Below are 120,698 nucleotides of genomic sequence, written 5' to 3' on the forward strand. Positions count from 1 at the left end.
AGTGAGATATTTAAAAGACACAATGAAGCAAAACCTCCGAAGACATGCACAGCTGGGGACAACTCGGCGACCAGCAGCAGACGGACTAGACTGGTGTGTGACAATCAGAAATGGGGTGACTCTCAGATCAGACGAATCAAGAAAATTGTCACACCAAGAGGCACAATCATAAACGGCACCAGTCACTGCAGGGAGCAGATGCAGCGGCATAGCAAGGTACTGTCTTTATAACACAAAATATGGAAGGGACTGCATAGGTCTTAACCATACTCACACATGTGGATATAATCTCATCATAAGTAGCATTATTTATGGACCCTGGAGTTTGCAAATATACAGAAGCACACACACAAAAGCAATATGTGTCGTATTGACAAATCAGTTACCTACTGAGGCCACATTCTCTGAATACTCAGTTCTCAACTCAAAAACTCCCACGTATTATGCGCAAAAGTCAGAGTCCAGGACACAGACTGCTAAACCAAAGAGTAATTTTAAGTTGTTCTCAACCTTATCAGTGTCCTATTTTTTAAACAGTGGGAAAAGTTTGGTAGGATTTGCCACATAAAAGTTAGGGGCCAATAGCGTTTCTAAATCCATGACCTTGTACTTGGCCAAATTCAAATAGTTCTGTGTGAAAAACTTGGTCAAAGGGCCCAAGTTCACAGAACCACTTTATGCTACATTTCCGAAGAGAAATGAGAATATGAACCCATTTTAACATACATCCCATTTATCCTTCTCCCATATTCAAACAAGCAAACTGCGAAACATGCGAAACTGCACTGTGTAATTGCTTTATTTTCTGCATATTAGTTCTTTGTCAACACTACAACCATGATAAAGAACACAATTTCCAAAGTACGGTACTGTACTTTTTAGTCAGAGAGATCACGGTCTACAGACTCAGACAAGATTAACTCCATTCAAAACTTACTGCAGTTTATAAATCCACATGAATACAGAAGTTGATGCACTTAAACCAAAGCTTCAAGTTATTTGAAAAAAATAAAAACTGGAGTTCTTAAGATTGCCACTTTTTTTTCCTGAAGGCTATAATTAACCAACCCCATAATCACTAATGGTCATGGTTAAGTTTCACTACATAAATTACAAACTATGTTTTACCCTTTAAGGAAATTTGGAAATGAAATTTACATTTGGCCTTACCAAAAGTGTTCAACCATCTAGCACACAAAACTCCAGTAGTGTTTGGTTCTTCTTCTTTCAAAATGAGACAACTTCAAAAATTAGAAATACATTTCACTCACTCTGGCACTTACATCATTTAAAAGAAATCACTTGAATATTGAAAACTTTAACCTTTGCCCCTTGTTTCCTTAAAGACAGAAGGGGAACGAATTGGCAGCTAAGAATCCAACTGTTGGTCTTGAATGAGAAATGTTAAAATAAACTTCTACAAATTTCTAATTCAATGAGGGCTTCAAGTTTCCTCCAGTTCAGGCATTTACACCTTTGTGCTTATCTTACTTCAGAAGATAGAAATGGTAGAAATTGTAAATTTTTTTTACCAATAACTCAGTTACAGTGGAACCTTCAGAATATTCTTTTAAGAGAAAAATCCAAATGTATCTACTAATGTTTTGGTCAGATTCCTAAAAACCCTGTCACTAAAATGGCACTCAGTTTTGTTTTACTCATTGCATCATGAACATAATTCCTTTATTTCCTGGGAAATCGATGTTTAAAGTAATTTATCTAGTATCTTAAATTCTTCATGTCTTTGGTAAAAGCTTATTAATTTTCTCAAAAAAAAACTGCAGTCAATAACTGCACAAATGAAGTGTGATATCCCATTCAACAGATTTCACATCTACTGTAGAAAGACACCACACACACAAACACACACACACACCCCACACACTCGCACACCCTCCCTATTCTGGTTTTATAGATACATTTCAAAAATTCCCTATTTTAAGATTAACTCCTTAAGGAAATCTGAAGTCGTTTTTTTAAGGCTGAATAAGAACCGGTTGCTACTTTATGTTTTGCACCAAGAATACTTAATTAAATGTTTTCATTCTGCTTTCAACTCTAAACGTCACACCTAGTTATATTTACTACAATTAGCCAACAAATAAGTAATCATTTTAACTCTCTGATCTAACTGGGTACCGTTTACCCTTTTAAGAATAAAATTTGGAGGATTACATTCAATGTCGATTGCAGGCTCCGTCTCTCTCCCCTACCTCCCCTTTAATAGCTATTTCTTCTCATAGATTTTAATCCAGGCACAATCCATCATAGTGCCTTCAACAGAGGATTATCACTAGTGTGCTGCTGAACCAATAGATCTGATTATCACTTGCACGATTTAAATTTACATTCTCACAAAATTGTCAGAACTTCCATTATAAAGCATCTTCTCAAGTTTGACAATCGACTGCGACGTGGATCACCTTGCTCTAAAAATGATTCATGGCCGCAGCTCAGGTGCGGTTATGTGGCAATGGAAATATTTATTTTGGCAGTTAAGGAGGAGGGGTACGAAATTTAGAAACTCTTAAATGCTCCGAAAAGCAGCAAATAAAAGATTTTAGGGTTTTTTCAAGCCAGTGTTAAAGTTCACCGCAAAGTCAGGCAATTAAATATTCCAGTTTTGCCAAAACGTTTAAAATATCTACAAATAGCTCATCTCTGGATGGAGTATACATTATTGCTGCACTTTCTGTAAATAAAAAGTATTCGGAATTATCACCTAAAATGAAAAAAGAAGCTTACAGAAGAAAAAAAAAATCCAGGGTGCATTGAAAAGATTTACTGGGTCCTCGAAAATCTTTACTACTCTCTCACTTTCCCCAGAGTCCCAGTTAGTTCTGCAGTCTGGGGAACTTGGTTTCCTCCCTACTCATGCACGCTTTGTGTTTCAGACCTAAACAGCTGACATTTCAAAGCACGTCTTCCATTACCTGTTTCACATTACGTCTGCGATGCACTCGGAACATATTACAATGGTATCGCGGTCACCATTTAGACTGTAAGCCCACTGTTGGGTAGGGACTGTCTCTCCATGTTGCCAATTTGTACTTCCCAAGCGCTCGGTCCAGTGCTCTGCACATAGTAAGCGCTCAATAAATACGACTGATGATGATCTGCCACCGGAGGCCAAATCGATCCCCTCGGCCTTAGCCATTGAAAGGACACAATCTGTCACTAAACTAAAATGGAAACTCTAACGGAGGTTAAAAATAAAAAGGGGGGGGGGGGTCCCCTAAATATAAAAGACAGAATGCAGTTTGATTTTAAGCAATAAGTTTCAGTTTACTAGATGAAACAGACTCGCGACGGGGTCTGCACGACTGCGAAAGAAGCCATCTACAGCACGTGATAAGGAAACGGGGCCCCCAAAAAAGGCGTACATCGAACGAAAGATTCCCTCCGAATGAAAAGGAAAAAAAAAAATAAATCAAACCGTCGTTATAAAGGGCTATATATCGCGCTGGGTTGCTCTACGGACCCCAGCTCGGCTGGAAGTCGACCGCTCTGTCCGTGTCAAATGTCAAGATGATGGGGGGGGGGGGGGGTTCTGAAGCAGGGATGGAGAAGCCCAAAATGGGGAAACTGAGGACCGAACGAGGCCCCGGAGGGGGCCCCCCCCCCCCCCGCCCCTCAAAAGAAGACAAGACTCGTGGTGCCCCCCCCCCGCCAAAAGAAGACAAGAGAAGACTCGTGGTGGGTGGGTGATGGTGGTGCCAACCCCACGGAAAGGGGGGTGGGGATTTTCCGTCGGTCCGTGCCCCTCTCTGGGGCCTTGTGTGTTCCGTTTGTGTCCCCCAGGGCGAGGGCGGCTCATTAGGATTTGTAATTGGAGGTTAACCACGTGAGCCCCTCGTAGAGCCCGTCCCCCGAGGTGGCGCAGGACGGCTGCACGTACCAGTTCCTGTCCCGGATCCGGGTGAGGCCCAGCTTCTCCTGGATCTCGTGGGGCTTCATGGCGTCGGGCAGGTCCTGCTTGTTGGCGAAGATGAGGATGATGGCGTCCCGCATCTCCCGGTCGTTGATGATGCGGTGCAGCTCCTGGCGGGCCTCGTCGATGCGGTCGCGGTCGGCGCAGTCCACCACGAAGATGAGGCCCTGGGTGCCGGTGTAGTAGTGCCGCCACAGCGGGCGGATCTTGTCCTGCCCGCCCACGTCCCACACGTTGAACTTGACGTTCTTGTAGGTCACCGTCTCCACGTTGAAGCCCACGGTGGGGATGGTGGTGACCGACTGGCCCAGCTTCAGCTTGTACAGGATGGTGGTCTTGCCGGCCGCGTCCAGGCCCAGCATGAGGATCCGCATCTCCTTGTTGCCGAAGATCTTGGACAGCACCTTCCCCATGGCGCCGGGGCCGCGGGCATTCAGGAGGCCCGGAGGACGCGGGGCTCGGGGCCCGGGCCCGCCCCGACGCCGCCCTCCTCCTCAGGACAGGGGGGTCCCCGTGAGGGGAGCTCCGGCCGACGCCTGGAGGGGCGACACACCCCCCCACACCACACACACACACACACACAGACACACACACACACAAACACACACCCCCCGGCGGGCCAAAACCGACGAGGTGACCGCTGCTCGGGGGACGGGAAACGCGGGTCCGCCTGCCCGGCCCAGGTGAGTACCTGTAACCGCCGCCGATCCCCTCCTCACACGGCCGGCGGAAAGGGCGCTGAGGCGACCGCCTCACTTCCCGCCCTGCCACGCAGGCGCAGCAACGCCCCGGCGCGCCCATGCGCAGACTCGCGCGACCCCCCCTCCCGGACGGGGGGGCGCCCCCTCCACGCGCTCTGACGTCAGCGTCACGCGGGGAGGGGCGGGGCTACGGCGCCCACCCACTTCCGGAGGTCGCGCGACTGCGCGCGCGCGCGCCGGGGCGTTACTGCGCCTGCGTGATGATGACGGCGTTTATTATTCAGCGTCATATTTATTGAGCGCTTACTGTGTGCAGGGCACCGGACTAAGCGCTTGGGAAGTACAAATTGGCAACATATAGAGACATCATCATCATCAATCGTATTTATTGAGCGCTTACTATATGCAGAGCACTGTACTAAGCGCTTGGGAAGTACAAATTGGCAACATATAGAGACGGTCATCATCAATCGTATTTATTGAGCGCTTACTATGTGCAGAGCACTGTATTAAGCGCTTGGGAAGTCCAAGTTGGCAACATATAGAGACGGTCATCATCAATCGTATTTATTGAGCGCTTACTGTGTGCAGGGCACCGTACTAAGCGCTTGGGAAGTACAAGTTGGCAACATAGAGAGACAGTCATCATCATCATCAATCGTATTTATTGAGCGCTTACTGTGTGCAGAGCACTGGACTAAGCGCTTGGGAAGTACAAGTTGGCAACATATAGAGACAGTTATCATCATCATCAATCGTATTTATTGAGCGCTTACTATGTGCAGGGCACTGTACTAAGCGCTTGGGAAGTCCAAGTTGGCAACATATAGAGACGGTCCCTACCCAGCAGTGGGCTCACAGTCTAAAAGGGGGAGACAGAGAACAAAACCAAACATACTAACAAAATAAAATAAACAGAATAGATCTGTGCAAGTAAAATAGAGTAATAAATATGTACAAACATATATACATATTTATTATTCATTCATTCATTCAATCAATCGTCTTGGTCGAGCGCTTACTGCGTGCAGAGCACCGTACAAAGAAGCGCTTGGGAAGCAGCGTGGCTCCCGTGGAAAGAGCCCGGGCTTCGGAGTCAGAGGTCATGGGTTCGAATCCCAGCTCCGCCACCTGTCTGCTGTGTGGCCTTGGGCAAGTCACTTCACTTCTCTGAGCCTCAGTTACCTCATCTGTAAATGGGGATGGACTGTGAGCCCCACGTGGGACAACCTACTGAGAGCTCCCCTCCTCCAGGAGGCCTTCCCAGACTGAGCCCATTCCTTCCTCTCCCCCTCGTCCCCCTCTCCATCCCCCCATCTTACCTCCTTCCCTTCCCCATCCCCCCATCTTACCTCCTTCCCTTCCCCACAGCACCTGTATATATGTTTGTACATACTTATTACTCTATTTTACTTGTACATATCTATTCTATTTATTTTATTTTGTTAGTATGTTTGGTTTTGTTCTCTGTCTCCCCCTTCTAGACTGTGAGCCCACTGTTGGGTAGGGACTGTCTCTCTATGTTGCCAACTTGGACTTCCCAAGCGCTTAGTACAGTGCTCTGCACACAGTAAGCGCTCAATAAATACGATTGATTGATGTTATATCCCCCAGTGCTTAGAACGGTGCTTTGCATATAGTAAGCGCTTAACAAATGCCATTATTATTATTATTATTAAGCGCTTACTATGTGCAAAGTACCGTTCTCAGCGCTGGGGAGGTTACAAGGTGATTAGATTGTCCCACAGAAAGATCGCAGTCTTACTCCCCGTGCTACAGATGAGGTAACTGAGGCCCGGAGAAGTGAAGTGACTTGCCCAAAGTCACAACTGCCCTTTTTCATTCATTCATTCATTCAGTTGTATTGATTGTGCGCTTACTGTGTGCAGAGCACTGGACTAAGCGCTTATTAAGCGCTTACTATGGGCAAAGCACCGTTCTCAGCGCTGGGGAGGCTACAAGGTGACTAGGTTGTTCCACAGGGGGCTCGCAGTCTTAATCCCCGTGTTACTGATGAGGTAACTGAGGCCCGGAGAAGTGAAGTGACTTGCCCAAAGTCACAACTGCCCTTTTTCATTCATTCAATCGTATTTATTGAGCAATTACTGTCTGCAGAGCACTGTACTAAGCGCTTGGGAAGTACAAGTACAGAGTACAAGTACAGAGAAGCAGCGTGCCCTTTTTCGTTCATTCAATCGTATTTATTGAGCAATTACTGTGTGCAGAGCACTGTACTAAGCGCTTGGGAAGTACAAGTACAGAGAAGCAGCGTGCCCTTTTTCATTCATTCAATCGTATCGATTGGGTGCTTACTGCGTTCAGATCATTGTAACGAAGCGCTTGGGGAGTACAAGTAGAGAAGCAGCGTGGCTCAGTGGAAAGAGCCCGGGCTTCGGAGTCAGAGGTTATGGGTTCGAATCCCGCCACCTGTCTGCTGTGTGACCTTGGGCAAGTCACTTCTCTGAGCAAATACGATTGATTGATATTGAGCGCTTACTGTGTGCAGAGCACTGTACTAAGCGCTTGGGAAGTACAAGTTGGCAACATATAGAGACAGTCCCTACCCAACAGTGGGCTCACAGTCTAAAAAATAAATACAATTATATACGATTTATATATATTTATAAATTTATAAACACGATTACGATAATACAGTCTAAAAATCAATAAATACGATTGATCGATGTTATATCCCCCAGAGCTTAGAACAGTGCTTTGCACATAGTAAGCGCTTAACAAATGCCATTATTATTATTATTAAGCGCTTACTATGTGCAAAGCACCGTTATCAGGGCTGGGGAGGTTACAAGGTGATTAGGTTGTCCCACAGAAGGCTCGCAGTCTTACTCCCCGTGCTACAGATGAGGTAACTGAGGCCCGGAGAAGTGAAGTGACTTGCCCGAAGTCACAAGTGCCCTTTTTCTTTCATTCATTCATTCAGTCGTATTGATTGGGTGCTTACTGCGTGCAGAGCATTGTACTAAGCGCTTATTAGGTGCTTACTATGTGCAAAGCACCGTTCTCAGCGCTGGGGAGGTTACAAGGTGATTAGGTTGTCCCACAGAGGGCTCGCAGTCTTAATCCCCGTGCTACAGATGAGGTAACTGAGGCCCGGAGAAGTGAAATCAGTCAATCAAGCGTATCTAATGAGCGCTTACTGTGTGAAGAACACGGTACTAAGCGCTTGGGAAGTCCAAGTTGGCAACATATAGAGACAGTCCCTACCCAACAGTGGGCTCACAGTCTAAAAGGGGGAGACGGAGAACAAAAACAAACATACTAACAAAATAAAATAAATAGAATAAATATGTACAAATAAAATAGAGTAATAAATACGTACAAACATATATACATATATACAGGTGCTGTGGGGAAGGGAAGGAGGTAAGACGGAGGGGGAGAGGAAGGAAGGGGCTCAGTCTGGGAAGGCCTCCTGGAGGAGGTGAGCTCTCAGCAGGGCTTTGAAGGGAGGAAGAGAGCTAGCTTGGCGGGTGTGCGGAGGGATTGGGGGCATTCCGGGCCAGGGGGAGGACGGGGGCCGGGGGTCGACGGCGGGACCGGCGAAAACGAGGCCTAATGGTGAGGAGATTAGCAGCAGAGGAGGATTCATTCAGTCATTCAATCGTATTTATTGAGCGCTTACTGTGTGCTGAGCACTGTACTAAGCGCTTGAGAAGTACAAGGTGGCAACATATAGAGACGGTCCCTACCCAACAACGGGCTCAAGCGCTTACTGCGGGCCAGCACGGGGTGGGGGACTTATAGCGTCAGCTCATGGCCGAGCCTGGGACTCGGAAAGGTCCTGGCTTCTAATCCCGACTCCGCCACTTGTCTGCTGGGGGACGTTGGGCGAGTCATTTCTCCGGGCCTCAGTCCCCTCATCTGTAGAATAGGGATCGAGACTGTGAGCCCCGTATCCACCCCAGCGCTTACTACAGTAGGTGGCACATAGTAAGTGCTTAGCAAATACCATAGTTATTATTATTGCAATTACTATTATGGACCTGATGGTCACAGGTTAAGCAAGGAGAGCAGGTAGTGAATCCCCATCTTGCAAATGAGGGAACTGAGGCACAGAGAATTTAAGTGACTTGGCCAAGGTCACACAGCAGACAATTGGCAGATTAGGGGCTAGAACCCCGGTTCTCTGACCCCCAAGCCCATGCTCTTTTCTCTACGCCCCTACGCCATGCTGCTTCTCACCTCTACCTCTCCTCCTGCAATTTATTTATTCATATTCATGCCTGTCTCCCCCTCTAGACTGTAAGCTCATCGTGGGTAGGGAATATGTTATACTCTGCCAAGCATTCGGGACAGTTCTCTGCACAGAGTTAAGTGCTCAGTAAATACGACTGATTGACTGACTTTTGTCCCCAGCCTGTCCCAATCTTATCCTCCCCCGGCCCCTTCTTTTCAGGGCTCCTTCTTCACCCTCCGTTCCCCACCCCCATCCCTTCCCTTATCTCCTCACCTGTCCCTAAAGTCATTCCACAGACTTCACTCTCCTTCCCTTTAAAAGTCAGAGCCACAAAGTTTAGGGGGAAGAAATACGAATCCAGTGGCAACCAGGTCCTGAGACTTTATCAGGGTTGAGCTAATCCTCGGGGCAAAGGGACATTTCCTAGTGGGCCTTACCCCCAAAGACTGCTATCAGCAAGTGGGAATTTTTTCCAGAGGCATCATCTCCAGAGGAGGGGGATCCTACCTAACTCCCAGACTGGTCCTGCGCTTTCAAAATGTTAAGAACAGAACATAGAGTAAATTGAAAACTCTCTTCAGTAGGAAGAAGGAGAGGCCCTATTGTATCAAATATTTTCAACACTGAAACACTTGAAGTTCAAAGGTAACATTGGATGGAATCTTTGGAAGAAAAATGCCAACCATCAAAAAGGTGGGGATATAGAAAAAGGAAGGAAATAATAGAGTGGAGAAGAGGGGTGAATTTCTGAGTATTTAGTGAACTGTTGCATTAGTTAAATTGAAACAGGACCTCTCTAAGTTTCTGGATTATCTTGTAACAATAAATTCAGGAGAAAAAATGCAGTTTCCAAAGCCACAAAGTGACTTACCTAATATAGATTTGTTATCCTCAGTGTGGCGAGAAACTAGACTGTCCTACGGTAGATCTTTGGAATCTTCATTTTTTTTTTTTTTTTTGCCTTTTGATATTACCTAACAATTAGTAGGGGGACTGGGGTCATATTTGGAGAGAGCTGTGCCTAGGTACTCCTGAGGCCTCTCCTACCACCAAGACAAGACGTTGGGGGATGTGTGGTGGTATCTTTCCCCCAATTAAAGAACTTCTAAATTCATTAATAGTCACAAATTGGATAGGGACCTTTGAATAGTACACAAGGGTTCCCTCTAGACTATACGTTCCTTGTGGGCAGGGAATACGTCTACCAATTCTGTTGTACTCTCCCAAGCACTTAATACAGTGCTCTGCACACAGCATTCAATAAATGCCATTGATTGATGGATTGATCGATTGATTCAACACAAACTCTTACATCTAAACTTGTTATCCACTTAACTAACAAAAATCAGTACTGCCCCAACTAACAATCCCAAAACACCATCAATCCATCGACGGTATTCACTGAGCGCTTACTGTGTGCAGATACTGTACTAGTATCACCTGCGTGCATGTATGCATAGAAACAATCACATTCCTCTACTCTCTACTTCCTCCACCACTTCATTAAGGTATTTGAAAAAATTTCATAAATTTCTAGGTTCCATCAGCAGCCTCCCCTCAGAGAGAAGTAAACACTGCATTTGCCGTCCTGCTGTTTGAAGTGGCATTCCTGGTGGTAAGCTCCTCTCCTTTAATGGGTTTTCCATTTGCCACACATGTCACCGTTTTTATGTCTGTCTCATGGTATCATGATCTTCCCAAAGCCTCTGGTCTAGGTGTACCGCCCTACTCTCCATTGCCACATACCAGGGTGGTTAATCTGCTGGGGGATAGGGGAAGGATGTGGGTTGGGGAAGCTGCCTCGGGAATTTCTTTGATGGAAAACAGCTCCTTCCAGGCCTCCAACAGGAGCTCAAAATGCTCCTGGTTGCTCTGGTGATGGGGAAAAACAAACCTGCTCCTACAGTCCAACAGGTCGGGGGTGGCTGATCAATAACAGAGCCTATGGGGTGCCAAGGGTCTCCACTCTGCCTGGCATCCTGGCCAGACCAAGGGCAAGGGAGTAGGGAATGGGGGAACACTGTGAGTAGGAAAGAGGGGAAAATAGGGGAACAGGGAGAAGTGGAAAAAAGAAAAGAAAGGGAGGGAAGGAAAATAAGTCAATGGAAGAAGGGAGAGGAGAGAGAGTATTCATCTTCTGACTGTGAGCCCTTCTAGACTGTGAGCCCACTGTTGGGTAGGGACTGTCTCTATATGTTGCCAATTTGTACTTCCCAAGCGCTTAGTACAGTGCTCTGCACATAGTAAGCGCTCAATAAATACGATTGATTGATTGATTGATGCCATACCATCTCTTCTGTCTTCTGCCACCACAGTGACCAGCCACAAGGCAGATACGTCTCTGCTTCCTGCCCCCATCAGGCTCCAGTCTAATCTCTGGGAGATTAGAGAGGATCACATTTTCTAAGATCATCTTAATGGGATCTTAATGGATAGGGACCTCTGTTGATAACCCCGGGCCTGGAATGACCTCCCTCTGCCCCTCCGCCAAGCTAGCTCTCTTCCTCCCTTCAAGGCCCTGCTGAGAGCTCACCTCCTCCAGGAGGCCTTCCCAGATTGAGCCCCTTCCCTCCTCTCCCCCTCGTCCCCCTCTCCATCCCCCCATCTTATCTCCTTCCCTTCCCCACAGCACCTGTATATATGTATATATGGTTGTACATATTTATTACTCTATTTATTTATTTATTTATTTATTTATTTTACTTGTACATTTCTATCCTATTTATTTTATTTTGTTGGTATGTTTGGTTCTGTTCTCTGTCTCCCCCTTTTAGACTGTGAGCCCACTGTTGGGTAGGGACTGTCTCTATGTGTTGCCAATTTGTACTTCCCAACACTGTACATAGTAAGCGCTCAATAAATACGATTGATTGATTGATTGATTGATTGATAACCTAAAAAGAAGTCAAAATTCCTGTTCATTTTCCTGTTCCAATTCCTGTTCGTTTGGCCCTTCTTCCAGATTCAAACAGGTCTGGAACTCTGCGTGGAATGGGCAGAGGGTGGCAGTGGGACAGGGCTAAGTGTCTTTTTTAGATCTCCCACAGAGGAGATAAGGAAGACCAAGAGATCAAAGACCACAAAATTTTGTATTCCTTAAATTTCAAATTTCTGAGCTGCACAGATCATCCCTTCTTATTAATGTTTTTCTCATCAGGGAATGCTCTAATCTTCTAGACTGTGAGCCCACTGTTGGGTAGGGACCGTCTCTATATGTTGCCAACTTGTACTTCCCAAGCGCTTAGTACAGTGCTGTGCACACAATAAGTGCTCAATAAATACGACTGAATGAATGATCAGGTCTCCTTTAAAATCTATGCTCCCCTTCACAGTTGAATATGGATATATTTTTATTATTCTCTCAGTCATTTAATTTAGAGAAACATACTTTCAGGTTCCCCCCAAAATCTAAGCAAGTGCAAAACAGTGGCAGCTAGATAGGGCCAAAAAATAATTTGCAATATTGGTACTCCGGAGAGGATTTTTATAAAGCCCTCAAAGAGACTAAGCCATTTAAGCTGTTCAATTGGCTGAATATTCCAAACCCTGTAATTAAGTAATAAAAGGCAACAGTGCATGTGTTGTTTGTGCTAACAGTTGTTGGGCCCGGTGCTGTGTCAATACTCAGTCATGTTGTTATTACACAAAAACATACTGTACAGGCTGACGTGTCTTGGTGCATATGGCTTGCTCTTCAGGAGGCTTCATCCAAGGGGCAACAGAAAAGTCTGAAAGCCAAAATTTGCATTCTGCCTTGCTAAAGGTTTCAACTCGGGGAAAATACGGTGACCTCTGAATTTTTAAATGGTCTTTGGACAGTAGATATTCGCCCCAACCCTGACCCTACAGCACTTACGTATACATCTTTAAATTATAGATTATAAATTATTTATTCATAGTAACGTCTGTCTCGCCTTCTAGGCCGTAAACTCGTTACGGGCATGGAATGTGTCTGCTAATTCTATTATTATCTAGTATTGCCTTCTACTCTCCCAAGCGCTTAGTACAGTGCTCTGCACATAGTAAGCGCTCCATAAATATGATTGATTGATGTAAATTGATAATCTCTAGGGCTAGAAATGTGAGAGGGGAGAAAGAGAGGAGTAATTTATCTGGGAAATGTGACAACATCTCCTGCCTAGGTATGGCCAGATCTCCTAGAATGTAGAAGACTTGAGCTGTAGGATTCCCTGTGGCCAACAGCCCGCAGCATAAGTAGAAAGCGCTTCTTCCAACACTGTCCCCAATCAATCAATCAACCAATCGTATTTATTGAGCGCTTACTGTGTGCAGAGCACTGTACTAAGCGCTTGGGAAGTACTAGTTGGCAACATTTAGAGGCGGTCCCTACCCAACAGTGGGCTCACAGTCTAGAAGGGGGAGACAGAGAACAAAACAAAACATATTAACAAAATAAACTAAATAGAATAGATATGTACAAGTTAAATAAATAAATAAATAGGGTAATAATAAATAGAGTAATAAGTAAACAGAGTAATAGAGTACCCAAACTGGCTTGTGTGGTAGGGTGATATTGGCCCACTATTGGGTAGGGACCGTCTCTATATGTTGCCAACTTGTACTTCCCAAGCGCTTAGGACAGTGCTCTGCACACAGTAAGCGCTCAATAAATACGATTGATGATGATGATGATAATTCCCAAATGGCATTCTGGCCAAAATGCACCACCAAAAAACGTGTATGGTGGCAGAACTGAATATACCAGGAGGTGAAGGAAATTTGAAACAGGGACAGAACCCAAAGAATCCTTCGGCTTGGAAAGCTCCTTGATATTTCACAACGCTACTGATAATCTTCAAATACTCAATAAAATGTTAACGTACTAATTAAGCCAGCCTATCCCAGTGCCTGACCTATTCTCCTGGTTTTAAGTACTTCGGATACCAGTCTGTCGGGTCACTGGGATGCTTGGGAATACAATCACGTCTTTCACAACGTGGGGGTGTAGCATTCTTTCAGAATCCCATGTTAAGGTAAATTCACATTGTGGTTCTCACCCTGTATCTGTCGCTGCACTCGGGTGCACAACCGCTCCTCTGACACCACATCACACTCTATTGACAGTTATGTGCCACCAGAATGTGGGGAATAATTTTTAATAGTGTCCTAGATAGAAAGCCCCGTGAAAATACGCATTCCGGAGGAACTGCGGAAATACCGAGGGAGTGCGTCAGTGAAATAAATAAAAATAAATAAAATGATGGTATTTGTTAAGCACTTACTATGTGCAAAGCACTGTTCTAAGTGCTGGGGAGATTACAAGATGGTCAGGTTGTCCCACGGTGGGCTCACAGTCTTCATCCCCATTTTACAGATGAGGGAACTGAGGCCCAGAGAAGTTAAGTGACTTGCCCAAAGTCACAAAGCTGACAGTTGGCGGAGCCGGGATCTGAACCCATGACCTCTGACTCCAAAGCCCGTGCTCTTTCCACTGAGCCACGCTGAAGAAGTGACTAACTGGATAATACTCTGGTGGCCTCAGCAAGTGAATGCCTCTTCCAAAGATTCTAATTTATTATCGGGGGTAGCCTTAGCTACCCCCTAGGGAGGGTTCAAGTCATCGAGGCATACTGAGAGCGTATCATTACAGTGTCCGGTTCAGGCATTCTGCAGCAGAATGCAGTGCTCATGAATGTCCTACTCCTCAAACCTGGAGAGCAATCACGAATGAATAAGTTTTACCCCGATTCTGTAGTTGGAGAAACCGAGTCTCAAACAAGACGGATGGTTTAATCCAAGCCCGGTAGCGTGGCCTTGTCCTGGTGAAGTCTGCTTCCACTAGGCCCGGCCCCGCAGAAGACAAGGGTGGTAGCCACCCCCCGAGCCCGGCCTGCCCGAGCCCACCCTAACCCTTCAAGGCCCTGCTGAGAGCTCCCCTCCTCCAGGAGGCCTTCCCAGACTGAGCCCCTTCCTTCCTCTCCCCCTCGTCCCCCTCTCCACCCCCCCATCTTACCTCCTTCCCTTCCCCACAGCACCTGTAGATATGTATATATGGTTGTACACATTTATTACTCTATTTATTTATTTATTTTACTTGTGCATTTCTATCCTATTTATTTTATTTTGTTGGTATGTTTGGTTCTGTTCTCTGTCTCCCCCTTTTAGACTGTGAGCCCACTGTTGGGTAGGGACTGGCTCTATGTGTTGCCAATTTGTACTTCCCAAGCGCTTAGTACAGTGCTCTGCACATAGTAAGTGCTCAATAAATACGATTGATTGATTGATTGATTGATTTTACTTGTGCATTTCTATCCTATTTATTTTATTTTGTTGGTATGTTTGGTTCTGTTCTCTGTCTCCCCCTTTTAGACTGTGAGCCCACTGTTGGGTAGGGACTGTCTCTATGTGTTGCCAATTTGTACTTCCCAAGCGCTTAGTACAGTGCTCTGCACATAGTAAGCGCTCAATAAATACGATTGATTGATTGATTGATCGATTGAGGGAGGAGCCACCATTTGGCTGCTGAAAGGTCTTCCCTTCCCGTCCATCCCCCAGGTCACCTGGACTCTCCCCCCCTCCAGGTGTCCATTCCTGGGTTGGGGGAGTGGGGTCAGGTCACCCCCGGGTCTGGGCCCCTCTGATCGCCGAGGCCCCACCCACCATCACACCGAAAAACTCGGCCCCCTGACTCCTAATCCGTTACATTAGCTATTATTACCTTATTTATTACAGGAGGCTATTATTTATGAGTTTGGGATTCAGAAAGGGTCTTCTCCAGGCCTCTCGCTCCATAAATCCTTTGAACTCTAGTGGAAACAAACCGTAAATTGTACATAGTTAAGCAGTCGTTACAACGCGCTGTTAATCTGGGACTTGGTTTTCATCGCTATAAATGACCCTAGGGGCAGGGGGGTGATCTGTGATTAAAGATGTCCCTCGGTCCCTCCAAGAACTCCTCTTTAAATCCACAGTTTCCCACCTGGATAAGAAAATCGAACGGTTGATGTTTTCTGGGAGTCGGAGGGGTGCCCCTCCCTTCCATCGCAGGTGGGGGTAGAAGGCCCCGAGCAACCGTCTTTAAAACACTTGGAACCGTTCGATAGTACTTTTTTTTTTTAATGGTATTTGTGAAGCGCTCACCACGTGCTAGGCACTGTACTAAGCGCTGGGGTACATACAAGCTAATCAGGTTGGACACAGTCCATGATCCATGGGGGTCTTAATCCCCATTTTACAGATGAAAACTGAGGCACAGAGAAGTTAAGTGACTTACCCAGGGTCACACAGCAGACAAGTGGCAGGGCTGGATTTAGAACCCTGACCCTTCTAGCTCCCAGGCCTGGGCTCTATCTATTAGGCCACACTGCTTCTCATTGAGCATGTACTGAGTGCGGAGCACTGCGCAAGGCACCTGGGAGAGTACACCATTCATTCGATCGTATTTATTGAGCGCTTACTGTGTGCAGAGCACTGTACTAAGCGCTTGTTGGCAACAAATAAAGACGGTCCCTACCCAACAACGGGCTCACAGTCTAGAAGGGGGAGAGACAACAAAACAAAACATGCGGACAGGTGTCAAAGTCGTCAGAACAAATAGAATTAAAGCTACGTGCACATCATTAACTAAATAAATAGAATAGTAAATATGTACAAGGAAAATAGAGTAAGAAATCTGGACAAATATATATGCAAGTGCTGTGGGGAGGGGAAGGAGGTAGGGCGGGGGGGATGGGGAGAAGAGGAAAAATAAGACACAAACAAGACAGACACATATTTCCTGCAGTCGAGAAGTTTATATGGTAATAGCATCGGGAAGGCTAGGATGGTTTGTGACCGAGGACTGTTGCCCCGAGTAGTGAGGGAACCATGGCTGCTTGTCTTTGCATGGTTTCTTTTCTAATTCAAGGGTCTCAATTTTAGATTGGTGTGTTTTTACTTGCCCCTGCTGTTTTGATGTATTCCTGTTCCTTCCACTGGCATCTAAGATGCTTTATGTGCCTCTCGTGCCCTACCCCTGCCAACAGGGAAAACAGCACTGCCCAAAACCTACCCCCGAAAGCGTAGCCCTTCAGGAAGCTGTGAATCTCTTTGGCTGTAACAAGTTGTGTTCCGATATTCTGAAACGCAATAGATGATGAATTAATAATAATAATAATAATAATGATGTTGATGATATAATTTATTTATAAAGCTCCCCTCACCAAAGCACTCAGCCTACGTATTTTGCAGTCGTTTCCTAAAAGCTCAATGACGTAAGGGCAAGGACCAGCCTCTAAAGTTAGTCATAAAGAAAATGATTGGAAGAAATGAGAAAAATAGAAGTTGACCCTCACAGAAGCTAAGGAGAGAACCCAAGGCTAATCTTATTTACAGGGGCAGTTGATTACAGTGACAAAAATTTCACCCCCAGACCTCTTGGTCAGATTGATGAGAACCTAGCAAATGAATAAAAGATATAGCAACAGCAGTCACTTTCATGAAAATAACTACATAATTAAGTCATACTAGTGAAACACAGATTTATGGAGCACAAGTTCCAGAAAATCTTGGGCTGCTACCCTCTCTTAGGAGAAGCCAGGTTCACTCCCTGAGGGTCTCTCTCTTTGCGGGGCCCAAGTCGCACCCCAAAAACCTAGGACACTGATGGACACCAGGAATTTCAACAGATTAGGTCAGTAACAATATTACTAATAATAGAAATGATATTCTTAAGCGCTTACCAGGTTCCAGACCCCGTGCTAAGAAATAGCATAGATAGGAGGTTACCAGATGGGATACATCTGGGATATTTTATTTTATTTTATTTTATTTTGTTAGTATGTTTGGTTTTGTTCTCTGTCTCCCCCTTTTAGACTGTGAGCCCACTGTTGGGTAGGGACTGTATCTATGTGTTGCCAATTTGTACTTCCCAAGCGCTTAGTACAGTGCTCTGCTCCTAGTAAGCGCTCAATAAATACGATTGATGATGATGATGATACAGTGACCTGATCCCACGGGTCTCACAGTGGGCTCAAGAGGGAGGGAGAGCAGGTATCGCACCCATTTTCCCGAAGAGGAAACTGTGGCACAGAGAGGGTGAGTGACTTGGCCGAGCGAGCCCCGCAGGCCGGTGGCAGATGTGGGGATTGGAACGCAGGAGTCCCGATTTCCAGTCCTCTGCTTGATCCACTCGCCAGGCTAGATCGGTTCCCTAGATGTTATGGGGCGGAAAGGGGTTTACAGGTGGGGGAAGGAGAGGGCAAAGATCCACCCAGAGTGTCGGTCGGTCTGTCTTGCTCCCCTCCCGACGCCTTCCCGTCCCTCCGTCCAGGCTGCAATCCCGCTGCTGTAGCGGCCTCTCCCTCTCTCTGTCTCTCTCTGTCTGTCTGTCCGACCCTCCACCCACCCCCCTACCCCCCATCCTGCTCAGCCCGCCCTCGGGACCCACGGGCGGATAGGCCGGAGGAAGGGTTTTCCTGGGCCGGAGGCTTTCATTCATAATATATGTATATATGTTTGTACGTATTTTTTTACTCTATTTATTTAATTTATTTGTACATATCTATTCTGTTAATTTTATTTTGTTAGTATGTTTGGTTTTGTTCTCTGTCTCCCCCTTTTAAACTGTGAGCCCACTGTTGGGTAGGGACTGTATATGTTGCCAATTTGTACTTCCCAAGCGCTTAGTACAGTGCTCTGCACATAGTAAGCGCTCAATAAATACGATTGATGATGATGATGATAATAATAATAATAATATTTGTTAAGCGCTTACTATGTGTCAAGCACTGTTCTAAGCGCTGGGGTCATCAGGTTGTCCCACGTGGGGCTCACAGTCTTCATCCCCATTTTACAAATGAGGGAACTGAGGCCCAGAGAAGTGAAGTGACTGGCCCAAAGTCACCCAGCTGATGTGGCGGAGGCAGAATTAGAACTCACATCCTCTGACACCTGAGCCCGGGCTCTTTCCCCTGAGCCACGCATTCATTCATTCAATCGTATTTATTGAGTGCTTACTGTGTGCTGAGCACTGGATTAAGAGCTCGGAAAGTACAATTCGGCAACAGAGACGGTCCCTCCCCAACAACGGGCTTTCAGTCTAGAAGGGGGAGACAGACAACGAAACAAAACAAGTAGACAGGTATCAACAGCATCAAAATGGATCAATAGAATTATAGATCTATACACAGCATTAATACAAGAGTAATAGACATGTACAAACATACACGAGTGCTGAGGGGCGGGGAAGGGGGTAGGGCAGAGGGAGGAGGAGCGGAGGAAAAGGGGGGCTCAGTCTGGGAAGGCCTCCTGGAGGAGGTGGATTCTCCTCCCGCTGCCCCACATGACCACGTGGGGGCGCGCCAGGCCCGCCCTGCCCGACCACGTGGGGGCGCGTGGAAGCCTCCCCTGCCCGACCACGTGGGGGCGCGCCAGCCCCCCCCGCCCGACCACGTGGGGGCGCGCCAGCCCCCCCCCGCCCGACCACGTGGGGGCGCGCGAGGCCCGCCCTGCCCGACCACGTGGGGGCGCGCCAGTTCCTCCCTGCCCTACCACGTGGGGGCGCGAGAGGCCCGCCCTGCCCTCCTACGTGGGGGCGCGCGGGAGCACCCCCCCGCCCGACCACATGGGAGCGCTCGAGGCCTGCCCTGCCCGACCACGTGGGGGCGCGCCAGGTCCGCCCTGCCCGACCACGTGGGGGCGCGTGGAAGCCGCCCCTGCCTGACCACGTGGGGGCGCGCGAGGCCCGCCCTGCCCGACCACGTTGGGGGCGCACGGGAGCCCCCCCCCGCCCGACCACGTGGGGGCGCGCCAGGCCCGCCCTGCCCGACCACGTGTGGACGCGCCAGGCCCGCCCTGCCCGACTACGTGGGACGCACGGGAGCCCCCCCCCGTCCGACCACGTGGGGGCGCGCCAGGCCCGCCCTGCCCGACCACGTGGGGGCGCTCCAGGTCCGCCCTGCCCGACCACGTGGGGGAGCGCTAGGCCCCACCCGTCCACGTGGGGGCGCGCCAGGCCCGCCCTGCCCGGCCACGTGGGGGCGCGTGGACGCCTCCACTGCCAGACTACGTGGGGTCGCGCGGGAGCCCCCCGCCCCGCCCGACCACGTGGGGGCACGCGAGGCCCGCCCTGCCCGACCACGTGGGGGCGCGTGGAAGCCTCCCGTGCCCGACCACGTGGAGGCGCGCCAGGCCCTCCCTGCCCTACCACGTGGGGGCGCTCGAGGCCCTCCCTGCCCGACCACGTGGGGGAGCGCCAGGCCCGCCCTGCCCGACCACATGGGGGCACGCGGGAGCCCCCCCTGCCCGACCACGTGGGGGCGCGCGGGAGCCTCCCCTGTCCGACCACGTGGGGGAGCACGAGGCCCTCCGTTCCCGACCACGTGGGGACGCGCCATTCCCTCCCTGCCCTACCACGTGGGGGCGCGCGAGGCCCACCCTGCCCACCTACGTGGGGGCAAGCGGGAGCACCCCCCCGCACGACCACGTGGCGGCGTGCGAGGCCCGCCCTGCCCGACCACGTGGGGGGCGCGCCAGGCCCGCCCTGCCCGACTACGTGGGGGCGCACGGGAGCCCCGCCCCCGCTCGTCCACGTGGGGGCGCGCCACACGAGGCCCGCCCTGCCCGACTACGTGGGGGCGCGTGGAAGCCCCCCGTGCCCGACCACGTGGAGGAGCGCCAGGCCCTCCATGCCCTACCACGTGGGGGCGCTCGAGGCCCTCCCTGCCCGACCACGTGGGGACGTGTGGAAGCCTCCCCTGCCCGACCACGTGGGGGAGCTCGAAGCCCGCCCTGCCCGACCACGTTGGGGGCGCATGGAAGCCTCCCCTGTCCGACCACTTGGGGGAGCGCCAGGCCCGCCCTGCCCGACCACGTGGCGGCGCGCGGGAGCCTCCCCTGCCCGACCACGTGGGGGCGCTCGAGGCCCGCCCTGCCCGACCAAGAGCAATCCCTTGCTCATTTCCCCCCCCCCACACAGACACACACACTCCTCCTCGAGTTGAAAGGAGTGTTCTGATCCTTTGTCAAGAGTTATTAAGATATTAATAACAACTACGGTATTTATTAAGCACATACTGTGTGCCGGGCAATGGACTAAGCGCTGCGGTGGATAGAAGCAAAGCAGGTTGGATACAGTCCCTGTCCTTCGTAATAATAATAATAATAATAATGGCATTTATTAAGCGCTTACTATGTGCCAAGCACTGTTCTAAGCACAGGGAAGGATACAAGGTGATCAGGTTGTCCCTCATGGGGCTCACAGTCTTAATCCCCATTTTACAGATGAGGTGACTGAGGCACAGAGAAGTTAAGTGACTTGCCCAAAGTCACACAGCTGACAATTGGCAGAGCCAGGATTTGAACCCATGACCTCTGACTCCAAAGCCCGTGCTTTTTCCTACTGAGCCACGCTGCTTCTCCCTTTGTAGGGCTCACTGTGTCAATCCCCATTTGCAGGTGCAGTTACTGGGGCCCTGAGAAGTGAAGTGACTTAACCCAGGTCACGCGGCAGACAAGCTGCAGAGCTGGGATTAGAATCCACGACCCTCGAACTCCAAGGCCCATTTTCCCAGACCTTCGGGCAAAATGTGGAAAGGAGTTTGCTCAAGGGCACGATTGGCTCCGTTTGGACCCCTTTGTATCTATCCAGACCATAAGATACGCGACCCACATCACCCATCCGTAGACTGTATAGCCGCCTACTGCGTTCAGATCACTCTAATGAGTAGACACGATCCCTGCTCTCGCGGAGTTTTACAATCTAGTGAGGGAGATGGAAAGAAAATCATTTACCAGCTACATTTGCTTTGCAAACCTGCTGAGAAAAGCACTCAACCACAAATGCAACATCAAGAGAAATTAATTTCACTGCAGTAGAAATTATTATCTCTAAATCTAAAAAACTAGGTGGGGCCATGCTTTGGGGATCAGGCAACCCACCTCATGTGAAATGGGGGAGCTACTGCTGTATTTAAAATGGACTCCCTAGTTTCATAAAACTATGTTAAAGACAGAGGACAGATATCAGAGGCTTGGTCCTTACAATCAATTCATTATTAACAATAATAAAGAGTCTCCGAGGATCCTAAAGCACCTACTAATAAGTAGCTGTGCGAGGATTCACAGAAGTCTCCCTTTCACATTCCTTCTAGACTGTGAGCCCACTCTTCTAGACTGTGAGCCCACTGTTGGGTAGGGACTGTCTCTATATGTTGCCAACTTGTACTTCCCAAGCAGCGTGGCTCAGTGGAAAGAGCCCGGGCTTGGAGTCAGAGGTCATGGGTTCAAATCCCGGCTCCGCCACTTGTCAGCTGGGTGACTTTGGGCAAGTCGCTTCACTTCTCTGGGCCTCAGTTCCCTCATCTGTAAAATGGGGATTAAGACTGTGTGCCCTCTGTGGGACAACCTGATCACCTTGTAACCTCCCCAGCGCTTAGAACAGTGCTTTGCACATAGTAAGCGCTTAGTAAATGCCATCATTATTATTATTAGTAGTAGTAGTAGTAGTAGTACAGTGCTCTGCACACAGTAAGCGCTCAATAAATACGATTGATTGATTGATTGATTCCTGCTCTTCCCTCCAGTTTTACAGTGGTGATCAGGAAGCTGACCGACTGTGAGATTAGAGAGGCAAAAGCAGAAATTTTTCCATTCATTACTTCTACCCCGACAGGAATTTCTGTCAGCACATTGCTTCCCTTCCACCTTTACTCTCTGCCTCTCCCCCTTTCCCCCACTATCATTCCAAACTTCCAAAAATGGGGCCGGAGGAAGGGATGGTAAGGCTGCCAAAACCCCCATCAGGCTCTGGATGCTTCCCAAGTGGTGGCGTTGACCAGAAAGTACTAGATGGACCTCTCTCATTGATCAGGGTTTCAGAGAGCTGCCTAAAGATGACTTGGAGTGATTCACCCTGGAGTTTGGGAAAGATAAATATTTGAAAAGTCAGCAGCGATTGACAAGATTGCTGACACTGAACCTGCGCTTAGCTCTGAGGAGCTGTCGGATATGAATTTTTAATGATATGATTCTAAGACCGAGATGTGATCCGTGATGATCAGGTAGGGTGCGTGGTTTAAAGTCAGGGTCCCCTGCCAGGTCGGTATTCCAAGATGAGAGTTCGGTGTGGAAACGTGGAAATAACAGTGGAGGAGCTGGCCCCCTCTTGCATCTGGACACCCCAATCTTTTCTGACTGGAGCAGAGTAATGGTTTCTATTGTACATATTTACTATTTATTTTGTTAATGATGTGCATACAGCTTGAATTCTATTTGTTCTGACGATTTTGACACCTTTCTACATGTTTTGTTTTGTTCTCTGTCTCCCCCTTCTAGACTGTGAGCCTGTTGTTGGGTACGGACCGTCTCTATATGTTACCGACTTGTCCTTCCCAAGCGCTTAGTACAGTGCTCTGCACCCAGTAAGCGCTCAATAAATACGATTGAATGACTGGAGCAGGAGCGGGTGACCAGGGGAGGGTCACCCGCCCCATTTGTAGCTCCTCCGGTGGCAGAGGATGAACTTCCCAAGCGCTTAGTACAGTGCTGTGTACACAGTAAGCGCTCGATAAATACGATTGAATGAATGAAGTCATTTTTGAGGCGGACAGATCGCAGCCTGGTGCAGAGTTCTGACCCCACTGATGCCGCAGTGATGGGAGGAAGCGGAGAAAGAGGAGGATGAGGAGGAGGAGAAGGAGGGAGGAGAAGAAGGAGGGAGGAGCTGTTTCAGGTTTCTAGGCTCCCGGCCCCCAAGGCTTGTGGGAAGTTCCCAAGAAAGTCATCATCATCATCATCAATCGTATTTATTGAGCGCTTACTATGTGCAGAGCACTGTACTAAGCTCTTGGGAAGTACAAATTGGCAACATATAGAGACAGTCCCTACCCAACAGTGGCCTCACAGTCTAAAAGGGGGGAGACAGAGAACAAAACCAAACATACTAACAAAATAAAATAAATAGAATAGATATGTACAAGTAAAATAAATAGAGTAATAAATATGTACAAACATATATAGATATACACAGGTGCTGTGGGGAAGGGAAGGAGGTAAGATGGGGGGGATGGAGATGGGGACGAGGGGGAGAGGAAGGAAGGGGCTCAGTCTGGGAAGGCCTCCTGGAGGAGGTGAGCTCTCAGCAGGGCCTTGAAGGGAGGAAGAGAGCTAGCTTGGTGGATGGGCAGAGGGATTGGGGGCATTCCAGGCCCGGGGGATGATGTGGGCCAGGGGTCGATGGCGGGACAGGCGAGAACGAGGCACAGTGAGGAGATTAGCGGCGGAGGAGCGGAGGGTGCGGGCTGGGCTGGAGAAGGAGAGAAGGGAGGTGAGGTAGGAGGGGGCGAGGTGATGGATGGACAGCCTTGAAGCCCAGGGTGAGGAGTTTCTAAGTGGGAGTCCCATCCCACTTAGGCAGAGTCAACAACGTGGGCAGAGTCAGTCCCTTGGATTTTTTCCTTTGACAAGCCTTCCTGTTGCTGTGGGAACCTGAGGTGCCCTACGGGCATCTGGGCCCCTCTAGACTGTGAGCTCCTTGTCCACAGGGAATGTGTCTACCAATTCTGTTCTACTTGGACTCTCCCAAGTGCTTAGAACAGTGCTCTGCGTATGGTAAACACTCAATACGATTGACTAACTGATTGACAGACAGCTCAGGTGACTTGGTAGGGGATGGAAACCAGGCCTGTTGGTGTCTGAATGTGTCTGTTTATTGTTCTATGTAGCCTAGGTCCAGCATCAGTTTATTGGAGGGTCCCAGCTGTTACAAGAGCACCATCAGACCGAGCCTTCCGGGAAGCGCTGCTGGGTGAAATCTCGGCAATAGGACCACTTCAACGATATCATAACCACCCAGCCCGCACCCTCCACTCCTCTGCCGCTAATCTCCTCACCGTTAGGCCTCGTTCTCGCCTGTCCCGCCATCGACCCCCGGCCCCCGTCGTCCCCCAGGCCTGGAATGCCCCCAATCCCTCTGCCCATCCGCCAAGCTAGCTCTCTTCCTCCCTTCAAGGCCCTACTGAGAGCTCACCTCCTCCGGGAGGCCTTCCCAGGCTGAGCCCCTTCCTTCCTCTCCCCCTCGTCCCCCTCTCCATCCCCCCCCATCTTACCTCCTTCCCTTCCCCACAGCACCTGTATATATGTATATATGTTTGTACATATTTATTACTCTATTTATTTATTTATTTATTTATTTTACTTGTACATATCTTATTCTATTTATTTTATTCGTATGTTTGGTTTTGTTCTCTGTCTCCCCCTTTTAGACCGTGAGCCCGCTGTTGGGTAGGGACTCTGTCTTTTTATGTTGCCAACTTATACTTCCCAAGCGCTTAGTCCAGTGCTCTGCACATAGTAAGCGCTCAATAGATACGATTGATGATGATTAATTCCAGGCCAGTGGCACTGACTGATTGAATAATTGACCTCTCTAGGCCCAGGGGATTTCCCTAAACTCTTGGGCCCCAGGATTTAAGAAGGGGGCACAACATTGGGACAGGGGCAGAAGGAGGGTCTCTCTGATTCTTTTCTGCCCCCTCTTCTCCTCAGGCGCCAGGATAACTGCCCCTTGTCCTCCTCAACCGTAGCACCTCAGTGACACTGGCTGGATGATCAATGGCGACTTTTAGACTGTGAGCCCACTGTTGGGTAGGGACTGTCTCTCTATGTTGCCAATTTGTACTTCCCAAGCGCTTAGTCCAGTGCTCTGCACACAGTAAGCGCTCAATAAATACGATTGATGATGATGATGATGATGATCAATGGCGACAGCAAAACTCACCTCCGACGGACTCTTTGAGGAAACTCTCGCACAGAGACTGGTTTTGCCTTAGCGCGGTATCAGCGCTCCAGGAGAAAGCGGGCGGAGCGCGGAGGGGCGGGAAGCAGCGCCACCTGCTGGGCGGGGACGCCAAGGACGTTCGAGCCGCGCCGGAGAGGGCGGGGCTGCGAGGCCGCCCGCCGATTGGCCACGCCCCCGGCGATGACGCACGCGCGGGGAAGACAGGACACGCCCCCGGATGACGTAAGGGCGCCGGAGTGGGCGGGGCCTCGCGCTGGCAGGCAACGCCCCCTCCGATGACGCACCTGGCTCGCGCAGCCTCTAGAGCCCGCCGAACGAGCCTTCCCCTCGCCGGGCGCGGTGGCGCGCGCCTGTAGTCCCAGCTACCCGGGAGGCTGAGGCTGGAGGATCGCTTGAGCCCAGGAGTTCTGGGCTGCAGTCCGCTATGCCGATCGGGTGTCCGCACTAAGTTCGGTATCAATATGGTGAGCCCCCGGGAGCGGAGGCTTACCAGGTTGCCTAAGGAGGGGTGAACCGGCCCAGGTCGGAAACGGAGCAGGTCAAAACTCCCGTGCCGATCAGTAGTGGGATCGCGCCTGTGAATAGCTGCTGCAGTCTAGCCTGGGCAAGATAGTGAGACACAGTCTCTTTTGTTGTCGGCGCTCAGCATAAGTTGACATCCTCCTTTTGCTCTACTACGGTACTTTCTTCTCACCTTCTCACCTTCCACCTCATCTGCTGATCCCAACGTGTGCAATTTGCACTGTAGGGTCCGGAAAGGAAAGACACTGTACCTGAACCCCCTCTCTCTCCTTTTTGCATCGTCTTTAATCTTTTTCACCTTTTTCTCGGCCCGAAAAGCCTCATTTAGCCCCGACTCAGTATCGACCCCTGCTGGAGGAAGGCTGCAAAGGCCACCGTGAGCCTCGGCGATATTCTGTCCCGACAGCAGGAGTCGCTGTTTGGTGGCGCCTACGGCCGTTGCCCGGGTGACCGACTCAATCAATTGTATTTATTGAGCGCTTACTGTGTGCGGAGCACTGGACTAAGCGCTTGGGAAGTACAAGTTGGCAACACATAGAGACAGTCCCTACCCAACAGCGGGCTCACAGTCGAGAAGGGGGAGACAGAGAACAAAACCAAACATACGAACAAAATAAAATAAATAGAATAGGTATGTACAAGTAAGATAAATAAATAAATAGAGTAATAAATATGTACAAACATATACACATATATACAGATATATATAGATACATATATACATCAATCAATCATATTTATTGAGCGCTTACTATGTGCAGAGCACTGTACTAAGCGCTTGGGAAGTACAAATTTGCAACATACAGAGACAGTCCCTACCCAACATTGGGCTCACAGTCTAAAAGGGGGAGACAGAGAACAAAACCAAACATACGAACAAAATAAAATAAATAGAATAGATATGTACAAGTAAAATAAATAAATGAATAAATAGAGTAATAAATATGTACAAACATATATACATATATACAGGTATATACATATATATATACAGATATATACAGATACATATATATATAATACAGATACATATATATATATACAGACTCTCACCTCCAAAATACTGTTCTGCTAGAACACGCGATTCACCCCACGATTTGGCTGCATAGCGATGGAAGAATTAGGGAACTTTCTTCCCACAAAACCGAGATTTGGCGAAGGAAGAAACGGTTCTGCCCCTGATGTCGGTTAAGGCCTGGTGCTGCTACAATTTCCAGTTTGTGCCTCTGCCTTGCCACGCCTTAGGATGCTTTTGTTTGTTTTGTTTTAATGGTATTTATTAAGTGCTTACTACTCTACTGTTCTAAGCGCTGCTGGGGTAGATACAAGCTAATCAGTTTGGACACAGTTCATGTCTCTCCCCCTCGTCCCCCTTTCCATCCCCCCCATCTTACCTCCTTCCCTTCCCCACAGCACCTGTATATATGTATATATGTTCGTACATATTTATTACTCTATTTATTTTACTTGTACATATCTATTTATTTTATTTTGTTAGTATGTTTGGTTTTGTTCTCTGTCTCCCCCCTTTTAGACTGTGAGCTCACTGTTGGGTAGGGACTGTCTCTATATGTTGCCAACTTGGACTTCCCAAGCGCTTAGTACAGTGCTCTGCACACAGTAAATGCTCAATAAATACGATTGATTGATTGATTGATGTCCCACGTGGGGCTCACAGAGTCAATCCTCATTTTACAGATGAGGTAACTGAGGCTCAGAGAAGTGAAGTGATTTGCCCAAGGTCAAACAGCAGGCAAGTAGCGGAGCTGGAATTAGAACCCCGATGCTTTTGACTTCCAGGCCCGGGGTCTGTTCACTGGGCTTTTTATATTTGCAACTTTACAATATTTAATATGGTAAAATTACAGTGAGTGGCTACGATGTATTCCAGACCGTGAGCCCGTTGGTGGGAAGGGACCGTCTCTATATGTTGCCGACCTGTACTTCCCAAGCGTTTAGTCCAGTGCTCTGCACACAGTAAACGCTCAATAAATACGACTGAGTGAATGAATGTATTCTCCTAGTTGTGGGTGTAACAGTAATATAAAAATTTGTATTGAAAAATATTAACTGAATAATTTGCTCATGAATTACCATTGACTCCGTGGTTACTATTACACATTTTCCCCAGAAGATGAAAGTCTACAGGGAAGAATCCCCCATGTAACAGGAGAATCAGATACTCTTCTGAACCTGAAAACACACTGCCATAATCGCCTATGACTAAAGGGGGTTTCTCTCTTCTTTTTTTTTTTTTAACATTGCAGCTTTGAAATAAAACATGTATCCTCTACAGTACAATTTTAACTTTGACCATGTCCATAGTAGAAGACATCACTGACAGTGGGCAGGGAATGTGTCTGTTTGTTTTTATATTGTACTCTCCCAAGCACTTAGTACACTGCTTTGCATACGTAAGTGTCCAATAAATACGAATGAATAATTGAATCACAAGAAATTCACCCATGGGTGTTTATGTTACCGAAAAGGTCAATGTGGGGCCCACAGTCCTGCCCTCATTTTGCCCATCTACTTGTTGTCCTATACTTACTGTCTTATAATATTCGTTGCTTGAGGCCATTGTCTGTTTCCTTCTTTGCTTCTTTGTTTTCACGGTTCTCAGGGATTTTCCACAAAGGCAAGAGCCGTTAACTCGCAGTTTTCAGTTGTGATTCAGCATTGTCTGAGGCTTTGTATTATCCCACAGCACCTGTATATATGTATATATGTTTGTACATATTTATTACTCTATTTATTTTACATATCTATTCTACTTATTTTATTTTGTTAGTATGTTTGGTTTTGTTCTCTGTCTCCCCCTTTTAGACTGTGAGCCCACTGGTTGGGTAGGGACTGTCTCTATATGTTGCCAATTTGTACTTCCCAAGCGCTTAGTACAGTGCTCTGCACACCGTAAGCGCTCAATAAATACGGTTGATGATGATGATTATATCCTTAAACGGTTTCCTCTGCCCTTGCTTTTGGTTTTTCATTTTCAGTTTGCCACACAGAAGCTGCTCCCATCTCCAATCAATCGATCCATTGGTTATTGAGCACCTATTGTACTAAGCCTCCGGAAAGTACAATCAGAGGTGAAAGCCACCTTCCCTATCCTCAAGGAATTTACTATGCAATGGGGGAGACAGGGGGACCCAAGTTATTTGCGGTTAGGATGAGAAACTGGTAATTCATTCATTCAATCGTATTTATTGAGCACTTACTGTGTGCAGAGCGCTTGGGAAGTACAAATCGGTAACATACAGAGACGGTCCCTACCCAACAACGGGCTCACAGTCTGGAAGGGGGACACAGACAACAAAACAAAATAAAACAAAAAGTCGGCAGGTGTCAATACCATCAGAATAAATAGAGTCACAGCTATATACACATCATTAATAAAATAGAGTAATGAATATGTACAAATATACACAACCTGATCACCTTGTAACCTCCCCAGCGCTTAGAACAGTGCTTTGCACATAGTAAGCGCTTAATAAATACCATCATTATTATATACAAGTGCTGTGGGGAGGGGAAGGGGGTGACAGGGAGGTGAGGAGTCGGAGAGGAAAAGGGGGCTCAATCTGGGAAGGCCTCCTGGAGGAGGTGAGCTAGTAGGGCTTTGAGGGGAGGAAGAAAGCTAGTTTGGCGGATGTGTGGAGGGAGGGCATTCCAGGCCAAGAGTATATAGATAAGTGGATACCCTCAAGTGTATTTCCTGATGTATTTTGTATAAAACTCTATTTGGGAAATTAGGGAATTTTCAACAGGGTAAAATATGAAGCAATATCAGAAGAAAAGGTTGTGGCCATGTGCAACTGTGCTGAACAAGGCACACTAAAATGCAAATTTTCCTTCATGCAATGCTCATCAATAATTAATAACAACTGTAGTATTTATTATTCATAATAATAATAGTATTTGTTAAGCACTTACTATATGCCAGGCACTGTTCTAGGCGTTGGGGTAGTAGATACACAGTGAAGTACTTTCTCGGTATCAAGCACTGTTCCAAATACTGGGGTTGATACAAGCTAATCAGATGGGGCGCAGGCCCTGTCCTACATGGGGGCTCACAGGAAAAACATAACCCCCCTGTTGTAGAAGAAACGAGCGTACATCAATTGCCACGACGTAAGTGCTGTGTGTGATTGCGGATATGTACGCGGCTGTTGGGGTGACATAATCCGTGGAGGGGAAAATTAATTTGGAATGGCTTCCTGGAAGAAGTGGGATTTTAGGGGGGCTTTAAAGCTGATGATAGCTGTGTCTAGTGAATGGAGTCAGGGAATGGAGCGTAGGCAAGAGAAAGACCATGAGGCAGGGGGTGGCTCAGCAATTAATTAATCAATAGCGTATATTGTCTGTATAGCACGGGACCAAGTGTGTGGGGGAGTACTTCTAACTATTGCTACTATTGCAGGAGAAAAGGAGTGGTTAGAGCCCGGGCCTGGGAATCAGAAGGACCTGGGTTCTCATCCCTGAGCCGCCACTTGTCTGCTGTGTGACCTTGGGTAAGTCACTTCACTTCTCTGGGCCTCTGTTACTTCAGAAGCAGCTCAGTGGGAAGAGCACGGGCTTTGGCGTCAGAGGTCATCATCATCATCAATCGTATTTATTGAGCGCTTACTATGTGCAGAGCACTGGACTAAGCGCTTGGGAAGTCCAAATTGGCAACATAGAGAGACAGTCCCTACCCAACAGTGGGCTCGCAGTCTAAAAGGGGGAGACAGAGAACAAAACCAAACGTACTAACAAAATAAAATAAATAGAATAGATATGTACAAGTTAAATAAATAAATAAGTAGAGTAATAAATATGTACAAACATATATACATATATACAGGTGCTGTGGGGAAGGGAAGGAGGTAAGATGGGGGGATGGAGGGGGGAGAGGGGGAGAAGGGGAGTGGGGAGAGGGGGAGGGGGGAGAGGAGGAGAGGGGGAGGTCATGGGTTCGAATCCTGGCTCTGCCACCTGTCTGCTGTGTGACCTTGGGCAAGTCACTTAACTTCTCTGAGCCTCAGTTACCTCCTCTGTAAAATGGGGATTATGACTGTGAGCCCCACGGGGGACAACCTGATCACCTTGTATCCCCCCAGCGCTTAGAACAGTGCTTTGCACATAGTAAGCGCTTAACAAGTGCCATTATTATTATTGTTATTATTATTATTCTTATTATTATCTGTAAAATGGGCATTGAGTGTGTCCCCCGTGTGGGCCATGGGCTCCGTCCAACCTGATTAGCTCGCATCTATCCCAGCGCTTAATGCAGTGCCTGGTACGTAGTAAGCGCTTAACCTCATCATCAATCGTATTTATTGAGCGCTTACTATGTGCAGAGCACTGGACTAAGCGCTTGGGAAGTACAAATTGGCAACATCTAGAGACAGTCCCTACCCAACAGTGGGCTCACAGTCTAAAAGTGGGAGAGAGTACAAAACCAAACATACTAACAAAATAAAATCCCCCCATCTTACCTCCTTCATTTCCCCACAGCACCTGTATATATGTATATATATTGGTAGTTATTTATCACTCTATTTATTTATTTATTTTATTTGTACATATCTATTCTATCTATTTTATTTTGTTAGTATGTATGGTTTTGTTCTCTGTCACCCCCTTTTAGACCGTGAGCCCGCTGTTGGGTAGGGACTGTCTCTCTCTGTTGCCAATTTGTACTTCCCAAGCGCTTTGCACACAGTAAGCGCTCAATAAATACGATTGATGATGATGATGAGATGTAATTAATTAACAAATTCTATTTAAAAAAAAACAGATTTTACGGGGCGGGGAGGCGGCGCGGAACCTGCGCTCTGCTGCCACCTGCTGGGCGGGGACGCCAAGGACGTTCGAGCCGCGCCGGAGAGGGCGGGGCTGCGAGGCCGCCCGCCGATTGGCCACGCCCTTGGAGATGACGCACGCACGGGGAAGGCAGGACACGCCCCCGGATGACGTAATCGTGCAGGCCGCCAAGGTGGGCGGGGCCTCCTCCGATGACGCATGTAAGAGGGCAGCTAGAAAGGGAAGGCCACGCCCCTCCAATGACGCACGCACGTGGAAGGCAGGACACGCCCCCACGGCGCAAGGGCGCCAGAGTGGGCGGGGCCTCGCGCTGGCAGGCCCCGCCCCCTCCGATGACGCACCTCGCTCGCGCAGCCTCTAGAGCCCGCCGAACAAGGCTTGCAATCGCCGGGCGCGGTGGCGCGCGCCTGTAGTCCCAGCTACCCGGGAGGCTGAGGCTGGAGGATCGCTTGAGCCCAGGAGTTCTGGGCTGCAGTCCGCTATGCCGATCGGGTGTCCGCACTAAGTTCGGTATCAATATGGTGAGCCCCCGGGAGCGGAGGCTTACCAGGTTGCCTAAGGAGGGGTGAACCGGCCCAGGTCGGAAACGGAGCAGGTCAAAACTCCCGTGCCGATCAGTAGTGGGATCGCGCCCGTGAATAGTTGCTGCAGTCTAGCCTGGGCAAGATAGTGAGACACAGTCTTTTTGTTTTTTGCAAAAATGCCTTTTATTACGGTCTCACGAACACCCTACATCGACCTATCTGCTCTGTTGTATCAATCAATCGTATTTATTGAGCGCTTACTATGTGCAGATCTTACTATGTGTTGTACTCTCCCAAGCGTTTAGTACAATGCTCTGCACACAGTAAACGCTCAATAAATACCATTGATGATGACTGGCAACATTTCTAACTAAAATTATCAGCATAATAGCACACTCAAATTCAAAGCGTTTAAATCACCAAAGGTATCCACTGAGCGCTTACTACGTCACCCTCATCAGCAATCGTATTTATTGAGCGCTTGCTGTGTGCAGAGCACTGGACGAAGCGCTTGGGAAGTCCAAGTTGGCAACATAGAGAGACAGTCCCTACCCAGCAGCGGGCTCACAGTCGAAAAGGGGGAGACAGAGAACAAAACCAAACATACTAACAAAATAAAATAAATAGAATAGATAGGTACAAGTGAAATAGAGTAATAAATATGTACAAACTTATATACATATATACAGGTGCTTTGGGGAAGGGAAGGAGGTAAGATGGGGGGATCATCATCAATCGTATTTATTGAGCGCTTACTATGTGCAGAGCACTGGACTAAGCGCTTGGGAAGTACAAATTGGCAACATATAGAGACAGTCATCATCATCATCATCAATCGTATTTATTGAGCGCTTACTATGTGCAGAGCACTGTACTAAGCGCTTGGGAAGTACAAATTGGCAACATAGAGAGACAGTCCCTACCCAGCAGTGGGCTCACAGTCTAGAAGGGGGAGACAGACAACAAAATCAAACATACTAACAAAAGAAAATAAATAGAATAGATATGTACAAGTGAAATAGAGTAATAAATATGTACAAACATATATACATATATACAGGTGCTGTGGGGAAGGGAAGGAGGTAAGATGGGGGGGATGGAGAGTACAACACAACATCGGCATGTTGTCAGCAGGTTCTCCCCACTGCTACCTGCGGAAAAGTCATTAGAGTCTAGGATTTTTCTGAGCCTTTTCTAGAAAAAGCCAAACTCTACGGCAGAGGAACAAAATTTACCAAGTAGTAAGAAAGGGCAGGGACCTGTATCTAATTAATGCCTGTCCCCCAGATCGCTAAAGTGCAGGTACCGATGGAGAAAACTGTATTTTGGCTTCGCTCCGCCCCGCCCCCTGCTGGAATCCTCCTGGAAATGCTCGCGGGCCCGGCCGCTCTTCCCTTGGCGGCCGGCAGGAGTCGCTGCAGATGATGATGATGATGATGATAATAATAATAATAATAATAATAATAATGACATTTATGTGCCAAGCACTGTTCTAAGAGCTGGGAAGATTACAAAGTGATCAGGTTGTCCCACGAGGGGCTCACAGTCTACATCCCCTTTTTACAGAGGAGGTAGCTGAGGCTCAGAGAAGTGAAGTGACTTACCCAAAGTCACACAGCTGGCAATGGGCGGAGCCGGATTGGAACCCATGACCTCCGACTCCAGAGCCTGGGCTCATTCCACTGAGCCACGCGTCTTTGCAGATGCGGTTTCGAGCGTCCGGGGACTTGCTGAGCGCCGGGGCGAGCCTTACAGAGCCCGGAGGGGGGGGGGGGGGGGCGGGACCGTGTCCGAATTTGGGGAGGGGCCGCCGGGGGAAGGTCAAAGCCCGACGTCGTCGAGGGTCCTGGAGCAGTACGGAGGGCGGCATCATCATCATCAATCGTATTTATTGAGCGCTTACTCTGTGCAGAGCACTGTACTGAGCTCTTGGGAAGTACAAATTGGCAACATATAGAGACAGTCCCTACCCAGCAGCGGGCTCACAGTCTAAAAGGGGGAGACAGAGAACAAAACCAAACATACTAACAAAATAAAATAAGTAGAATAGATGTGTACAAGTAAAATAAATAAATAGAGTAATAAATATGTACAAACATATATACATATATACAGGTGCTGGGGGGAAGGGAGGGAGGTAAGATGGGGGGATGGAGAGGGGGACGAGGGGGAGAGGAAGGAAGGGGCTCAGTCTGGGAAGGCCTCCTGGAGGAGGTGAGCTCTCAGCAGGGCCTTGAAGGGAGGAAGAGAGTGAGCTTGGCGGAGGGGCAGAGGGATTGGGGGCATTCCAGGCCCGGGGGAGGACGGGGGCCGGGGGTCGATGGCGGGACGGGCGAGAACGAGGTACGGGGAGGAGATCAGCGGTGGAGGAGCGGAGGGTGAGGGCTGGGCTGGAGAAGGAGAGAAGGGAGGAGAGGTAGGAAGGGGCGAGGGCATGGATGGATGGACAGCCTGGAAGCCCAGGGTGAGGAGTTTCTGCCTGATGCGCAGATTGATTGGTAGCCACTGGAGATTTTTGAGGAGCAGCAGCTCAGGAAGCTTCCCGAGGAACTCCCCACTTCAGTCAATCAATCAATCAATCGTATTTATTGAGCGCTTACTATGTGCAGAGCACTGTACTAAGCGCTTGGGAAGTACAAGTTGGCAACATGTAGACAGTCCCTACCCAGCAGTGGGCTCACAGTCTATACCTCACGCTTCTGCCTGGATTATCTTTTTGTGCAGAAACGCTCTGGGCGTGTTACTCCCCTCCTCAAAAATCTGCAGTGGCTGCCTGTCAACTTACGCATCAAGCAAAAACTCCTCATTCTCGGCTTCCAGGCTGTCCATCCATCAGCTCGCCCCCTCCTACCTCACCTCCCTTCTCTCCTTCTCCAGCCCAGCCCGCACCCTCCGCTAATCTCCTCACCGTACCTCGTTCTCGCCTGTCCCGCCGTCGACCCCCGGCCCACGTCCTCCCCCTGGCCTGGAATGCCCTCCCTCCACATTATTATTATTATTATTATTTATTCTATTTATTCTATTTTGTTAATATATTTTGTTTTGTTCTCTGTCTCCACCTTCTAGACTGTGAGCCCACTGTTGGGTAGGGACTGTCTCTATACGTTGCCGACTTGGACTTCCCAAGCGCTTAGTCCAGTGCTCTGCACATAGTAAGCGCTCAAGAAATACGATTGAATGAATGAATGAATGAACATCCACCAAGCTAGCTCTCTTCCTCCTTTCAAAGCCCTACTGAGAGCTCACCTCCTCCAGGCCTTCCCACACTGAGCCTCCTCCTTCCTCTCCCCTGTCTTACCTCCTTCCCCTCCCCACAGCACCTGTATATATTTATATATGTTTGTACGTATTTATTGCTCTAGTTATTTATTTATTTTATTTGTACATATTTGTTCTATTTATTTTATTTTGTTAATGTGTTTTGTTTTTGTTCTCTGTCTCCCTCTTCTAGACTGTGAGCCCTCTGTTGGGTAGGGACCATCTCTATATGTTGCCAACTTGTACTTCCCAAGCGCTTAGTACAGTGCTCTGCACACAGTAAGCGCTCAATAAATACGATGGAATGAATGAATGAATGAATGAATGAATGAATCCCCCCACCCTACCTCCTTCCCCTCCCCACAGCACCTGTATATAAATTTGTACAGATTTATTACTCTATTTATTTTACTTGTACATATTTACTATTTATTTTGTTAATGATGTGCATATAGCTTTAATTCTATTTGTTCTGACAATTTTGACCCCTGTCTGCATGTTTTGTTTTGTAGTCTGTCCCCTTCTCTAGATTGTGAGCCCGTTGTTGGGTAGGGACTGTCTCTATGTGTTGCTGACTTGTACTTCCCAAGCGCTTAGTACAGTGCTCTGCACACAGTAAGCGCTCAGTAAATAAGATTGAATGAATGAATGAATACGATTGAATGAATGAATACAATTGACCGTGAGCCCACTGTTTGTAGAGACTGTCTCTATATGTTGCCAACTTGTACTTCCCAAGCGCTTCGTACAGTGCTCTGCACACAGTAAGCGCTCAATAAATACGATTGATTGGTTGATTGATTGTGAGCCCACTGTTGGGTAGGGACCGTCTCTATATGTTGCCAACTTGGACTTCCCAAGCGCTTCGTACAGTGCTCTGCACACAGTAAGCGCTCAATAAATACGACTGAATGAGTGAATGAATGAATAAATACGGATGAATGAATACGATTGAATGAATAAATAAATGCGAATGAATGAATACGATTGAATGAATGAATAAATACGAATGAATGAATACGATTGAATGAATGAATAAATACGAATGGATGAATGGATGGATGGAAGGATGGGTGAATGGGTGGATATATATATATGGATGTATGTATATATGTTTGTATTTATTACTCTATTTTATTTGTACATATTTATTCTATTTATTCGATTTTGTGAATATGTTTGGTTTTGTTCTCTGTCTCCCCCTTCTACACTGTGAGCCCACTGTTGGGTAGGGACCGTCTCTATACGTTGCCAACTTGTACTTCCCAAGCGCTTCGTACAGTGCTCTGCACACAGTAAGCGCTCAATAAATACGACTGAATGAGTGAATGAATGAATAAATACGGATGAATGAATACGATTGAATGAATGAATAAATGCGAATGAATGAATACGATTGAATGAATGAATAAATATGAATGGATGGATGGAAGGATGGATGGATGATATATATATATATATATATATATATATGGATGGATGTTATATGTATATATGTTTGTATGTATTTATTACTCTATTTTATTTGCACATATTTATTCTATTTATTTGATTTTGTTAATACGTTTGGTTTTGTTCTCTGTCTCCCCCTTCTAGACTGTGAGCCCGCTGTTGGGTAGGGACCGTCTCTAGATGTTGTCAGTTTGTACTTCCCAAGCGCTCAGTCCAGTGCTCTGCACACAGTAAGCGCTCAATAAATACGACTGAATGAGTGAATGAATGAATAAATACGGATGAATGAATATGATTGAATGAATGAATGAATAAATACGAATGGATGGATGGAAGGATGGATGGATGGATGGATGAATGAATGAGGAAGGAGCCGGGGCATGACGGGATAGGAACTGGCTCGGGCGGGTCACGCACCTGCGTTCGCGTTTGCGTCTGCGCCGAGGGGTTTTGGGCGGCCTGCGATGCCGTAGAGGGCCTCAGTGCGCCTGCGCGAAGCTGCGGGCCGCTCGGGGTCGGGCCGGGCCGGGGCTCCGAGGCCCGGACGCCGGCGACAGGCGCCGACATGAAGTCGCGATTCAACACTATCGACATCCGCGCCCTCCTCGCCGAGCTGAGCGGCAGGTACCCGCCGGGCCCCGACGATTTGAGTCTTTTAGCCTGTGAGCCCTACTGTTGGGCAGGGACCGTCTCTCTCTGTTGCCAATTTGTACTTCCCAAGCGCTTAGTCCAGTGCTCTGCACACAGTCAGCGCTCAATAAATACGATTGATTGATTGATTTTAAATTATCAGCCAAGCTAGCTCTCTTCCTCCCTTCAAGGCCCTGCTGAGAGCCCCCCTCCTCCAGGAGGCCTTCCCACACTCAGCCCCTTCCTTCCTCTCCCCCTCGTCCCCCTCTCCACCCCCCATCTTACCTCCTTCCCTTCCCCACAGCACCTGTATATATGGATATATGTTTGTATGTATTTATTACTCTATTTAGCCTGTACATATCTATTCTATTTTATTTTGTTAGTATGTTTGGTTTTGTTCTCTGTCTCCCCCTTTTAGACTGTGAGCCCACTGGTTGGGTAGGGACTGTCTCTATATGTTGCCAACTTGTACTTCCCAAGCGTTTAGTACAGTGCTCTGCACACAGTAAGCGCTCAATAAATACGATTGATTGATTGATTCCTCCCTTCAAGGCCCTACTGAGAGCTCCCCTCCTCCAGGAGGCCTTCCCAGACTGAGCCCCTTCCTTCCTCTCCCCCTCGTCCCCCTCTCCACCCCCCATCTTACCTCCTTCCCTTCCCCACAGCACCTGTATATATGGATATATGTTTGTACAGATTTATTACTCTATTCATTCATTTTACTTGTACCTATCTATTCTATTTATTTTATTTTGTTAGTATGTTTGGTTTTGTTCTCTGTCTCCCCCTTTTAGACTGTGAGCCCACTGGTTGGGTAGGGACCGTCTCTCTATGTTGCCAATGTGTACTTCCCAAGCGTTTAGTACAGTGCTCTGCACACAGTAAGCGCTCAATAAATACGATTGATTGATTGATTGATTCTCCGCAGGCGCCAGGATAACTGCCCCTTGTCCTCCTCAACCGTAGCACCTCAATGACACTGGCTGGATGAGCCCCCGGGCCTGGAATGCCCCCAATCCCTCTGGCCCTCCGCCAAGCTCGCTCTCTTCCTCCCTTCAAGGCCCTGCTGAGAGCCCACCTCCTCCTGGAGGCCTTCCCACACTCAGCCCCTTCCTTCCTCTCCCCCTCGCCCCCCTCTCCATCCCCCCCAGCTTACCTCCTTCCCTTCCCCACAGTACCTGTATATATGTATATATGTTTGTATGTATTTATTACTCTATTTAGCCTGTACATATCTATTCTATTTTATTTTGTTAGTATGTTTGGTTTTGTTCTCTGTCTCCCCCTTTTAGACTGTGAGCCCACTGTTGGTTAGGGACTGTCTCTCTATGTTGCCAACTTTAGTACAGTGCTCTGCACACAGTAAGTGCTCAATAAATACGATTGATTGATTGATTGATTGACGAGCCAGGCCGGCCGCTTCCTGGCTGCCGAACACTGTGCTAAGCGCCTGGCTGGGAGAGGACCGGCCCAAGCAGCGGCCCCACCTGGCTACCTGTTTGGTTTTGTTGCTTGCCTCCCCCTTCTAATCAATCAATCGTATCTATTGAGCGCTTACTGTGTGCAGAGCACTGTACTAAGCGCTTAAACTCTGGAGACCGTGGGCATCGATCCCACCACCTCTCACATGCTAAGCGAGCGCTCTACCATTTGAGCTAATTCCCCTCCCCTTTCTAGACTGTGAGCCCACTGTTGGGTAGGGACCGTCTCTAGATGTTGCCGACTTTGACCTCCCAAGCGCTTAGTACAGTGCTCTGCACGCAGGAAGCGCTCAATAAATATGAATGAATGAATGAATGAATGAAGGGCGGTTTCCGGGACGTTCGGGCAGCGGAGCCGCCGCTCCTCCCGGATCTCCGGGACTCAGGCCACATCAGGGCCCCAGGACGCCCCTTCTCAATAATAATGAGAATAATAATATAATATAATAATATAATATATAATGCAATAATATAATAATAAGCGCTTTTGTTAAGCGCTTACTATGTGCAAAGCACTGTTCTAAGCGCTGGAGGGGATACAAGGTGACCGGGTTGTCCCCCGTGGGGCTCACAGTCTTCATCCCCATTTTACTGATGAGGGAACTGAGGCCCGGAGAAGTGAAGTGACGCAATCAATCAATCAGTCGTGTTTATTGAGCGCTTACTGTGTGCAGAGCACTGTACTAAGCGCTTGGGAAGTACAAGTCGGCAACACGTAGAGACAGTCCCTACCCAACAGCGGGCTCACAGTCTAGAAGGGAGAACAAAACCAAACATACTAACAAAATCAAATAAATAGAATAGATATGTACAAGTAAGATAAATAAATAGAGTAATAAATATGTACAAACATATATACATATATACACGTGCTGTGGGGAAGGGACTCGCTCAAAGTCACACAGTTGACAAGTGGCGGAGCCGGGATTTGAACCCATGACCTGTATATATGTATGCACCTGTATATATGTTTGTACATATTTATTACTCTATTTTACTTGTACATATCTATTCTATTTACTTTATTTTGTTAGTATGTTTGGTTTTGTTCTCTGTCTCCCCCTTCTAGACTGTGAGCCCACTGCTGGGTAGGGACTGTCTCTCTATGTTGCCAGCTTGGACTTCCCGAGCGCTTAGTACAGTGCTCTGCGCACAGTAAGCGCTCAATAAATGCGATTGATTGATTGACCTCTGACTCCAAAGCCCGTGCTCTTTCCACTGAGTCATGCTGCTTCTCCAAGTGCTTGCATCTCCAAAACCTTCCACCTGCAATGAGTGTATGTTGGCTTCCCTTAACAGCTTACTGGGAATGAGAGTAAACAACGTTTATGATGTGGACAACAAGACGTACCTCATCCGCCTTCAGAAGTAAGAGCGCTTTCCATTTCGGACCCGCCCTTAGGCTTCTGGTTTTTCAGGTCCGACAAATTTCCTAAAGGGAAACCTCTTTCTGTTCTTCAGGCCGGATGTCAAAGCCACCCTGTTACTCGAATCAGGCATTCGAATCCACACCACCGAGTTTGAGTGGCCGAAGAATATGATGCCTTCCAGCTTTGCGATGAAGGTAAACTGAGCCTGGGCAAGAGCAGTATTTGGTACAGAAGGCAACCGGTCAGCTTAACAAAGACTTTAATGAGATATAAAAACACGGATTTGGAAATAAAATGGTAAAGTGGCAGATGGGGTAACATGACCAGGAAAGTGGGGAAATTCATCAGGGAACACGTCAGTCCATCAGTAGTATATGCTGAGCATCTGCTGTGTGCAGAGCAGTGTACCGAGTGCTTGGGAGAGAAGGCAACTGGTTAGCTTAACAAAGACTTTAATGAGATATAAAAACACGTATTTGGAAATTAAATGGTAAAATGGCAGATGGGGTAACATGACCAGGAAAGTGGGGAAATTCATCAGGGAACACGGCAGTCCATCAGTAGTATATGCGGAGCATCTGCTGTGTGCAGAGCAGTGTGCCGAGTGCTTGGGAGAGAACGGTAGAGGTAGAATGCACAATCCCCTGGAAGAGGAGTCTCTTTAGAGAAGCAGCGTGGCTTAGTGGCAAGAGCCCGGGCTTGGGAGTCAGAGATCATGAGTTCTAATCCTGCCTTGGCCACTTGCCTGCTGTGTGACCTTGGGTAAGTCACTTAACCTCTCTGTGCCTCAGTTACCTCATCTGTAAAATGGGGATTAGGACTGTGAGCCCCACGTGGGACAACCTGATCACCTTGTATCCCCACCCCAGCGCTTCGAACAGTGTTTCGCACATAGTAAGCGTTTAACAAATGCCATCATTGTATTGAAAAGGCCTTTGAGGGAGGAAAAAGACATGGTGTGACAAAGCTGATGGGGGAAGGGATTGCCAGGAGAAGACAAGAGCATCAAGGGAGAGGACCAGTTAGGACAGTCTAAGGCAGGAGTGGCAAGGGTGAGGACCATTAGCTTCTCTCCTCCCACAACCCAGGTCGCACACTTTGCTCCTCTAGTGCTAACCTTCTCACTGTGCCTCAGTCTATCTCATCAGTGACCTCTTGCCACATCCTGCATCTGTCTTGGAACGCCCCTCCCTCCTCAAATCTGACAGAGGATTACTCTCCCCCCTGTTTCAAAGCCTTTTTGAAGGCACATCTCCTCCAAGAGGGCTTCCCAGACTAAGCCCCACCTTTCTTCCTGTTTTTTGTTGCATTGAACTCTCCCAGGTGCTTAGTACAGTGCTCTGCACACAGTAAGCTCTCAATAAACATGGCTGAATTGAATTTAATTGAAATTAAGATGGTCACCTGGGGTTATCCTGGAACCGTCACTGCCCATGAAGTTGCAAACAAGGTCTCCTGTGATGGAAAGCGGGTGAATCTCCGGCTTCTGGGGGAAGAGCATGGAAAGCGCGGTGAACAGCCATGTCTAGAGTTTTGCCAGAGTCAACCAAGGCTATGATCAGCTTTCCTTGGCGTATTATTTTAGCAGCTTTGAAAAGGGTTTCCGCTTACTCCCTCTGGGACTGACCGAACTCCGGAAAGCAAGATAGCAAACGATCGAGGCGTTCAACTTATCTCTCAGGATTTGCTCGCTCTTCTTGGCAGTGCCGAAAGCATCTGAAAAGTCGAAGGTTGGTCTGTGTGAAGCAACTCGGCGTGGACAGGATTGTGGATTTTCAGTTCGGAAGCGATGAAGCCGCTTACCATCTAATCATTGAACTTTATGACAGGGTGAGTTGCAGGACCCTTCCCCTTTCTAGAAATGGGAGGGATTTGCCGTGAACGTCGATGACGTGTGATCATCTGACGGGGCACAGTCCCTGTCCAAATCGGGGCACACAAGTAGAACAGGTATTGAATCCTGATTTTACAGATGAGGAAACTGAGGCCCAGAGAAGTGAATTGACTTGCCCGGGGTTGCAGAACAGTCAAGAGGCGGAGCTGGGACTAGAACCCAGGTCCTCTGATTCCCAGATCCGGGGTCTTTCCACCAGGCCACACTGCTTCTCACAAAAAATATATCCGCCTCCAGGCTGGGGAATCGCATCTGGGTCTCCCCGTATGACAGGCGGGGATAGTTGCTATTGTACGGCAGGCATCGTCAAGGAAAATGTAAGGTTTCACGCTGGTTTTGATTCCATTGTAGGGGAACATTGTTCTGACAGACTACCAATACCTAATTTTAAACATCCTGAGGTTTCGCACCGATGAGGCAGATGATGTCAAGTTTGCTGTACGGGAACGATACCCAGTTGATCTCGCTAAGGCTCCTGAACCTTTAATTACCCTAGAAAGGTATACACTGTTTGGATTTCTAATAATAATAATAATAATAATGATGATGATGGCATTTATTAAGCGCTTGCTATGTGCAAAGCACTATTCTAAGCGCTGAGCACTGTTCTGTGCACTGGCTCCTCACCCACCCATGGGTGTGTATATGCACCTGTGGCGTGCTAATAAATACCATAGGGCATATTCTGGGAAGCCTTGATGTACCATTTTTCCTCTTTTTCTCAAACTTTGATGACTGATTAATTTGTGTATGGGTTAATGCACTCTTTACCGAAGAGGTGCTTTATTTCTATTCCATAGGTTGACTGAAATAATATCCAACGCACCCAAAGGAGAGCTGTTAAAGAGAGTACTTAATCCACATCTTCGTGAGTATTGCTTGTAATTGATTGAGTTATCATGTGAGTTCAGTTATCAGGATTGGGAATGAAGCAAATCCAGAATAAACCGGATGGTCTGGAGAGAGACGTTTCACTGGTGGGGGTGGGGAGGTAAAACTTCATCAACATGAGGCTCATCGAAGCCTCCTTGTGTTAGTTATCGAAGAGTAATCAATCAATCAATCGTATTTATTGAGCGCTTACTATGTGCAGAGCACTGTACTAAGCGCTTGGCACTGTACTAAGCGCTGTACTAAGTCTGAAGAGTAGGTTCAGACTTAGCTACTGAAGGGGAAAGGGTGTTTTGGCTGTGCCTCCATTAGCTTGAGGGGGAGAGCAAAATCAGTTAATCAGTGGCAGAGCACTGTACTAAGCAGTTGGGATAGCACAGTACAAAGGAATTGGTAGCCACGATCCTTGCCCACAAGCTGCTTAATAAAAACGACAGTCTACCACATTAGTCCTCCCAGCGTTCTCAACCCAGTAATGTCCTTCCTTACGCTGTTACGTTCTTACAAATCTTTTGGGGAGGTGACGTTTGAGTCTTTACGTTCAAATATTTCAATCATAATTTGCTGCTGTGAAATCCTATACGGGCATTTGAACACTTTCAAACTCTATTATGTTGACAATAATTTTTGCATTAGTGTTGTCCTGTGGAGAAAAGTTTTTATAGGAGTTTTCTAGAGATTGAATTTTCAAGTAAAGTCATTTATTGGTTGCTGTTAACTCTTAAAATTGAGGAAATTTTTTTCTGAGTTGTGAATTGGTGACATGTAAAAATATTTCAGTGTTATATTCTGGTGTGAGGTACCTTGGAGGAAAATACGAGATGTAGTGATTGATCCTCTGCTTTGACAGCATATGGAGCCACTCTCATTGAACACTGTCTCATAGAATCTGGATTTCCTGGCAATGTCAAAGTGGACCCACCGTTTGAAATCAAAGGTATAGAACTATGCTACTCGTGAAATATTCACCCATATGGCTATATGTCTCTTTCCATAGGTTTATGTGTACTTCCAAACAGTAAATCACAGTTACAAAAGCAAAAAGGACAAAAACGGGGGCTGTGTTTTTTCTTCAGAGGAACTGAGATGTGCAGAGAATTCCACAGGTGCACTCAATTCACCTATAATGGTGACCCTTCCTCACAAAACCCTATGTTCAGGGAAACTGGCATTGGAGTATTCCCCTGTCCTGGTGCACAGCATCCAACAGACTCACGTGGTCAGATAAAGGGTCCCTAATTCCCTAACAGGGTTCTAGCAAAAGTGCACAACGAAGACACCTATGGCAGAACTGAATGTAATGTACGCTCTATTTTCCATTATTTTTTTTTTCTGACGGGGGGCCTTTTCTTAAGAAAAAAGATAAACTAGATGTTCAGGACTGGTAGACCTGACAGACATTCTTGGTTTACTTCCTGGGTTTTGAAAACATAAATGAAAAAGGAAAGCTTGTAAAATGTTTGTAGCACAATTTAAATCAATCAATCGTATTTATTGAGCGCTTACTGTGTGCAGAGCACTGTACTAAGCACTTGGGAAGTACAAGTTGGCAACATATAGAGACAGTCCCTACCCAACAGTGGGCTCACAGCCTAAAAGGGGGAGACAGAGAACAAAACCAAACATAGTAACAAAATAAAATAAATTGAATAGATATGTACAATTAAAATAAATAAATAAATAAATAGAGTAACATGTACAAACATATATACATATATACAGGTGGTGTGGGGAAGGGAAGGAGGTAAGATGGGATGGAGAGGGGGACGAGGGGGAAAACGAATGTAAAGCATTTAAAACGAATGTGTAGGAAGAATCTCATTCCACTTTTGCCTTCAGGCACGTGGAATGTGAAGTGTAGTGTTCTTGAGTTTTAAGGAAGAGAGGGATTTTTGTTTTTTTATGATGGTTGTTAAGGGCTTACTGTGAGCCAGGCACTGTACTAAGCACTGAGGTGAATACACGCAAATCAGGTTGGATACAGTCCCTGTCCCACATGGGATTCACAGTCTTAATCCCCATTTTGGAAATGAGGAAACTGAGGCCCAGAGAAGTGAAGTGATTGCCCAAGGTCACACAGAAGACACATGACAGCGCCGGAATTAGAACCCAGGTCTTTCTGTCTTCCAGGCCCATACTCTATCCACAGGGCATGCTGCCTCTCTACATAGTTTTTACTTATGTGTGTTCTTATTAGTCTTACTAATAATAATAGTAGTATTTGCTAAGCAGTTATTATGGGGTAGATAGAAGATAATCAGGTTGGACACAGTCCCTGCCTCGCATCGGGCTCATGTAGGAGAGAAGACCAGGATTTCATCCCCGTTGTACAGGTGAGAAAACTGAAGCAAAAAGAAGTTAATTTGACTTACCTAAGGCCCCACAGCTGGAAAGTGTTGGAGCCGGGATGAGAGGCCAGCTCCTCGGACTCCCAAGCACAGGCTTTTTCTATTAGGCCACACTAAATTAGTAATGTTCTCCCTAACCATAAGAGTAATGCAGTAAGAGCTGCCTTCTACTTCGCATAGCTGTAATTTTAAGGTTAGAGTTTGCCCCATTAGCTTCACCAGTTCATTGCTTTGGTGATTTGGCCTCTCTTTTACTTTAGACATAGAAAAAGTGCTTGTTTGTTTGCAGAAGGCTGAAGAGTATATGAAAATAACAGCCAACTTCAGTGGAAAGGTAAGACTTTCGGTGTTGCCGTTGCATTTCCTTAAAAGTTGAGGGCACGTAACATATATACCGTTATTTCAGGGATGTCCGAATCACCCCCTGCCAAGCGAATCCTGTCACTCAAACACTTTGGCCGGAGGGACTAATGTGTCCCTGAATTAATCAATCAATCAATCAATCGTATTTATTGAGCGCTTACTATGTGCAGAGCACTGTACTAAGCGCTTGGGAAGTACAAATTGGCAACACATAGAGACAGTCCCTACCCAACAGTGGGCTCACAGTCTAAAAGGGGGAGACAGAGAACAGAACCAAATATACCAACAGAATAAAATAAATAGGATAGGAATGTACAAGTAAAATAAATAAATACATAGAGTAATAAATATGTACAACCATATATACATATATACAGGTGCTATGGGGAAGGGAAAGAGGTAAGATGGGGGGATGGAGAGGGGGACGAGGGGGAGAGGAAGGAAGGGGCTCAGTCTGGGAAGGCCTCCTGGAGGAGGTGAGCTCTCAGCAGGGCCTTGAAGGGAGGAAGAGAGCTAGCTTGGCGGAGGGGCAGAGGGAGGGCATTCCAGGCCCCGGGGGATGACGTGGGCCGGGGGTCGACGGCGGGACAGGCGAGAACAAGGTACGGTGAGGAGATTAGCGGCGGAGGAGCGGAGGGTGCGGGCTGGGCTGGAGAAGGAGAGAAGGGAGGTGAGGTAGGAGGGGGCGAGGGGATGGAATTAGTGTTTCCAGAGGTTCATTTTCAGGGAGTGATTATCAGGGTAGGGAGTGGGTCTGGTTTTGAAGCACTTCCTTCCTTTATCTCACTATGGAGCGCTTTCTCTAGTTGGGTCCTCATAGCCTGCATTCTGGGTTTCATCAGTGGCCTATCCAGCCCGGCGCTTTTTCTTAGGCAATGGCTGTGAGATGCCTGCAGGAACTGTAAGGGCGTCTGTCCCCCCGGGCGGTCATCCTGATGTGATGGAGGGCTCCGCGTAGCCTTCCTACTTCCCTGCAGAATTAAAACATTGATTTCAGGGTTAACGTACTTATAATTCTTGGTCTGTATCAGCGTTTGAATATTCGTTCTTTATAGGGGTATATTATCCAGAAAAGAGAGAAAAAGCCAAGCCTGGAGCCAGATAAACCAGCAGAAGACATCCTCACGTGAGAATTGCAACATTTGCTCCATTTTGCATTGGATGGCTTGGCGGAGAATAAGTTTGCAAGTGACATTATGAATGTGTTTTGCAGATATGAGGAATTTCATCCTTTCTTGTTTTCTCAACATTCAAAAAATCCGTACGTGGAATTTGAATCTTTTGACAAGGTGCGTTTGCTCATATTGTACTCGAGCTAGGTTAGCCAGTTGGTGCCACAGGAAACCGAACTCCCTCTGAGAAACGTCAGAAATATTCGAAGTAGTCACTCCTTTGGTTTGGCCCAGGAATACCATCTATTTAGTAAGTGGTAGAAAAAGAGAGAATGCCTCGGCGGAGAGGTTTGGGTGGGGAAATTGAATGCCAGTGGGCGGCTTTGCCTTTCTCTTCCCTCGCACAGCTGTCCTTGGTTGCCGGGACTGTCCGTGCCCCAGGGAAGTGGCCTCCCCCTCCTTTGCCACATTTTGCAGGGTTTTGGGGGAGGTGCAGCCCCCCGACTGGGGTTGTCTAAAGTTGGCTCCGTTGCTCCCCCAGATCTAGAGTGCCAAGACACTTGTAGCTGAAATTGCGAGGAAAAGCTAATGCCTTCAGAGTCCTTATAATTTAGGCAGTCTATTAAGTCTGTCTTAGAAGGCATAGTTTCTGCTTCTTTCATGAGAAAAGTGCATTAGGTGTTGATTTATTCATTCCCAAGTATGGCAGTGATTAGTAGACTTGATCATCCATGTGTAGTAATTCAGTTAGGGAATTACCAGGCTCCTTATTTCTCCCTTTTTTCCTATCTGCTGCTCCCCTTTTGGCTTGGTGGGGAAAGGAGAGGAAATGACACTCAATTCTGTTTATTTTGCTGTTGATTAACAGGTTGGTGAAAGAAGGTATTTATTAGTTAACGTGAGATTTTCAGATGGTCTGTGAATTTGTTTTGCCCTGGACAGTTCTGCTCTTCCAACCCTTCTCCCCACTATAAATGAACAAGTGAAAATTGACTATGGGAAGCCTGTTGTTTCTTTCTGAAGATTATTTCCAAGGCTTCTAACCATTCCCTCCTTAAAGACTTTAAAAACAGGTAGAGCACCTGAAGTATTAGAAATCTGCTTTAGACTTAGACTTGATTTTTCAGCATACCCTTTCCCTTGGTCCTCATGAAAATTGGGTTCGTTGTATTTCTTCAGGATCTCTGTGGAATTTTTTTTGTGTGTGTGTTTTTTTTTTGTTGTTGTTGTTAAAGGCAGTGGATGAATTTTATTCCAAGCTAGAAGGTCAGAAGATAGATTTGAAAGCTCTACAACAGGTACAGTTTTATTGAAAAAAAAATCTAAATCGGAATTACCTCTCTGCCTAAACCCTCTCCTCCATTTAACATTCCCATGTCGGTCAGTAACATCCTCATTCTCACAGCCTTTCAGTGGTCTTAGTCTGTTTCCAAATTCTGTGTTGGTTTCCTCCCACATTTCCCAGGAGCCTCCCATTCCTTTCCATCCAAAATGGATCAGCCCGGTCCATGTGCCTACCAGGATTTGGCTAAACTCCTGTAAACTCCTCCTCACTTCTCTCCCGGCTTCCAGACTCTGCCTCCTCCAATCTGCATTACACAGCATTGCGCAGTTCATCTACTTAAAGCCTCACTCAGCTTACAAATGTCCTGCTTCTCATAAACCTCTCCTGGCTTCCCATTTCCCTCATCATCAAATAAAGATACTTCATGACCAGCTTCAAGGCTCTCTACCATCTCTCTCCACCTTACATATCAGCTCTCTTTACCTACCCTTCAGCTTGCTCTTTTCATTCCTCCCAAGCTAACATTTTAATTGTACCTCATTCCTGATTTTCCCGCCTCAGTCCCCTCGCCCAAACTGTTCTCCCTGCCTGGAACACTCTCCCCACCAAAATCCCACAGGCCACAGTTCTCATGTTCAAAATCCATTAGCAGTGTGATGTAGTGAGTAGAGCCCAAGCCTGGGAGTCAAAAGCTCATGGGTTCTAATCCTGGATCCGCCGCTGGTCTGCTAAGTGACCTTGGGCAACTCACTTAACTTCCATGTGCCTCAGTTCCCTCGTCTGTTAAAAGGGAATTAAGATGCTGAGCCCTGTGTGGGACAGGGACTGGGTCCAACCCGATAACCTCGCATCTACCCCAGCGCTTAGAACAGTGCTGGAACACCGTACGCGCTTTACAAAATCATAATTATTATTATTCCTTCAAAACTTCCCTGATTTGTTCACGAGTCACATCAATCCAGGAGCTACCCCTGCTTCTCATGCCCTTCCTGTGCAGTTTGTGTGTGTATACGTATAATCGATTTTTCAGTCAATTATTTATTCTGATTTCTCTACTTGTAAATATTTTTATGTTTATCTTGTTAGGCTATTTATAATAATAATGATGATGGTAATAATAATAATAATAATAATAATAATAATGATGGTATTTAAGTGCTTACTCTGTGCCAGGCACTGTACTAAGCGCTGGGAGGGATACACCTGAATTGAGTTAGACACAGGCCATGTCCCATGTGGGGCTCACAGTCTCAATTCCCATTTTACAGATGAGGTAACTGAGGCCCAGAGAAGTGAAGTGACATGCCCCAGGTCACACAGCAGACAAGTGGCAGAGCTGGGATTAGAACTCATGACCTTCTTAGTTCCAGGCCTGTGCTCTACTCACTACGCCATGCTGCTTCTCTGGCAGGGAACATGTCTTGTTTTACAGTAGTGATAATAATAACAATAATGAAAATGAAGCAGTATGGCCCAGAGGAAATAGCATGGGCCTGCAAGACAGCGGCTCTGAGTTCTAAGGATTCTAATCCCAGCTCTGTCACTTAAATGCTGGGTGCCCTTGGGTGAGTCACTTACCTTCTCTGAGCCTCAATTTCCTCATCTGTAAAATGTGGATTCAATACTTCTTCTCTCTCCTATTTAGACTGTGAGCCCAGTGAGGGACAGGGATTGGGTCTGACCTGATTATCTTGTCCTTCGTACAGTGCTCGACATGTAGTAAGTGTTCAATGCCTATTATTGTTATTATCATTGTTATCACCATTGGAAAAATAAATACTTTTAAGGAAGAGTGATAAACATTTTAACTTTACATGATTTTTGTTTCCAAAGAATTGGTCTAAGGGATGTTATTGCTTCTGCTTAATGGGATGATGATCTGATTCCTAGAGAAGTCATTTAGACTGGACTATCTAATTAAAAAATCAAATGACTGCAGTCAGGAATTTGGGGAAGAGCAGGCATTCGTATCGGGAGAGTACAATGTAGCAAAGTATTGAGCTACTGATTTGAAGATCTATCAAAATTGTGCCCTGACCTTTTAAAATACAATATCAGATATGAATAATTCAATCAAGTGGTAATTTCAGCATAAATTCAGAAAGCCTGTTTTCCAACATTTTCTCTGAGTTGGAAAATTAACCTAATTCCTGTTGCGTATCCACAGTGCCATTTCCCTTAATCATTTTCTTTCCTTGATTGTGTTCCTTACAGGAAAAGCAAGCATTGAAGAAATTGGAAAATGTGCGTAAGGATCACGAGCACAGATTAGAAGCCCTTCACCAGGCTCAGGTACGCACGTTACGTTACCTTGCAATCAGGAGACTTAGTTCAAGTTACAGCTCTGCCACTGACCTGCTTGGGTAACCAGGGTCAAGTCATTTAACCTCTCTGGACCTCTTTTTCCTTATCTGTAAAATGGGGATAAGATAGATTACGAGCCCTATGTGGGACAGGGACTGTCTGATCGCTTAACCTCGTGCATCCACCCCAGCACTTAGCATGTAGTAAGCGTTTAGTAAATGCAATAATAACAGTAATAAAAATAAGGAAACTTGTACATTTACGTCCCTTGACAATGATGTCACTGGTGAAGTTCACCCACGGGTGTATGTCTGGTACCTCTTCTGGCCATACCGTGTACACAAAGGCCATCTTTTTTGTGCAACACGTGTCCAGTTGCTGGCACTATGTTTCCTTTCTCTCCACGTTTGACGATCTTCTCGGAGCTCCTGCTCAAAGACAGAGGCCCTGCTCCGGATAGAGCGAGCGGCCTCGCCAGCCCGTTCGCCGCAGTGACCTCCCGGGGTTCCAGCCGAGAGGCCCCGTGGTCCGAGCCCTGCTCCTTTAAGGCTTTGCGGTGAGGTAGTTGCCTCCGAATGAATCGAAGGGGGCCTTCCAACCAGGGCTCTTGTCTTCACTCCTCAAGGAAATCGACAAAGTGAAAGGCGAACTCATAGAAATGAACCTGCAGATTGTAGACCGAGCGATCCAGGTGGTCCGCAGCGCTTTAGCCAACCAGATAGACTGGACAGAAATCGGGCTCATTGTAAAAGAAGCCCAGGCCCAGGGAGACCCCGTGGCGACCGCAATCAAAGAACTGAAGCTACAGACCAACCACGTTACCATGTTGCTCAAGTAAGTTATCTTAAGAGTCTACTTCACTCTTCCTGTTGGCTAATCTCTGGCTCCCAAGAATATATTTGGCTCTTTTACCTTGCTTATTCCTTTGTTCCCTTTTCCTTATTGTTTGGAATTTCCCCCTCTAGACTGTAAGATCGTTGTGGGCAGGAAATGTGTCTGTGTTGTTACATTGTACTTTCCCAAGTGCTTACTGCACACGGTAAGCGCTCAGTAAATACTCGTGACTGAGTGACTGACTGTCCTACCCTGTCCTTTAGAATTGCAGTGAGGAGGAAAGGCATCGTATTCAAGAGTAAATTTTCAAATTGGTCAAAACTTAATTTAAAAAAAAAAAAACCATTATGTTGGTAGGAATCCATACTTAATGTCTGAGGAGGAAGATGATGGTGGAGAAGATGTTGAGAAAGAGGAAACCGAAGAACCAAAAGGAAAAAAGAAAAAGCAAAAAGACAAACAGCTCAAGAAGCCTCAGAAAAACAAACCGTTGGTTGTTGATGTCGATCTCAGTCTGTCAGCATATGCCAATGCTAAAAAGTAAGATTATTGAACAGAAAATGCTTAAAGGTTGAATTCTGGATGGGCAGATTTCTCTGAGGCCTAGCTAGAGAGTGGCACGATGAGGGAGTCGAGGAACTCTATCGCCTGCTTTTATCCAGTCATTTAAATGAAGAGATACCTTTTCTATGTGGCTTGTTTAGGATTTAAAAAGTCTGCTGCTTACAGAGCAAGCCGAATTCCAGAGTTCCAAGACTCTAACAGCTGATTGAAAAGGAGTGGGTCCAAAATTCTGGGATTTGCCACTAAACAGGATTTCCGTATTACAGATATTATGATCATAAGCGGCACGCTGCCAGGAAGACCCAAAAGACAGTTGAAGCTGCGGAGAAGGTGACTGTGATCTGATAATTCTTGCTCTACCATGGAGTTTAGCACAGTGCTTGACCCATAGTAAGCGCTTTAATGAGTGCTGTGATGATTGAAGTCCGAGTCCCTCTGAATTGACCCTGTGCCATTGATAACTTTTCCTTTCTTATGATCCTCAAACCACCTATGCCTTAATATGTTTCACATATTCTCTCTCTCTCTCTCTCTCTCTCTCTCTCTCTCTCTCTCTCTCTCTCTCTCTCTCTCTCTCTCTCTCTCACACACACACACACACACACGTAAATGTCAATATAGGTATATATACATACATGCACTCATACATTATGCCTACAGGATCTCATCTATATTCTTCAATCAAATAATTATAGAAACATTTTCATAATTCTCCCATTCCTATAGATTGCTTTTAACTTTGTCTTTTGCCCATTTAGGCCTTCAAATCTGCAGAGAAGAAGACAAAACAAACACTGAAAGAGGTTCAAACGGTTACTACTATTCAGAAAGCAAGGAAGGTGTACTGGTGAGCATATTTTTAAAGTTAGACCAACACCCCCAAATTGAGTTTCCTTGTTTGTATTTTTTTATAAAATGAAGTATTCTCGCACTCGTTATCCCATGATGAGGACAAAGGTAGTACAATGCCATAAACTCCACCCATTCACCCCTCTTCTCAGTCCGTTGCTGTTTTTATATTTCAAAACAAGGAGTAGGCCACCAGATTGAGAGTCAGAATGCAGTGGACTGCCCAGGGCAGAGTGTAAGGATACGGTTATCTGGAACTCACATTCTCTTCCTTACATAGAGAAGCAGTGCAGCTTAGTGGATAGATCTCAGGCCTGGGGATAATTGGATCGCTTTTGTCTGAATAATTTCACAGCTCTCTGCTAAGCCTGCTTAGAATAACATAAAAATGACTTGTGGGGTTCTCCTTTTGTAACGTACATGTTCGGTAGCAGGTATTCCTAGAGTGAGATCCTCCGCAGATTTTACTTCGGCAATAGGATGGATTTCAGGCTGTGCCTATCTTTGTGGCTTCAGTCAAATAATGCAGAACACTGTACTATGCGGCTGGGAGAGAGTACAATCGAGGTAGACCTGATACCTGCCCTCAAGGAATTTTTGGTGTGGCGGAGGATACCAAATTGCAGACTGGACAAAATAAGAAGAGTATAAAGAAATGTAGCTTCGGTTCTGTCGAGGAAAAGCCTGTGCATCCAATCGCTAAGGCGATGAGGAAGTCCTGAAGTAGCAGTTGGGGGGAATTGGGTAGGTCGTAAGAGATTAATCAGAAAAGCCCTCCTCCGGGGCTTTGAAGATAGGAAGAGCGGTGGTGTACTGGATGTGGACGGGGAGAAAAGTAGGCTGGAGGGAGGATGTGAGCTGGAAGTCAGTGGCAGTGGGAGAAGGTGAGAATGAAATGGAATAATCTTTGGAAAACAATGTCCTTTCAGGCAGGCAGGAGGCATTTAGCGGGCCGTGCTGTTAAAATGGGTGTTACCTCTGCGCTTACAGGTTTGAGAAGTTTCTGTGGTTCATTAGCTCTGAGAACTATCTGATCATAGGCGGAAGAGATCAGCAACAGAATGAGATGATTGTGAAGAGATACTTGAATTCAGGTTTGTCAGATTAAATATCGAGTTTTGTTCAAGGAATTTCTAACATGAAGTAGGATTTAAATGCATGGGATAGCATCTCTCGCCTTAAGTGCCAGTTTTCATCGACGGAAACTGTTTATTTGTGGGAGGCATAGAGAGTATAACAGAGAGCATCTGCATTTTGGAATCTTTAAGTGCTTTCCCGATGTAACAGGCTCAAGCGTTATACTGAAGTCTGGTAGCACTGAGCTTGATTTGAATGTCTAGAAGGGTTTGTTGTTTTTTGTTTTTTTTTTTAAAGAAAATAATTGGGGTCTACCATTTTTGTCATGTTCTTTCCATGATAATTGGAGCTGAGCTTAAAGACCCACTTGCCCAGTGTCTTAATTGGAATTAATTTGGCCTTCAGAATTTTGATTACTACATTGGCCTAGTAGGTCAGCATCTGCCAAAGTCTCTGTATGGAAAGAGAACCACAGAGTTAATTTTTAAGACAGTCCAAGTAATCCATTTCTCTGAAGGCGATACTGTGGTTCGTTCTGAACCTGTTTTTCTCTGTGGAAGCTTGGAATTTTCTCTTCTAAACAATGATTTGCAAGACCTGTAATTCTAGACATCTCATTCCTTTATTTAAGGGGATATTTATGTTCACGCTGACCTTCACGGAGCAACCAGCTGTGTGATCAAGAATCCAACAGGTAGTTAATCTTTAACACAGGATTGCGGGTGACTTTCTTAAAAATAGGAGAAGCCCAACTGTGGGTTAGTTAGCAATGCACTCCTCCTCAGTTCACCGTTTTCGATGATCCCTTATCACAGCCTAGAGCCTGGTAATGTACTAAAACCAAAAATGTGTAAGGGATTAAGAGGGAGGTGGTTATAAGTGACATTTCCTAGACATTTCAAAGACTGTCTGGGTCTTTGTGGGCTTTGAGGCATCCTTTGTATTAGAAGTTCTTGGCACAGGAGTGGGACCGCTGTTCGAGGATATCGTACATTACACAGGATGGCTGATGTCAGCGAAGTCTCTGTTTCAAGCCAGGTGAAGAAACCGTGACTAACAAAATGGGAAAGCCCTGAGCGACAGAGTTTTATTTTTCCTGCTGTTGGCCCCCATTTTGTGTATAGGGGCCCAAGCGCTTTCCGCTGCTGATAAGAGTAGCCGAAGCCTCCCTGTTGCAGGCACTCAGCGTTTGGAGCGTTTTTGTTTCAGGCGAAGCGATTCCCCCGCGGACGCTGACGGAGGCTGGCACCATGGCTTTGTGTTATAGTGCAGCCTGGGATGCCCGGGTGATCACCAGTGCTTGGTGGGTGCACCATCATCAGGTAAATAAGGGCTGGGGGCGACACCGTTTCAGCCCACGCAACAAGAAGGAAGTGATGAGTGATGGAAAACTCCCTTTGGCCTCACCACATCATCATCATCATCATCAATCGTATTTATTGAGCGCTTACTATGTGCAGAGCACTGTACTAAGCGCTTGGGAAGTACAAATTGGCAACATATAGAGACAGTCCCTACCCAACAGTGGGCCCACAGTCTAAAAGGGGGAGACAGAGAACAAAACCAAACATACTAACAAAATAAAATAAATAGGATAGATATGTACAAGTAAAATAAATAAATAAATAAGTAGAGTAAAAAATATGTACAACCATATATACACACATATACAGGTGCTGTGGGGAAGGGAAGGAGGTAAGATGGGGGGGGATGGTGTCACCCGTCGTCCGGGGACGGGTTCGTTCAGTGATCGGCGAGGCGAGAGAGAGAGGCCGGGGACGGAAAGCCTAAGTTTTATATAAAATTTATTCCGCGAGGTGAATTGAGTTTATGTAATTGTTTAGGCGCAATGGATTGAGCTTCCCTTTCGGGAGGAATATAATCAATTAGCAATATTAGAGCTTCCCTACACGGGAGGAACACAATCATCCGTTAATCGCACGTGGGTGAGTTGGTTAACTCTCACCCATGTGCTGTGGTGTATCTCTTAGTTCCTCCTTCTCTTGTGTGTGGGGAAACAATCAGTCAATCAATCGTATTTATTGAGCGCTTACTGTGTGCAGAGCACTGTACTAAGCGCTTGGGAAGTACAAGTTGGCAACATATAGAGACAGTCCCTACTCAACAGTGGGCTCACAGTCTAAAAGAAACACCACCCCCTTATCCCCCAGGGGTACATTGGAAGGGCCAGTGGTAGGACTCACACCAGGATTGCCATTGTGTATTTGGCATCCCTCTCTCCTTTACATAGAAAAGCGGGCATGGCTTAGTGAATAGGGCATGGGAGTCAGAAATAATAATAATAATAATAATATAATAATGGCATTTAAGTGCTTACTATGTGCAAAGCACTGTTCTAAGTGCTGGGGGGGATACAAGGTGATCAGGTTGTCCCACATGGGGCTCACAGTCTTCATCCCCATTGTACAGATGAGGGAACTGAGGCTCTGAGAAGTTAAGTGGCTTGTCCAAGGTCACACAGCAGACATTTGGTGGAGCCGGGATTAGAACCCATGACTTCTGACTCCCAAGCCCTTTTTGTGTTTTTTTATAAAATGAAGTATTCTTGCACTTGTTATCCCATGATGAGGACAAAGGTAGTACAATGCCATAAACTCCACCGATTAACCCCTCTTCTCAGTCCGTTGCTGTTTGTATATTTCACCACCAGAAATATACAGAAATATAGGCCACCAGATTGAGAGTCAGTGGACCTGCCCAGGGCAGAGTATAAGGATACGGTTATCTGGAACTCAAATTCTCGTCCTTACATAGAGAAGCAGTGCAGCTTAGTGGATAGATCTCAGGCCTGGGGATAATTGGATCCCTTTTGCCTGAATAATTTCCCCTGAGCCACGCTGCTTCCCAAGACATAGGGTCTGATCCCAGCTCCACCACCTGTCTCCTGGGTGGGGCTCCTTGGGCAAGTCACATAATCTTTCTGTGCCTCAGTTACCTCGTCTGTTAAATGGGGATTAAGACTGTGAGCCCCATGTGGGATCACCTGATGACCTTGCATCTGCTCCAGCACTTAGAACAGTGCTTGACACCAAGTAAGTGCTTAACAGGTACCGTAAAAAAAAAAACAATGGTTGATTTCCAATATCTGATCACGTATTTTGCCCACAGAGGTGTGGAGGCAGCTAAAACTGAGCCAGGGAAGAGGGCAGCATTTACACCATTTAATTCTTTAGTCTCACAGTTAATTCACAGTCAATGTCTGGGTCTTTGTGGGCTTTGAGGCATCCTTTATATTAGAAGGTGACATGACTGGTAGTGATGTATATCTACGGGTGCAGTGTGTCTGGAAAGCAAAAATGCAGACCTGGCAGTACCACCCACACCATGGTCATACCAAAATTGTCCCTCGCTGCATCATCATGCCATCATGCCATCATGGATGCAGGGTCTGGCACTGTGTTGGTTTTGGCCTCGACTAATGAGCCTCTGCTTATTTAATTGCAGTACACACGCTGGCCGACCTGCTGCCGTTGGCTCTCAGCTTTCAGCTGTGGTGACGCATTGGTTGAGGCTAAAAAAGTGTCCTCTACTCCCAGCTTTTAATCGCCCCATTTCAAACCACAGTGCCCCAGCTCTTCAGCTATCCTGCTTTGATCCATTATCTTCATGAGCCTCCCGTCCTGTGTAACGATGTTGAAATGAATGTAGCTTCAGTGCCAACCTTGTCATTTGTGATCCTGTCTTGCCACTTGAAGTGGACCGTGGCAGGTAATTGGCAATGATGGAATTCCTTGAGGAGCTGGATGTATGCCGTGTACCCCATGTGGGACAGGGGCTGTCTTTAAGCTCAAAAACTATTACACAGACACCCACTGGTTGTGTAGTTTACTAAGGCACGAAGGTGATTAAGCGAAGTGAAAGTTTGCATTTACCCCCAGAGCGCTTTCCCCCTGGCTTGCCCCTGGCCAAGTGTCTTCCCCATTGCACTTCCCTGAAGCTTTCCCCCTGTTTGAGCATCATCTCCATATAGTCAGGAATTGTCTCTTGCTTCTCTTGTACTTTCCCAAGTGTTTAGTACGGAGCACTGCACTCAGTGGATGCTGAATATCACTACTGTTACTGCTACTTGGAGTACCTTTTTTTTTTTTTTGGATGGCATTTATTAAGCGCTTACTATGTGCAAAGCACTGTTCTAAGCGCTGGGGAGGTTACAAGGTGATCAGGTTGTCCCACAGGGGGCTCACAGTCTTAGTCCCCATTTTGCAGATGAGGTAACTGAGGCACAGAGAAGTTAAGTGACTTGCCCAAAGTCACACAGCTGACAATTGGCAGAGCCGGGATTTGAACCCATGAACTCTGACTCCAAAGCCCGTGCTCTTTCCACTGAGCCACGCTGCTTAAGAGTACCTGCTTTCTTCCCTTTTTGGATTTCCCAAATAGCCACACTCCCTGCTGACCAAAGGGCAGGGCTGACAGCAAGTACAGTAGTGCCATTCCCTGAGATGAATATCTCTCCTGGGTCGTGATTCCCACATCTTCCTCTTAGCCTGGAACTCCCTACCCCTCAAAGATGCCAAACCACCACTCTGTCCACCATCAAAACATTATTAAGGTCACATCTCCAAGAGGCCTTCCCCCATTAAGCCCTCTATTCCTTGACTTCTCCGTTCTTTGTCAAATGTATATATATGGCTACATAAGCACACACACACACGTATAAATATAAAATATATTTGTGTGTATTAAAATCTCCCCTGCTCCTTGCCAGTCTCTTCCTCCTCCTGTCCCCTCTTGGACCCTCCCATCAGCATCTCCTGCCGCCTCTTAAAATTGATTCCCTCCATTTTTGCGCCCCCAACTCCATCCCTTTGCTCCTTATTAAAACACTTGTCCCCTCCCTTGCTCCCTCCCTAACTGTTGTCTTCAAACAATCACTCTTCAGTGGCTCCTCCTCCCCTGCTTTCAAGCATACCCATCTGTCCCCTATTTTAGACTGTGAGCCCACTGTTGGGTAGGGACTGTCTCTATATGTCGCCAACTTGTACTTCCCAAGCGCTTAGTACAGTGCTGTGCACACAGTAAGCGCTCAATAAATACGATTGATGATGATCTGAGCAATTGGATCTGTGACCTTTGGGTATTTGGTATTCTCCCCTCCCTAAATCCCACAGCACTTATTAATATAAATAATTTACAGATACACGTCTGTCTCCTCCCTCTATATTGCACGCTCATTGTGGGCAGGGAGGGTGTCTACCAACTGTGTTGTATTTTCCTCTCCCAAGCGCTTAGTACAGTGCTCTGCCCATAGTAAGCACTCAGTAAATACCATTAAGTGACTAACAGTCAACCCTAAATTCCACGGTTTTTGACAAAGTCTTAACACTTTTTATTCATCAGGTGTCGAAAACAGCACCAACTGGAGAGTACTTGACAACAGGAAGCTTCATGATAAGAGGTGAGGACTGCCAGTGGTGCTGGTCGATGGAGCTATTTGAGCACAATAGAAAGGGTCCCCTTCCGATGCAGAAACCTCCCAGGCTGCTGAATCTTGTGGGGGTTTCTAGGTAATTGGATGGGGTCTCAAGCCTAGCACTACCTACCTCCCCGTTCTTGCAGATTCCCGAGATGCAGCTGGTTAGCGTCTGCTCCATTCCCCTCTCAGCCCTGGAGCTCCCTGGGGCCCAGGGCAGTGGCAGAAGGAAGAGAGTGGCTTAGTGGATAAAAGCCTGGGAGACTAATCCTGGCTCCGCCACTTTCTGCTCTGTGACGGTGGATGTCACTTCACTTTGCTGTGCCTCAGTTCCCTCATCTGGAAAATGGGTATTACCCTGGGCTTCAAGGCTCTCCATCACCTCGCCCCCTCCTACCTCACCTCCCTTCTCTCCTTCTACGGCCCAGCCTGCACCCTCCGCTCCTCCTCCTCACCGTACCTCGTTCTCGCCTGTCCCGCCATCGACCCCCGGCCCCCGTCCTCCCCCGGGCCTGGAATGCCCCCGCTCCCTCTGCCCCTCCGCCAAGCTAGCTCTCTTCCTCCCTTCAAGGCCCTGCTGAGAGCTCACCTCCTCCAGGAGGCCTTCCCAGACTGAGCCCCTTCTTTCCTCTCCCCTCGTCCCCCTCTCCATCCCCCCGTCTTACCTCCTTCCCTTCCCCACAGCACCTGTATATATGTATATATGGTTGTACATATTTATTACTCTATTTATTTATTTTGCTTGTACATTTCTATCCTATTTATTTTATTTTGTTGGTATGTTTGGTTCTGTTCTCTGTCTCCCCCTTTTAGACTGTGAGCCCACTGTTGGGTAGGGACTGTCTCTATGTGTTCCAATTTGTACTTCCCAAGCGCTTAGTACAGTGCTCTGCACATAGTAAGCGCTCAATAAATACGATTGATTGATTGATTGATTGATATTACGACTGTGAGCCTTATGTGGGACAGGGGCTCTGTCCGACCTGATTATATTGGATCTACCCCCAGGGCTTAGTACCGTGTCTGGCACATAGTAAGGGCCTAACAAATACCGCAGTTTATCGTCATTATTATTATTATTATCATAAGGAGGAAGGAGGGACTAGCTGGCCCTTGGAACTAGTTATAATCTGTCAGCCTGAACCACACACACCTTCCTCTCTGAGAGTGGAGGGTGGGAACTATGTGACTGTGGAGATGAGCGGGAGAAAAAAGGAAAGGTGAAGTTCCCTCTCTGCCTCCCTTCTGGGTCTGAATATGAAATCAATCCTATTTTTGGAGTGCTCACTGTGTGCAGAGCACTGTACTAAAAGCTTGGGAGAGTGCAGCATAACAGAGTTAGTAGATACATTCCCTGCCCACAGTGAGGTTGCAGTCTAATACAGCGCTCACCGAATCTTAAGAAAACCGTGCCAGAAAGCATATTTGCTTTGCGTGTGGCCCATCAGTCAGTCGTATTTATTGAGCGCTTAGCAGCGTAGAGCACCGGCGATAGTACAAGCCAACAGAATTAGCAGACAGGTTCCCCGCCCATAACGAGCATAGGGTGGAGAGGGAAAGATGGGGAGCCGTGCCCTTGGTTGTCAAGAGCTCTGGCCGAGGCCACTGTTTTTTATTTTTCACTTTGATGAACAGGGTGGCCCTGCTTGGACGGGGAGAGGGGGCCCATGGGCACCCTGGCCGTAATAGCCGATAAGCGTGGCATGGAGTCGGGCGAGGTAGACTGCGTCTGCCTGAAGCGTTGACCCTGTTCGCTGACCCAGGCCCTCCACACAGGCTGTCACCACCCTCAGGGGTGTTTTAATCTTTTTTACCCCGGTCATTTGGGTGTACATTCCTTGACGGTTTTATTTGTTGGCTTCTCTTTCAGGAAAAAAGAACTTTCTTCCTCCCTCCTACCTCATGATGGGGTTTAGCTTCCTGTTCAAGGTACGGGTCGACCCACGGCCTGCGGGTTCCTTCCCGTTCCCCGGTGTGCGTTGGAGTTGGGCGTGGAACAGCGGGAGTGTGAAGGACTCGCCTCTGTCCGCAGGTGGATGAAGCTTGCGTCTGGAGGCACCGAGGCGAGAGAAAAGTCAAAGTACAGGACGAAGACATGGAGGCGGTGACTAGCAGTACGAGTGAGCTTGTTTCAGAAGAAACGGAGCCGTTAGGTATTCCAAAGGGCTCAATGAACCAGGCGGACGGATGGGTGTTTTGTTGTTGCTAAAACCCACTAGATTGTAAGATCCTTGGGGGCGGAGATTGTGTCTACCAACTCTTGTATTGTCCTCTCCCCAGTGCTTAGTCCAGTGCTGTGCACACAGTAAGCGCTCAGTGAATACCACTGATTGATCAGTGGATTGATACCACTTCCCCGAGGGAAGCAACTAGCTGAAAAATGTGCTGGCAGCCCAACGTGGTTTGGTGGGGGCAGAAAATCCTGTACGTTCATGGGCATTTCCGTGTAGACAACATCCTGCCACTCTCTAAAACGGGAGAGAGCAGGTACTGGAAGTAGCAGTAGTGGTAGTAATGATACTGAGCATGTGTTGCGTGCAGCGCTTTGTACAAAACGCTTGGGAAAGTAGAGCAAAAGCAAGAGACACCTTCCCTGCCCACAAGCAGATGATACTCGAACAGGGGAGAGGCTCGCAGTGGGGAAGACGCATGGCCAGGGGAAAGCGCTCTCGGCATAAATGAAACCTGTCACTTCACTTAATCACGGTTCTCGACTACAAAGCCTCGACTACAAAACCAGTGGGTGTTCGCGTACCCTGTTTTTGAGCTTCAGGGCAGTGTTTTCATCCCAGCCCTGTGGTTATCTCAAGTCAATCTTCCCCCACCCCATTTTCTAAGATGTGGCAGATGGTGATGATAGCAGCAGTGAGGAGGAAAAAGAAGAGCCTCCAGAAACCGGGAAGGAAACGGGTGACGGGTCCCTAACTGGCCCGGAGAATGTCACTATTCAAAATAGCCGCAACCGGCTGAACAAGGCCCAGGCACAAGAAGGGAGCTCGGAAGATGAGGACGACGGAGCGTCTGAAGAGGGAGCGGGAGCGAACCGACAGCCAGCGAGCGCAGGGAAGGATGAAGCGGAAGAGACGACGTTAAGTTATCCGGACACATCCATTGACCTGTCCCACCTTCAGTCCCAAAGGTAACCCAAGAGCCACAAACAACTTAGCCCAGTGAGAAGTATCAGATGATGAGTCCCACTTGATAAGAAAGTGCTCCATTGTCTTTTAAGGGATCACCCCTTGAGGTGGCCCACTCCCCAGTGACTGTTCGTTCCCATTAGTCATTCGGGGCCGGCTGCTGTTTGTGAAGCAGGTCTGAGAAAAGCTGGTTCCCATCCCCTTAAACCGGGCCAGGCTCTCGTTCGCTGGCACAAGAAGCCGGCGATGTCCCAGCCTAACCCCTTCCTAGCCAAGTTGAGCAATAATAGAGCCCGGCGTCTGCCTTGGTCACCCTGTCTTGGGAGTGGGGGCACTTCCTTGGCCTGGAAAACCCATCCTTTGCCTTTGGGTACTCGTGTCTGGAGCTAGACACACTGGTCATTGGGGTGGAACTCGGGGAGGTTGGCTTAGGGCGAGGAGGTGCAGATAACGATAATAGTAATAATGGTATTTGTTAAGCGCTTCCTATGTGCCATGCACCATTCTAAGCGCTGGGGTAGATCCAAGGTAATGTAGTGAAGATTAGCAGTAGACTACGCACCAACACCTGTCATCTGATTTTCCCCGAGTCCCTTAGCAAGAGTGCTTTATTTAATAATTAGGGCATTTATTAAGCCTCGACTGTGCCAAGCATTACGTTAAGTGCTGGGGTAGATGCAGGACACTGATAGTCTCGATATGTATTTAGTGCTACTCACCCTGTGCTAAGGGCTGATAGTCTCCATATGTATTTAGTGCCGCTTACCCTGTGCTAAGGGCTGATAGTCTCCGTATGTATTTAGTGCTGCCCACCCTGTGCTAAGGGCTGGGGTGCCTACGAGAGGATCAGGTGAGAGAACCCCTCTGCCCCACATAATTGTTTCAGGAAGCCATTTTAGCGATAGCATCTCCAACCCTTGCAGCTGCCGTAGCTACCCCGGCGAACGGCCCGTTGAAATGACCGCATCTTTATGTCATCTTCCCAGATCTGTCCAGAAAACCACTGCGAAAGAGGAAGCGGCCACTGGGGTAAGGAGCCTGCGGAACTTCAAGCCGAATAGCAGCACACTTGCTCTTTTTGTTGAAGAGAAGAATTATCACTTTTTGCCACTGTTTAATGTTGGAAAAATTAACGGAATTGGCATTGTTTTGGTTTGTTTACCAGGAGGCGAATAAGTCACATGGCCGGAGACATTTGTCAGCCAAGGAGAGAAGGTAAACGGACAGTCCGCTCCCGAGAAAGAATGATCATTTCGTTCAGGGGTAACAGAAGGAAATAGTACATGCTTGTGCTATCATCATCATCATCAATTGTATTTATTGAGCGCTTACTGTGTGCAGAGCACTGTTCTAAGCGCTTGGGAAGTACAAATTGGCAACATAGACAGTCCCTACCCAACAGTGGGCTCACAGTCTAAAAGGGGGAGACAGAGAACAAAACCAAACATACTAATAAAATGAATAGATATGTACAAGTAAAATAAATAAATAGAGTAATAAATATGTACAAACATATATCCATATATACAGGTGCTGTGGGGAAGGGAAGGAGGTAAGATGGGGGGATGGAGAGGGGGACGAGGGGGAGAGGAAGGAAGGGGCTCAGTGTGGGAAGGCCTCCTGGAGGAGGTGAGCTCTCAGTAGGGCCTTGAAGGGAGGAAGAGAGCTAGCTTGTGCTATATGATTTGGAATGTACAAACCTAATAGGATTTTTGTTTCTTCCAGTGACAAGCTCTGGTATGACCTTATGTGATCCATTTGGCTTGTTTCATTAAGTGATTTGTCAGCTTAGTCCCTCCGAAGAGGGAAAGCATCGTACTGTGCCTTGGGGGAACCGAGAGACGGGCGTGGCCTGGCGTGGTAGACATACAGACAGTATAAACGTGCAAACTAACGGGGTGAATTGCAAGAGGGCGTTCAGTTAGGATTGTCAGCAGGATGGTCGGGACGGGTTGAGGGAAGCGTCCTGGTGAGGTGAACTGGGAGCTACGATTTATGGAAGTGACGGCGCAGGTCAGGGTTTAGGTGGCGGCACCGGTTGGGATTTAGGGGAACGGAAGCCAATTCTGATCCAGCATAGAGCTGGCCAGGGTTGGCTCTGGCCCACTCCGACCTGGCCTCCAGGCCACCACCTGCGAGACCCATTGACCGGCCTCAGCCCCACACGGAGCTCCTGAGAAGCCCAAAGGCCTCAGTCAGAGGCCGTGCCAGGAGAGCCGTCTGGTTCCTGATGGTATCCGTGTCACCCAATCAGTGGTATTCATAGCGAGCTTACTGTGTGCAGAGCACTGTACCCAGCATGTGGGAGAGTACACTACCCTAGAGTTGGTAGACACGTTCCCGGCCCACAGGGAGTTTACATTCAGTCTAGCGGACTAAGGCTCTCTGCTCCTCCGACTCCAGCCGGTGGGGTGGTGGGGAGTTAACGGACCCCTCCGGTTGAACGGATGATTAGTTTGGGACCAAGGGAGGGGGCGGAGACTCGGGGCCCTGGAAGTCCAAGGGAGAGGACAGACATTTGGTTTGTTTTCTTTCTGAGGGAGATGAAGAAAAAGAAGCTATCAAATGAGGAACCGGAAGACTCGGAGGTGACGGAAGGGAAAGACAAAGAGAGCAACGCCCCCCAGCTTCCAGCCAGCCTGGACCCCAGCAAGAGTGCTCCAGCCTCGCAGCCGATAAAGCGGGGACAAAAGGTGGGAACCTGAGCAGTTCCTTGCCGGGTTGGGCCTGGCTTCCCCCGCCGTCCACCCTGCCTAGCCTAGAGGCCCGTGAGCACAGCCCTGCTGGGAGTCCACACCAGCAGATTCTTCCACCCACTCTCCTTCCTGCTGTCTAAACTTGGAGATTACCTGACCGTCAGGAGGCTTCCAAGGAAGCAAGTGGGTGGAGGAAATCATTGGCATCAAGTCCCGGCGTGGATGGTTAATGGTCCGAGCCCAGGGTGGCCATCCTAGAGCCATTGCTGACATGTCCTGGCTCCCCCCCCACACCCTTGGCCCGGTGATCCAAGTAGCCCAGGTTGGCCATCCTAGAGCCATTGCTGACATGTCCTGTCTCCTCCCCTCCCCGCCCCCAGCCTTGGCCCGGTGATCCAAGTTCCCTTACTTTCATTTTCCCACCTTTAAAAGGACCTTTAACCCCCATTGTGAGTTAAAAATGCAAATTTCAAATGTCACCGTATCCTATCTCCCCTTAGTATTTTTGCCTTCTACTAGCCTCCAAAGAGTTAATACTGAAATCCCTTCTCTGCGGCTTTGGGTTTTTGAGGGTCGGTTTCCTCTCAGATTCTCTTGTTACAGGACGTGGGGATCTGAGGTGGGATATTCCCTTTCTCGTAGCCGAGGCCGCCTATTGCCAGCGAAGGCATTGGTTCCAGTTGGTAGATATTTGCCTCACCGGTTAAAAGTTCTCCCTGGATGGGCCCAATTTTTCCATGACTTGCCCAATCCAAGGGCCCAGGAGCCCAGGGACAGCAGCTCCTATTTGGATACGTTACCTACTGGGTTCTGGGCCATTTAGTAACGTTCATTTTAATTTCCTTCCCCCTCCCAAAATCCTTTTAACTCCGCAGAGCAAAATGAAGAAGATCAAGGAAAAATACAAAGACCAGGATGATGAAGATCGCGAGCTAATCATGAAATTGCTGGGTGTAAGTGGGGAATCAAATTCCTTCGGTTTGTTTCGGGTCCTTGCCGTAGGCGGAGGAGGGCTGATGTCTTTCTCTTTTTTTCATTTTCTCTAACTGAAATTAAGTCTGCAGGCTCAAGCAGAGAAGAAAAGGTTAAGAAAGGGAAAAAAGGGAAGAAAGAGATGGCTGAGAAGAAACCTCCAAGACCCAAAGGAGGCCCCAAGGCCGGGGTTGGGATTAAGAAAGAAACCCTCATGGTAGAAACTGTGGCCCAAGAGGTGCAGGAGCTTGCCTTGGATGAACAGCAAGATGACAAGGTCAGTCCGTTAGGCCTAAAATTATGGGCAGTTTTCTGAATAGGAAACATTGTACATCAGAGCGAAGAATACAGTCACTTCTGCTATAACGTGTTTTCATTTGGCTAGAGTACAGTGGAAAAACTAGGACACATTTTTTCCCACAGCACGAGACTGTTCTTGAGTAGCATGATACTGCTTCATTTCCAGTCTCTACCGCATTCTACTGTTCCATAGGGAACTTTGTATTTCTTTGTATGCCACAATTACTTTTATTGTTTGTAGTTTTGCCACCTTAGTCAATATAGTAAAATAACAATGGGGCGAGAGCACAAAGCATTCTTCTACATTGTAATATTTGAATTTCTATCAAAAATGCCAAAGTGGTGTCTTCTAACCCATTAGCTCCCATTGCATCAGTGGTTATAATGTTGGTTAAGGCCGTAACCCCTGCACTGTAATAGCAGAAATGACTTTACTTCTTCCCTTATTTTGGTTCAAAATGGCTGATAGCTGTTAAAGCATTTAGACTGCTAGTGTCCTAAATGCTTTTTAGTTGACAAAGTTATGTAATTTGGTGAGAGTTGATTTACACTTTGCTTTAAAATGGTTTCAGTGCCCCCCCCCTGCCCTCGCAAAAGGCAGGTAAGGGCCTACTCTAAGCTGCCTGGAAGAAAACCAGTTGCCATCCCATGATCATCTAGTGTCCTGACTGCTGCAGCTCCAAAAGAGCATTTTAGTTAGTTACTCCTTGTCATTTGGACAGTTGTAAACACATTCTGGCATGCCCTGGATATCTAGAACAACCTGGGAAAGTTGGTAAAAGTGAGGCACTAGTGGCTTTTTATTTTTTTATTGTTTGCAAAAAATGCAGTGAAGCCTGGCCTGGACTAAAGCAAAACACCCCCAGATGGGGAAAATTTCTCTTAGCCCCTTGTTGGGAAAAACTTCTGTTGCAGTTTCCTGAAAATAATTTTGTGGGCAGGAAGCTGTGTCCGTATGGGTTCCTGGCTTTGGGTACGTCCCTAGTTTTAGTCATTAGAGGATTACAGCGTCTCTTAAATCTTAACCTCTGGATTTGGTTTAGGCTATTGTCTGGACTCCATACGTGGTTATGAACTGGTGTGGAATAGGGTCGTTGATGCTGTGAGGGTAGTTTCAGGAGGTGTGCATTCAGACAAGCTTCCCTCACACCTCATGCTTGATGATTTTATTAAGGATAATTAGGCTTTTCTGGGACTAGCCTGGAGCACGTGCTTCAGATTTGTTCTTCCTGCTGATACAAAACCTTTTGTTGTTTTCAGTTTTACCTTAGAAATCAAATAGGAAAGATAATACAAAGTTGAGATGTTCCACACATCTGGCGAAAAAAAAAAGCTTTTTTTTTTTTACTCTAAATCTTGCCCTAGTCTCTTTTGTGAACATCTAGAAAACACTTAGGAAAACTGAAACTATAACCATTTTTCTTTTACACACTGGAAGCATGAAGAGCAAGACCAGGATCAACAGGGACACGAGGTATGCTTTTCTCCCTTTCTCAGTCTCTCACTTACCAGCAGCAGTCTTGCTGTTTTGAAGAAGGATGAGCTCTTCAACATATTGCAGATGCTACTTCTGTTATTACTTCAGGGAGGAAAAAGTTTACAAGTGGTTGTCTCAGTGTGGGTGTAAGGGCCTTCTCTATTCACGGTGACCCGTTTTTGGGGGTGGGGGAAACACCGAGATTTAATCGAGTACACTCACTCTTGGGGGTGACCCGCTGTCTTGAAATGTAAATGTAAGTCTTCCACTCCCCCCCAATTTTTTTTGAAAGTAATGGTCCTGCCCCTCTAGGAAGGAGAGAACCTGCTGGATTCTCTCACCGGACAACCCCACATTGAAGACGTGCTCCTCTTTGCCGTCCCGATCTGTGCCCCTTACACCATCATGACAAACTACAAGTAAGTCGCTGCACCTTCTCTGAGTGGGTGGAAAAGCTGAGCCTCTTGAGTGCTTCAGAATTTGCTACTCAGTGATGTGTTTTGTTGGGTTTTTTTAAAGGTACAAAGTGAAGCTTACTCCTGGAACACAGAAAAAAGGAAAAGGTACAGACTGATGTTTTGTTTCTACTCATTGCGTCCCGGTTTTAATGGGCACGTTTTGAACCATTCTCTTCTCTACCCCCTGCAGCTGCTAAAGTGGCCTTGAATAATTTCATGCATTCCAAAGACGCTACCACAAGAGAAAAAGATTTATTCCGCAGTGTAAAGGTAAAAACAGTCCACCCCCTAGATCATGAAATAGAAACACCGATTGACTTCAAAGCTGCTATTTAGGTTTGGGGTATTTTTACCCCTGTGTTCGATTGCTAATTAGACTGCTGCAGGCCCAAGGCAATTCAGCACTTGGGTAGAAAATAAGAAATCCTTTAGGAAAGAGGGACAGAAGATGAGAGTTAATTGTGGCTTTTGGGGTTATATCTTTAAACTAGAGAGCCCATTGTGTAGTTAAATGCTCTTTTCTCAAACCTCCAACAGCCTCTGTATGTCTCTCCACAACCTCCCCACCCCCCCAAAAAAATATCCTTGGGAGGTGTCATCTGCTCATACAAATTTCTCTTCCCTAAATACCCTGGGCAAAATGCGATTTCTTTCTTTGGGGTTGGGGGGGGTTTGTTGCTTTTTTTCTTCCCCCTAACAGGACACTGATCTATCGAGAAATATTCCCGGCAAAGTAAAAGTGTCTGCACCCAATTTGCTCAACCTGAAAAAGAAGTGACAGAGACAGCATTTGAAAATTGTCAATACTCAGACCTTTCAGAGGGCACAGTGATCAGGACTGCTTCATTTGGCTAATAAAGATACCCTTGTATATTTAGCCCATCTCTCTTTCATATAGAAATAGGGAAGTTAATGTTTTATTTTTATATAAAACTTTCATTGTAATAGTCTATGCTCCTACATTTATTCATTTAGGTTAACACAGAACCTGAAGGTAGAGTTAATTATGTTTCCTGCACAATGAAGTCTGAACTTCAACTCCAGCAGCTGAAGGCTGTTAAGTAGTACACCTTCTCCTTCTCATGCTAATCTCGGCCTCGGAATTCCGGAATTCCGTAGTGTATAGGGAAAGCAGCATGGAGAGAGAGCATGGGCTTGGAAGGCAAAGGACCTGGGTTCTAATGCCACCTCTGCCAGTTAGTTGCCTGCAGGGTGACCTAGGGCAAGTCACTTAAGCTTTTCTGTGTCCCTGTTTCCTCATCTGTAAAATGGGGATTCAAGGTCTGCTCTCCCTCCTAGTCTGTGTGGGCCAGGGACAGTGAAAAACCTAACTTGGATCTGAAACAGTGCTTGACACATAGTAAGTGCTTAACAAATACAACGCTTATTATATTAGTCCGAAGGTGACATACACCTCTCCGACTTTACTACTTTCTCCCCCGAGCCACATGCCCATCTGAAGCTAGCAACTCCAGGGTTGTCCAAGTTTTGCCTTAGTCTAGACAGGGGACAGGCCTGTGCATGAAATACATTTATTGCAAACCGTCTTACACAAAAATAGGTTCTCTAGGCCATTCACATGCAAATTAAAGTCAGGAAGCACACACTACAATGCAGATAAATTATACAAAAATGACCTACACACCTGCCACACCACGTGAAATCGTTACATCTTCTAGAACCGCTTGCCCATGCAAGGCTGCCGGGAGGGAGGAGTGGCTGACGGGAGATCTTAAGATCCGGATGTATTGTTGCTACCGAACCTCTGATTTACACTGTGCAGCAAGTGTTTGGGGAGGCAATGCCATGAGCTGGCTAGTAGCTCCTTAAAGCAAATCACTGCTTCGAGGCAGAGCCTGAGATGGAGGGAGGAAGGCAGAGAAAAGCAGCACATTAATAGTTGAAAGCCTGTTGCTGTCACTGATTAAAAAGCAGGGGCACGAGGGAACTTCTAGCTTCTCGAGGTTTTGGCAGAATTGCCAGCCAGAGTCAAACTTAGGTGGTTGTGATTTTTCTGGTCTGCTGGAAACACTGCAGCCTTTTGGGTTGTGAACTTAAGGCAGCAAGCAAACAGGACCCCGGCGCGGGCTGGGAGGGCCTGAGATCAGGGCCGACCCCAGAATTCATGCTACATGGGCAGGGAGGTTTGGGAAGGACAGCGGTGTCACCTGTGCCCCTGAGTTTTGGTTGCTGGGACAGTGTACTGGACCACAGCCGCTGCTCCACAGCAAAATCACCAAACCCCCATACTCAACGTAACAGGCCTTCTGCTAAGGTACTTTTCTCCTTGAAGCTGCTGCCGCTCTAGGGAGGGCTCGGCCTCTCTGCTTACCTTACGAGAGATTTGGGCTGTAGTGAGAAGACCAGAATTTCATTACTATGAGCCTGCGAGAGAAAGACACAGATTTTTAATCTCAGTGGCTGAAAAACAATTTTAAAAGGCAACATGTAACTGCTTAGACAAGACAAAATGCACCGCACACTCCCACCTAGGTAGAACCTGTGAGAGAGATAGCTCTGGTGACCCCATCTCCCTGCATCCCCTCTCCAGCCCCCTCGAAAAGTGAAAACAAAAGCCCAGATGTTAAATTTTTTACCATGTCACCCAAAGGCTGAGGCACCCAGGGCTTGCAGGCAAATCTGCCTCCTCTGGGCAGGCACCAAATTGGAACTTGTTCTGCCTACCACACGGCCTCTGGCATCAGAGCCACATCTGCTCCGAGTGTAAGGCTGCTCCCCCACAGATGTCAGAGACTGCCCTTTTTAACAGGAAAAAAACCACCCAACAGAGTTCTACTTACTGCTTTGTGATGGGCAAGCAAGTTGTTGGCACACCCACCAAAGACAATCACTTCTCCCTCTTCGCTTGCACAAGCTGTGTGCCATAACCTGTCCGGGAACAGAACAAGCTGCATTTGCTACGTTCCAGTACAAAAAGTCACATCACACTTGTCATTTGAGGTAATCAACGGGGTTGTCCGCTAGCTATTGTCTGTCTACCTAGGGTGGTAACTCTTAAATTGCATCAGCCCCAGGTTTTTCCAAGATAAAGGGGTTTGGTTCAAAGTGAGAGCCCAGTAAGCAGAGAGATCTAGGTACAAAATCTCTAGTTAAAATTATGCAGAATTGACGTTACACAGAAATTATTTGTTGCACTTTCCAGGACACATTATCTCACAATGACACGTGTCAGGATCTTCCTGAATCTTTCGGAAAATGTTGTGCCATACATTAAATGCCCTGGGCTGTTGAGATCAATCAATCAAACAATCATATTTATTGAGCGCTTACTACGTGCAGAGCACTGTACTACGCGCTTGGGAAGTACAAATTGGCAACATACAGAGACAGTCCCTACCCAACATTGGGCTCACAGTCTAAAAGGGGGAGACAGAGAAAAAAAAAAACAAAAAACCAAACATACCAACAAAATAAAATAAATAGAATAGATATGTACAAGTAAAATAAATAAATAAATAGAGTAATAAATACGTACAAACATATACACATATATACAGGTGCAGTGGGGAAGGGAAGGAGGTAAGATGGGGGGGGATGACGAGGGGGAGAGGAAGGAAGGATAACACTGAGTTTTCCTGTCTTCATATTGAGAATAACAAAGAATGCTAAAAGACAGGTATTTAACCAGATGATAGCTCAAGCGATCTTTCCCTATGCTGCACTTCAACATACACAGTAACTCTGAAGAGATTATACCTTGGTTTTTCAGTATAGTTGTGCTCGAACCGTATCCACTCATTCTTACTGATGCAATAAATCCAGGCATCACCTAATACAAAAAAGAATGAAAACTATCAGCTCCTTCCCAGCTTAACCCACTCCTACATGGCTCCAATCTCTGCCCTGTCCAGCCAGTGGTGTGCGGGGCAGTTTGCAAGCAAGTGACGCTATCTGAGCATCTCTTGGGAATCGTTCTGCTTGCTGCTGGTCTAGGAAGGAAGTCTGACTCCCAGCTCCTAGGAGCTCCCGGTCTTCCAAACCCTGGCTTAGGAACAGAAGAGCTAGGAGTCAGACCCCCAGGCAGCATGGCCTTCGGGGGAGCTGGAAGTGGGGCTGGCATTCCTCCCCCGTCTTTCAGGCTCCATCCGCCCTGCTGGATGGAGGCACACACAAGACCAGGGTCAGTTTGCACATATTCTGAGCTGCCTTTTACTCAGCAGGATGCAAGCTCTGTTTCCAAGTGGATGTGCGGGATGCTGCTTGTCCGTCTGCAGCAGCGGGGTCTGGCAACACTGGTCCTCTGCCACCAGTGTCCCTCCAGGGCTGCCTTGGGTCTGCTGGCCACAGATGAGGCCAAATGCGCGTGTGTCTCCCTCTCTCCCTTGGGAAGCCATTCCCAGTAGTCGAGGATGGGAAGTTACTTACTTAGTGGTTGCTTATCAGTGGTAAACCCTCCAAAGAGAAAGAGATGATCTGAAGAAACAGGTGTTAGGGAATGCCAAGATCGACCAACTGGACAAATGCCTTGGGGAATTCTGGAAAAAAAAAAGAGGGGAGAAGGCTTTATGTTCTTACTTGGAACAGGGCTTTCCCTCTCCATCACCCAGAGGCTCCCAGCTACAGTGGTATAGCAGGAAAGGAGCTCCTAGAGACTGCAGTTTTCCACTGGAACAATACGTTCTCCACAATCGTGACTCTGGCCCACGAAACCAGACACTCAAGCCCCACCCAACGAGAAAGGGAAGTTACAGCCCACCTGGAACCATATGGGTGATGTATGTTAGAGAAAACAACTCTCCAGACAGTCAACGATCCCTGGTAACTAAAGCTGTAGGCTCACAGTACTAGATCGTTCCAGCTGTTTGTTTTTGGGACTCATATTTAACAAAGGTTCAGGCATCTCAGTGGCCAAAAAAGTCTGGCATTTGCTTTTAAACTGCCTGTTTCTTGGCCTCCAAACAATTAGTAATTATTCTTACCAGAAGTTATGCCAGACAAATATAAGGTGCCAACTTTTCACTGTGAGTGTGGGGGTAAGGGAGCAGAAATTTCAGCGGCGTAGGTAGGGATCGGGAAAAGCAGGCTTCAAAGAGGAAATAGGCAAGAGAAACTGGTCTTGAAAGAGGCTTGGGATGAGTAAGGCAGGGAGCTCGGCTCAAACAGCTGTGAGGGTGAGCCTGTCCTCCCCAATCCCTGTCAAGTGGGCACTGATTTTCTTTTTAATTTAATGGAATTTGTTCAGTGCTTCCAATGTGCCAGGCACTGTACTAAGGGCTGGTGGAGATACAAGCTAATCAGGCTGGACACAGTTCGTGTCCCATATGATGCTCAGTTTTAATCCTCATTTTACAGATGAGGTAAATGAGGCACAGAGAAGGTAAGTGACTTGTCCAAGGTCACTCAGCAGGCAAAGCGGCGGAGCTGGGATTAGAACCCAAGTTCTTCTGATTCCCAGGCTTGTGCTCTACCCACTAGGCCATGGTGCTTCTAGAATGAATACATTTCATGTGAGAAGAGGAAAACGACACTAGAAAGTGCTTTGCTTCCTTTGAACACATTTTTCTAAAATAAATTAAAATACATTTTAAATGTTACCTACAATTCATTCCATTCCCATGTGTCCAGATCAAGATAATGAAGGTCATTCATTCTTGAGTCCTGAAAGCAAGCAAAAAAAACAACCGTCAACTCATAGCAAGTAAAACTGCAGAACACCACCCAGAAAGCACTTTCTTCTACTTACACGGTATCTGCCTCCAAACACATAGCCTTTATTTCCTACAGTAGCACAGGCGTGAGCAGCTCGAGGGGAAGGAGATTTACCCTGTCAGGGAGACACATTGACAGCAAAGTTATCTGGAGGAGTGGTCAGAGGATGGCAGCCTCTGGGTGGGAAAAGTAACGACGATAAAAAATAAACAGGAAAAATAGACGAGGAACAGAGGAAGGAAAATACTGAAGCTAACCTGACTTGCTTAGGGATTTGAAGACAAGTGCTATCAAGGAAGTGTGTGGAAAGTAAAATGAGATCATGACACCCCACCACCACCCCCGGCCCCCAAAATAGGACAAAATGCTTGAAAAGAACACAAATCCAGTCAGCAAAGTGAAAAAAATTACATGAGAAAACAACTTCAAGAAGGCAAAGAATAGGCGGTGGGACAGGGATCGAGAAACCGGAAAGTCTACTGAATTTGTGCAGAGGACAGGTACTTCCACCATGGACTATGGTTAAGAAAACCACCAATGTGGCCAGCAGCTGTTTCCTCCACCCATGTCTGTTAACTTTACATTCATTCATTCAATCGTATTTATTGAGCGCTTACGGTGTGCAGAGCACTGTACTAAGCGCTTGGGAAGTACAAGCTGGCAACATATAGAGACGGTCCCTACTCAACAGTGGGCTCACAGTCTAGAACGGGGAGACAGAGAACAAAACAAAACATTAACAAAATAAAATAAATAGAATAAATATGTACAAATAAAATAAATAGAGTAATAAATACGTACAAACATATATACAGGTGCTGTGGGGAGGGGAACGAGGTAAGGCAGGGGGGATGGGGAGGAACAGGGTTTCAGCTTGGGCTTTCTTCCATACTCACAGTAGTTATAGGTTGGCTCCAGGTAAATGTTTCTGTATCCAGAACGTGAACGTGATCGTTCCACCCTCTTGGAAGGCCTGAGTTCTAAATAAGCAAATATTAACATTTAGCAGAGCTCGTTGTTTTGGTCTCCAAACAATGCAGCTGGGTGTAGAGCTCTGCCCAGCCCGGCTCAGCAACCCCCCTGCCCCAGCTCTGAGATGCCAAGAGATACGGTTGTGGCTAGTTGGGCATTTGCAATGTGGGGCGGGGGGACAGCGAGAGGAAAAAGAGGAGGAGCAGGTGGAAGAGGAGGAGGGCAAGGAGTTAGCTACTGCTCATGCAATGGGGTACCTGTGGCTGTTGGGAATCTGAGCCCCAGAAATCCCTAGAGACTTCATATGTAGCTTGCAAGCTCCTCAGCCCTAGTGTGGCATTAGTCTTGGGGCGGAGACATCCGGAGGCCTCTTAGGAGGCCGCTCAGATTCATAATCTACAAACGACTCACCGCTTTATAAAGACTCCAGATTACGTTTCCTCCCTCTGTTATATGTGCTGTTTTGAAAATCATTTGTATGCATTTACTTTTTTGGCTCCACTTTCTGGCATTTGCGCCTTTCATTTTACTGTTTGTTTTTCCCCATGTCTCCCACTAGTTTATCCCTTGAGGGCAAGGATCATGTCCCTTCATATAACTTCTCCCTTGCCCTTGTTACAGTGCTCTGCGTAAAGTAGGTTTTCAATGAATCATCATCAATCGTATTTACTGAGCGCTTACTATGTGCAGAGCACTGTACTAAGCGCTTGGGAAGTACAAATTGGCAACATATAGAGACAGTCCCTACCCAACAGTGGGCTCACAGTCTAAAGCGATTACTAGGACACAGGTTTACAGAATTACATAATTAATGTGGTCGCTTAGTGGACTTCTTCACACAAATGTGAGGGAAAGGTAAGAGTGAAAGGTAGCGTACACACAGAAGAGTAATCTAAATGAAAGGCCATAACATGGCATCAATACTGAGAGACTGGTTTTGAGCATTAACATAGAATGATACAATTGAAACAATTAATGTAATTCTCTTTCACGTCGACCCTTCACCCACATCCTGCCTCTGACCTGGAACTTCCTTTCCCTTCGCATCCGACTGACGATCACTCTCCCCACCTTCAAAGCCTTATTAAAAATCACACCTCCTCCAAGAGGCCTTCCCCTACTAAACCCTCCTTTTCTCTTCTCCCATTCCCCTCCACTGCTCTTGCCCTTGGATATAAATCCTTTATTCACCCCATCCCCTGTCCCCCAGCACTTATGTAACATACCCATAATTTATTTATTAATAAATGTCTCTCCCTCTAGGCTTAAAACTCCCTGTGGGCAGGGAACGCATCCATCAACTCTGTTATTCTGCACTCTCCCAAGTGCTTCATACAGGACTCTGAACAAAGTATGCACTCATAAAACACCACTGATAGACTGGTTGAGAGAGATTACTTACCCAAAAAGAGGTTTCATCAAATTCAAATGTTCCTAGTTGTTTATCTTCAGGAAAATACCCATAACCTCCAAAAAATATTAACCTATTTAACAGAAATCAAGACATTAATCCTACTACTACAATGCTCCCGATTTAAGGCAACCTTAACTTTAAGGCAGCCCCATTAGATCTGATGCTAAAGATTGAAATGTCCCTCCTCCTTTCTCCAAGTGTGTCACTTGTCTCAGTCATCTCCTCACCCCTTTCACTTCCCTTGATTCTCTGACATCCTCACCCCTTTTCAGAACAGTCCAGCTTGAGGTGCCATTAGGTGAGTGATAGAAGGGATCAGAGTTATGGAAAGGGGGAGAGAGAGAGAAAGAGAAAGAGAGTGAGCAGAGGGCAGAGAGGGAGAGAACAGGGGGCAGAGAGGGAGAGAGCAGGGGGCAGAGAGAGAGGGACAGAGCAGGGGGCAAAGAGGGAGAGAGGAGAGAAACATGTGCCAGAAAATGAGGAGAAAAGAGGGAGACAGAGATTGAGAGACATGTGGACACACAGAGGCTAAAAAAGCCAACACCAACCTCTTTCTGCTTTTTCTCCTGCCCTGAAGATCTCCGGGTGCAGAGGCCCACCCCTTCTTCTGGCATGGAGCCAGAGATGGGAGGGAGGAGAAAGTGAAATGCCTCTGCTCTCACCACACAATTCCACACACAATTTGTATGTAATTGCTTACAATATTGTTGTTAGAAAATGAGGCTGTATTTTTTAGTCCAAAAAGTCACCCTAAACCCTGGCCTTGAACCCAGAAAACATGAGTCCCTTCAAGACGTCACAAAACGAGTAATTCCAAGAGGCTGATAATTACCAACATCACTTTGACTGATGTTGACATACACTCAATTTCTTTTTCTACATAAAATGTAGTACATCCCCAAAATGTTACAGAAGTCTTATGGAGGAGTCCCATTATATGATCGCTATTATTATTGTTATGTTGCAGAGAAACAGCATAACCCAGTAGAAATAGCGCAGGACTGGGAAGCAGGAGATCTTAGAGCCTAATCCCAGCTCTATAACTTGCCAGCTGGGTGTCCTTGGACAAGCCTCACTATCCTAATCTGTAAAATGGGGGTTTAATACCCGTTCTCCCTTTCTTACGGGGAAGGGAGATGGTGTCTAATCTGACTGCATCTGCACCAGCGCAATGTTTGGCACCTAAATTCTTAATAAAGACGATACTTATCCATACCGTCACATGAGATGTTACAAAGATCACAGAATTTTCCATTTTACACATACAGGCCATGTGCACGTAAGAGCTTTGCACTACTCACTTGTTTTTATATACCCAGACACCAAGTTTGTCCTTTGAAGAAGGGGGAATTCCTTGGCATTCAACCCTCACCCACTGCAGCGCTCTGTCCGTGGATCTTGAATTCAGCATGTAGAACTGCCCAAGAAATGATCATGTTTAGTTGTGTTTTAGTTGTGTTTGTTTTCATTATGGTGAGTTCAACATTAGCCTCTGGGTTAATCATTCGGTGAATTTCTCGCTTCCATATTCCGGCTTCTACCAGCTAATGACCTTCTGTTCCCTTCCCAAATGCTCACCGCTGAGAAAACCTCTTAAAGTCATTCATTAGAAGCCCTAACATGAATTGGCTTCATTTCCTTCCTCTAATAAAAACCACAGAAAAACACATTTGTGATTCAACTTTTGGGAGCTGCCAAATCCTATGGCTTTTTCCTCTGCTTCTAGAAGGGTCTTTATTTGCTCTCCATTCAACCTCGCAGTTCCTCCGCTGGTGTTGGTACATCTGAACAAACTATTTCAACCATCTTCTCACTAGCCTCCCTGCTGCTGGCCTCTCTCTCCAAAACAGTATCGAAAGGGGTTACTATTTTGACATCATTCTTTCCCTTTCCCTTGTGACTTGGATTCAGCACCAACTCTTCACTCCACTCCACCCCTCATCTCTACCTCAAAATCAACTTGGCTCCCATTACACCCTTCTCCCACTCTTGATTCCAGGCTTTCCTCCACAACCACTGACCCCTTTCCTAGCTAAACATCTGCGATGGAGCCATTCCCTACCCTGAGAGGAAGAGAGGCCAAGCAATCTCAAGTCAACCAACAGATGAAAACGAACAGCTATTAATGTTTCTGCATTCTTTCCAATATATGTGCAACACGTTCTTAGGCAGCCAACTAATAATTGCCTATGTGGCATTTCCCAGTGGACTTGCCTAAACCATTTCAAAAGGAAGCAGGGGAAGAAGTAGGGCCCCTTTAACTTTCCTGATAGGAACTGGACAAGTCGGATGACCCAAACCTAGCCTGGACCCACGCCTTGGCTTCTAAAGTGGATAAAAATTCCATGTTGATGAGGAAGAACGGACCTTATTTGTATTGCCTCTTGCATGGTGTCCTCCAAATAAATAAAGCACCCGATCAACACAAACTGCACAGCTTCCTGACATGGAGGGAGGAACATCCCCTTCAGTGTTATTTTTCTTCCTGAGGAAAAATGTTTGCAAAGTGTAAATACCTTTCCCATAACAAACAATGCAAGTACCCATACCCCTTCAAAATTTCCTCCCTACTTAGGAAAAAGAAGGTCCACTCTGATCTCATCATTAATTTGATGATGTTAAAGCAGCATATCGTTTCTGGCACTTTATTTTAAATGACGGAAAGAGAGCAAACAACCGTTTTCTCTCCTTTGGCTTTTGGTTTAGCCAAACTTGGGGACAGCTTGTAGTAAAACTTAGAAACTCTATTCTACATATGGAATACGCTTCCTTTAAGAGATCCCGGGCAGTGGAGCTATGCACAAGGAAGTATGTACCACAAGGAAGTGTGTACCATACACCTGTGGCCTTGTATCCACAAACGTGACAGGCCTCTAGCAAAGTGAATCCTGTTGAAGCGCAACAGAAAACACGAGCAGTTACCAAACTCCCTTTTGCTGGGGGAACACAGCTAGAACTGCAAACACTTGGAAAGCCGCAGGCAGTACCTGCTCAGGTTTTTATTTTTATTTCCAAATGGCTATGCAACTCAGGTGTGGGCAGAAACTGTGTCTTTTACCACTACTATAGCCAACTATACAACTGTATATTAAAAGAAAGGGCATACGTTAAATTCAACTTGTTTAAATGAATGTTTCTGAAATGAATTTAGTCACACAATTGAGACAAACCTAAAGGAGTCAGGTGAAAAGCAAGAATTTTAAGTAAAACGTCACAACACTGCTCTACTGCAACATCACTAGGTCACTGCCACACGGGAAAATATTTTGGAAGGGAAAGACAGGGCTGTATTTTGTTTAAAAACTTATCTGCAAAGCTGATTAATACTTCTAGATTTGAAACATTCTACAGAATTTCTTCCACTATCAATTCATGGGGGCTGCCTAATTAAGACAGCATTTAAATAACTACATCCAAATATGTTGTACGAAGAAGATAGTTTCTTCAATTTAAACTATCAACCTATTAGCATTCCAAGAAATCTTTATATTCTATTCAGATATCCATAGATCCTCACCTTCTAGTCTGCACTACCATACCTAATGACATCTCAGTTCTTGTAGTCAAGAAGCTGAAACACAAATCTCTACAAAGTTATTATCTTAAGCTGCTTCCGAAGAGCTAAAGAGCCACAGGAATGTACAGAAATGCCAACTGGGTTTTCTGACATAGATAATTGCACAAAAACCATACTGTCAGTTCAATAGACTGCTTAAAGTGGTTTTGTTCTTTAAAAAGAATATCGAAATTTTTTTTTTCCGCCAAGAAAATTTTCTGTTACCATCTTCCAGTCTCCATGTTGTAGATCCATATTTCATCTCGAGGCAGATAAAAGTCATAAAATCCTCTAACTTGAGCATTCTAAAGAGAGACAGAGACCAAAAAGGCATAATTAATAACAATAATGATGGTATTTGTTAAGTGCTTAATATGTGCCAAGCATGGTACTATGCCCTGGGACAGATACAATAATCAGGCGAGACACGGTGTCTCTCCCACATGGGGCTCGCAGTCTGAGGGGGAAGGAAACTACGGATTTAATCCCCAGATACGAAAACATAATTAGACGTTTTTATTTTAAATTGGCTTTGATATTTTAAATTGGCTACCACAGGAGGTTTTAAAATACAAATCAAACATATCTGAGTTTTCCCCAAAAGAGATCGTTTAAAAAAAGCCAACCTCCGTATTTTAACGGGTTACTGGGCATTTGTAAATTAGGGTCCCACTTCCTCGCTCAGCTTAGGGAAGGAAGGCGAGGCTAGTTCGGTCCTTCTTCAGAACCAGACTTAAAATGTGATGCTGCAATTGTACCCTGAGCATTTTCACTGCAGAGCAAATACATGTACTGGAACGTGAATCCAGTGAAGGGAAGGTTTGATGGTTCAGATTTCTAGAGATGATAAGATACGGGAAGGTGGCGTTCTGGACTGGAACCTCCCTCTACGCGGCTCAGAAAACCACTGTCTCATAGTTATTCTTCTGCCTTTTCTCCTCCAATATTTGCTTAAAATAATTGGACACTTGATATTTCCACCTTCATTTCTTACTTTTGGACACTGACAGTACCACAGCAGCAAGTGTCCGACAACTTATGACCACGCTCACGTCTTCCTCGCGCTTGGACCTGTGTCCTTTATTCACCCCACCCTCAGCCCCATGGCACCTATGTCTGTCTCCCCCTCTACACTAAGGAGTATGTCTACCAACCCTGTACTGTACTATCTCAGGTGCTTAGAACAGGTGCTTCAGAAGCAGCGTGGCTCAGTGGGAAGAGCACAGGCTTTGGAGTCAGAGGTCATGGGTTCGAATCCCGGCTCTGCCATCTGTCTGCTGTGTGACCGTCTTACCTCCTTCCCTTCCCCACAGCACCTGTATATATGTATATATGGTTGTACACATTTATTACTCTATTTATTTATTTATTTATTTATTTATTTTACTTGTACATTTCTATCCTACTTATTTTATTTTGTTGGTATGTTTGGTTCTGTTCTCTGTCTCCCCCTTTTAGACTGTGAGCCCACTGTTGGGTAGGGACTGTCTCTATGTGATGCCAATTTGTACTTCCCAAGCGCTTAGTACAGTGCTCTGCACATAGTAAGCGCTCAATAAATACGATTGATTGATTGATTGATTGTGACCTTTGGCAAGTCACAACTTCTCTGAGCCTCAGTTACCTCCTCTGTAAAACGGGGATTATGACTGTGAGCCCCACGTGGGGCAACCTGATCACCTTGTATCCCCCCAGCGCTTAGAACAGTGCTTGGCACATAGTAAGCGCTTAACAAGTGCCATTATTATTATTATTATTAGAACAGTACTCTGCACACAATAAGGGCTCAATCAATACCACTGATTGATGCTCCAAAATTCTGAACATATAAACTCATGAGCAAAAAACCCTGCAGGGACGGGGCCATCATGGACGAAACGTTCAGTTCTATACACAGGATGCCAGGTCCTCCCCTTTGCCCCAGTGTTTTATAGACTTTGCCATATGGCTCTCCTCAATCAATCAATCATATTTATTGAGCGCTTACTATGTGCAGAGCACTGTACTAAGCGCTTGGGAAGTACAAATTGGCAACATATAGAGACAGTCCCTACCCAACATTGGGCTCACAGTCTAAAAGTAATAATGATGGCATTTTTTAAGCGCTTACTATGTGCAAAGCACCGTTCTAAGCGCTGGGGGGGATACAGCGTGATCAAGTTGTCCCACGTGGGGCTCACAGTCTTAATCCCCATTTTTACAGATGCCTGATTTTACAGATTCCCCCGTCTGCTCTACACTGGCCCTTTTGCCAGGCTGTGAACCACACTGTTGGCGGTTCAAAAGGAAAGGGGCCAGGTACCAATTCAGAGAAACACACAAAGGAGCTCATTCAAAATGAGGGGAATCTGGAGGCAGGATATTAGCAACTGCAACGGAGTCAGGCAGAGGTGCATTTGGAAAGCCCAATACGCCTGGCCTTTCCCACACTTTCCTGCCTCCTTGCAGGGTCCAATGTCCTGATGTCTCTATATGTTGTCAGTTTGTACTTCCCAAGCGTTTAGTACAGTGCTCTGCACATAGTAAGCGCTCAATAAATACGATTGATGATGATGATTCAATTCCCCCATTATACAGTCCTTCAGGGCTACAAAGCTGCAGCCTAGCCCACGCTGAGCTCTGCACTGTGGTTCTCGGGCCTGGGCCAGGTCCAGTCGGCTCCGGAATGGGAGAGGAGCAGGAAGTTGGAGACGAGTGCTGGACATTCAGGACCGATCCCATGGTGGAAGTGGGGGGAAATCCAGGATTGCCGTTCATTTGGGGTGGCATTCCCACCGCTAGAGCCCCGGGCTGGACTGCGCTCTGACCTCCGGGGGTGCAATCCATTGTCCGGTTTTCCCTCTTCCCAGGTTCCGACCGGGTGGTTTACACCGCGGGCACCTGTTCCCGCGCCCTGGACATATGGGACTTGGATGTCCATTTCCCTCTAGGGACTCAAAGGGGCTGGTACCTAGGAAGTATAAGAGATTTGTGTGTGGATGTATGTGGCGGGGGGGGTTGGGAATTTTGGGGAGACTGGCCTTCGGAGAACGGGTGGGGCCACTCGAAAGCTTCACACTGAACCACCGTCCTTCCTAACTCGGGTTCGGAAAGCCTGAATGGATCCAGTGGAAAGAGCCCGGGCTTGGGAGTGAGAGGTCGTGGGTTCTAATCCCGGCTCCGCCACTTGTCAGCTGTTTGACCTGGGGCAAGTCACTTCACTTCTCTGGGCCTCAGTTCCCTCAGCTGTAAAGTGGGGATGAAGACTGCGAGCCCCATGCAGGACAACCTGATTACCTTGTATCCCCCCCAGCGCTTAGAACAGTGCTTGGCACATGGTAAGCGCTTAACAAATACCATCATCATTATTATGATTATTATTACCCACTCAATTGTGCTTACTGAGCGCTTACTGTGTGCAGAGCACTGTACTAAGCACTTAGAAAGCACAGTCCGGCAACAGAGAGAGACGGTCCCTACCCAACAACAGGCTCCCAGTCTAGAGAATCTAGAGAAGTATCGTGGCTCCGTGGAAAGAGCCCGGGCTTTGGAGTCAGAGGTCGTGGGTTCAAATTCCGACTCCGCCACTTGTCAGCTGTGTGATGTTAGTTAAGTCACTTCTCTGGGCCTCAGCTCCCTCCTCTGTAAAATGGGGACGAAGACTGGGAGCCCCCCGTGGGACCACCTGATGTCCTTGTAATAATAATGATGATGGCATTTATTAAGTGATTACTATGTGCAAAGCACTATTCTAAGCGCTGGGGAGGCTACAAGGTGATCAGGTTGTCCCACGGGGGGCTCACAGTCTTCATCCCCCATTTGACAGATGAGGGAACTGAGGCCCAGGGAAGTGAAGTGACTTGACCAAAGTCACAAAGCTGACAATTGGTGGAGCCGGGATTTGAACTCACGACTTCGGACTCCAAAGCCCGGGCTCTTTTCCACTGAGCCACGCTGCTTCAATGCCCATGTAACCTCCCCCAGTGCTTGGAACAGTGCTTTGCACATAGTGAGTGCTTAATAAATGCCATCATTATTATTATTATTATTATTATTCTCTGGGCCTCAGTTACCTCATCTGTAAAACGGGGATTAAGACTGGGAGTCCCCTCATGGGACAACCTGATCACCTTGTAACCTCCCCATCATCATCATCATCATCATCATCATACTAAGCGCTTGGGAAGTACAAGTTGGCAACATCTAGAGACAGTCCCTACCCAACAGTGGGCTCACAGTCTAGAAGGGGGAGACAGAACAAAACCAAACATACTAACAAAATAAAATAAATAGAATAGATATGTACAAGATAAATGGAGTAATAAATATATACAAACATATATCCATATATACAGATGCTGTGGGGAAGGGAAGGAGGTAAGGTGGGGGGGATGGAGAGGGGGACGAGGGGGAGAGGAAGGAAGGGGCTCAGTCTGGGAAGGCCTCCTGGAGGAGGGGAGCTCTCAGTAGGGCCTTGAAAGGAGGAATCAATCAATCAATCAATCGTATTTATTGTGCGCTTACTGTGTGCAGAGCACTGTACTAAGCGCTTGGGAAGTACAAGCCGGCAACACATAGAGCCAGCCCCTCCCCAACAGCGGGCTCACAGTTTAGAAGGGGGAGACAGAGAACAAAACCAAACATACTAACAAAATAAAATAAATAGAATAGATAGGTAGAAGATAAATAGAGTAATAAATATATACAAACATATATACAGGTGCTGCGGGGAAGGGAAGGAGGTAAGATGGGGGGCATGGAGAGGGGGACGAGGGGAAGAGGAAGGAAGGGGCTCAGTGTGGGAAGGCCTCCTGGAGAAGGGGAGCTCTCAGTAGGGCCTTGAGTAGTAGTAGTAGCCCCAGCGCTTAGAACAGTGCTTTGCACATAGTAAGCGCTGAATTAATGCCATTATTATTAGAAGCCTCCCAAAAGGAGGCTCTGGGGAACCGCCGCCGCCAGGCCCGCCCCCCACCCCCCAACAACGTGGGTGTCATCAATCGTATTTATTGTGCGCTTACTATGTGCAGAGCACTGTACTAAGCGCTTGGGAAGTACAAGCCGGCAACACATAGAACCAGTCCCTACCCAACAGCGGGCTCACAGTTTAGAAGGGGGAGACAGAGAGCAAAACCAAACATACTAACAAAATAAAATAAATAGAATAGATAGGTACAAGATAAATAGAGTAATAAATATATACAAACATATATACAGGTGCTGCGGGGAAGGGAAGGAGGTAAGATGGGGGGCATGGAGAGGGGGACGCGGGGGAGAGGAAGGAAGGGGCTCAGTGTGGGAAGGCCTCCTGGAGGAGGGGAGCTCTCAGTAGGGGCTTGAGTAGTAGTAGTAGTAGCCCCAGCGCTTAGAACAGTGCTTTGCACATAGTAAGCGCTGAATGCCATTATTATTATTATATTAGATTATTATATATTATATAATATATATTATTATATATTATATATATCATATATTATTATATATTATATTATTACTCTGTTAGAAGCCTCCCAAATGGAGGCTCTGGGGAGCCGCCGCCGCCAGGCCCGCCCCCCCCACACAACGTGTGTGTCATCAATCGTATTTATTGAGCGCTTCCTATGTGCAGAGCACTGTACTAAGCGCTTAGCACTGTACTGAGAGAGTGTGTGTGTGTGTGTGTGTGTGTGTGTGTGTGTGTGTAACGGACCTTGTAGCCTCCCCAGACGAACATGCGGCGCCCGTCGCTGACGGCTACGTGCCCGCTGCGCTCGGCGGGGCTGGCCGGCTCCAGGGGCTCCAGGGGCTCCTCGGCCGGACCCGCCAGCCCCAGCTCCTCCTCCTCCTCCTCCTCCTCCTCGTCCTCCTCGTCGTCGTCCTCCTCCTCCTCGTCGTCGTCGTCGTCTTCCTCCGCCGCCGCCGCCGCCGCCGCCTGCAGCTCCTCGTTGCCATCAGCCATTTTGGCGCAGCGCCGCGGGGGGCCGGGGGGCGTCCCGCCGCTTCGTCCCCGGGTCCGCGCGCCCCGGGCCGCCCCTCAGCTGATGGGGGAAGGAAGGACGGACACCGCGGGCCCGGGCCGGCCCTCCCTCGCCACCTAGTCCGGCTCCGTCCGGTCCGGTCCGGTCCTGCCCGACCCGCTCCCCTCAGGCCGTCCGTCCGTCCGTCCGTCCGCCCGGCTCGGTCCCTGTTTGCGGGGCCAACGGTAAAACCTGCCACTACCGGACGGAAACCCGCCGGAAACCCGCCGCGCCCTCCAGCGCCCCCTACCGCCCGGCTCCTCCTCCGCCTCGCCGGGCCCGGCGCGCGTGCGCGCCCTTCCTCCTCATTGGGCCCGGCGCGCGCGCGACCCCTTTCTCCTCATTGGGCCCGGCGCGCGCGCGACCCCTTTCTCCTCATTGGGCCCGGCGCGCGTGCGCGCCCTTTCTCTCATTAGGCCCGGAGCGCGCGCGCCCCCTTTCTCCTCCTTGGGCCCGGCGCGCGTGCGCGCCCTTTCTCTCATTGGGCCCGGAGCGCGCGCCCCCTTTCTCCTCTTTGGGCCCGGCGCGCGCGCCCCTTTTCTCCTCAGCGGGCCCGGCGCGTGCGCCCCCTTTCTCCTCAGAGGGTCCGGCGCGCGCGCGCCCTTTCCTCTCAGAGAGTCCGGCGCGCGCGCGCGCCATTTCTCCTCAGAGAGTCCGGCGCGCGCGCGCCCTTTCTCCTCAGCGGGCCCGGCGCGCGCCCCCGTCCTCCCCCGGGCCTGGAATGCCCTGCTCCCTCTGCTCATCCGCCAAGCTAGCTCTCTTCCTCCCTTCAAGGCCCTACTGAGAGCTCCCCTCCTCCAGGAGGCCTTCCCACACTCAGCCCCTTCCTTCCTCTCCCCCTCTCCACCCCCCCATCTTACCTCCTTCCCTTCCCCACAGCACCTGTATATATGGATATATGTTTGTATATATTTATTACTCTATCTTGTACATATCTATTCATTTTATTTTGTTAGTATGTTTGGTTTTGTTCTCTGTCTCCCCCTTCTAGACTGATCCCGCTGTTGGGTAGGGACTGTCTCTATGTGTTGCCGACTTGTACTGCCCAAGCGCTTAGTACAGTGCTCTGCACACAGTAAGCGCTCAATAAATACGATTGATTGATTGATTCCTCCCTTCAAGGCCCTACTGAGAGCTCACCTCCTCCAGGAGGCCTTCCCACACTCAGCCCCTTCCTTCCTGTCCCCCTCGTCCCCCCTCCATCCCCCTCATCTTACCTCCTTCCCTTCCCCACAGCACCTGTATATATGTTTGTACATATTTATTACTCTATTTATCTTGTACATATCTATTCATTTTATTTTGTTAGTATGCTTGGTTTTGTTCTCTGTCTCCCCCTTCTCGACTGTGAGCCCGCTGTTGGGTAGGGACTGTCTCTATGTGTTGCCGACTTGTACTTCCCAAGCGCTTAGTACAGTGCTTTGCACACAGTAAGTGCCCAATAAATACGATTGATTCCTCCCTTCTGAGAGCTCACGTCCTCCAGGAGGCCTTCCCAGACTGAGCCCCTTCCTTCCTCTCCCCCCCGTCCCCCCTCCATCCCCTCATCTTACCTCCTTCCCTTCCCCACAGCACCTGCATATATGTTTGTACATATTTATTACTCTATTTATTTTACTTGTACCTATCTATTCTATTTTATTTTGTTAGTATGTTTGGTTTTGTTCTCTGTCTCCCCCTTTTAGCCTGTGAGCCTACTGTTGGGTAGGGACTGTCTCTATGTGTTGCCAACTTGTACTTCCCAAGCGCTTAGTACAGTGCTCTGCACACAGTAAGCGCTCAATAAATACGATTGATTGATTTCTCCTCAGCGGGCCCGGCGCGCGCGCGCGCGCCCGCGGCCCCCCCCCCCCCCCACTTTCCGGCTGCCGCAGCCATCTTCCACCCCGTTTTAGAGCAAGGCCTAAACGGCAGTGATGATGATGAAGATGGCATTTACTAAGCGCTTACCATGTGCAAAGCACTGTTCTAAGCGCTGGGGAGGTTACAAGGTGATCAGGTTGCCCCCCGGGGGGTTCACAGTCTTCATCCCCAGTTTACAGATGAGGTCACTGAGGCCCAGAGAAGTGAAGTGACTTGCCCAAGCTGACAAGTGGCAGAGGCGGGATTTGAACCCACGACCTCTGACTCCAAAGCCCGGGCTCTTTCCACTGAGCCACGTTCAGGGGCCCGCCTTTTCAGGCTCTCTCTTTCCCCGGAGAGGCATCATTCCGGATCCGTGCTGCCTATCTTTTCCCCCCAAGAAGAGCCCATTTTTTAATAATGGTATTTCTTAAGCGCTCGCTATGTCCCAAGTACCATTCGAAGCACTTTCACCCACCCTGGAGACGGGAAACCCCAAACAAACCCCTTAGGGTGGCCAATAATAATAATAATAATGGCATTTGTTAAGCGCTTACTATGTGCAAAGCACTGTTCTAAGCGCTGGGGGAGATACAAGGTGATCAGGTTGACCCACATGGGGCTCGCAGTTTTAATCCCCATTTTACAGATGAGGTAACAGGCTCAGAGAAGTTGAGTGACTTGCCCAAAGTCACACAGCTGACAATTGGCAGAGCTGGGATTTGAACCCACGACCTCTGACTCCAAAGCCCGAGCTCTTTCCACTGAGCCACACTGCTTCTCTAGTTCAATAACAGAGAAGCATCGGTGCTCAGTGGAAAGAGCCCGGGCTTGGGAGCCAGAGGTCATGTGTTCGAATTCTGGCCCCACCACTTGTCAGCCGTTTGACTTTGGTCAAGTCACTTCACTGCTCTGTGCCTCAGTTCCCTCATCTGTAAAATTGGGACTGAGACTGCGAGCCCCACGTGGGACAACCTGATCACCCTGTAACCTCCTCAGTGCTTAGAACAGTGCTTCAAACATAGTAAGCGCTTAATAAATCCTACTTATCCTATCCTACTTATTTTATTTTGTTGGTATGTTTGGTTCTGTTCTCTGTCTCCCCCTTTTAGACTGTGAGCCCACTATCGGGTAGGGACTGTCTCTATGTGATGCCAATTTGTACTTCCCAAGCGCTTAGTACAGTGCTCTGCACATAGTAAGCGCTCAATAAATACGATTGATTGATTGATTGATTGAATAAATGCCATCATTAAATAATAACTGTGGTGTGACTTGTACTTCCCAAGCGCTTAGTACAGGACTCTGCACACAGGAAGCACGCAATAAATACGATTGAATGAATTAATGTTGGGCATTTACTATTTCATTCATTCATTCAATCGTATTTATTGAGCGCTTACTGTGCACAGCACTGTACTAAGCACTTGGGAAGTACTATGTGCTAAGCACTAGGGTAGAGGGTAGATAGAAGATCATCATGTCAAAGTCCCCCATCCCACCTGGGGCTCCCAATCTCCACAGGAGGGAAAGAAACTCTTCAATCTCCTTTTCACAGATAATAATAATGTTGGTATTTGTTAAGCACTTATCATCATCAATCGTATTTATTGAGCGCTTACTATGTGCAGAGCAGTGTACTAAGCGCTTGGGAAGTACAAATTGGCAACATATAGAGACAGTCCCTACCCAACAGTGGGCACTTATGTGCAAAGCACTGTTCTAAGCACTGGTGGGATACAAGGTGATCAGGTTGTCCCACGTGGGGCTCACCGTCTTAATCCCCGTTTTACAGATGAGGTAACTGAGGCACAGTGAAGTGACTTGCCCAAGGTCACACAGCAGATAAATGGCGGAGCAGGGATTAGATCTCATGACCCCTGACTCCCAAGCCGGTGCTCTTTCCACTGAGCCACACTGCTACTCATAGATGAGGAAACAGGCACAAGAAAATTCAGGGATTTGCCCAAGGTCGCACAGCAAGCAAGTAGCGGAGCTGGGATCAGAACCCAGGTCCTCTGACTCCCAAGCCAGTGTTGTTTCCCCTCGGCCATGCTGCCTGCCAGTATAGTCCTTTACACCTGGCCGGGGCTCAATAAATAACTGGAGCCGAGATTACACCCTCTTTCTCACTGACTTTAGCTGCCTCCCCATAAACTCCAGTGCTCCCACCTACCTAGAGCAGGAGAACCAGTGCGGCTAATGGAAAGAGTATGTGCCTGTGAGTCACAGGACCTGGGTTCTAATTCGGGCTCAGCCCCTTGTCTGTCGTGTGACCTTGGGCAAGTCATCTAACCCTTCAGTGCCTCCTCTGTACCTAGCCTTAATTTGTAATGTGGGGATTAAGACTGTGAGCCCTATGTGGGACAGGGACTGTGTGTCCACCTTATCGCTTTGGATAGTGCCTGGCCCATAGTAAGCACTTAACAAATACCTTAAAAAAGAAGGGACACGTGCTACACATCTCTAACGCGGCTGTTGTGGATCTCCCTCGAGGTGGCAAGGTTCTGGAAGCTGCAACTCTCCCATTATCCTCTCCCTAGGGGTAGTGACAGCAGGCAGGAGGGAGATAAGAGCCCGGGCTTTGGAGTCAGAGTTCATGGGTTCAAATCCTGGCTCTGCCACTTGTCAGCTGTGTGACTTTGGGCAAGTCACTTAACTTCTCTGTGCCTCAGTTCTCTCATCTGTAAAATGAGGATTAAAACTGAGGCCCCCCCTTGGGACAACCTGATCACCTTGTAACTTTCCTAGTGCTTGGGACAGTGCTTTGCACATAGTAAGCACTTAATAAATGCCATTATTATTATTATTATAAGAGGGTACAGATGTACCCTCTAGTTATATCATGAATACCTGCAGAATAGGGTATGTAGTAGTATTATTATTAATAATAATAATAATAATGGCATTTATTAAGCGCTTACTATGTGCAAAGCACTGTTCTAAGCGCTAGGAAAGTTACAAGGTGATCAGGTTGTCCCAAGGGGCTCACAGTCTTAATCCCCATTTTACAGATGAGGTAACTGACGTCCCAGAGAAGTTAAGTGACTTGCCCAAAGTCACACAGCTGACAAGTGGCAGAGCGGAGATTTGAACCCATGACCTCTGACTCCAAAGCCCGTGCTCTTTCCATTGAGCCACGCTGCTTCTCCACGCTGCTTATTATTAAGCACTTACTGTGTGCAAAACACCATACTGAGTACTGGGAGATTGAGAAATAGGTAAATGCTATAAATTTAGATCCACTCCAGAATCTCTGTATGAAATTCCTTTATTCATTCATTCAATTGTATTTATTGAGCACTTACTGTGTGCAGAGCACCGTACTAAGCACTTGGAAAGTTTCTACAAATGATAAAAGTCTCTTATGGCAACTTTTCTCACAACCTCTCTGTGCCTCGGTTCCCTCATCTGTAAAATGAGGATAAAGCCTGTGAGCCCTATGTGTGACAGGGAATGTGTCCAACCCACTTATCTTGTACCTACCCCAGCGCTTAGGACAGTGCTTGGCACACAGTTAAGCACTTAACAAATACCAAAATTAATAGCAGTAGGAGAAGGAGGAGGAGATGAAGGAGCAGCATTTATAGAGCATCCCCTAACTAGAGTTAGTGTTGATAATTGTAAAGACAAAGATCAAAAGCTACCTCTAACTTCTAGTGTATGTTCTCAGTTGTCTAGTTCAGAGCTCTGCTTTATCTGAACACAGTAGGTGCTCAGGAAATACCGTTAATGGCACAGAAAGTTGGGGACATAGAAGGGGCAATGGGGCACCTGGTAGGAAGTAATAGACTTAAAAGGAAAAGGGATTGGATAACTCGAGTTTTCCCTACACTATTGTTGACATTTTTACAAACTGTGTCTATATGCTTCCAAAATGCACACATTCTATCGTCACAAAAGAATGCACTATTTTTTTCAGAACACATTTATTAAAACAGAACATTTGAGCTAAAAATATCTGGAAGTAAATTTGAGTGGATGCTTGATAAGCAGTCCCCTTTTAAAAACCTCTTTCTCTTTAAGTTTTCTTCTTTCAGCATATTGTAGACCCAATATTCTTGCAATACTGCTTGCACTTTTCCTTGTGAAACATATCACTTATGAGTATTTACTCTGTCCTCAAAAAAACATACTACAGAATAACATTTAAAACAACAACATTTTGAGGACCTTGATGAAATGCCAAAACTTCCATAGAAACACAGAATAAAAACTATTAAAATTTCATTTAAAGGGCATCCTTCCTTCAGACAATTCAGAAACAAGATGTCATTGTGACTTGAAAATTGAAAGCCACAAGTGAAATTGGTATGATCCTTTCACTATATAAACTGTCCTTGCTGTAAGATTTGGATTGGTCAGTAGTAACTTAAATTAGCAACACAAAGGAAGTGAAGTCCCATCCAAGTAGAAAATAAATAGACAAATAAGTTACAGTAAAGCGTCCGTTTCATGCCCAAAAGTATTTTGGGCCTAACATTTTGGTGTTTTATAAAATACTGGGCCCCCCACACACGTGTGTGTGTGTGTGCATTTCACTGGGCCTTCTGCTGCTCTTGCCTTTCTAGCAGCAGTCAATTCAAAACTACTTTTAAGATTTCTGCTCCAAGATATTAATTTTTGAAAAAACCAAAAAAAAAAACAAACAGTGGTGACTCAGGTCTCAAATCGGAAAAGATTAATTGAAACAACCACTTAGAGAACTACCACTGAGTGGCTGAGAGTAGCTGAAGCTCACTGATGTGGCCATGAGCCATGAAAAAAGGAGTTGCATATAGCAAAGGGAAAACGAGGAAGGGACCTGTGTCAGATATTGCAGAAGAATTCAGCCCTTGCCCCTTCCCGCACCACTTCCCAATCAGACCGGTGTCCCCACTGCCAAAGGCCGAGCTATAGGGAGCTCTAAACTATATGTAGTTACCCATTGCCAAGTGGATACCTTATGGAAACTAGCCACCAGTTTCAGATCTATAGTCCTGGAAGAGGTGGAAGGGGTCGGCACAAATCCAGAGAAGCCAGTCAACCAGCTCCGCCTGGCAGCGGGAAAGCCATCTCTGTGGGAATTCTTGCAGCCTCACAGGAGCAGGAATATTTTGGTGCAGTTCCTGGCTGGGGACTGGATTCCAGCCACTGCTAACTATGCTGTTCGAGTGGTTCTTTCCACCCACTGCCAATTTTTACTGGAACCACCGTCCCTCCTGAAAGCGACACACTGTCCGTATCGATCACTTCTCACTGAAATAAGACCAGTCTGTTTCCTGCATTGCAAGTTAAGGATATTGCAAAGAGATGCAAGAATTTTTATTGTTTGGAGGGTGTGGATTAACACAGTTTGGAAGGTGCCGAGATCAAAATCATTTGCTACTTTTTAACAGGTAAAGGGGGCACCTCTACTGTATGTAAGGATTTTGGGGCAGCTGAGTATGAAACTCAAGCACCATCTAGGGCAGGATTAAGAATTCCAATCACCTTCCAAGGAGTAAATTGTCCTAAATGCCTTTACGAATAAAATACCTCATAACTGGATGATGGTCATCTCCTTACTTAAAAAGTCAAAACCCCAAACAGCAAATACCACTTCCTTGTATAATACGCTAAACTGAATTAACTCTGAAAAGATGAATATGGATCTTTATGTAGTCATAAAATAATTTCTTCTAAAATATGCATTCCAAAAAGAGCCTTTTTCTATATTTACCACTCAGATTCCAAAAATGACAAAAACATTAACAAACATTGCACATATAGGTCTAATAAGTGGTTCACACTGACCAAATAAATAGGAAAATAGTAACTCTATGTGCTTTGTTCAATAAATAAATTTAAACATAAACTACTTCAATACATAAATAGAACTTTACACATCCCAAAATCAGTATATATAAAATAGACCTCCAAAAGTTTCAATGACCAGAGAAACAATTAAACTATATTACAGTCTGCATTTGGAATGACATTTCAATTTAGAAATAGCTAATATTGTATTGTAATAATGTTTAAATGTTACAAATCAAATTTCAGATACCAGTACGGGGACTTTTTGAGAGGGGGTTTCAGTTCTAGAATAAATATAGGATTTGGCGGAGGGGAAGGGATTCGTTTGAATGTAAAAGAGAATGGGGTCTAGTTAAAGTTATTCATAATAACTGACAGATTTACCTGGTCTGCTATTATATGGTTGGATGTAAATACTAGAAATAAAAGGGTCAGATTCCCATTATCTCCTGAGCACCACCTCAAAGAATAAGGGTGAGTATCTTCTTGTAGTCAATTTACTGAGTTTGTTTTTCATCCATTTTAGCTCTGGGAGAAACCCAAGAAGCATTTTTATACGGTAAATCATATTTTTACAAATTGCTTTGAAGTGTTGCATAGACCAACCATAAATGCTGCCTTTACAGATACTCATTAGCCTTATAAGCCAAATAGTTGTCTCATCCTTAAATTTTTATCCCATCGGTAGGTTTTTGGTATCCGACTTTCAGGAAGAATTTCTTTAATGTAGCTCAGGTGGAAAGTGGCCTTAAAGTCCCACGCATATAATAGTAAATGAACCTACCACTCATATTGAACAAACTTCTATTATTTTTTGTGCCTCAGGGAAACTTCCTATGTACAATGGTTTCCTTGTTCCCAAGGCTGCATTTGAAATCAAGTCTATGGTTTTGCTTTGGGAAGTCCTCTACTGATAATCTTTTTTTTTTTTAAATGCAGAACATGTGAAATGTATAAGTGGTTAGTAATTACATCTGTTGTTCAGTAATATTTATGGTCCATTTTTTCTATTTGTGCTTTTCGTTCTTGTCGATGGGTAGTTGCAGCCCAAAATGTTATTTTTTTGAGCACTTGTTGCAGAAGGTTGGAAGGTAAAAAAGAGATCTGATTTCCTAATATGATAGCATTTTTACCTATGCAGTCGAGGCATAACCTGGAACAAATATCAGCATTTACTAAGACATACACTCAGAAAATAAAACTATAAGAAAAAGTCTACAAATTATTTTTAAAAATAAATGGAAACAACATTTTTGAAAAGTGATCTGTGGTCATTTGTCGCCATTTCATTTAGGACATGTTGTGCTGAGTATTTCAATATTAACAAGAAAAATATTTTATGTCATATTAAAATTCCTGTACATAACATATAAATCTGATGGACGTATAAAAATACATGCAACTGGAAAACTAAATCAGTGTATCTTGCATAACACTTTGTGAGTACAAAATTTACACTTCAATTTCAAAACTGATAAACTCTCAAACTTCAATTTCAAATGAGATCGCTGTGAGAGGAAAAAAAATTACTAATATCTGGTTCTTTTGAAATATACCCATGTAGGTCTGCTGAAATATTCATCAACCCACATAATTTTGATAGAGAATGACACCTGGAAGTTGACATCTTCCTTCACATGTCCATGCAATCTTTCCTCCCACTCTGGCTGAGGAGCAGGGAGGTTTGGATAAATGTGTGGGTGTGTGACTGGGGAGAATAAGGTCCGCAAAAGTGCAGAGGAAAATGAAGGTTTTCCCTTAATGTCCATATCTCCCTGAAGTGTACAAACTCTTCTCTATTCATTGTGGATAAAAAACACTTCAACCATATAATAAAGGGAATGAATACCACATGCTATATACCCTCTGATGCAGATATAAAACGTTACCTTACCTGAGAAGTGAGTATGGCTGAGTTTGAAAAATTATTAAATCGTTACAGTGGCCCTATTCAAGAACAAGAGAAAAATCTGAAATTAGGAAGAGAGTTAAGTAGGCTCACAGTTTTTTCTTAGTTTGTGAGGAACACAGAAAAACATGATCTATTATAAACCTTTTTGATTATATAAATAACGGTTTTGGAAATAACAAGTCTTCCAGTCACCAAAGATCTAGGTAAAGGCTTTAGGCAACCGGGTAGTGAACACTAAGAATGGACTCTTAAGGTCATTTAATCAATTGATTATATTTATTGGGTGCCCACAGTATGCAGAGCATTGTATTAAGAACTTGGGAGCCTACACTCATGCTAATCATCATCACAGTCTATTTCAACAATAATCTGTTAAGGGCTCCGAGTTTGAGCATGAATAGCTTTATGTATAACTATAAATCACTAGGCCAAAAATTAAATTCCAACTCACTGTTTACTTTGTCACCAGTTAACCCCTTTATGAAAGCTACCTACTCCAAGTAAAGAATGACAAAACACTGCATATGTTCGAGGGAATAAACAGCAAGCCCCGGGAACACCTGACTGACTTCTGTGGAATTAAATTCTTGACTGCAGTGTTACATTATTTTTTTTTTTTGCCTTTAACTGCAAGCTAAGTGTTAGTTCAGTAGTCTTATATATAAAATGGCCCAAGAAAAGAAAATGTACATACGGTGTCCATGTAAAGCAAATCATCTTTGCTCCCACCAAACACCAATACTTCACTTTCTTTTCCCAGACAGGCTGTGTGCCATAACCTGAAAGTGAAAATTATGAGTCAATTACAGTAAAAGGGGTCATGTGGCATCACAAATAAAACAGAACTAATTTATGAAAGCCCCAATCATTAGAATTTGTGTAGCAAAATATATCATTACATGACAATTAACATCAATCTTAAGTGATTCCCCTACACTTGATTATATTTTCAAAGTTACCCTCTAAAGCGCTCAATACAGTACTCTGCCCACAGTAAGCGCTCAAACATCAGGTAACTATAACTATAAAAACATCAGAAGCTTACAATTCAAAACAGCTTACTAAACTAAATTTACGAGTCCTTACAAAAAGGTCTCGATCACATAATTTGATTTCTTATACCCCAAAAGAATAAAAAACAAACAAAACAATTAGCAAATTTCATACTATTACCAAAATTAATGCTTACAAAGTTTTTTTTAAAAAAATAACTATTTCAAGAGATACCAACACTTGGCAAAAAAATTGCCTTCAATATTAAATTTCAATTTCCTCAGTTTCAGAGGGAAAATAAACCACTGATTTTGTCTTGAGACTTGATTTGTTTTAAAAGACTACAATGATATGGTTAAATGAGTCCTTAAAATATAACAAAAGAAATGAAATTACAACAAAGCTTATTTTAGCCATTTTTTGGCATTTGTGCACCCTAGGCGTCATGAGTGCACACTCTGCCATTAACGGACTCTGGGATTGAAAGCGTCCATTCTGCCAGGAATGTACTCTGGGAAAATGTACAAGATACTGGGAAAACGCTTCCCTTAAATGCTCAGCCAAGAGCTCCATGAGAGACTGTAATCTCCTTGTGGTAAGGGAACGCATCAACAAACTCTGTTGTATTGTACCCTCTAACGCGCTCAAAACAGTACTCTGCCCACAATAAGCGCTCAATAAGTACCACTCATTGACTGATTGCCAGGGGTACACTCTGGGAAAACATACAGGAAACTGGGGAAAACATTTCCCTCAAATATCAGGCATAAGTATTTGAGAATCCCAAGGTAAAATTGTATCTTTAGAGTTTTGTTTGAGGAAACAGTACATTTGATTGAAATGACCCCACAGGAAAAATTGGCACAAATTCAATGCAGTTAAACTAAATTCTTAATTAAAAAATAATTTCATTAAATATTCACTATTCTCCTTACACTAAACTGTATCCCACCTTTTCTCTTCCTCACCTCATACCTGAAGATAGATCTGTCTCTTATCTGCCTTAGGAAAACTCTGGCCTTGACTTGATGATCGAAGCACACTGGAAAGCCTTTCCTGACTTGACTTTGGTGACATTCTAGCTTGCAACCTGATGTTTTTCCTACAGACTGATAATGTGTGTCCTTTCACGGCTGCTCTAACTTATCACCTAAATATTCTAATAAAGCACATTAATCGCATGAAATCAACTGCATTACAATCAATCTTTTCATACAGGTCTTCTACTTTACGATTATACAGATACAAGGTCTACCGCTCTAGCGAACATACAAAATAATCTCTGAAGCAAATATTTTCAAAACAAAAACATCCATTTCCATTACAAATTTGGTTTTCTTTGCATGATTAAATTTCAAAATAGAAATCACCATTACAAATGTATTCAAGAAACGATAACCTGGCTCACTTTAACCATCTTATATGAATGAAAAACACTGTGGGAGTTACATTTTCATATTTAACGAATTTATCACTGCCCTTGAATGTGCCTTCCACTTAGAACATAAGCAGTCGCTTTGGGTTGATGCTTAACCCTATGATCGGCTCGGAGGGTTACCTCCCAAGCAGCAAGTGCGTGGGGAATTTAGAGGAAACTATGAAGCGGAGAAGGAGTGAGTAGGATGAGAAAGCTATTAGGAGAGAGGTGGGGGTAGTGATGGGAAGAGAAGCAAAGGTGGGTATAGAGAATGGGAGAGAGGCAGAAACTGGGAAAATAAAAAGGTGAGAGGGTGGCTGAAGGTAGTCAAGTACTTCTAGAACTGGGTGGTATGAGAAGTGGCTTGAGGATAAAGAAAATTCAGGAATGGCCAGTGTGTGGATGCTAAGAGTACTCAATGGACTGAAGTTTAAGTGGAAGCATTAGAGAGTCTCTAGGCTTGACAAAGGAAGGGAAAGAGAGATGAAGGTCTTGGGCTGGCAATGGTGGATCAGGAAAAATACAGGAGGAGGTAATAAAACTGGAATAGTAGGAAGCATAGGAGTATTAGTAGTCATGAGCTCGCTGTGGGCAGGAAATGTGTCTATTTGTTGTTGTATTGTGCTCTCCCAAGTGCTTAATACAGTGCTTTGTGCACAGTAAGCGCTCAATAAGCATGATTAAATGAACGAATACGATGTAAAAAAGGGACTTACACTCTAATAGGGGAGACAAACATAAAAATGTAACCAGTGTAAACAGAATAAGTAAAGTTGAATGTACAATAAAATATAGAACACATAAGCATTCTATGTCAATACCAATGGGCAAGAGGCACTGAAAGGGTTGCTAAAATTCAAGATACTGATAATTACTTCAGGGAAGGATACGCTGGAAATTTAGGAGGACTTTGTAGGTGGGGTGATTATTAAGTAATAAGCACACAAAAAACCCTGTGATTCACAGATTGATAAAGAATTATTCATATTGAAAATGCCAAACAATTCTAATATTTACATAGTTGCTATGCTGAATTAAAAAAAACTACACAAACGTCTTCCAGATTTTAATATAAAGATAAAACTTGTCCCCCTTTATTCAAATAGAATTTCAATTAAAATTTTTTTGTACTCTAAGAGTACAATAATGTTTCTATAATTTTTCATCTCAAATCATTTTATTCAGTTTATCTATTATTCAGGTAATCAGTCGCTATCAAATAGTTCATATAAATTAACTAATAAAAATAATATAGTTTACTTTTCACACTAAGGGTAATTTGGATGTAAATCTCCAAATTGATTGCACTGAGGCCCCTTTGTTGGATCAAATTACCTCTCCCCCTCAAAATACTCAGCAATAGCAATTTCTTAAGAATGAGAATTCTTTTTCTTTCCCAATATGCTATTTGAGAATCCACCTACGGCTAACAGGCTAATCAGTTATATGCAAGGCTGCTGTAATTGGGGCAATATTTCCATGGAAGAAGGAAGTTTAAAGCCTTCTCAACTTGTTGCTCCCACCCGTCCCTTAGTTATGTACAACTATGTAACAGTATGACTGATTTCACCTTTGTACCATTTTGCCTGCAAAGAAAAAACTATCCAATTACTTCCAAAGAAAACATAGAAAAGAGAGAATTCTGGAATAAGGCTAAGTGGCATAAAAATACTTCTCATAATGGAATATAAATGAATAATCCAGTCAATTCATCAAGGAACATCAAGTTGATATCAAAAGGATCAATATTTTTCTTTTCTCTAGCAGATACTCTGATTGAGGGGCTCATTTAAGCACTTTTAAAACATTCAAATATTTCATTGTTTGCTAATTCATTAATCATACCTGGGCTTAGTTTTAGGCAAACGTGTAAGTTGTCTCCATCCATTTACTGTGACATTGTGAATCCACCCATCACCTGCAAATAAGTAGAAAGCTTTAGAAAGCTCAATAAGGTTCTTCGATTTCCACTCCTCTGTTTTCCTCCTACCCTGCCACATTTTGTATCAGTTGGTAAATTACTGCTCTAGTGAACTACATGGTAAACTTTGTGGTCTGTTAGAACAAAATTATCCCAAAAGGTGAGCAATTTATTCCCAACATTACATGTGAACAGTTGTAACCAGATCATTGTAAGAGGTCCCAATGTGTGGAAAAAGTCATCTTTAGCTATTTGAATTTCAGATGAACATCTGTCTTACCTGAAAAACCTACTTTTAGAGTATTTCAAGAAGTGAGAGCATCTACGTTTATCTTCAGTTCCTCCTACTGACATAACAATTCAGGTAGAGAAATATTTGTATTTCTCGCTGCTACCAGGAATAATAATTTAGTCCAATTGGATACTTTCTTCCTTCATAATTTTGAAGTGGGACGGTGTATAGGAAGCTCAACTTCACAGCTCACCTTTCACACATCTCATTTCCACAGCCTTCTGGGAATGGCATTCAGAACTTCCAAACCACAGCGTAACATCAAGAACTGCATCAAATGCTAGAAACCTAGTATTCACACCTTACCTCACCTTGGAGCTAGGAAAAAAAACATCCTCTTTCCTGACAGATGAGTCACTAATATACTAAAGATAGGCATTCATCCCTTATGGCTATAGCTGAGAAAAAAAAAGGAGACCGGGAAATGAAAAAATCGGGAGATCTTGGTGGTATGTGTGGCATTAGAAAACTGAGGAATGGCAACTGAAAACAGGGGTAGGGGACAAAAGACAGATATCCCATGGATTTTAAAGTGGTAGTGCTGCAAGTGGAGCCCAAACTTTAGATGAAATACTTTACTTACTTAGAGGGATATTCTCGGCACTTAGCCCACCAAATAGAAAAAGCTGATCATCAGCTATTGGTGTCAGAGTGTGCCACGATCGATGTTTTGGTTTCTCTCCACTGATATGAATTCTAGATAGAACAAAATACTGAAATTTGAAAACAAGGCTATCACCATATTAGCCTACAGAAAGAGTTTGGATTACCTTCTGCTTCAAAAATGTATCATAAAATTGGTATCCCATGTTACACTACAGTACTGTATAAATACTTGCATTTGATTTCCAGCTTGAATGACACCTGGCCTCTCATTAAAGTGGAAATCCAAGACAAACTGTTTAACAGATATCCTATTCCTACTGTTTAGAAAACACCATTCTTTAATTCTATAAAATTGCATCCCTTATGCTTTCTATCAATTTCTTTCAGAGTTTATAACTTTTCTTTATTTCTGTATTAAATTACATTTTCTTTATCCATGCCTATTTTCCTAAGATCACCTTTGTATTCCTATTTTCTCTTTTTTGTAATTCTTCTTGAGGCACCTTCCATCAAAATAATTACTTACAATTAGACTACTGAGTAATTTCAGTTTTTTGGGTTTTTTTTTTTTTAATGGTATTTGTTAAGCACTTACTCTGTGCCAGGCACTACTAACTGCTGGGGGAGATACAAGCTGATCAGGCTGGATACTTTCCATGTCCCACATGGGGCTCACACTTTTAATCCCCATTTTCCAAATGAGGTAACTGAGGCACAGAGAAGTTAGTCACACCACAGACAAGTGGCGGAACCAGGATTAGAAACCCGGTCCTTCTGACTCCCAGGACCATGCTTTATCTACTAGGCCATGCTGCTTCTCAGTTATATTAAAACATTTCTAATCCCAGTACCAACTTCTGAGGTTTGTAAACATGGAAAACTGCAATGTTAAAGAAACATAAGCAGAAGGTCTAGATACAACCTAATTTTACTCTGGAAGAGACCAGTGGTAAACTCTCAGTTATAAAAATGTCCGAAATGGTTTATTAGATGACATCACAGGAGAAAAGGAAACAATTTAGAAATTAGTTTCAATTATATTTTTAAAATTATTAGCTTGTAACAGTCAATCTTAATTTTTAGAAAAGGATCTTTAAAAGCAATCTGACTACATATCATTCCTAACATATTACGGTCATTCAGTAACTATTCTACCAAGGTGCTGCTAATGATGAATACATTTCATTACCTAAAAACTTAGTTATTCTTAGGTTACATGCTTACCTTCCAGACCAAGTCCAAGTATCTAAATTCAGGCAGTGCAAATCATTCATTCTAGTTTGCTAAAATAAAACATTAATGTTAAATCAGACACGAAACACTACTGCTGATTTCAAACATCTCTTCACATAACAATTTTAAGTAATACTATATGTAAAAATAAACATCTATTTTGCTCAACACTGGAAGCTCTTATGTTCTATATTCAATTCTAAACTTTACAAGAGGAGCTCTACTAAAATAATATTCCTTTCTAGTGGTACCATCTGGACTTTTTGACATTGACATTTCATGAGTCGCCCAACCACTCATCTAGCTGTCACCTATATGGGAGGTGATCTAACAGAAAAGCTACAAGAGCTTTGTGTTGTACGAGAATTAAGTGGTTCCCTGTCCCTCTTCTAAATACTAAATGTATACTGTTTTCACTTAAAGATAAGCTTTTAATATTTACCCCACCCTCAGCCCCACCACCCTTATGTATATTGCCTTACACTCTGCCTCTGTAATTTATTTTAATATCCATCTCCTCCTCTAAACTGTTATGGGCAGAGATTGTTTCTACCTGGATCTCTTCCTCTAAACTGTTAGCTCCTTATGGGCAGAGATTGTTTCTACCTGGTCTATCGTACTGACTTTCCCCAAGTGCATAGTACAGTGGTCTGCACACGGTAAGGACTCAAATATAGTTGACCGCTTGAATGATTGGAACACAAGTGTTTCCAAAATGTTTGTGTCCTCAGATAGGAACCTACTACCGCAGTATGGATGACCTGGCTCAGGTGAGAAACTGAGTACTTGCAAATATTAGTGGTAACTTCTCTCTCTAGAACTGCCCCGCCCTCGGCCTTCCCCACTTGAGGAGGACACTACTGCGATACTCCATGAAGGCCTGCACATACCAAAAAGGATTTATTAAAAATAAACTAACCAGGACACGCCCACCAAACATGTAGCCCCTATTTCCCAGGACTGCACAAGTGTGAGCTGCTCGAGGCTGTGGTGGAACTCCACGCTGCAAATGTGAACACAGAACGTTTTAGATTATTCCCTTGGTTATTCCGACCTTTGGTCAGGGCGAACGTGAGGAGGAAGGAGGGGTAAGCAGCCTCCCCATCCCCACTGCAGTGTTACCCCAGCAATATACCACCACCAATCCTGCCCCCAACCTACACTACCCATTCCAGCTTTTTAGGACAGAGCTGGGTTTCCCCCTCCACTGCCCTGGACCCTTAATAACCGAGTCTCTGTAGAAGTGGAGGCAGTCATACAGCTCTGAGTGCTGAGCTCACTTGCTCCGGAGGGGATCTGATATATTATTGTCCGTATCCTCTCCGAGACCCTCGACTGCCACATTGAGAAAGCAGATTCAATGCATTGATTAGTAACCATCCTTACACTGTACTAAGCACGCAGTGCAGTGCAAGTGCTTAATACAGTGCTCTGCTCACAGTAAGTGCTCAATAAATACCTTCGATTGATAATTAAAAGTGACTATTAATAATACTCACTATAAGTTCTGGTTGAATCCACGTTTGTGTGTTTGTATCAAAAACATGGACATCATTATGCCACCCCCAGAATATCTGTCCTTCCTAAAACAATATTTTCAAAATTATAACAATCCTTTATTTTACACAAAATGATCTCATTTAAATAGGTTTCCAGGTTAAACATGTCAAACTATATTAGAAGAATAAACAGATTAAAATTACCCCAGAATCAATGCATATGTAAATCTAACAGATTAAAAACTAGTATACACACTGATTAAATAGGGAGTCTTTTTTCATAGAAAGGCTTCTACAGAACTCCTATTAATCCCCAAAGCTTTTTTAAACAAATATTTTCACAACAATTCAATCTGCTGGGCGTTAACTGGAGGGTAGAGTATTATCTGGGAAATCTGGGCTATATAAACAGCCTCCCCCCACCCCGTGAAGGGCTTTTTTCTTGCTTTGCTCCAGCCACTGATGTAGGTAGCAGCCTCCTGATGCATTATGACCCTGAGACCAGGGTCTTGAGGGGGTCACAAACTGTATATGTGGCAGACCCAGAGTTATTTCACAGATCAACCCTCCCGTTAAATTTGACTGATCACTGATCAACTGCCCATTAGCATTACAAAACATGGCTCAAGAGCCAAAAAGATTGCTCTTCCTTATTCTAAAGAATTCCACTTTTATTGCAGAAGGTATGAGAAGTGATACCCCAAAATACTAGCATTATAAATGGAGAAAAGAGAATGGATTTCTAAGAAGAGAATGATCAGGTAAAATAAACAGAAAATGAGCATTCTTAAAATTAACAAGGAGAGATTTTTCTTTTTAAAAATTGGCCTTAAATAGATTTAATTTATACAAGTAGGATTTTCATCATTTTTGAATGGTTTAAGAATCCTCTGAAGAACAAGTCAAAAATGAAAGTTTAAAAAAAACAAACAAAAACACAAAACCAGTGAGAAATCTCTTACCCAAGATGCATCATGAACATCAAAACAATCATGTAGTTCAGAGTGTTTCCTACATCCATAGCCACCAAAATATATTAACCTATAATTTTAAAAAACTCCAAATGTTAATTCATTCACCAAAATAAAGAATATATTCAGACAGATATTTTGTTATATATGCCCTTTTATTCTCTAAATTTATTGATCTTGAGTCTCACTTACTTTGAAGGGAACTATTTAAGACGAAGGGGTTGAAGGCATACAAAGATCAATACTACATACAGTTATTTCAGCTTTATCACAAATCTATACTAGCCTGGCACCTATATGTGCCAGACACTGTATTAAGTGCTGGAACCACACTAAATCAAACACCAAATGGTGAATTTATCTGCCATTCAGAACAGGGGGGAATGGGTCTAAGAAACTGTAAAAGACCAACTCTTGAGAAACAGAGGAAAGCTTCATTACCTAGAAAATATTTCCTTTACATTTTCCCTCCCATTAGGTTGAAACTGGATTGTGAGAAACCAAATACTCCGAAGGACTGAGAATAGCATCCATTCAGTCGGTCAATCGTATTTATTAAGCACTTACTGTGTGCAGAACACTGTACTAAGTGCTTGGGAGAGTACACTGCAACAAAACAGACACATTCCCTGCCCACAGCGAGCTTAAAGTTCAGAGGATATATATGTCATATCCAACAACAATAATTATGGTATTTGTTAAGCACTTACTATGTGCCAGTCACTGTACTAAATGCTGGAACCATACTAAATCAAGCTCCAAACAGTGAAGTGTGTTCCGATATTGCAGAATGTCATTATACTAAAATCCACTTTTGCCCGGATGGAGCACTATCACATTGATGATCCTGACCTCGCCAGATTTTAAACCCTAAAATAACCAAATGAAGACATTTACATGGGAACCTAGCTATAACCAGTATGGATGGCATTTCCCTTACAAGGAAAGGAAACAAAGGCACTCTACTGGGACACATACTCGTGTGAATTTCTCTGGATAGAAAAGGCACTTGAAAACTCCATTACCTTGTATTTTTTTGAAGCTTATAAGCTTACTTTACATCCAAGTTTCACCTCTAATTGGGTTAAAAAAAAATAAGGGGAGCAGATGGCAGAGGTGGCTGTCCAAGACGTGATGGTAAGTAGGGAATGGTAGTGAACTGGATGTTTGGAGAACTGCACTATCAACAGTACAGTTGGTGCCCGTCAGTGCTGGCACAATGCATGTGTTTGTTATTCTTTTGAAAAGAATGTAGTTATCCCACCTTTTAGTGGAACCACATTGACCACAATGGCTGAACTCCCCTCCACCCCAAGAAGCAGGTTTACAGCTAAACAAAAAGTGTAAGGAGAGACCCCGTGGCATTGGACTGGCATATGGAAGTTGATCCCTGCTTGGCACAAAGTTGGGGGAGTTGGCATGTCAGGTAAAAAGCCAAAGTCCCGGGGAAACCAGGAAAAACCTACCCTTATAAGAAAAAAACAGACAAAACTCCAGCAGCTCATTGACTTAAGGCAAGGCACATGGACAGGATTCAGGACAGAAGACTATAAAAGCTATAGGAATTTTTTGACAAGTAAGGGGAATAAAAGAAAACTGTCTGGGCCAGAATAAAACTAGATACAAGCTGTATACACAAAGGGATCGGATCCATTAGGACCGAAAGCCCCCTCCCAGGCATAGTTGAAATGACAGAACTGAAGAAAATCCTATCTTTCTTCAGAAACAGTAATCATCATGAAACTAGAGATAACTTGAAGCTCCTGTCCAGACTGTAGCAATCACTGGGAATCAGTAATTAATTAATGTACTATGTCCTATCGGAGATCTGAAACCAGATACAGACCATGAATGATTAGCATAAATATAATCTCAGCAGATTTTAGGGCATATGAAAGAGATCATGATTTGTCTTGCTTTTGGAAAAGAATCTCACTGCATTTAGAGTAACGGAACAAGAATTTGCTAATGCTGTTTCCACTGTGACAGTGACATTCCAATTTTATCCTATGTTAGGAAATGTCACGTGAAATTCACAGTGCTTGAGGGCAGGGAGAGGGAAAAAAAATCATCTTGCCATTAAGGTGCAATTAGAATTAGTTCTGAGAATTAGATAATTACCAGCATTACCTGTCCTTATACACCCAACAGGAGAGTTTGTCACGTGGTGTAGGTGGATGTCCTTTAAAGTTACTAATTTTTTGCCACACATATGTTCCATCAGTTGCCCGTAAATTAACAAAATACAGCTTGAAAAAAAGAGAAACCATGGTAAACACAGGCAGCCCACTGAAAAGTCAAATAGGGAAGAGAAAGCATTTGTAATGAACATAGTAAACTGAGGTGCCCATTTTTCCGTTAATGAACTAAAAAAAAGGTACCACTAAAATGAGAATACTTTTTATCTTTGGAAACAAAAATGATAGGAGAAATAAAATATGTTTATTCTCATTCCATTCTTAGCCCCACTGATAGTTTTAGTGGGTAGCTTATTTATTCTGAAGCCACTGGGTATTATTTGCTTAGGTCAGCTCAGAAACTTTAAATCCAGAAAAGAAACAGGCCCACCATAAAAGTGAAGTGTAACCACATACTTTAGATATGTTTGTTTTTAAAATATTTGTAATCCCCTGAGATGAAGCTGTAAGTGGGATATTTTATGTAACGCACGCCTGAATTTTTAAAAAATGCATTACTCGGTTGCAGTATCCTTTGTCATCATATCCTCCAAATATGTACAGATTTCCATTAATGCAAGCACCACAACTTCCTGACATGGAGGTAGGCAAATCTCCTTCCATTAGCTGCATTGTCCTGCAAAAAAATAATTTGGAACTCATAACTTTCCTGATAGGCAATGAAAACAATCACCCCTGCCCCAGACACTTTTTTTAGGGACAACTGTGACTTTTTATCCAAATTATTTAATCCATTTTATTAAACTGAAAAATGACTGTACAATACCCTCTGATGCAGCTCTAAGGAGACCTGTGGCCTAACCAACATAAATGTAGTTATAGAAATAAATAATCTACAGTAAATATTAGTATACATACACCTATGATCCTATCATTTTATTAACTCTAATGTAGCTTACCATAATCCACTGTCAATTTCATAAATCCAAATTTCATCATTTGGCAAATACACTTCATTATCTTCAATGGACTAAAAATGTAAAAAAAAATATGTCACTTATGGTCAACATACATCACTGCACTGGGAAAATACAATGACAAAATTATTTCTAATGTTATTTAGCTCCAAAAATAACAGACAATATATATGATATAGAATTGGGTTCAGCTTCTCTCATGAGAGTAAAGCCAATGATCAGAAGTTTCTAGTATAGTAAAGCTCTAAAAATTAAGAATTAAAACCAGCCATTTTAAACTTATAATTTTAAATACAGACCTATTCAATTTAGCGAGTTCATCAGAAGGCAAGATAGGAGAAGAGACCAGCATTCTTAGGAGGCAGAATCATTTTGAATGTCTACCAGAGTCAAGTTCAGGGATCTTAAGAATGCTTCTGGGGGTGAAAAAGATCTTGAAGTGGGAACTCTAAAAGGGAGAGATGTAGCTTTGGCCTTTGGATATGGAATGGAATGAATAGTAAAGCATAAATAAGAGAAAGAAGACCAGAAAAGGGAATACTCTCCCATCTCTATGTCTCTCCATTTTCTCCCTAGTGTTCTTCCCTTTCTCTCCCTTTATCCTCCTCTGACTCTGCCTCTATCAAGTTCCTGTCCCCATTCAACTCTGAGTATCATTAAAGAAATAAGAGAAACTGATTTGGAACAAGGAGATGTCCTGCACTGAAAGTCAACACATAAAGTAAGTGAAAAACCAAAAGAACCAAATAAATAGGTGAAAAAAGTGGTTTCTGAGAAGAGATAAACACCAGGAGTACAATTTGAAATTAGTGGAGAGAAGATTGGAGGATCGCAAATAGAAGCTCGTTGTGGGCAGGGAATGTATCTGTTTCTTGTATTGAACTTTCCCAAGCGCTTAGTACAGTGCTCAGCACACGGTAAATCACTCAATAAATATGACTGAATGAACAATGTGGCACCTAGCCTTCACAAGAGTGGCTCTTGTCAAGAAGGAAATTTGTAAGGACTGTACGAGAAGGAAGTAAAAGTGAAAACAGTACCAGTGCTACAGACAACAAACCTGTCAGCACCATGATTTGTGTAGGGTTGTTGGGGTGGTTGGTCTGCAATGGACTTGGACTTTTCAGCCCCAAATGCACCCAATTTCACCATTAGTGGTGTCTTCTTTGACTCTGAAGGACAACAATAAATGCTTAGAGGAAAGTAAAAAATAATAATGATTTGGGGCACTTCCACTTTGTTTTAATACCAATTTTTGCAGACAATTGTCAGTGGGTTTTTTTTCAAAAAATATCATTTGATCTTTTTTAATTCCCCCCTCAATTTTACCTGTTTTTGAAAAATTCCCAGGCGCCACCCCCAAAAACAAAGTAAAATGAGAGACCCTACATATAACATTTTAATGAAAAAACTACTGCTTGTGTTTCCTCTGAAGTTTTACTTAAGGAGGTAGAAATCGCTAAATTGAATAGGTCTGTATTTAAAATTATGTTTAAAATGGCTGGTTTTAATTCTTAATTTTTAGAGCTTTACTGTACTAGGAACTTCTGACCACTGGCTTTTCGACACTATCTTCCACAGCTTCCCATCTTGCACTCATCATTCCTCCCACAGTAAACATCTCACTGTTTCATTCTTAACTCTCCCGCCTGACTCCCTATCATGCTTTCCTCCTATCTGGAATTCTCTCCTGTAACCACAACAACCCCATCTTCAAGTTCTCTGGAAAACCCACCTCGTTCATCCAATAGTTGACTCTGCACTTACGTTTATACACCTTCCTTTAGCACATTCTCAATTCGTATTAATTTATATTTATCTTCTGCTACCACTAGCTGAAATGCTGCATCTTTCTGTTGTCTCAATAATTTCTTTATGGCTCGTGACTATCAGCTGTCCCAATTAGATTGCTTGCTCCGAAAAGGTATGGATAATGCATCTTATTCAACTGTACTTTCCCGAGCACTCAGTACACAGCTTTGACAAAATTGATTGATGGTGTATATGGTGGTTCCTTAGATTTAGATTTCTTACTGCTTAAGGAATATGGAAAAATAGGGATTTGATTAGCAGTTAATAACTGTGGTATTTGTAAAGCATTTACTATGTGCTAAACACTGGATTAAGCACTGGAGTAGGTACAAGATTGTCAGGTCCCATGTCTATGTAGGAGGGAGAGAAAGAAATGAACCCCCATTTTGCAGATGAGGGAACTGGCTCACAGAGAATTTAAGTGACTTGCCCAAGGTCACACAGCAGGCAAATGACAGAGCTGGGGTTAGAACCCAGGGCCTCTGAGTCCCAGGCCTATTCTCCTCCACTAGGCCATGCTGCTTCCAGTTAGATGCCAATATTGTGAAACAGTGCAAAAAGGCACTCCATATGAGATGAGATGCTAAGTTACAAGATACAATGTTAAGAAATCTGAGTGAGATGATAGATGGAATCCCCATCATAAATGATGGTTTAGCCTCAATCAAGTCATTAAGACTTCATGACCAAGGACCTGTGTGAAGAAATTGATTATAGCATTAGTGATTTGTGCAATGCCACGCATCACTTTCCTGCTGAAGCAATGCAAGAAGTGAGTAGGCAGGCAGGGGGAAGCATATTGCGACACATATGCAAAACTTTTATATGCTCATAACCTACTTACAACCAAAGTGACCGCGGGATAGTGCTGATGTTATGACACAGTGCCACACTGAAAACCAGCTGGTGGTTGCCAGAATAGCTACCTTGGTAACGGTTTCAGTCTATGCTGCCCACGTTAGCCAGCTATTTTCAGGATTCCTGTAGGGCTTGTTTACCAAGTCAGATGCTCTAAGTAGTTCTTTGGTCAGACCCCTTCCCCTCTCTCCTTCTCTGCAGTCTCACATTTCCTGCTGCCTTCAGAACATCTCTACTTGCCTGTCCTGTCGGCACCTCAAACTTAAGGTACCCAAAACAGAACTCCGTATATTCCCGCCCAAACTCTGTCCTCCCCGTGACTTTCCCATCACTGTTGACAGCACCACTCTCCTTTCTGAACCATAAGCCTTTAACATGGCGTTAGCCTCGACTCATCTCTCTCACTCAACCCACATACTCAATGTGTCACTAAATCATGTCGGTTCAATCTTTAGAACGTCGCCAAAATCCATGCCTTCCTCTCCATTCAAACTGCAAACAGGTTAATCCAAGCATTTATTTTATCTCAACTTGATTACTGTGTCAGCCTCTTCGCTGACCTTCTTGCCTCCTGTCTCTCCCCACTCCAGTCCATAATTCAGTCCAGATCATTTTTCTACAAAAATATTGTCCATGTTCCCCAACTCCTCAAGAACCTCCAGTGGTTGCTGATCTATTCATTCATTCAGTCAGCGTTTACTGTATGCAAAGCACTGTACTAAGCACTTGGGAGTGTACAATATAACAACGGACACATTTCTGCCCAAAACAAGCTCACAGTCTAGAGGGGGAGACAGACACTAATATAAAAAAAGATAAATAAATTACAGATATATACATATGTGCAGTGGGGATGGGAGGGAGAATGAATGAAGGAGCAAGTAACGGTGCAGAAGGGAGTGGGAGAAGAGGAGAGGAGGGCTTAGTCAGGGAAGGCTTCTCCTCCCCCTCGTCCCCCTCTCCATCCCCCCATCTTACTTCCTTCCCTTCCCCACAGCACCTGTATATATGTTTGTACATATTTATTACTCTATTTATTTATTTATTTTACTTTTACATATCTATTCTATTTTATTTTGTTAGTATGTTCGGTTTTGTTCTCTGTCTCCCCCTTTGAGACTGTGAGCCCACTGTTGGGTAGGGACTGTCTCTATATGTTGCCAATTTGTACTTCCCAAGCGCTTAGTACGGTGCTCTGCACATAGTAAGCGCTCAATAAATACGATCGATGATGATGATGAGATGTGCCTTCAATAAGGTTTTGAAGAGGGGGGGAAAGCAATTATCTGTCTGATATGAGGGAGGGCATTCCAGGCCAGGGGAAGGATGTGGGCGAGAGGCTGGCATGGGGATGGATGAGGTGGCGGTACAGTGAGGTCAGCATTACGGGAATGAAGTGTGCAGGCAGGCTGTAGTACTTGAGTAGCGAGGTAAGGTAGAAGGGGGCAAGGTGATTAAGTGCTTTAAAGCCAATGGTGAAGAGTTAAACACAAACTCCTTACCATAGGCTCTAAAGCACTCCATCACCTTGCCCACATCTACCTCACCTTGCCGCTTTCCTACTACAACCCAGCAGGCACATTTTGCTCCTCTAATGCCAGTGTATTCATTGTACTTGGATTTCGTCTATCTCACCCCTGCCCTCTTGCCCACATCCTACCTCTGGCCTGGAACACCCTCCTGCTTCATATCTGACAGATGACCCCACCTTCAAAACCTTATTGAAGGCATGTCTCCTCCAAGAAGCCTTCCCCGACTAAAGCCCTCATTTCCTTTTCTCCCAGAAGCCTTCCCCGACTACAGCCCTCATTTCCTTTTCTCCCACTCCCTTTTGCGTCAGTCTTGCCCTTGGATTTGCACCCTTTATTCACCCCTTCCTCAGTCCCACAGCCGGTACATACTGCCTCAGTTTCCTCATCTGTAAAACGGGGATGAAGACTGTGAGACCCACGTAGGTCAACCTTGATTACCTTGTATCCTCCCCAGCGCTTAGAATAGTGCTTGGCACATAGTAAGCGCTTAACAAATACCATCATTTTTATTACTATTAATCAATCGTATTTATTGAGCGCTTACTATGTGCAGAGCACTGTACTAAGCGCTTGGGAAGTACAAATTGGCAACACATAGAGACAGTCCCTACCCAACAGTGGGCTCACAGTCTAAAAGGGGGAGACAGAGAACAGAACCAAACATACCAACAAAATAAATAGGATAGAAATGTACAAGTAAATAAATAAATAAATATAGTAATAAATATGTACAACCATATATACATATATACAGGTGCTGTGGGGAAGGGAAGGAGGTAAGATGGGGGGATGGAGAGGGGGACGACATTATTATTATTATTACATAGCTATAATTCATGGACATCAACATCTGTCTCCCCCTCTAAACTGAAAGGTCATTATGGGCAGGGCATATCATCATCATCATCAATCGTATTTATTGAGCGCTTACTATGTGCAGAGCACCGCACTAAGCGCTTGGGAAGTACAAATTGGCAACATATAGAGACGGTTGCATATGTCTACCAACTCTGTTATACTGTATGCTCCCAACTCTGCCCAGAGTAAGTGCTCAATAAATACAGTTAACTGACCGACTACTGTTGGGGGGAGGGTGGGGGAGAAGAGGTGGGGGGACCACTGACAGGAAAGGGCGGTTGATGGGTTTAGCGTCGTCAGGAGGGGCGGTTACGGGATCAGAAGTTGGCGGGGCGAGAGGAAAGGGTCAAGGGCACGGACAATGGTGATGGGGCAGTTAGGGCTGTTTGGCGCGGAGGCCCACGGGAACCGACGACGGGAGGGGGGAGGAAAAAGTCGTTGAGGGGGCCATTTGGACGACCCATGGGGGGGCTTTTGAGGGAAGGTGTCCCGTCCGTCCCCCCCCCCCCCCCCCCCCCCCCCGTCTCCTAGGAGAAGAATGGAGGGAGGGAGGAGAGGAAGAGGGGGGCTCTTCCATCTTGGCGGACCAATGGCCCGTGGACGGACCTTCGAATCAATCAATCAATCAATCAGTCGTATTTATTGAGCGCTTACTATGTGCAGAGCACTGTACTAAGCGCTTGGGAAGTACAAATTGGCAACACATAGAGACAATCCCTACCCAACAGTGGGCTCACAGTCTAAAAGGGGGAGACAGAGAACAGAACCAAACATACCAACAAAATAAAATAAATAGGATAGAAATGTACAAGTAAAATAAATAAATAAATAAATAAATAGAGTAATAAATATGTACAACCATATATACATATATACAGGTGCTGTGGGGAAGGGAAGGAGGTAAGATGGGGGGATGGAGAGGGGGACGAGGGGGAGAGGAAGGAAGGGGCTCAGTCTGGGAAGGCCTCCTGGAGGAGGTGAAGGAAGGAGGTGAAGGAAGGAAGGAAGGTGTCCCAGCCTACTGAGGAGATGGAGCCTCCAGAAAAGCAGCGTGGCTCAGTGGAAAGAGCACGGGCTTTGGAGTCAGAGATCATGGGTTCAAATCCCGGCTCCGCCACTTGTCAGCTGTATGCCTTTGGGCAAGTCACTAAATGTCTCTGTGCCTCAGTGGCCTCATCTGTAAAATGGGGATGAAGACTGTGAGCCCCATGTGGGACAACCTGATCACCTTGTAACCTCCCCCAGCACTTAGAACAGTGCTTTGCACATAGTAAATGCTTAATAAATGCCATTATTATTATTATTATGGACGAAGGGCGGTAGTTGGGGGTCACGGATAGTGGTGATGGGGAAGTTAGGGCTGCTCGGTGGGGAGGCCCACGGGGTTGCCAACTTGTACTTCCCAAGCGCTCAGTACAGTGCTCTGCACACAGTAAGCGCTCAATAAATACGATTGATTGATTGATTGACCGACAGGAGGGCAGAAAAAGGTACTTCGATCCCGGAGGCCCCTCGGCCCGTAAAGGGACCTGTGAGGGAAGGTGTCCCCGCCTTCCCAAGCGCTTAGTACAGTGCTCTGCACACAGTAAGCGCTCAATAAATACGATTGATTGAGACTGTGAGGAGACTTCTGGACTGTGAGCCCGTTGTTGGGTAGGGACCATCTCTATACGTTGCCAACTTGCTCTTCCCAAGCGCTTCGTACACACACAGTAAGCACTCAATAAATAGGACTGAGTAAAAGAATGGATGAGACGGAGGGAGGGAGGAGAGGCGGACAGGGGCACGTCCACCTTGCTATGCCCGGGGAGGGGCCTAGGAGGGAAGGTGTCCTGAGGAGATCAATCAATCAATCAAGCAATCGTATTTATTGAGCGCTTACTGTGTGCAGAGCACCGTACTAAGCGCTTGGAGATGGACGGCGATCAGACAGTCTAATCAATCAATCAATCGTATTTATTGAGCGCTTACTGTGTGCAGAGCACTGTACTAAGCGCTTGGGAAGTACAAGTTGGCAACATATAGAGAAAGTCCCTACCCAACAGTAGGCTCACAGTCTAAAAGGGGGAGACAGAGAACAAAACCAAACATACTAACAAAATAAAATAAATAGAATAGATATGTACAAAATGAATAAATAAATAAATAGAGTAATAAATATATACAAACATATATACATGCGAGCCCACTGTTGGGTAGGGGCTGTCTCTATATGTTGCCAACTTGTACTTCCCAAGAGCTTAGTACAGTGCCCTGCACACAGTAAGCACTCAATAAATACGGTTGATTGATTGATTGATTGATGGACGGAGGACGGGCGGCCCCTTTGAGGGAAAGCGTCCGCCGCTTCCTGAGGAGACGTACGGGTAGTACGGTGCTCTGCACACAGTAAGCGCTCAATAAATACGATTGATTGATTGACTGATTGACTGATGGAGGATGGGCAGCCCCTTTGAGGGCAAGTGAGAAGCAGCGTGGCTCAGTGGAAAGAGCCCGGGCTTTGGAGTCAGAGGTCATGGGTTCGAATCCCGCCTCTGCCACATGTCTGCTGTGTGACCTTGGGCGAGTCACTTAACTTCTCTGAGCCTCAGTCACCTCATCTGTAAAATGGGGATTAAGACTGTGAACCCCACATGGGACAACCTGATCACCTTGTAACCTCCCCAATCAACCAATCAATCAATCGTATTTATTGAGCGCTTACTATGTGCAGAGCACTGTACTAAGCGCTTGGGAAGTACAAATTGGCAACATATAGAAACAGTCCCTACTCAACAGTGGGCTCACAGTCTAAAACAGCTCCCCAGCTCACAGCTCCCCAGCGCTTAGAACAGTGCTTTGCACATAGTAAGCGCTTAACAAATGCCAACATTTATTATTATTATTATTATTATTATTATTCCTGAGGAGACGGACGGACGGGGGGAGGGAGGGCGGCCTGCGCGGCCCCTCCCCCGTCCATGGCTCCGCTCCGCCCTCCCGGCCCGGTCATCATCATCATCATCATCAATCGTATTTACTGAGCGCTTACTGTGTGCAGAGCACTGTACTAAGCGCTTGGGAAGTACAAACTGACAACATATAGAGACAGTCCCTACCCAACAGTGGGCTCACAGTCTAAAACGGGGAGACAGAGAACAAAACCGAACATACTAACAAAATAAAATAAATAGAATAGATAGGTACAAATAAAATAAATAAATACAGTAAAAAAATATGTACAAACATATATACATAATATACAGGTGGTGTGGGGAAGGGAAGGAGGTAAGATGGGGGGATGGAGAGGGGGACGAGGGGGAGAGGAAGGAAGGGGCTCAGTCTGGGAACCTTCATCATCATCATCATCAATCGTATTTATTGAGCGCTTACTATGTGCAGAGCACTGGACTAAAGCGCTTGGGAAGTACAAACTGACAACATCTAGAGACAGTCCCTACCCAACAGTGGGCTCACCGTCTAAAAGGGGGAGACAGAGAACAAAACCAAACATACTAACAAAATAAAATAAATAGAATAGATATGTACAAGTAAAATAGAGTAAAAAATATGTACAAACATATATACAGGTGCTGTGGGGAAGGGAAGGAGGTAAGATGGGTGGGATGGAGAGGGGGACGAGGGGGAGACGAAGGAAGGGGCTCAGTCTGGGAAGGCCTCCTGGAGGAGGCCTTCATCATCATCATCATCATCATCAATCGTATTTATTGAGCGCTTACTATGTGCAGAGCACTGGACTAAGCGCTTGGGAAGTACAAACTGACAACATCTAGAGACAGTCCCTACCCAACAGTGGGCTCACAGTCTAATCAATCAATTGCATTTATTGAGCGCTTACTGTGTGCAGAGCACTGTACTAAGCGTTTGGGAAGTCCAAGTTGGCAACATATAGGGACAGTCCCTACCCAACAGTGGGCTCACAGTCTAAAATGGGGAGACAGAGAACAAAACCAAACATACTAACAAAATAAAATAAATAGAATAGATAGGTACAAATAAAATAAATAAATAAATCATCATCAATCGTATTTATTGAGCGCTTACTATGTGCAGATCACTGTACTAAGCGCTTGGGAAGTACAAACTGACAACATCTAGAGACAGTCCCTACCCAACAGCGGGCTCACAGTCTAAAACGGGGAGACAGAGAACAAAACCAAACATACTAACAAAATAAAATAAATAGAATAGATAGGTACAAGTAAAATAAATAGAGTAAAAAATATGTACGAACATATATACAGGTGCTGTGGGGAAGGGAAGGAGGTAAGATGGGGGGCATGGAGAGGGGGACGAGGGGGAGAGGAAGGAAGGGGCTCAGTCCTGGAGGAGGCCTTCATCATCATCATCATCAATCGTATTTATTGAGCGCTTACTATGTGCAGAGCACTGTACTAGGCGCTTGGGAAGTACAAACTGACAACATCTAGAGACAGTCCCTACCCAACAGTGGGCTCACCGTCTAAAAGGGGGAGACAGAGAACAAAACCAAACATACTAACAAAATAAAATAAATAGAATAGATATGTACAAGTAAAATAAATAGAGTAAAAAATATGTACGAACATATATACAGGTGCTGTGGGGAAGGGAAGGAGGTAAGATGGGGGGCATGGAGAGGGGGACGAGGGGGAGACGAAGGAAGGGGCTCAGTCTGGGAAGGCCTCCTGGAGGAGGCCTTCATCATCATCATCATCATCATCAATCGTATTTATTGAGCGCTTACTATGTGCAGAGCACTGGACTAAGCGCTTGGGAAGTACAAACTGACAACATCTAGAGACAGTCCCTACCCAACAGTGGGCTCACAGTCTAATCAATCAATTGCATTTATTGAGCGCTTACTGTGTGCAGAGCACTGTACTAAGCGTTTGGGAAGTCCAAGTTGGCAACATATAGGGACAGTCCCTACCCAACAGTGGGCTCACAGTCTAAAATGGGGAGACAGAGAACAAAACCAAACATACTAACAAAATAAAATAAATAGAATAGATAGGTACAAATAAAATAAATAAATAAATCATCATCAATCGTATTTATTGAGCGCTTACTATGTGCAGAGCACTGTACTAAGCGCTTGGGAAGTACAAACTGACAACATCTAGAGACAGTCCCTACCCAACAGCGGGCTCACAGTCTAAAACGGGGAGACAGAGAACAAAACCAAACATACTAACAAAATAAAATAAATAGAATAGATAGGTACAAGTAAAATAAATAGAGTAAAAAATATGTACGAACATATATACAGGTGCTGTGGGGAAGGGAAGGAGGTAAGATGGGGGGCATGGAGAGGGGGACGAGGGGGAGAGGAAGGAAGGGGCTCAGTCCTGGAGGAGGCCTTCATCATCATCATCATCAATCGTATTTATTGAGCGCTTACTATGTGCAGAGCACTGTACTAGGCGCTTGGGAAGTACAAATTCATCATCAATCGTATTTATTGAGCGCTTACTATGTGCAGAGCACTGGACTAAGCGCTTGGGAAGTACAAATTGGCAACATCGAGAGACGGTCCTTACCACGTAGCCCCCCCAGACGTAGAGGAAATTTCCGTCCACCACGGCGCAGTGTCCGCTCCGCTCCTCGGCCACGCAGAACCGCCGGTCCTGGGCCGTCGTCGCGGCGGCCGCCGCCATTAGGCCCCGTCAGCCCCTCTCCTCAGGGAACGGCCGCCCCGATCGGACGGACGGACGGAAAGCGCCGAGGCTCCAAACTAGCAGGAAAGCGGAAGCCGCGCGTCGTCGCCCCTCAGCCGTAATGGCGCCCGTTCGTTCTTCCTCCTCATCAACTGTATTTATTGAGCGCTTACCGTGTGCAGAGCACTGGGCCAAGCGCTTGGGAAGTCCAAGTTGGCAACATCTAGAGACGGTCCCTACCTCACAGTGGGCTCACAGTCTAGAAGGGGGAGACGGAGAACAAAACCAAACATATTAACAAAATAAAATAGAGTAATAAATATGTACAAACATATATACATATATAGAGACAGTCCCTACCCAACAGTGGGCTTACAGTCTAGAAGGGGGAGACAGAGGACAAAACCAAACATATTAACAAAATAAAATAAATAGAATAGATAGGTACAAGTAAAATAGAGTAATAAATATGTACAAACATATATACATATATAGAGACAGTCCCTACCCAACAGCGGGCTCACAGTCTAAAAGGGGGAGACAGAGAACAAAACCAGACATACTCACAAAATAAAATAAATGGAAGAGATAGGTACAAGTAAAATAAATAGAGTAACAAATATGTACAAACATCTATACATATATGGAGACAGTCCCTACCCAACAGCGGGCTCACAGTCTAAAAGGGGGAGACGGAGAACAAAACCAGACGTACTCACAAAATAAAATAAATAGAATAGATATGTACAAGTAAAATAAATAGAGTAATAAATATGTACAAACGTCTATACATATATAGAGAGACAGTCCCTACCCAACAGCGGGCTCACAGTCTAAAAGGGGGAGACGGAGAACAAAACCAGACATACTCACAAAATAAAATAAATGGAAGAGATAGGTACAAGTAAAATAAATAAATAAATAAATAGAGTAACAAATATGTACAAACATATATACATATATAGAGACAGTCCCTACCCAACAGCGGGCTCACAGTCTAAAAGGGGGAGACGGAGAACAAAACCAGACATACTCACAAAATAAAATAAATGGAAGAGATAGGTACAAGTAAAATAAATAAATAGAGTAACAAATATGTACAAACATATATACATATACAGAGACAGTCCCTACCCAACAGCGGGCTCACAGTCTAAAAGGGGGAGACGGAGAACAAAACCAGACATACTCACAAAATAAAATAAATAGAAGAGATAGGTACAAGTAAAATAAATAAATAGAGTAACAAATATGTACAAACATCTATACATATATGGAGACAGTCCCTACCCAACAGCGGGCTCACAGTCTAAAAGGGGGAGACGGAGAACAAAACCAAACATACTCACAAAATAAAATAAATAGAATAGATAGGTACAAGTAAAATAAATAGAGTAACAAATATGTACAAACATATATACATATATAGAGACAGTCCCTACCCAACAGCGGGCTCACAGTCTAAAAGGGGGAGACGGAGAACAAAACCAGACATACTCACAAAATAAAATAAATAGAAGAGATAGGTACAAGTAAAATAAATAAATAGAGTAACAAATATGTACAAACATATATACATATATACAGGTGCTGTGGGGAAGGGAAGGAGGTAGGATGGAGAGGGGCATGAGGGGGAGAGGAAGAAAGGGGATGAGTGTGGGAAGGCCTCCTGGAGGAGGTGAGCTCTCAGTAGGGCCTTGAAGGGAGGAAGAGAGCTAGCTTGGCGGATGGGCAGAGGGAGGCCATTCCAGGCCCGGGGGTCGATGGCGGGACAGGTGAGATCGAGGCCCGGTGAGGAGAGCGCTTAGAACAGTGCCGTGCACATAGTAAGCGCTTAACAAATGCCATCATTACTATTATTATTATTAGCGGCAGAGGAGCGGAGGGTGCAAGCTGGGCTGGAGAAGGAGAGAAGGGAGGTGAGGTAGGAGGGTCGAAGGGATGGATGGACAGCCTGGAAGCCCAGGGTGAGGAGTTGCAGTGCAGGCCCCTCCGACGAAGAGAGGTGGGCTGGCCCCTTCCCTCTCCAGCCGCTCGGCCACTCGCAACTTCTTATTAGTTACTTTTTTTTTTCCCCTGCTCAATGCAAATATTGAAATTTGGTTATTAATAATCACTGTCAGAGAATCCCCTGGCCTGGAATGTCTTTTAGACTGTGAGCCCACTGTTGGGTAGGGACTGTCTCTATATGTTGCCAACTTGGACTTCCCAAGCGCTTAGTACAG

General features: G+C 45.5%; 4 protein-coding genes and 1 long non-coding RNA gene across 9 annotated transcripts; 1 reads left to right on the plus strand and 4 right to left on the minus strand.

Moving 5' to 3' along the window:
* Positions 1–3,629: 3,629 nt before the first annotated feature.
* Positions 3,630–4,718, minus strand: ARF6 (ADP ribosylation factor 6). The gene has a single exon (XM_038756397.1). It carries the CDS (start codon positions 4,342–4,344, stop codon positions 3,817–3,819), a length of 528 nt encoding a protein of 175 aa, XP_038612325.1. The 5' UTR covers positions 4,345–4,718; the 3' UTR covers positions 3,630–3,816.
* A 10,777-nt stretch (positions 4,719–15,495) lies between these two features.
* Positions 15,496–25,624, minus strand: LOC119936530. Its single transcript, XR_005453796.1, has 3 exons — positions 25,548–25,624; positions 16,842–16,908; positions 15,496–15,597 (listed from the first exon to the last, which is right to left on the minus strand). It is a non-coding gene; the product is annotated as an uncharacterized LOC119936530 (long non-coding RNA).
* Positions 25,625–37,661: 12,037 nt separating this feature from the next.
* Positions 37,662–69,530, plus strand: NEMF (nuclear export mediator factor). Its single transcript, XM_038756340.1, has 33 exons — positions 37,662–37,756; positions 40,546–40,614; positions 40,708–40,810; positions 42,321–42,446; positions 42,862–43,010; positions 43,311–43,378; positions 44,252–44,338; positions 46,010–46,083; positions 47,168–47,238; positions 47,326–47,401; positions 48,460–48,522; positions 50,724–50,801; positions 51,439–51,647; positions 52,005–52,187; positions 52,478–52,541; positions 52,970–53,058; positions 54,051–54,154; positions 54,769–54,831; positions 55,347–55,459; positions 59,499–59,556; positions 61,442–61,500; positions 61,604–61,724; positions 62,410–62,710; positions 63,695–63,737; positions 63,874–63,923; positions 65,248–65,401; positions 66,280–66,357; positions 66,462–66,653; positions 68,115–68,150; positions 68,466–68,572; positions 68,673–68,716; positions 68,802–68,881; positions 69,312–69,530. Exons 1-33 carry the CDS (start codon positions 37,698–37,700, stop codon positions 69,387–69,389), a joined length of 3,249 nt encoding a protein of 1,082 aa, XP_038612268.1. The 5' UTR covers positions 37,662–37,697; the 3' UTR covers positions 69,390–69,530.
* KLHDC2 (kelch domain containing 2) lies at positions 67,828–86,248 on the minus strand. Of its 3 annotated transcripts, none has more exons than XR_005453854.1 (14): positions 85,889–86,248; positions 80,449–80,528; positions 79,035–79,152; positions 77,969–78,084; positions 76,656–76,737; positions 75,178–75,261; positions 74,316–74,396; positions 74,172–74,230; positions 72,998–73,107; positions 72,329–72,401; positions 71,413–71,500; positions 70,944–70,996; positions 70,257–70,467; positions 67,828–67,942 (listed from the first exon to the last, which is right to left on the minus strand). XR_005453854.1 is itself a non-coding variant. In XM_038756341.1 (13 exons), exons 1-13 carry the CDS (start codon positions 86,135–86,137, stop codon positions 70,344–70,346), a joined length of 1,317 nt encoding a protein of 438 aa, XP_038612269.1. In that variant the 5' UTR covers positions 86,138–86,248; the 3' UTR covers positions 70,128–70,343. The 3 variants fall into 3 exon arrangements, 1 of the variants encoding a protein (XP_038612269.1); XR_005453853.1 differs by lacking the exon at positions 67,828–67,942 and adding an exon at positions 68,670–68,692; XM_038756341.1 differs by lacking the exon at positions 67,828–67,942 and having other exon boundaries at positions 70,128–70,467.
* Positions 86,249–91,949: 5,701 nt separating this feature from the next.
* Positions 91,950–118,518, minus strand: KLHDC1 (kelch domain containing 1). 3 transcript variants are annotated; one of them, XM_038756145.1, is made up of 13 exons: positions 118,357–118,511; positions 107,757–107,827; positions 107,356–107,473; positions 106,790–106,908; positions 104,651–104,729; positions 103,689–103,772; positions 103,109–103,192; positions 102,181–102,239; positions 100,934–101,046; positions 99,983–100,055; positions 96,422–96,506; positions 95,710–95,762; positions 91,950–94,968 (listed from the first exon to the last, which is right to left on the minus strand). In XM_038756145.1, the coding sequence occupies exons 1-13, from the start codon at positions 118,471–118,473 to the stop codon at positions 94,797–94,799; spliced, it is 1,227 nt and encodes a 408-aa protein (XP_038612073.1). In that variant the 5' UTR covers positions 118,474–118,511; the 3' UTR covers positions 91,950–94,796. The 3 variants fall into 3 exon arrangements, with proteins under 3 accessions (XP_038612073.1, XP_038612075.1, XP_038612074.1); XM_038756147.1 differs by lacking the exon at positions 118,357–118,511 and adding an exon at positions 108,835–108,853; XM_038756146.1 differs by lacking the exon at positions 103,689–103,772 and having other exon boundaries at positions 118,357–118,518.
* Positions 118,519–120,698: the final 2,180 nt, after the last annotated feature.

This window comes from Tachyglossus aculeatus, chromosome 14 (genome assembly GCF_015852505.1).
Source record: "Tachyglossus aculeatus isolate mTacAcu1 chromosome 14, mTacAcu1.pri, whole genome shotgun sequence".
Classification (NCBI taxonomy): domain Eukaryota; kingdom Metazoa; phylum Chordata; class Mammalia; order Monotremata; family Tachyglossidae; genus Tachyglossus; species Tachyglossus aculeatus.

Excerpts from the sequence above, each read along its gene's own strand:
- NEMF (XM_038756340.1), top strand. The coding sequence starts at position 37,698 with ATGAAGTCGCGATTCAACACTATCGACATCCGCGCCCTCCTCGCCGAG. Across the intron at positions 53,059-54,050 it reads AAAGCAAGGAAGGTGTACTG|GTTTGAGAAGTTTCTGTGGT; the intron begins GTGAGCATATTT and ends CTGCGCTTACAG. Across the intron at positions 54,155-54,768 it reads GAAGAGATACTTGAATTCAG|GGGATATTTATGTTCACGCT; the intron begins GTTTGTCAGATT and ends CCTTTATTTAAG.
- KLHDC2 (XM_038756341.1), bottom strand. The coding sequence starts at position 86,137 with ATGGCTGATGGCAACGAGGAGCTGCAGGCGGCGGCGGCGGCGGCGGCG. Across the intron at positions 79,153-80,448 it reads AACATGGAGACTGGAAGATG|GAAGAAAAATAACACTGAAG; the intron begins GTAACAGAAAAT and ends ATTTTTCCTCAG. Across the intron at positions 74,231-74,315 it reads TGTTTGGAGGCAGATACCGT|GACTCAAGAATGAATGACCT; the intron begins GTAAGTAGAAGA and ends GCTTGCTTTCAG.
- KLHDC1 (XM_038756145.1), bottom strand. The coding sequence starts at position 118,473 with ATGGCGGCGGCCGCCGCGACGACGGCCCAGGACCGGCGGTTCTGCGTG. Across the intron at positions 106,909-107,355 it reads ACAAAGGATACTGCAACCGA|CTGTATTTTGTTAATTTACG; the intron begins GTAATGCATTTT and ends CTTTTTTTCAAG. Across the intron at positions 95,763-96,421 it reads ATTTGCTTTACATGGACACC|GGCCACTGTAACGATTTAAT; the intron begins GTATGTACATTT and ends GTTCTTGAATAG.
- ARF6 (XM_038756397.1), bottom strand. The coding sequence starts at position 4,344 with ATGGGGAAGGTGCTGTCCAAGATCTTCGGCAACAAGGAGATGCGGATC.